The sequence below is a fragment of the Aotus nancymaae genome, unplaced genomic scaffold (genome assembly GCF_030222135.1).
Source record: "Aotus nancymaae isolate 86718 unplaced genomic scaffold, 86718_ANA_hifiasm-v0.15.2.pri h1tg000057l, whole genome shotgun sequence".
NCBI lineage: Eukaryota > Metazoa > Chordata > Mammalia > Primates > Aotidae > Aotus > Aotus nancymaae.
In genome coordinates, this window is record NW_026988471.1 from 5,208,614 (window position 1) to 5,352,792 (window position 144,179).

A 144,179-nucleotide genomic window follows, 5' to 3' on the forward strand; every position below is an offset into this window, starting at 1 on the left:
AAGGGAGGGACCTGATGGGAGGTGATTGGATTATGGGGGTGGTTTCCCCCATGCTGTTTTTGTGATAGGGAGTGAGTCTCATGAGATCTGATCGTTTTAGAAATGGCAGTTATTTCCTGTGCTAACACTTCACTTCTCTCACCTGCTGTAAGACATGCCTGCTTCTCCTTCCACGTGATTACAAGTTCCCTGAGACCTCCCCAGCCATGTGGAACTGTGAGTCAGTTATATCTCTTTTCTTTATAAAGTACCCAGTCTCTAGTAGTATCTTTTTAGCACTGTGAGAATGAACTAATACATTATCCAGCCTCTTTACATTGTGCAGCTTATCTGTACATGCTACACTGGGTTCTTATATCCAACCTAGAATGATTTGGTGTTTGGAATTGCAAAAAACCCTGTTTGGTAGGAGTGTGCAGAGTGTGGGTGCCATCCCTGGATGTTATTGTCCCTTGCCATATGCTGCCATTTACAAAGATGGTTGCCTCCTGCCATCAATAGGGCACACATGCTGACTGCAATTTCCAGAATTTCTTAACACTTATGTGTCATAGTTTCCTTGAGACACACAGCATGAGTTTAAGGCAACTGACTAGAAGCCACCTTAATGGCCTCCTAGTTTAGTGTCATAGATTCTCAAAGGGCAGGGCTGGACAAAAGGAGAGGTGGTCTCACAATAGGTTTCCAGAAGGGAAGCAGGCATCAAGATGGATAATTACCTAGGAGGATGATTGTCTAGGATCCAGGACTGAATTTTGATAATAACACTGAGTTTATATAGTTTTAAATTGTCCTAATCTCACACTCTTTTCAATAGTTCTGAGGTAACCTTGAAAACAAGCAATCTTGAAACCTGAATCATTTCAACATGGTGAGAAAGTGTGGTAGCCATGAAAAACAGCAGCCCGACAACCCCTGAAGATGGGGACAGAAGGAGTCTGAAGCTTCTCAAACCCCAGCTCCAAGGAGCTGTAAATATATGACCTGTTTGGCAGCCACCTAAAGAGCCGCCTTCCCAAGGGTTGTCTGTATTTGTCCTAACTCAGAGCTCCCCTTTTCAAACAGCTTTATCTCCAGGGCATTTGTTGAAAACAATCAGCAGCAATTGTTTGCTGGCTAAGGCAACAGAGTTGAGGCTAACAAGAGAGTGGTCAAAAAATTAAAAAGGAAAAATGAGGAAACCATAGGGCATATGCAAGACATCTCTAGACATCTCTATTCATGGTAATCTTGAAGGCTACCACACTGGCTGGGCTGTGCACATCCCCAGAAAAGATCCAAGAAGACCTGATCTCTTACCTCATTTGACTGTTGGCAGGAAGTGAAGGCTAAGGCAGGGTTTTAAAGCATCTTCTGGGACACTGAAAGTATACCTCAATACACATAGAGCCCTTTCACAAAAGCTAGGAGATGTACTGCTTCGAAGCCTTTAAAGAAATCTCTGTCAATTGAGAATGAACAGAATTAGTTTAAAACATCTACTAATGAAATAGCCACTATATCAACAAAAGGTAACAATAACAAACCATGTAAGAGTGTATTTATAGTTTTCAACAAAAATTGTGAAAGATCCCAAAACACACACACACACACAATGGTACATAAATAGAGAAAAAACAGTTAATGAAAACTGTCCTTGAGGAAATCTAGATGTTGGAATTAACAGACAAAACCTTTAAATTATCTGTCATAAAAAATGCTCCAGAAATTAAAGAAAACTGTATCTAAAGAATTAAAAGAAAGTAAGAAAAAAAGTCTCCTCAAATTAAGAATATTCAATAAAGAGATAGAAATGATAAGAAAGAACCAAATAGAAAATATGGAGGGGAAATGAAATACCTAAAAAGAAAATTACTAGAGGGGCTGAATGGCACTTTGAAATTGGTAGAAAATATTCATCAAAATCATCAAAGACGTATGAGTTGAGATTTTGCAATATGAGACCCAGAAAGAGAAAAGAAAAACAATAATAAAATAACTGATGTTCAGAGCTGTGAGATGCATGAATCACATCAACACATATATGATCAAAGTACCAGAAAAAAAGAAGTTCAGAAATAATATTCAAAGATGTAACGGCTGAAGTTTTTCTCCCAAATTTCATGACAAACAATAATCTGTACAGCCAAGAGGCACTACAAACTCCAGTTTGTTAGAGTAAGGTTGAAGAAGTTGACTGTTAGATACATCATATCAAACTACCAAACCAAAGACAAAGAGACGATCTTATAAGCATCAAGAGAGACATGACTCATCGTGTACAAGAGATCCTCAGTAAGACTAACAGATGACTTCTCATCAGAAACCAAGGAGCCCAGCAGGCAGTGAGGTGGAATTTCTAGGACAATAATAACGCAAAGAAGGGGGAAGAAATGGAACTATATTGCTCACAAACACTGAATTATTTGTGTTAATATGAACTAGATTGTTTTGACTTTAAATGTTAATTATAACCTCCAGAACAATTACTGGGAACACACATACAGATGCACACACACACACACACACACATACAGACACACACACACACACATATAGTAAATACAATAACAAGGAAATTAAATGGTACACCAGAAAATATCTTGTAAACCAAAAAGAAGTCAGTAATGAAGGAATGCAGAAGCAAATAACAAAGGGGCAGCTATAAATCTTACCTTATCAGTAATTACATTAAACGTAAAATCAGTCAACATGCCAATCAAAAGGCAGCAATTGATAGAATGGGTAAAAAAAATGACCTGCTTTTAGTGTATCTACAAAAGATGCATTTACACTCAAAGATACAAAGAGTATCTTTGAATAGTTAGAAAGTAAATGGATAGAAAAATTTATCTCATTCAAATAATAACTAAAGAAAATCTAGAGAGTGTACATTAATATTAGACAATATTACTCTAAGCAAAACTTTTTGGTGGAGACTAAGAACATTTTATAATGATAAGAGGTTCAATTCATCACTACATTACGATTGGAAACATATGCATCTGACGTGTGAACCTCAAAATGCATGAAGCAAAGCTGACCAAACAGAAGAAAGAAGTAGAAACATCAACAATCACAGGTAGAAACTTCAATACCCCATTTTCAATAATAAATAAAACTAAGCAGGAGATCAATAAGGAAGTAGAAGACTCGAACAATACCATCCACACTAGACCTGACAGACATCTAACAAGCATTCCACAAAACACAACAGAATATAATCTTCTCAAATGCACATGGAGCATTTTTCAGAACAGATCTCAGGTAGGCCTGAAAACAAGGCTCTAGACATTTAAGATCACTGAAATTGTGCAAAGTATATTTCCCGACCACAGTAGAATGAAAGTAAAAGACAAACAAAGAAACAAAAAATGGAATAATTCTATTAATATGAAATGTCCAGGATAGGCACATCTATAGAGACAGAAAGAATTTTAATGGTTGCAGTGATTTGTAGGGAGAGATATTGACATTATTCTGGAATTAGTGTCACTCAATTTTGTGAATATACTAAAAACTATTAAATTGTACAGTTTCAAGGGCAATAATTTTTTATGATCTATGTATTATATTCTCTATAAATATTATGAAAAATAAAAAAGTTTAGAGAAACCATAAATATACCTTGAGCTAAACCTGAAGGTCAAAAGTAGATGACTGTTGCAAGGACGAGGTGTTACATCTGACTGTGAAATTCCTTCCTAAACCGATCAGCCAGCAAGCATTGATATTATCCCCAAGCTTCCAACCACAAAATCATGTCAGTGAAATTTCACATTGGGTATTTATTCTTCAAAAGTAATTCTGTAACCTACTTTGCATGCTGGTCACGGCCCTCATGGATGCACTGGCTAATTTTCTCTCACCCGAGTAGCACCCACCATGTTCCAAATATTGGGGGGTGGGGGGCTCCTAGGAAGCATTTGACAGACTGAAAATGAGTTCTGTTTATATTCTAATATTTTTTCCTTCTTTGTCTTCTTTTTCACTTAGCTCACTAAATGGCTCAATCCAGGGCAGTTCTAGGTTCCATTATCTTACCATTTCTGAATGTTGATGTATTATCTCAATCTTGGCCACAGAGGCTAAAAATGAACTGTCCTTTCCAAAGCAGAGCTTCCATAGTCTACGTAAGGGGAGTAGATAGTAACAAGTCCGTTCGACACTCAGAGTTCTCTGGCACAGAATCAGGATGTTTTCTGCACTCATTCTCCTGAGCCCTGAGGCCCGGGTGAGACATCCCATCCTGGTTAACTTTAGAGGAGAAGCCATTATTGAGTGGTTGTCAGTCATTTTAGTGTTCATGATAAAACTTTTAATTCTTATGTCATTTGTTAAATAAGTGGGCTTAACTGTGTGCCATTGGCATACTGTATTAATAAATGGCACATATAGCTTTAATTTCTATTTTTAGGTTTCAGTTATTCTTTTTGTAACTCTTCTAGAGAAACACACGTCTTTGTATGTTTTCAGTCCTGTTTAGTTGTGAAAAGTTTCCTCTTGGCTGCTTGTTACTAACACGTAATTACCTTTATAGTCCTGCCTTTTTTTTCTACGTATGAAAGTGGAGAAAGTTTGTGGAATGCTGTATATCAGCCCTGGATTTAGGGTAGGTACTGCACAGACCTGCGTTGCAACCCAGATTCTGTCAGGTTCTGTGTACTTTGAGAAAATTACTAAAAATCTAAGCATCAATTTGTTGTTATTGTTGTTTGTAAAACGAGGGTAAGAATATTTGCCCCACAGGACTATTGAGAATGATATTTGCTTTTCTTCCTCTTCATTGTACAATATCCAGGATATTTCTTCCCCACAAAATAAAAGATAAGAAGTCTGTATTCGAGTCTAATAAATAACTGCTAGAGGTGACATTCCTTTTCCTGGCTACACGCCTAGTCTTGAAATGGAACCATATCTCCCTACCGTAACCATAGCTCCACTCAGACCCCTGCCAGAAATCTGACTGAGACTTCCTTGCTGGCACATTATTTCATGCAATAAGCATTGATTGAGCACTTACTGTATACTAGTTACTCTACTTGTTAGGCAAAGGCAGATAACACAGGATGTCTGCGGCAGGGAAGTCATCAAACAAAAGCATTTTAGAGGGAAAAAGGTATAATTACCGCACAACATTTAAGCCTGTGATGTTTTTGCTCTTGAATCTCATTCCGTTTAGCTCTATTATCTATTTTAAATCAGAATGAGAGACATAAAACCTGGAGTGAGCGATGGACACTATTGAGTTTGCTCCCCTCCCGGGGTTGCTTCATAATTAATGCTTCTGGGAGGACCTTTCTTTGCCATTGGCCACCATCTTTTTCTTTAACATCAGCATCTTCAATCCTGCCATGATATTTAAATAAAAAGTGTATTTTTAATATCATTCTCCTTGAAAGACATTTTTTTTTTCTGTGACTCCATGTATCTGTCAACCAAGAAAAGGCAAAAGATTTGATGGCCAAGCAGTAAGACAGGGCATGTATTGGGAACTTAGGAACTGCCATCTGGGAGACACAGATTTGACTATTAATAGAAGCCAAATTATGTTCCTAAGAGAAGGAATGAGTGGGGATTTTTAAAATGATGCCGAGGGTAATTACACAAGTTGTACTGAAATACAGTAATCACCCTGGTGGAGGTGACTGGTTTCGCGCAGGAGTCCGTAGATCACTGGTTGCTGCTGTTCAGGAGTTGCAGCTCTGGTGAAATTCAGATGCTTTCCAGGATGTTGTGGTCCTGACACGTCAGTCCAGCTCAAAGTTTCAAGGCAAATTTCCGTTTTTGTTATTTTTGTTGTTTTTGCAAGGTTGCAGGGTGTGCAGGTAGCCCTTCTTAACACGGCTTCCCAACACCATCGCATGCCACGCCTCACATAGCCACCGTCTTTTCTTCGGTAACTTTCTTTGGGTTATGTCACTGGGTGTCCCCTCCCCAGCCTTCCCATCTATGCATTTTAATTCCTACCTATTAAATAAGAATGACCTCTTCAGTCTTTTTCCTCAGTTTTCTTTCTTTTTATCATTCTACTGGTGACTGGATAAACATTTTCAACTCCTGAAACTAAACATGATTTTGCTGCTTTGTTTTTTGAGCTTTTGTGATAAGAGTTAGAAAAATGGAGAGAGGGAGACTACAGAAGAACAACCTTGGGTTACAGCCAAAGAAGGTCCAGGGAACGGGTGCTGAGGAGGTTTTTTTGGCATTAAAAGCAATGGCAAAAAAATACAATTACTTTTGCACTAACCTAATCATGGCATGGGTTGTTCAACCATTGTTCAGGAATACGACACAGCCCTGAGAGTGAACTCCATGGGTCCACAAAGGGCAGCAAACATTGTGATCTCCTGCACTCAGTTGCTACGATAACCTCCACATGTTAGTAAACGCTGGCTCAAAAACAAATACAAAAATGGGAAAAAATTCTATTGTCAATCAGCGTGTGTTTCAGCAAAAATTCAATGAGAGAGTTTCAGTTTTTCACAGGACTCATATGTAGTAAAACATACACCAGCAGCTGAATGTCTTTATTTTCCACCAGTGAGTTTGTTATCTGTGTAGAATATGAAAGGTTTCTCTAGAAAGAAGCTGCCCTAGTATCACGGCATTGGCAGTGACCACAAACCGCCTTATTTTAAAAGTGAAACATACACCTCATAGCTCATGTCCACAAAAGCTCCGGCCATGTGCTGTGTTAAGAAAATCACTCAGAGATCTTTCATTTGTACTTTTGCAAGGGCTATAGGGTTGTAGACAAAAGGTTATTTTCATGTCTGTCTTCATCATTATTATTATAAGAAATTAATATCATCCACCTTATCTAGGAATGCTTCAAAGGTCTTGACCTGACCCAAACCGTGAACCCAAAACTGAACTGAACCACATTAATTTTCAAAACCATCAGCTGAAACTGAAACCACATAGTAATTATAGCTGAAATGCATACTGAAACAATGTCTTCTGAAAACCTGACTTGGCCTGATATATTTCGAAAGGTAATTAAGGTATGTAAAAATGTCTCTGACCAACTGGTCATCGGAGCTTTATTTGTAATACGAGTCAAAGTACATGCAGTGTGACCAAAATAATTAAAGAAGAGAAAAACCACCCTAGACCTTGAAATGATAGAGCGATCAATTTTCAGACTGTGTTGCTGGCAGGGACAGGGGAGGGAAGAATGTCTCAGGCCTAGGCGATCTGCATTTGATCTTCAGGGCGGGTAAGGGGTGCATTCAAGAGCCGGGCCTTTGAGGGGTCAGCCTGAGGGACAGGGAGAGCTGAGGGGAGCAAAACCGAGCAGGGACCTGGGCTGGGGAAGGAGAAAACTATGACTATAGTGAGGAAGGTCTCCTGGGGAGCTCAGCAAACAGATTTAAACATTTTCTAAAACGGATGAAAATAGCTATGCCAGAATGCCAGGTCCTAAGCGATCCCTTGTGCTGACTTCAAATAATTCAAAATGGAACTAGAAACTTTGTTTGAATCACTCCCCTTGGGAACATTGCTTTTAGTTTAGAGTTTGAAGAGGTCCATTGTTCAGGTTAGCGGTCTGGGAAAGAAAAAAGGTTGCCTCCTGTTTCCTGTACCAGTATCCAGGGGCTCTTCACACTCCATGTTCAGTATCTGTGCATCCGTCTGTCCCGCTCAGTAGACTGGGGGCTTTAGAGCACTGTGGCCAGGCAATTTAAGCCTCTCAAGGTCCAACACAGAATAAACACATGCAGGTGACCATTCCCAATCTGGATACTCAGAATCAGAAGTGTTCCAACATCAAAAACTTCTTGACCACTAATGTGACACTGCAAATGGACAATTCCACACATCAGGGCTTAATGCTAACTTTGCTTCATGCACGAAATTACTTGAAATCTTTTATAAAATTACCTTCAAGCTGAGTATATAGGGTGCATAAGAAACATAAATAAATTTTATGTGAACTTGGGTCCGATCCTCAAGATATTTGATTATGTATATGCAAATATTCAAAAATCAAAACAGCGCAAAAACCCTTCTCTGGTTCCAAGCATTTTGGATAAAGGATACTTAACTTGTAATAGTTATTAAATGATGAAATGAATGCATAAATGAACAAAATCTTGTGAATTTTCAGAAAGGGAGAGTTAGGCGGGGGTTGGCAGGAGTCTTTTTATCCCATCGTGAGATCTGGGCCCAGAGAGACCCTCATCTCACCCTGCTTTAGTGATGATGGCTGTGGTGGGGAAGGACCCATGGCTGTGGGCCCGTGTTGGCCGCTGTCTCGCTCAGGAGATAAATGATGGATGCTACCAGGGAGGCTGAGACCGGATGTTAACACACACATGGCCACTGCTCCACAGAGTCTCCACCCAATTGTGACAGGGATAGGATGAGAGCCAGTACCATGCTTTCCTTTATGTTTTTAGTACAGATTTTTAAATCCTCGAATAAAAGGCCAGAAATAAAAAACAGAAAGAAATCAGAATACAAAGCAAAATAATCAACCAACCAAAGATTTTAAATCTGAGCTGGAACAAGGGTGGGTTGCAGCCAGTCAGTCTGGAGGTGTGTTCCCAGTGTCCATCGTGCCTCGCCCAGCCAAAGAGCTTGACACACGCAGCAGCTAGAGATGGGCATATGCTCTGCTATTCTGCAGAGGAGCAGCCGAGCCTTCCACGGAGGTGGAATTCACAGTCTTCACTTCACATAGAGAAACTCTGAGCCTAGAAAAGATTTGAAATCACCTCTTCAAAGTTATAAGGAAACAATATAATTTCAACATATGTTGTCTAAAACTGCAAAAGATGGTAATAATTTTACAACACATGATATTGTGCATACAGACCCATAACCCACCCAGGTTATTTTGATATTAGTTTGTGCAGTTAAAAAAGAATGAAACGATTTGGATAATTGAAATTTGCAAGGACCGTGGTAGATTAGTAAAAATGAATAACAATAGATTGCTTCAATTTCTTTTCATTTCTAATTCATAGCAGGAAATGAGAGAGCACATTAGGTCAATGGTTATGAACTAATTAAGAGGCAAACTAAAAGCAATTCCATTTTGAAATAGGTTGTGCAAAGAATATGGAATACCCAAGGTATCTGCAAATTTGCAGGCTTACAGCACTGGGTCTAAGATAACCCGGGCTTCTATCTCAGTTCTTGCGCTTATTAGCTGTGTGACATTGAGCAATTTGCTTAAACTCCTTGAGTCTTGGTTTGCTCATCTATGGCGTGTATATAGCAATAAATACCTCAGAGGTTCTTGTTAAAACGTTACTGAGTAGCCTGTCAGAATATCTTGTGCAGTGCTGATCAGATGGTCTGTATTTAGCATTTTTTATCTGCATCTGACTTCAGATTAGAGAAGCCAGAAAGAAAAACATCTCACCCGACAAAGAAAATTAAAATCAGCTGGTTGGGACCTTACCCCCACATGCTAGGAATTTCTTGCTTTGCCACATTAATTTCTTCATTAAATATTCATGGGCATTGTTTATCCTTCTGCATCTGCCCTGGAGCCCTTGAGGAAAAGTGTGTCCTGTGTCCCTTGGAAGGCTACCCTGAGCCTGGATGCCAGTGGTAGCAATGGCCACACGGGCGAAGACTGGAAAGATGAGGGTGGCTGCATGTGAGCAGGTCACTTCCAGGGCAGCACTCAGCGTTCCGAGCCAAGAAGCCGATGCCAAGAGGGCTGCTGTCCACTGCCCAGCACCCAAAACTGCATTTTCCTCCCTACTTTTTCCCAAAGGGAACACTGCAGCTTGTTCTATTTTAGTAAAGGGTGCATTTTGCCCTGTGGAGCCCCCACCTCTGAGAGCACAGGAAGTGGGATACTGGGGACTTTTCCTGAAGTCCACTCTTGGATGGGTCATTAGCAGTGATGAGAGCCCCATCTAGCACTAAGAATAGCAACTGCTTACAAAATACCGCATGGGCTTACCATGTCTTCACAAGCACAACTTTATTGATGCATAAACCATTTGTATCTGCAAAAGGTAAAGTCAGCAGGCTGAAATTTTCCTTATGCTTAGTGTAGTGGATTTGCCTAAGAGCTGATGTGGGAGAAGGGAACCTTGTGGAGAGCTCCTGAGTGGTGACTCTGCAACATGCTTTTGTGTTTCCATTGCCTAACTAAATACCTGTGCTAATTCGTATTGTATAATCTTTTACATATCAATAAACCATAATTATTTTCTTACCGCAACAACCCTTCGAGGTTATTGCGTGGTTCTTGGTGCCTGTTTTACAGATGGGAAAACTGATGCTGAACTCAAGTAAGTGACCCTTAGGGTCACATAGCTAGCAGATAAAGCAGTTTGGAGTAGTGAGCTTAACTCCAGGGACTAGTCACTGCACTTCCTCTCAAAGAGGCAGAACAACAGTTTCATTGGAAGTGTTAATCACTGATTACTTATGATTAAGAGGGCTGTTTCGTTTAAGTTAGAATATTATTTTTCCTTCTTGAAAGGATTGTGAGTGAACTGAAACAACATTCGCAACAAAGAAGGACAGTTATTTTCCAGTTTTCAAGGATGAGACAAATTCAGCTTAGGAAAAGAAGTATGGGGCAGAGAACTTCCTGTGTGTCCAAAGCAACTGCTTTGCACAAGATTTCTTATTTAATAGTATACTTTTAACAGCCTTGTGTGGTAGGTCTTAGTCGGTTTGGACTGCTATAACAAAAACCCCACTGACTAGGTAGCTTAGAAACATCAAAAATTTACTTCTCACAGTTCTGGGGGCTGGGAAGTCCCCTCACACGGGGAAAGGGGCAAACAAGCTCTCTTGGGCCTCTTTTATAAGGGAAGCTTATAAAATTGAGGTTTACCTTCCTCTGATTATCCAGGGATTCTCTACAAGTAGGAACCTAGAAGGTAGAACTTTCCTTCTCATTCAGCCTTCTGGAATTTCTCCTGTCAACCTTTCAAAAAACTACCACATAAAATCAATCACCAGCATAGTTGCAGAAATATTTGAATGACGAAGAAACCAGAGATACGATAAAGCTGTAAACAGCTGCACTACTTGGTCCCACAGTCTCTGCTGGTGAGAATGTGATGTGGCACAGCCACCATGGAAGGGTCTGGTATCCCCTCAAGAAGGTAAACATTGAACAGGGCCCAGCAATTCTGCCTCTAGTTGTGTAGAAAAAAGAATTGAAAACAGGTATTCCAACAAAAATGTGTACGAGAATGATTGTGACAGCTCCATTCGTAATAGTCAGAAGGTGGAAACGCCCTAAATGTCCATCCATGTATGTATGGGTAAACAAAATGTAGTATGTCCGTAAAATGAAATGTTATTTGGCCATAAAAACAAATGAGGTACTGACACATGCTACGGTGTGGATGAACCTGGAAAGCATTATGCCAAGGAAAAGAAGCAGACACAGAGGCCACGTATCATCTGATTTCATTTACAGTTGACCCTTGCACAATACAGGTTTGAACTGTGCTGCTCCACTTATGCGTGTGTTTTCTTGTCTCTGCTGCACCTGAGACAGGAAGTGTCACAGCTCCTCCTCCTCCTCCTCCTGTTCCTCCTCCTCCTCCTCTTCCTCCTCCTCCTCCTGTTCCTCCTCCTCCTCCTCTTCCTCCTCCTCCTCCTGTTCCTCCTCCTCCTCAGCCTACTCAATGTGAAGACACTGAGGTTGAAGCACTTTGTGATGATCCAGTTTTACTTAATGAAGAGTAAATATGTTTTCTCTTCTTTGTGATTTTCCTAGTCACATTGTTCTTTTCTCTAGTTTATTTTATTGTAAGAATACCGTATGTAATACATACAATATGGAGACTATGTGCTAATTGACTTTGTGATCGGTAAGGCTTCTGGTCAAAATTGGTTACTAGGAATTAAGTTTTTGGGGGAGTCAAAAGTTATATGCAGATTTCTAATTGTAAAAAGTTTCAGGGAGTTGGCACCCCAACCCCTACATTATTAGAGGGTGAATTATAAATGAAATATCCGGGCAAATTCATAGAGAAAGAAAAAAGATTATTGGTTACCAGGGACAATTGGAGAGGGTGACTGCTTTGTGGGTCTGAGGATTTTTTTTTTTTTTTTTTTTTTTTGGAAGAGAGATTTATTCAAGAGAGAGGACAGTTTCCTCGCTGTTGTGGGAGGAGAACCCAGAGCGGGAAATCCCACAGGGATTGTTTTGAAGGTGATGGAAATGTGCTGGAGTTCAATAGTGCCGATGGCCGCACATTATTCTGAATTTATTGAATGCCACTGAATTGCACCCTGCTGAAATGGTACATTTTATACTTTGTGTATTTTGTCATAATAGTAAAACTAGTTTTAAGGGCTTTCTCTGTTTGAATCTAGCTTTGTTAGTCAACAAACTAACCATATTGATGTTAAATAAAGGTAACTACTTAACTTTCTTTATTTTGATTATTCTGTTCCAGTGCCATCCTCCGTGATCTGGTGAAACTGAAATGAGCACACTTCAAAGAATAGGCGTGCTACTTCTGATCTTCATGTGTGCCCTCCTCTGCCGGGATAATACTGATCCACACATTCAGGTTTCAAGATACAACTCATATCACCAACTCACGAAATCTTTTTTTAGCTACTCAGTGTAGACCTTTGTGCACCCCCTATGGCTGGACAACTTTTAATCCAATCCATGGTATTGTTAGGGTACCATGGTGGCGTAACAAACCACCCCATAACTTAGTGGCTTAAACCAATGATAATATTTCTTTTATTCACAAATCTGCAGTTGGGGCAGGGTTTGGTGAGGAGAGCTCCTTTCTGCTCCACTTAGCCTCAGACAGGGCAACTTGAAGGCTGGAGTCATGAAAAAGGTCATCCACTCACATGTCTACTGGCTCATGGGGCCATTGACTATGGCCTCAGCCTGGGCTGTCAGCCGGGAAGCCTACACACGGCCTCGCCACATGGCCTAACTTTCGTACAGTTTCCTGGCTGAGTTCCATTGTAGGTCCCAAAATAGAGAAAGCCAAGCAGAGCTATGCTAACTTTTACGTCTAACCTCAGGAGTCACACGGCTCCACTTCTGCCACATCCCGTTAGAAGCGAGTCATTCAAGTCAATTCAAGATGAGTTACTTTTCGTGGGGGGAGTGTCACAGAACTGATGGGCACATGTTAAAATCATCACAAATTCTCCCTGATCTCAGACAGGCGGCCCCACGCTGGACTTCCACAGTCCTTCTCGCTTCTACAGTGATATTCTTCCTTATCTCTCAGCAAATGTCTGTCTTTGTTCCTAGACTGTTAGCTGCATGAGACTGTATCAACTTTGCTCAGTAACAAATCAGTAGGTAGCACTGTGTCTAAATGTTTATTGCATGAATAAATATTTATTGCACACAGTTGTTTCCTAGATGTTCTCCGCCTATGGTTGCCTGAAGACAGGAACTGTGTCTTATACAGCCTCGTCTCCCCAGCATAGGCATGGTGGTATCCAGTGCAAAGAAGGAGCAACATTTCCTTGTGAAATAAATTAATAAATGCACAGATGGATAAATGGATTTGTTAGCTGAGAATATATGTATATTTGTGTGTGTAGGTGGAAGGCTGTTTGTCAGATAACCCCAATAAGGACAGAAATTTAATTTTCTTACATCTCTATATTCAGGACTAGGAAAGCACTTAAAATGGAAAAAGTAGTCAGTATATTCATTCAATTTACTAATTAAATGAATAAATAGATGAATCTGTAGTTTGCTCTTTCCTACAGAATAAATTGGGACATGTAAGTTGTCAAATGACCGCAGCTTATGTGACGTTTAATGACTTCTATTGTAATTTCGTATTTTTTCAATGACCACTTTGTTTACTATGAATTCTGACCTAGTAATCGTACTAACATAGTGACTCTCGAGTGGGATTGATTTTGCCACCCGAGAGATGCTGAGCAATGGCTGGGGAGGTTTCTGGTTGGCTCAACTAGGAGGATGTTACTGGCATCTAGTGGGTAGAAGCCAGGGATGCTGCTAAAAATCTTACAAGCACAGGTCAGTCCCCCTACAAAGAAGAATGACCTACTCACAAATTTCAGTTTGTACAAAGGTTAGGAATTGGATTAAAATTCAAGGAAACAAAGATGACTCACTAAGAGACAAGAGAAGTAGATAGGTAAATAGTTATAACAGGGTGACTTAAATGTAATAATTGAAATTTGTAGAACAAACAGGGATGGAATAGGGTAGGAGTCATGAACTGACCCGGACTTAACAAAAGAAGTTCTGTAGAAAGGGGAACAGCCTGTGCAAGATCATATAAAAAATATAGACTGAAATATATACATCTAACAATGCCGAGAACTAGTCGGAACTCATTAGAAGGAAATGGAGATCCCCTTTACCAGGAAATAAACACCTAAGATGCACACTAAGGCCTCCTTTGATATCTATAAAGGATGTTCAGCACTGCAGCCATCTTATTAAACATTCCAATGTACATTTTTGATTTAATGAATGACAGATAAATTCATGGAGAAAAGGAGGCTTAAATTCTTTTTAATATTAAAATAGAAAACCTCTAAGGCTGGCTGTGAATCCTGACTTTTCTTGGGAGGGGAGGATATTTCTGTCATCTACATAGTCTCTTCCCCTCATCAGTCTATTGTCTCTCAGCTCTAAATCCACCCTTCTCACCCTGCTTTGAAACCTTGGAGCTGGGCCCTGTAAACATTTCCTCTCTGTTAGCTGGTAGAATGTTAGGTTTCCTCAGTAGAGATCAGTGGTGCGATCCTGAAAGGGGCTGATAAAAGAGAGACATTTTCCTTTTAGATTCGCATCCAGAGTTATTGCTGCTACTATTATTACTATTCAGTGTGGGGAATACGTAATGTACATATCAATACATGTTTTGAAGACTCACACTTTAAAACTTTTTATAATGTCCACACACCAATAAAAAGTTGGGGTCAGGCACTGTGGCTCACACCTGTAATCCTAGCATTTTGGGAGGTCGAAGTGGAAGAATCTCTTGAGCCCTGGAGCTTGAGACCAGCCTGGGTGATTAAAGAAGATCTTGTTTCTGAAAAAGAAAGATGTAAAAGTTAGCCAGGTGTAATGGTGTCTGTAATCCCAGCTACTTGGGAGGCTGAGGTGAGAAGATTGTTTAAGCTGGCAAGTTGAGGCTGCAGTGAGCCAGGATTGCAACACTGCACTCCAGCTCTGCTAACAGAGTGAGACCCTTTCAAAAAAAAAAAAAAAAGTTGGAGGTGAGAGATTGAAGATAAAAAGACCAGTCTCTCTTGCCCTCCTGTAAAGTCGTTTACAGTTTGTACTTTCTGTTTGAAGTTCCCTTTTATTTTATTTTATTTTTAGTTCCATAGGTTTTTGGGGAACAGGTGATATTTGGTAACATAAGTAAGTTCTTCAGTGGTGATTTGGGAGATTTTGGTGCGCCCATCACCTGAGCAGAATACACGGGAATCCCCCTTTAGCTTGGGTAATTCATATGATGAATTACTTTGAGTTAGACTTTCTGGTTCCTGGATTTAACAGTAACTGCATCTATAGTTTTGGGCAAAGCATACACATTTTATGAATTGGAATCACCTTGTTTTATAATTGAGAGTATTTAAAATTGTTATTGAAAGGGAGTACACTTTATATAGTGCCCTGAAACATGTAAATAATATAGGAAAAAAAAATGCTCTAAGGAGTACTCTGGCATACAATAAGTGTTCAATAAATGTTTTTTTTTTTCCCCTAAGGCAAGAATCTGTCTTCTATCACAGAGACGTGGCCGTATCTTTGCCAGTATTAGCAGGACCCTATTACATTAAGACAATGACTCCCACACATATACAATAAGAGATTTGCCTATCCAGTCCTGGCGAGCGAGTAAGTTAGTAAGATAGTTGTGGTAGAATTAGGACCATTGAATAGAGTAATAATAACAGTCAACATTTATTGTGCAAACCATGGATGAAGCAATGTTCCAGCTGGATTTGCATATATCAGCTCATTGAATTTTTACAGCAACTGCATTAGCTCATGTAACGGCAAACGTTCTTCCATCTTGTAATCGGGGACACTGAGGCTTCTACTATTTAGACAATTTGTCCACGTCACAGAGCTAGGAAGGGGCAGCGAGGATTAGAAGCTGTGAGTCTTCAGTGATTCTAACGGCTGTGTTCTATTGGCCCTAAGAACCACAGGCATATGTGTTTTGGCTTAAAAAAAATCTGAGAATGGTGATGCTGGGAAGGACTTTGGCAATCAGCCAGCCTAACTGCTCGAAAGCCAGAGGAGACACTGAAGTCCAGGCGCCAAGTCACTTGCACAAAGCTTTCGAGTTAATTTACCGTAATTTCTGGAACTGGAACCTAGATCTCCTTAGTCCAATTCTATGCTCTTATGTGTCTCTTGCATTCTTCCTCAACATAATTAATATTCCAATGTGCATTTTTAATTTCCAACATGGTTACTTGTTTTTTTTTTTTTTTTTTTTTTTTTTTTTTAGTATCCATGTCTCCCCAGTCAACTATATCCTTTCCACATGGAGTCTTAAAGTCATATAAATTAAATGAGAACAACGTGTTATACAGGAATGAGGGAATAGTTGCTGGATTTTTTTTAAATAAAATGACTTAAATCGATAGGTATTTATGGAAAAACACCAGAATCTTTATAAATATCTTCATGCTTAAATATATTTTAATTGGCTGCAATAATAAGAGAAAGACTTAAACAGAAGCCTTGGGATTAATAATTACTTTGCTAAAAACGATGAGTTCTTGGCTGGCATGTTTGCAGGGGGAGGGCTGTGAGCCCCTGAATGGCTGGAACCCTGGCAGAGAAGAGCCCAGGGTGGCGGAAGAGGGACATCACAGACAGATGCATCCTAGAGAGACTGGAGGACTCCGAGCTTGGGGAAGAGATAGTTAAAGCTTCCCCGTGAGAGCGAGTTATATCACGCAGCGCCAGTGCCAGGTCAGCAGTCTGGCTGGAGCTGGACCGGCTGGTGGCGCCAAGCAGTGCCAGGAACCCCTGGCAGCCCTGCAGAGGGTTCTCAAATCCAGATTTCACTGCAGCCCCGGCAGTGCTCTGACGACTGCCTCACTCAAGGAAGCTAAAAGCTGTGCTGATGTCTCCCAGACGAGCCTCATTGGAAGCACAGAACCTCACGGCTCGGAGCCGCTGACACCGTGACAAAGGGAGCCCTGCTCAGGTGAGACAAGGCTCGGGGGTTCGGCGGCTGGTTGTCTGGTGCAGGTCTCTGCCGTGTGCATGAGAAAAAGTCTGTCTGCAAGGCTGGACGCTGCTATCACACAGACTGATTTGCTGAGTCTTTCAGCATTTCCCTAATTCCTTTTTGAAAAGCAAGAGCTAGACTGATCATGCACCCGGGTCATAAAGCCCCCTCTAAAATCAGGGAGATGGCTTTAGAGAGGCTCCAGCCAAGGAGAAATCTAGCTCCGACTCTCAGATGTGTCAGCCTCTGCCCCAAATCCATTCAGCAGGTCCCCAGAGGTGATTCCTTTCCGTGTCTGTGAACTCATCATGGAATGCCGGCAATGGAATATTCCAGGGCATGTGGAGTGCTGGGTTCTAGTTCAGAATCTGTTCTAGCGGAACTAGGAAGCCCTGTGGTGTCGGGCAAATCACATAACCTCTTGGTGTTTCTATTCTCCATTGAAAATGTTGGTTAGGTGTTTGCCATGACAGGTTTGAGCTCCTTAGGGGTAGAACTGTGCCCTATTTACCTTTGTTTGCTGAGTTCATGGCACAAGGCCGGGGTGTTTGACACACCTAAAAATTATCCCAGGGCTTGGTGCTTTGGGGCAGAAAGGTGATGACAAGACGCAGGTGTAAACTTGGAAAAGCCATGAGATGTAGGTTAGAGTCTCGGTGACGTCAGCCAGCCATTCAGAGCCCCGTCAAATGACTACAGCCATGTTTTGTGTTGTGTGATGACATCAGTGCAGATGTGAGCCACTCTTAGGCTCACGGTGGGCACTGCAGCAGGTGCCAGCCCTGGTGGCCTCAGTTTTGTGTATGTCAGACCCCAGTGACAGGTCTGAGGGTTGGAGAGGAGACGGGGAGTGATCTCAGGCTCTGGGATGAGGGCATATTTGGAACAGTATGGCCAAAGCCCTGTCATGATGACCAAATGGCTTTGATGACTCTGAGCCATGCCCCAGTCGGAGTCCACCTCCAGGATGACTGATCCACTGGACAGGGGCTGGGGTTAGGGGGCAACACAGCTCTCTCAGTCAGGGGGATGTTCTTGTTTCAGTACCAAACAGATACATCCAGAAGGCAAATAGGACGTGTTGGCTTCCTGATTAAATCTCCCTTGCCTCCCTCACTGCCTTGGGGGTCCTGTTTGAGCTTCCTCCTTTGCCTGACTGCGTTGATATTGGAGAGCGTGATCTCCATTCTCTTGCTGGTATATTCCCTTCTGGCCTGACTGCGTTGATATTGGAGAGCGTGATCTCCATTCTCTTGCTGGTACATTCCCTTCTGGCTGTATTTCGGGAGATGCCCTGCTTCATTGCTTCCATGACAACTATTGCTTGTATTCTCCTGCTTGCTTCCCTATATTTCTCATCTGCGTGTCTCTGCTTAAGCTGGGCACTCCCTCCAGTGACCTGAATGACTTGTATTTATTGTTTAAGACTAAGCTCAGCTGCAGCTTCCTCCAAAATGCCTCCTTCTGCTCTTTCAGGTGTTTCTCTCCTTGCCCTGAAAAACACTCAGCATTGTATCTGTTACGTACGATTGTATTGCCATTATCTACACCTGCCACACCCCCTGTGCTCTTTGAGGGCAGGGACTGTGGTTTCACACCCTGATAGATTCAGAGTCCAGTGCAATGCCGAGCCCACAGAAGGGAGAACCTTGCCCACCTGTGGGGAAGAAGAAAGAACTTCTTCTTCCACTTCCTGGGAAGATAACAGGAGGCTTCCAAGCGTTTCATGGTCCTCAAGAAGACTGTGGCTCTGGTTGACAACAACCAGGAGAAAGCAGAAGCCCAGAGCCCAGACACCAGCACTGGGGGTGTCAGGGAGGCTGCAGCTCCAGGGCTGGGGGACACGGGTGCTCTGGGCTCACTGCAGGGAGAGAGACTCTTAGAGGTGAAGGCACCCGGCTCCTCCAGGGCTCGTAGCACCAGCCTTGCTTTGTGCTATGCTGGATGGGGTGGAGGCTGAACCCTGGACTCACAATGGAAGTAAGATTGAATGGTGGGGTAGACAGTGACGTCAAGCAATTAATGAGGATCAGATGCATTGTCAAATTATTTATTCCAGCATTGATTTGCTCCCAGGTGACAGTATGTGGTCTTAGGATTTGGGTAATTTGCACATTTTTTTAAGGCCCTGACTTTATCCGGAATGGAAGTCTGAGGCCCTCTGGTGTAGACAGTGAGGAGACCATCCTGGTGGAGCCTGGGTGCATGCACGCAGTATTTCTAATTAGCCATTCGGCAGGGCAAAGAGGACCATAGCCTCCATGGCTCTTCCTGTTGGACGTGACCATTCTTTGAGCAGAGATTGCTACAAAGGCAAAGCAGGAACAGCACGGACACCTAACCGAGCCCATGAAGCAGCCTTTGGGTGATGACCAACATCCCACACTGGTTTAGGCAAGAGAGGAAATGTATTGAGTCAGGTGACCAGGAAGATCAAACTCACATTTGACCCAGCTGGACCCATGGGCTGAATAAAGTCAACAAAAGTAAGTTTTTTGTTCATTTTTTCTCTACTTCTCAAGTTTGCTTTCTTTTCTGAATTTACTTCCTTACAAGCAAAGACTCCCCATGGATTGTCGAAGAGAACTCTGCCAGTTCTCATTAGTGACTCCAGCGATAAAAAGGATCCTTTCCCTGGAGTTCACGCACAATTCCTGGGTCCTTCGTTTGGCCCTGTTCGGCTCCAAACACATCCCAAGTACAGCCCTGGGGTCGGGGATGCAGTGTTCTGAGGGGCCCAGCCTCGGTCAGTCCCTTCCCTGGCCCTGCCCCACCCCCATATGAGAAGTGCGTGCAATAAAGCTGCAACCCAAACTGGCAGAGCAAGAGGAAAACTTAGAAATGATCTGGTTGATGTACTTCATTTTAGGTTTATTAATGCGGGGAAGGAGCAGTGCTGTGAACATGTTATATACCTACTGGTTACAATTCAGGGAATCCAAAGAAGGGAAAGATGAAAAGAAAAACCCCACATAATCCCCTAAAATGTACATGTACTTCTAATTATTTGATATTTTCCCCAAATACTTTTAAAGTTATCTACATCATTTGAAATATATCCATATTTTGGAGCCTTGAATTTACCCTAACCATTTTTCCTTGTCATTTATTTTTTAAAAAATTATTTAATGACCTTCCTTAACAAAAAAATTATCCATTTTATCAAAACTCATTCAGCCACTCCCCTAGTATCAATACTTTCTTTTTAGGGGTGAAGAAATTGAGGTCTAGAGAAGGCGATATTCCAAGATTAGCAGCAGAGCTAAGACAATCTTGTCTATATCTTATTTACCAAAGTTAACTTACTTATCTAAGGTCTTTATCTATATCTGTGTCTATATCTATATAGATACCTGCAAGACATGAAAAAGGGATACCATTTTTTTTCTTTTTGGTGGCTTTAAGAATTGGCAGATCGGCCAGGTGTGGTGACTCATGCTTGTAATCGCAGCATTTTGGGTGGCCGAGGCAGGTGGATCACCTATGTTCAGGAGTCAAGACCAGCCTGGTCAACATGATAAAACCTTGTCTCTACTGAAAATACAAAAATTAGCCAGACATGGTGGTGGGCACCGGTAACCCCAGCTACTTGGAAGGCTGAGGCAGGAGAATGGCTTGAACCTGGGAGGTGGAGGTTGCAGTGAGCTGAGACTGCGCCATTGCACTGCAGCCTGGGCAACAAGAGGGAGACTCTGTCTCACAAAAAAAAAGTGTTATCATATAAAAAAGAGAGACATATTTGAGCTGAGTTAAATGCTCCTCCCAAAATGAGGCCGCCTGAAGCTCTGATGAGAAGGTATCCTCAAGGGAAGGGCCGGTGTAGCAGGTGGAAGTTGGGTTAGTTACTGTGGAGCGCGGGAGGGCATCAGCAATGAGCTTTTCTACATTTTGCACAGATAGAGAATATACGAACAATGGACAGTGTTCATGAAGGGCACATGTAGGTGTGGCCTCTGCCTGCACATTTTCGTTCATTCGGTAGAAATTGACTGCTTCCCTACTCTGCCAGGCACCGTTCTAGGTACTGAGGAGAAGCAAAGAAAAAGTAGGTGCTGTGCTCTCAGTGCACTCATATACTAGGCATGGAAGGGGGCATAGAAAATTAGACAAAGAATGGAAATGAAGACGACCAGATGCAGATGGATGTGAATTCAAATGGCAAACAATGACAAGGACTGGAGAGCACTGGACTGGGACTAAGGTGTCGAAGTGGCTACTTAGGAGGTGAGGGCTCGGATGGATTGTGATGGAGAAGATGGGTGGGGTGACAGAGCACCTCAAGCCAAGGCAAGCTGGTGCAAAGGTCCTGGGGTAGGTGGTGCAGGGCTTGTTTGAGGAACAGAAGGAAGGGCGGTCTGTGTGGCTCATGGCTGAGGCTCAAAGGAAGGTGTGGAGCAAGTCTAGACTGAGGTCAGCGAGAGGCAGGGCCGGGTGACGTGTCTGTATTTCCGTCCAAGTGTGCTGGGAAGCTCTCGGGAGGTTTGCAGCTGACTAGTGCCACGCTCTAATTCCATTTGGGAAGATGACATTGGCTTCTCTGAAAGCGCAGATTTTATGGAACCAGGAATGGCAGCAGGGAGACTGGTGAGGAGGTGACTGTGAAGGTCCAGGCAGAACACTCTGCTGCCTTGTACTGGCTTGGAAAAATCAGCCGGGAGGGGCTGCGTGGAGATCGGTCCACAGGCCACAGCAGAACTGAATGGCACTGGTGAGGGGTAGTGAGGGGTGGCTGCTTAGCGAAACGTGAGAATTAAAGGGAAGCCTTAACATCTTAAAAACATACGAAAATACAACACCCAGTCTGTTTTTCCTTCTTCCACTTCATTCAGGAGAAAAGTAGACAAGTGGGAGATACTGAGTTTCAAATAATCCAACACTCAGGCAGATTGCCTGTAGCACGCTTACCTGTCACCAGCGCAGTGAGGGAGGGGCCTGCGCCACCTCACAGATGAGCCACAGGGTCCTGCAGCTCCTTAGGAGGGCAGCCAGGTTTGGAAACCACTCCTCCTGGCTCATCTTTCCTGCCCAAAGCCCCACACCAGCTCTGGAGAAAGCCTCAGGAGAGGCTACACAGGTCTCAGTTGCCTGTGGCATTTGAGTGGCCATGAAGGATGGAGTTTATGCTCCTGGAATAATTAGAGCCGCTGCCCCTCATCTGCAGAGAAGACACGGTCACTTGTAACTGCAGAACTCCTGGGCCTCGGTTTCATATTGGCTTTAAGCTGGAGGCTGCTGTTACCTCCCCTCACGTTTCAGACCCAGGTTCCCCTGACTCCTCTCACCCCCTCAACCACCCCGTTAGTGACCTCTAAATGAGCAGCTAAATGCACCCTGCACTGAGGGCTTCCAGTGTCCTGAGCCAGCGAAAAGGAACCTTTAGCCAGGCCTAGAGCAAAACAGAATCAGCCTTCGCAGAAGTGGTTTCCCAGCCATGAGCCTGGGGGGGGCATGGATGGCTGCGGGGGGTGCTGCCAAGGGCCCAGGTTCTGTGCTGGAAACAGGAGCACCCCAGTGGACTCGGAAATACAGCGCGGACGTGGGTGGCCTCAGTCGGAGCCGCCTCCCCCATATTCCTGCCCCAGCCTCTCTCCGGGCTTTCCTTCCAGGCCCTGCAGTTCTGCATTCCTTAGGAAGCCTCTTCTTCCCCTGAACTTAACAGCGCTCATTATTTACCTTCCATTTTGCACGATTCTGTCACTGGAGTCTGAGAACTCTTTCCATGTGCAGAACAAACATTTGCACATACCACAGCACGCAGCCAGCTGTCGTGTGCCATGTGCTGTGCTCCTGTATGCACATCCAACATGAAGTGAACCTTCTCTGTTGCTGGCTTTTTCCAGGGTGTGGGTATCTATCACAGATTTCAATTCTTTGTAAATATTTCAAAGGAAGAAATTGAAAGCGATGATGTAACCGTTGTGAAATTCCCCATCAGAAAATCAGAAACTGATTAAAACTGGAATATGCAAAGCCAATATCGATTTCAACAGCAAAACCAAAATCAGGACAAGCGACACAATATTTTCAAAATTAAAAAGAAAATGAGCTCATGTGAAGAGATGTTATCATCCTGCCTCACCTGAATATGCTTTTGGATCCACAGCAATCATTCAGCTAACGTTAACATAAAAAAGAAAGAAATTTTTCCACGTCTGTATTATTAGCAAATGAATTGGACAATTAATATTTTGTCTGCTTTAAAAGGTTGTTTTAATAATCACAATTTTAAGCGTTGTATATTTATGACAATATCTTTCATTTTGAAGTTATTTTTACTTAGTGTTTATTTTATGTTAATGTGCTCTCTTTCTGTTCCTTAATTATTGTCAAAAGTCCATATTAAGTAGAGATAATTTTTGCGGGCTATCAAAATATATAATCTTGTTAAAATGTATTGGCTCATAATAACAAATTGTGTGTTTATTATAGCATGTGTTTTACAAAAAACAATCTTCTTTAATGTAACCCTATTACAGAAAAAAAATCAGTGTTTATTATTTTGGTCCATTTTTATTTTTATTTTTTAAAATGTGCTTTCATGGCTGGGCATGGTGGCTCATGCCTGTAATCCCAGCACTTTGGGAGGCCGAGGCAGGCAGATCACGAGGTTAAGAGATCGAGACCATCCTGGCCAACGTGGTGAAACCCCATCTCTACTAAAAATACAAAAATTATCAGGGCGTAGTGGCTTGCGCTTGTATTCCCAGCTACTCCGGAGGCTCAGGCAGGAGAATAGTTTGAACCCAGGAGGCGGAGGTCGCAGTGAGCTGAGATTGCACCACTTGCACTCCAGCCTGGCAACAGAGCCAGACTTCATCTCAAAAAAAAAAAAAAGTGTTTTACAAATACAGAATAACTTATCTACTCATGCTCTAAGATAAGGACTCCAGTGCAGATAGCTGCAGAAGCACAGACTGAAAATCACTAATGTTGCCTGAGGGAGGTGGTTAGGAAGCAGTACTGAGATAAGATGATTTAAAATGGGTTTTGAGGAATGCATAGGAGTTTGTCAGGCTGTTAAGAAAGAGAAGGACATCTCATAGTGTACAGCCTATATAAGCACAAAATACGATGGCAGAACAGTAGACGCTAGAAATAAAAAATACAAAGTCGTTGCAGTGCAACAAAAGCTATAACCCCAGAAGGAAGGCTGCATGTTAATAAATACAAAAGGAGGCTGAGCGGGGTGGCTGGCTTATGCTTGCAATCCCAGCACTTTGGGAGGCTGAGGTGGGAGGATCATTTGAGGTCAGGTGTTCAAGACCAGCCTGAACAACATGGTGAAACCCTGTCTGTACTAAAAATACAAAAATTAGCCGGAGGTGGTGGCGGCACACACCTGTAGTCTCAGCTACTTGGGAGGGTGAGGCAGGAGAATCACTTCAACCCATGAGGCAGAGGTTTCAGTGACCCAAGATCATGCCATTGTACTCCAGCCTGGGTGACAGAGTGAGATGGTGTCTCAAAAAATATATATAATAAAAATAAATAAATAAATAAATAAATAAATAAATAAATACAAAAGGAGACAGTGAAGTTGGGCTAGCCCGTGAGAACAGGATTTGAGCTCCTAGCCTTCTCACCTCCATTCTCACCTCTGTCTTCTCCAAAGCAGCCCAGTTTTGGAGCTCCAGTTTGTGACTGTGGGAGGCTTCATATCTGATTTAATTGGTCTTTTCAGGGCCACCTACCAGCTTGCACCTCCTCCGGGAAGACTTCCTGGCTCTCCAGTTCCCATAAGCATGTTCTTCTCTAACATCTTCTCGTGACTATTTAGAATCAGTGGTTCCTGTCCTCCTTCTTCCCATTTTCCACTTCTCAGGTCTCTACTTGGCCTGAAGCACCTTCCAGATCCCAAGAACTTCCCACTTACTCCACATGCTGACTCACAAATTAAGCAGATTCCTGTGGGACACACGCAGCCGACTGCTAACTGGCAGGGGTGAGCCCCAGGACTGAGCAGACCCAATCTCAGTACGCTGGGAACCAGGGACTCCTGCTGAGAAGCTTGTGCTGCCCATCGTCCTGCTCCTGAGGGGTCTGGTCCATGAACTAGCAGCATCAGCATCCCCTGCAGCCTTGTTGGAAATGCGGATCATCAGGCACCACCTCCAGACCCATGTGACTTGTATGCACCATGAAGTCAGAGAAGTTCTGGTCTTGTCCCACCACGCAGCGCTCCTGGGTCAAGCAGAGCCAGGTATTGGCAAGGCGAGGAACTTCCAGCAGGGCCTGGGGCCTGGCTACTTTCCTGGAAGGAAACCTGTCATGTTGATGGCAGTGACACTTACTCCTGCCTGCACACAGGCATCGTCCAGTGTGAACCAATGTCAGGCCCTTTTCTCAAAGATCTGTTGAAATTGGTCTGGGATGTTCCCAGGAATGGGTCCTGTTTTGTTCTCAGATTATTCTAATCTGTGCCTAGGGTGGACCCAGTGGCCATCAAAGGACAGAACATTCTTCTCCCCAAGATGACAAGGGATGAGGAACCCAAGCTGTCCCATTGGCATGGTCCTCGGCTGCCTGGGCCAGATTTCTTTAATCAGCCTGGCACAGGGTAGCTGGGCACTGAACACTCAGACCTGGCATGAACCCAGGCCAGAGAATAGCTTCCAGGGAGAGCCAATATTATAACTATATCAGTGGAGAGGATCTGTCCAAGAAGAGCCCTCCGGGAGGGTAGAAATGATTCCTTCATTCACTTGTAGAGAAGCTGGGCTCCGGCCCTGGCCCTGGTGGGAAGTCACTCCACAGGGGCCCTCCAGCAGCCCGGCTGTGAAGCTCCAGGTTGGTGGCCGCAGAAGGCTTCAGGGTGCAGCCCTGCAGTGGCATTAGGAAGGGCTGGGATGACTCTATTCTGAGATAGAGTAAGAATTCTCTACATGGCATGTGAAGCACCATGGCCTGACCCTCACTTGCCTTTCAAGCCTCCTTTTTGGCATTTCCTGACCCCAAATTCACATTGCAATAAGGAGCGGCACACGCACGGCAGTTCCCTCCTCTGGCTGTTTTTGGACGCCTACCCACTTCCTCAGGGGCTCGCCCATGTCCATACTCCTCACATCTGAAGCGTCATCACTTTCCCCGGAATGACTTCTTGGTCCTGCCCAGTCTGGGCTCCGCATTCTTCTCTGTGATTGGTGGTTCCCACCCCACTACAGGCAAGGATGTTCAAAGGCCCCCTGAGTCATCTGGCGCCACCTCCGTCCTCCACAGAGCCTATGTCCCACGTCCTTCTTTAGAATCACAGTAAACCAAGCAGTGTGTAAAATCTGACATTGCACAGTCAAGGTGTCTAACATTTGGGAAAGAAAATGTGTGCTTCCCTGGGAAACCCACACAGGACTTTTCCTGACATTCAGCTGGACCTCCCCCACTGAAGCCTTTCTCTGAGTTCCTGCCCCAACACGAAAGCTCCATGGCCTGGGAAAGCAAACCCTAGAGCCAGGGCTGGCCAGTTGCTGCCCACAGCAGAGGTCCAGCACTGCCTATGTTATAGCTAAAACTAAAGCTTTGTGGGCGCACACCCACACCCACTTGTCTAGATGTCGACGGTGGCAGCTTTTAGGCCACAGCCGAAGGCAGAGCTGATTATTTGCAACAGGAACCGCGTGGCCTGCAAATTTGAAACTCTCTAGCCCTTGTTAGGAGAAGTTTGCCAACCCTGGCTCCAGAGAACCCTGAAACCAACCCTTGGCACTTGGGGTACTGCTCCTTGTCTGAAGCATAGTCTTATTTTCTTATTGCACTTGAACATAGATAGCAAGCTATGTCTAATATGATTGAGTTTTAGGGTCCCTGAAGAGGTGTAAGACTTGGGGTCAGATGACCTGGTTTTAACTTCCAGTTCTGCAATCCACAAGGTCTAGGGACTTGAAAAAGTAAGAAAGTGCCTCCAGTTCTTAGTCTCCCTGTCTGTCCAGAGATGGAGCTCCAGCCTCCAAATGGACGTAAAGACTTGGTGAGTAAGGGAAAGGCTTGAAAACGCTGCCCAAGCGGCCCTCCAGAGGAGATGACGTCATGCAAATTCATCTCGTTGGGAGGGGTCTGTTTGTGAGTGACGTTAGATCTCTGTCCAAATCTGCCCTAGAGTGCAATTACTTCTACTGCCAAATTCTACCCTGTCCCCTTCTTACTTTCCTGCTTTCGCCTCTACTGTCTTCCCAACCTACCGTCTCGAAGATGCTGCACAGGAGCACTTATCTAGGGCACCTTTTATCTCAGTCCAGCCTCATCCCAGCCTTTCCTAAGCATCCCACGCCAGGGGCACACACGCCCACCTCTCCATCCTGGGTAGTGGCCAAGCTGAGCCTTGCCTGGTGATACTTCATACTCCCCAGCAGTGAGCACAGAGGCTCAGCACATAGTTGCTGGATGGACTTCACCCATTCCCTATTCCCTTTCTCTCTCTCCTTCTCCAGTTCCCACCTGTTACCGGTAGCTGACAGTTACTCCACAGCAGAAAAAGATGAAGCAGGCAGCATGGGACCAGAGAATAGATAAGAAGAAATGAACTAGCCCAGTGTTGCACCCACAAGCTCAGATTTTGAATAAAACTTTCTCTATCTAATAGGACTTAACATCTATACAACTACCTGGAAGGTGGTAGAAAGAGAGGAGTTTGTCGTCTGTTGCTTGTGGATTGTATACACAGAAGTGTGTGTGTGGGCTTCCCTATTATTTGTAAAGAGATAGCCACTATCTTCCTATTCGTTTTGTACTCACATTTTGCCCCTGGATGGCAGGGTAGAACTGATTAGAAATAAGGCTGGGAGCAAGCGGGGAAGAGACGGCTAACACAGACTCAGCTCGCAAACCTAAGTCCATGCTCACTGTTGAGATGATGCGGCGTGCAGGCAGAGTGGCCACAGAGCCTGTATCTCTACATCCTGGTCCAGCCCTGCGAGGAGCTGAATCTTGGCTTCCATGCCATGCCAGGTCTCACAGTTTTCATGGTTTTATTGGCAAAAGTGATTTAATGACTAAAATTAAACAGAGTCAGTCATTTGAGACCATCGGGAAACAATAAATCAATGTGAGAATGTGAGTTTCCCAGAAGGCTGAGCATTCATCTTTTAAGCTTAACTTTTTCATACTTTGGTCATTTTGTATATAAATCCTTTAAATTTATTATACAATTTCCTTTCTCCTTAAGAAGAGCAAACAACATATATTGTGATGTACTACAGTGATATTTTCGGAATTCCTCAGTAAAGTTTTCTGCTCTTTTAAATAGCCTCAGGTTACTGTATCTTTAGAGTTTCTATGTTAGTTTTGGTGGTTTTCAAAGCTTTATTTATTTATTTATTTTTCTGTCAGTTGTCAGCTCTTATTTCTTCTGCTATTGATGCATTTTCCTATAATAGCAATGTTTCTCTGGAAATTTTTTTTCTAATTTAAGAGAGAACTAGAAATATGAATGAGGAAGCTAGTTAAATATACATATATAAATTAAGAGCAACCTGAATTTGAGTGAAGATTTAGAGAGTTCTAAAGAAAGCCAAGGACATGGCATTTATAACAAGGATTTTGTAGATTTCACTTCAACTGATACACAGATATTTTATTTGTATATTTTCTTATTTTGTATCTTCTTGCTATTTAGTTTCTTATTTTGTAGGTTTTGGCCATTTTACTAATTAGTGAGGTTGCTAAAAGGCTAGGTTAGAACTATTTGAAGTATATTGACTGCAACATGAATATTTCACTTTATATGATGATATCAAATGTTCAGATTCAATTAAGTTGTTTAAATACCTGATGAAGTGGCTAACATATACGAAACCCCTCCAAGTCTAAGACATGATTCTGTTCTCTGAAGGTGACTCAGGAAGGGTAAGGGAGTTCATATCCCACATCCTAGACAAGAGCTTGAGTGCCATGACATGTGGACTCTCTAAGCTTTCTTGAAGAAATTTTCTGGATAGCTGAACAAGCTCTCTAAGAAAAGACAATTTTCTATTTTTTTCTTTTTCATTTCATTAAAAAGATGACTGCAGGCATTCACCATCTCAATTTTGGTTACTCACATATTCATATTATGTTTTGAATACAAAATCTGCATGTTCTTGGCCATGAGTGCAAACAGGATGTCATAAGCAACATCTTCTTCTGCTCCCTACAGCTGGTGCCTCTGCGTGTGTGTGTGTGTGTGTGTGTGTGTGTGTGTGTAGCTGATGCCTGTGTGTGTGTGTGTGTGTGCACGCGCGCATGCGCATGCACACGCACACATAACATTTGTCAAATGGATGCTTTGATGGCCTTGGGTCTCAGGTCCATTTTTGCCCGATGAATGGCTGTGTGACACCCTCAGTTTGTGAATTCCATGCCTGTATATATTTGTGTAATGGACTAAGTGAGGGCTCCTGTCACCCAAGATCTGAGCAAAGAAAAGTGGTCCTTGGAAACTCAGTCCCGTTGACACAGACATGGCAAAGCCAAGGAGCCACGCAGGCAGCTGACACAAGAAGCCGAGCCTCAGGCTCAGTGCAGCAGGGAGATGCGCCCCAACTGACTTGGACAGTGGGTCATTACCAGGAGACACACACGGGCCTGGGGAGAAAGCCAGAGATCTCAGACAAGGACGTCTAAAACCCTGTGCAGAGCAAAGAACTATGTTGTGGAAGGAGTGTGGCTTAAAGGCTAAAAGTTTGTGACTTCTGCCTGGTATCACTGACAGAGGACATATGTCCTCCATTGGGAGACCAGTCACCAATCCAGACACAGAACTGTTTTCTGAGGTTGGCTTAGTGATGAAACAAACAAAAAAAACCATACATATATATACACAAATATAATGAATTTGAATGTCCGTCTCTTTGGAAGGCGTGCCTCCCCGTCTTCCTCAGGCCTCGCTACTCTCTGTTGTCTGACACTAGGCCTACTTCACACATTTATATTATCTACCTGTTCCCTCTAAGCATTTGCATTGTTAACTGTATATACAAAATGTGTTTACCTCTTTTTTCTGTTCGCAGTTGTGGTTTCCAATCTGATCAGGGAGCTAAAACAGCGGAACTGATGGCTAGGCAGAGCCCAGAGTGTGTGAATGACGTCCCGGCCTGGCCGTGACGGGGGTCCAGCATTTGCCTTCGGCCTCGACTGGGGTGTATGTAGTGTGGCTTCTTTCTTCTTGAACTGTAGAGTCCTGGTCTGTAACATGCAGAGTTAATTGTGACATTAGAAACCAAACACACAAAGCACAGATTACAGTGCCCGACACCTCACGGGAACTCAATACGTGGAAAGTCATTATCACCGTGGTGGTGATTTTATGATGATTATTTTTATCAGTGTAACTTATGTCAATGGACAGGAGTGATAGCTGAACAGCGTTGGAATCACCCAATGCAGAAATGCTTATATTCATAAACTTCCACGGCTCCTAAGCAGGGTGTTTCTTATATCCAAATACAATAGACGTGGAATTCTAAAGCCCCAATTAAGTGGAAAAGGTCGCTTGAGAGGTAACAATAGGCCAGAGCCAAGCAACACCAGAAAAGCTACTTAGTTTGGCAACCTTTGTTAAGAAGAATCCTTCAGAAAAGGCCCCCTCAGAATCCTCTGAAAGGGGCCTGAACCAGCGTCCGTCCTCGGCCTGTCACACACAGGGTTAATTGAACACTTGGGCTGGGGGTGGGTCCCCCTTTTGTAGCAGTCACCGGTCACAAAACAAAAACCAATTGCTGGGTTCAGAAAGGGCTTTCCAGCTTACGCTCTGTGCTGAAATAAGCCCTCCAATTCTTCCTCCTGTTTGGCCAGGAGGAGGTGAGGACAAAATTAAATCTTTCAAATACACAGAGTTTGCTGAAAAAGGTGAAAGTTCCATCGCAAATTCCTGATGGAATGCGGGCTCTCTGTGGAAGCTTTGCTCCCTTTGTCTTCCGTGCTGTGGGTGCATCGCTGGCTCCTGCAGCCGCGATGGTGGGGGATGGGACTCTGTCCAACCGAAACCCCAGCCCCCCACCTCCCTGCCCCTCAGTGCCCCAGTCTCCCTGCCCACCCCCATCCTCACCTCGAAATATTAGTCTGCACTCTGTAATTAAACCTGGGGGACCTGGAGATTTTGGATTCCAGTGGAGGAAGGCGACACTCAACACTCGCCCCGGACCCTGCACCCTTGCAGCCGGAGATTTCTTTAGTCACACATGGCTTCCCAGGTAAACATGCTTGGAAAAGGTTCCAGGCGGAAACTGAATGAACACCTTACACTCGCTTGTCAGGAACCAGTTTGTTTAATTAGACAAGCACAAAATTATAACATTGAAAAATATAAAATTGTAGCTAAAAATGGAGAGTTCACCTAGCTTTCGCAAGTCCTTCACAGAATATCTTTCTTAAATAAAATATTTTCTTGGCCACTAAAGGTGTTTATTTTCTATAATAGACAAACTGGCATAGTGAAAGATAAGGGCTCTTGTTACCTAACGGCTGTGCTGTAAGGATATTACGTGTTCTTAGCCAAAGTGTTTAATTTCTTTGGGCCTCAGCTTCCTTCCTGTAAAATGTGTATGATTTTGCCTATCTGAGAATATAATCTGGGGATTAAATCTGAATTTTTTCTGATTTAATTTTTCTAAATACTCAGTCCAAAATTCAGATTAAATTCAATTGCTCTAATTCATAGATTTGATTCTTTAATTGGTGAAATAATAGTAATAGGCACGTTTCAAACATGTAGATGTGCAAAGCACTGCCCTAATTCACCTGCACGTGCCATCCTTTTAATTCTCGGAGTGGTTTTGCACTTGGACACTTTTATTATTCTCAACAGACAGACAGTGACACTCTGGGTAAGTGAGGCTAAGCAGCAGGCCGCAGGCCTTAGAGTTAGTAAGAGACGGAGCCCAGATTCAAAGTGAGGTCTGCTGACTCCCACGCGTGTGCACTGAGCAGGACCCCATCCATCCTCAGTCGGTGCACGATATTTCACGCAGAGGAAATTCACATGGTCGCTCCATTTGAGTGTCCTTTTCTCATTTCTTCTGGTTCAGCGTTTAGTTGGAGGTCTACCTGGGAATGTTATAACCTCACGGAGGTTCTGGACGGACAGTCAGTTAACACACAGGTTCTTTATTTCTGAAGTAATCCTGCCCAGTTGCTGTCCACCTGGGAAAGATGGGAAGGCCAAGCATGTCGCAAAAATGTCTCAGACACGCACCCAGGATGGCCCCACAGGCTGGTCTTGGGAGAGGTCCCTTGTGTCGAGGGACTCTCTCTGGGTCTTTAAAGTAGTAGAATGGCTTAGTCTGGTATTTTCTGTAGGTGGATGTGTGGACCCCAGACCTGAAATCTCCGTGCCATGGAGTTCCAGTCACCAAGGCACATTAAGCTTAGTCACCAAGGTCACAGAGGAGTGAGAATCACAGGCAGCCTTTTCTAACCACTATTGAGACACCTGGGTCTCCATCTGTCTTCCTAACACGGTGAGCATCACCTTCAGGTGTGGACTATCAAAAGGCAGGAGACCTGGGTTCCCATCCTGGCCTCACCATTTCCCAGTGACTTGACCACTGTACCCGCCCTCCTCCTATGCTCATCTCTCTGACTGTGAGGTGGGAAGACAGAAAGGCAGGTAAACAGTCAGGGAAAATTCCTGGTATGACACAGGACATTGGTGATTTGGATGTGGAGAGACTTGATTTTTCTTTTTCTTCCTGCTCAAGGCACATTCTGAAGATGCTTTCATAGCAGGCATGAAGGGAGCCATTTAGAAAGAGAGATGCTTTACTGGGGTCGAGGGGAGGTTCGGATCCCAGGTTCTTGGTAGGGTTCTAGGCTGAGATGGCCAGTAGTGTTAGTAATGGTGGCGGTGGTTATAGTGATGATAGCAGTAATACTTATAATTCCCAGATATCCGTTGCTTGATGAGGATTTTCTAATTCTCACAAATCTTTTAAGGTAGGTAATTTATTTTTTCTATTAACAGATGAGGCACCTGGCACCTGAGGAAGTAACTTATGCAAGATTCAGGGCCACAAAGGGGAGCTGTTTGTTTTAGCCTAGACTGATGTGAGCCCAGTTCTGCCCGTAGTGGGTGGAGAGCTCTTTCCCAGCAAAGCCCAAGCCTCCTTTGCTTCTGGGACCCAGTGCCTGGCCCCAGCCAGTAGACAGAGCTGCTCTGGTAAATCTCCCCATTTCTTCCATCTCCCACGACCGTGGACTCACTGCAGACAGGGGCAAATGCCTCTGTCCTGCTTGTCTCCCTATTTCTGTCTTAATTCTCTCCACTCTTCTCCCCTCATACACAGCAGTAGAGAAAGTAGCAGAAAAATACTGGATGCTACTTGATGTTAACTGAAAGGTTTTCTACAGTCCTGCTGTAAGGTTTGTGTGTGGAGGGAGAGGGAGGGATGAACGTGCATTCCGAATTGCATCCCCTGCAGTCTGTTCCTGTTTGCTCCGGGTCCACCGGTTGGAGCCAATCCTATGGTAAGAACAACTCAGATTCTCTCTCACTCTTCTTCATTCTGCACGGCCACCGGAGAGAGTTTTTCTAAGGTCAGTATTAGCTGCCCATGACCTACCCGTAGGGCAACATCAAAGTTGCTTAGGATGTCATGAGCAGCCCTCCACATTTGCTCCTCGCCTGCCTGTCCAACCCTTGTTCTCCACCTCCCTGCTGTCCCCACACCACCCCACGTGTCAATGTGACCCCACCTCCTCTCTAGTGTCAACCTCACAGATACTGTTCGCATATCTGTAGTGGACACTTAAGGTGACTCAAGGTATATCTGCTGAATCGATGCATAAAGTAACAGTAGCCAAACTGCGCAACCCGCAGCCTCCCAGCGGCCCCACCTGCAGTGCTTTCTTTAATCATCTCTCACATACTCTTCAGCTCAGAGGATTCCCAGTGGCCTGTCAAGGCTCAACTCCAAGTTTTCTCTTCTTCTCTGGAGCTTTTTCTGTCTTATCTTTCCCCAAGTAGGGTTAGCAGAGTGTTTACTCTCCTTGGGGCTCATTTTCTCAGAAGCAGTAGTAACGGGAAGGAAGCCACGCGGGTGCTTTCGTGGGGAGTCCTGGGGTTCTAGTGAGTCCCTTGTGTTGTTCTTCAGGATCTTCTAGAAGAAACACTTTCATTCCTCATTTTGTGTACACGTCCTCTGTCCTTATTACCTCTCAACTCAAATGCCATTCCCCCGAGAGCGTCCCAGTTCTATTTAAAATGAGCCCTGACTGCGTTCCCTCCGGTGGCAGGCCCGAACCCACCCCAACACCCTTTCTCAATTGCACACATCTTCACTTGGCTTTGCAACAGATGAGCAGCTTCTTGAAGGCGAGACCTCTCCATCAATTTTACTTTGCAGAGGCTTCTGCTAGAGGTTGTAGGATTATGGCATTGACCAAGGCACGGACCCTCCCCTCAAGTGTTTATCATCAAGGGGGTATCATAGACATGCACCATCGGCTAAAACACAGTCATCTGAAAACTATCAGGGCCACTCAGAGAAAAGTACACTTTCTTCTGCGGGAAAATCAGGGAAGACGCTAAGAAGGAACAGGATTTAGTCTTGACCTAAGGAATGAATGTGTTTTAATAGGCAGGTTTTGGGGTAAGGTGGGGTGATGCGGAAGTCATCTGGAGCTAGAGAAGCCAGGTAAGAGGGATGGAGTTTGATCATGGGTAACAGTTGAGCAGGGAGTAGGAAGAGGGAAATTTTATGTCAGCTCATTACTCTGGAATCCATGTTTTTCAAATAGCCTAAGATCCTAAGCAATGACTGAGTATTGAACAGACCTCAAGGATTTTAAAATGTCACACACACATACACACACACACACACACACGTTAAACAGGAGTAAGATCCACCTAAGATGCACATGAACATTTATCATTCCAAATATTTAAACTTGGCATTATGCTGATAATCCCTAATTAAGACAGTGCCCGATGGTTAAATACATGAGATATAAGATAAGAAATTAAAGGCCAGGACAGACATAGGGCACTGACTGAGTTGATCAGGTAAGTTCCATGTGGACATTAGTATCCATTCGGTATGCTTTCATTATTCAAATTATTGTACGTAGACTCGAATACAGATTGGTATACTGGATCACCACAATCTGTGACAGGCACTGAGTATATGGCGCAGAACAAAAGAGCTGTGGACGCTGCTCAGGAAATCTGGAAACTCGTTATGCATTTGCTGTGCCTGTGTACCCCTGTTTGGGTGTGGCCTGGCTTCCGGAAGAACTGTCCACAGCCCCCTGCATAGAACTGCAGGGTGGGCACTGGGGGTCATCACAGAGTCTCACTTGTGTCCTGGGAGCTACCATCAAACAGGGGGCAGAGGCTCGGGTGGATCGGAGCCTTGGAAAGGTCCTGATCATCCCCAGATTCAGGTTTTCCTTTCAAGAAAACTTAGCTCAGAAGGTCGTGGTGAAGCTTCATGAGACAGTGCCTGTAATGCCTGAACCACGTGGGGTGGTATCCAGCAGGTTCTCCCTCAGTATCCAGTCTCCTTCCTCCTCTCTCCCCAGCTGATGGAGTAGAGATTTAGTAACAGCGTTTTCATAACAACGAAGTCCAGTAACAATTCCAGATCCAATTTTTCTACTGGTTTGGGAACTTGGCTATCTTGGAGTATTGGGTGCTGATGACTTGACCCTTGAATGGGTCCAGTTCTTCTTAAGAGCCCTCCATTGCTAAGCCACACTTACAATCCCAGGATGCAAACATATCCCCATTCCATGGACAAGCATTGTCTTATTCTGTCCACCAGGGCCAGGATTGCCAAGAGATTTCCCTGGTGCAGCTTCCAAGAGCCCAGACCACTCTGATGATCATGGTATTGTTCCTTTAGTCTACAAGAAAATCCCGCTTTCCAGGGATGGAGCCGAGAAGGAATGAGCAGTGAGAGGCGGGTTAGATAGTCCTAGCTGAAGAGCTGTACCTGGCTCAGGCTAGCAGGTGTATGTCATTGTCAGACACACAGGGAGAGGAGGAATGTAATCTGAGGGAGTCCTTTTGGGGAGCTGCACACGCAGGAGGCCCTGGGCTCCAGTTTAATGGGCAGTTTGCCCAGCCAGCAATTTTCCAGCCTGAGCCAGTAGAACCACTACAAGCCTTTAGAAAACAGAGAAGAAGGCAAAACTACCTTTCTCCAGTTAGGTCTGTAGGAGACTCTACTCACGCCTCAGGCATGAACTCCAGAGAGCAGCGCAAGCCCAGGCTGACCACATCCTCCACAGGCTCCTCCACTACCTGCTTCCAGGCTGATGTTCTAGTACTGGTCATTTCAGGCTATGACGATGATCTCACTGGACCCCTTCTCCATTAAGCAATGAGATTTTTCGGGGAGGGACTGTGCCTTATTCATCTGTGTGCTCCACCTATGACCACAGAAATCAGAAATACTTCCCTATAAAGAAGCATACCCGTGTAGCAATTCCCCTCATTTACTCTTTACCACATCTAGCACAAGGGAACCTCTTCTCACCAGACCTCTGTGATGAAAAACACCACCAAAAGCCCTCTGATACTGAACACTTATTTTTTAGTTGAAGTTCATTTGAGACCCATGCCTTTGCTCTGCCAGAACTTGCGGTTTCTTGCTAACGTCTCGTTTTCCCTGCACACCCAGCACTCCCCTGCCACAGGACCTTTACACTTGCTATTTCTTCCACAGGAAATGCTGTTCCCATAGATACCTGCACTGTCCCTCTCGCAGGTCCTCTAGGACTCTGTTCAATGTCACCGTATCCATAAGTCCTCTGACTACCTTGTTGAAAACTGTAACTCCTGTGTTCCTCCATGCATCCTCCGTCCCATCTTCCTTTTAATTTGTATCCATAGCCCTCATTATTACCTAACTTGCCGTATGCTTTGCTCTTTATTTGTTTATAGTCTGTTGCCCTGTTTTAGATTATAAGCTGCCTGAGCACAGGCATGCGTGTCTGTTTCGTGCACTGCGAAATCTCCTGTGTCTAGAACAATATGTGACACACCATAAGCAGAAAGTAGATACCTGTTGAATGAGTAAGTGAGTAAACCATGGATTGAAAGCTCAGGTAGGGAGTTTATCATCTGTTGGCCATTGCCAACAGATGATGTGTCTGGGTCATAGGTCTCTTAGCAGGTGGGGCAGCTACTACGTCTCACCTGGATGCAGCCCCAGTGACTGAGATAGACTGGCTTCCTGGAGACTGACTGTCTTCCTCTAGGGCTGGGTTGGGAATTGCGAGGCAACCTCACACAGAAACAAAGAGTGGTGCTTTGGGCCCTGTTGGGGAGCGTGTGATACCAGGAGGAGGGTGTGTGTTTTAAGGTCTGACGGCTATGGCCTCTGTTCCCTTCTTTTACATCTGGATATGTTTCATCTGGCCAGTCTTTTGAATTTTTGAAGTTTTGATTTTTCCATCTAAATAACTAAAATATAGACACCAATTCCTAGTTTGATGGGTTTCTGTAGATAGATGCTCAATAAATGGTTGTGGAATGGCTTGTAAGAAATCAGAAATATTTGTACACCTCCTGGCATATAGGAGTCGCATAGAAATGGCAGGTGCTATGATGTAAATGGGGGCAATGTTCTCACCTCACATAGTTACAATCTCAAGAAGTGCCCCGGGGTGACCACCAAAGGGAGAAGGAAGGCAGTGTTCCATGTTCACTGGAAGGAAGGCAGCGTTCCGTGTTCACTGGCAGGAAGGCAGCGTTCCGTGTTCACTGGAAGGAAGGCAGCGTTCCGTGTTCACTGGAAGGAAGGCAGCGTTCCGTGTTCACTGGAAGGAAGGCAGCGTTCCGTGTTCACTGGAAGGAACGCAGTGTTCAGTGGACAACCCAGTTCCACCATGTACAAGCCATGTGCTACCCTCCTCATGATCTGAACTCTGAACCTCATTAGGAAGCAGGAGACAATGACCATCGCCTTGGTCAATAGGTGTTTTGATGATCAGTTGGAAACCCAGGCACAGCATGTCTGCATTCTGGGGGTCTACAGTAAACATTAAATCTTCCTTTCTTATCTTCCCCCTCATCTCAGTGCCTCCAAAGTTTCTACCCATGCTTTCTTATTACTTAGATTTTCAAAAATTTTTTTTTGTGTGTCTGTGAATCACTTACTATTGCAGGGTACTAGGCTTTATGAAGAAGACAGTGAGCATGAGTATTTAAATATTTAGAAGGGCAAAGTAAGACATTTATGCAAATAGTTACCAGATCAGACTCCTCTCCTCAGTACTAGACGGCTATGATAAATACCATGCGGGCTAGGGAGAGGAGAGCCCGTTCTTCCTATGTAGAAAAAGGGAAGCTTAAAAGGAAATGAGCTCACGAGGCACAAAAATACATGGAGAAATTCTAAATGCAAATTAGTAAGTGAAAGAAGCCAACCTAAAAGACTACAGTATGGTTCCAACTATGTGACATTCTGGAAAAGACAAAACTATGGAGACAGTAAAAGATGAGTGGTTGCCAGGCACTGGGGGAGGGAAGAATGAGTAGGTGGAACACAGAGGGTTTTTAGGGCGGTGAACCTACTCTGTACGACACTATAATGGTGGATAAATGTCATCATACATTTGTTCAAACCCATAATACTGTAAAACACAAGCAGTGAACCCTCATACAAACTGTGGACTTTAATTCATGATAACATGTCAGCATTGGTCTATTAAGTGTAACAAATAAAACAAGCTGAAGTAGCATGTGAATAGGGGAAACACTGCTGAGGGGAGAAGGAGAGCAACACTGAATTCTGTACTGTCTAATCTATTATTTTATTCACATAGACTCATTACACATATTTCTGAAGCACATGTGACATTTTGTTACATGCACGCCACAGTGATGATCAAATTGCCACGTTTAGACTACTTATCACCTCTAATACTTATTTGTGTGGGAAACATTTAAATCTAATCTTCCAGCTATTTTAAGATATACAGTAAATTATTGTTAACTGTAGTCACTCTCTGTGCTGTAGAACTTATTCCTTCTATGTAACTGTATGTTTGTATTCGTTGAGCTACCTCTCTTCATCCCCTCTCTATGATAAGAATCATTCTGCCCTCTATCTCTATGAGATCCACTTTTTTGGTTTCTACATACAAATAATGGCACGTGATATTCATCTTTCTATGCCTGGCTTATTCCACTTAAAATAATGACCTCTATTTCATCCATGTTGTTGCGAATGACAGGACTTCATTATTCTGTATGGCTGAATAGAATTCCATTGTGTATGTATACACCACATTTTCTTTATCCATTCATCCATTGATGGACACTTAGAATGATTCCATATCTTGACTATTGTGAATAGTGCTGAAATAAACATGGGGTGCAGTATTCCTTGATACTTATTTTCTTGCCTTTGGATAACTACTCAGTAGTGGGATTGCTGAATTGTATGACGTCTCAGTTTTGTTTTCTTTTTTAGAATCTCCAGTACTACTTTTTTAATGGCTGTACTAATTTACATTCACATCACTCATTTATAAGAGTTTCCTTTTCTCCACACCTTTGCCAGCATTTGTTATTTTTGTTTTTTTAATAACAACCATGCTCTATGGATTGAGATTATATTTGCTTGTGGTTTTAATTTGCATTTCCCTGATAATTAGTGATGTTGAACATTTAAAAATTATGTCTATTGGCCATTTGTCTGTTTTCTTTTGAGGAATGTCTGTACAGATCCTTTGCCCATTTTTGAATGGGATTACTTGTTTTTTGATGTGGGTTGTTTGAGTTCCTTGTACATTTTGGATATTGGTGCCTTGCCAGGTGAATAGTCTGTGAATATTTCCTTCCCTTCTGCAGGTAGTCTCTACGCTCTGTTGATTGTTTCCTTTGGTGTGCAAAAGCTTTTTACTTTAGTATATTCACATTTGTCTGTTTGGTTTGTTTGTTTGTTTGTGTTTTTGAAGTCACAGGCATGAAATATTTGCTCTATACCCATGTACCAAAACATTTTTATTATCTTTTTTCTAGTAGCTTTATAGTTTCAGGTCTTAAGCTTAAGTTTTTTATTCATTTCAAATTTATTTTCATATATAGTAAAATACAAGGATTTAACTTGCTAATTCTGCATATGTATATTCAGTTTTCCCAGAATCATTTATTGAAGAGAGTGTCCTTTCTCTAAAGTATGCTCTTGGTGCCTTCGTCAAAAATCAATTGTCTGTAAATACGTGGATTTATTTCTGTGTACTCTATTCTTTTCCATTGGTCTATGTGTCTTTTTTTATACCAACACCATGCTGTTTTTCTTGATATAGTTTTGTAGTATATTTTAAAGTCTGATAGTGTGATGCCTCCAGCTTTGTCATTTTTGCTCCGAATTGTTTTGGCTACTTGGGGTCTTTCCATATATATTTTAGGATTGTTCCATATTTTTCTATTGTGTGATGTGTGTCTTTGGTACTTTGATAGGGATTGCAATTAAATCTTTAGATTGCTTTGAGTGATATGATCATTTCAAAAGCGAAAATTCTTCTGATCCATGAGCATGTGATGGCTTGCTGTTTGTTTGCATCTTCATTTTTTTCATCACTTTTTTGTGGTGTTTGTTGTAGAGATATTTTACATTTTTAATTAAATTTATTCCTATGTATTTTATTAATTAATTTTTTTGTAGCTGTTGTAAATAGTATTGCTTTTTAGCTAGTTCATTATGCGTATGTAGAAATATTACTACTGGGTTTTTTATGTTGATTTTGTAGTAACTTTACTGAATTTGGGGTTTAGTAGTTCTAAGAGTTTTTGATAAAGTCTTTCATATTTTCTTTTTAAAATGTGCATACACACACACATTTCAATAGTTTTGGGGGTACAAGTGGTTTTTGGCTTCATGGATGAATTATATAGTGGTGAAGTCTGAAATTTTCGTGTACCCATCACCCAAGTAGTGTACGCTGTACTCAATATGTAGCATTTTTATTACTCACACCCTCCCTTCTGAGTCTCCTCTCAAGATGGATCAAAGACTTAAATCTAAGACCTGAAACCATAGAAATTATAGAAGAAATCTAGAAAAAACTCTTTTGGACATTGCCCTAAATAAAGAATTTGTGATTAAGACCCTGAAAGCCAGGTAGAGTGAGGGAAAGGAGCCAGTTTCATTTTCTACATGTGATTCGTTTTCTCAGCATCATTTGTTGAATAGGGTGTTCTTTCTCCAATTTATGTTTTTGTATGTTTTGTTGAATATAAGTTGTTTGTATGTATTTCGCTTTATTTTTGGGTTCTCTAATCTGTTCCAGTAGCCTATATATCTACTTTTATACCAGTACCATGCTACTTTCATTACTATAGCCTTGTAGTATAATTTGAAGTCAGGTAATGTGAAGTCTCTGGATTTTTTCTTTTTGCTTAGGGTTGCTTTGTCTATTCAGGCTCTTTGTTTTGTTCCATATGAATTTCGTTTTTTTTTTTCTAATTCTGTTAAAAATGGTGTTGGCATGTTGATAGAAATTGCATTCTCAATCAAAAGTTTGACTTTGTCTTGTGAATCCCAGGCAGAGGCCAACTCTTATGGGCAAATTCCAGGTGAGATCAACCTGGCTTTTTATCCCTGATCTGAATCTGTATATTGCTTTAGACAGTATGTGTATTAGTTCATTCTCATACTGCTATAAACAAATACCTCAGACTGGGAAATTTATAAAGAAAAGAGGTTTCATTGACTCACAGTTACACATGACTGGAGGGTCCTCAGGAAACTTGGAATTAGGTCCTCACATTTCAAAAATCAATCATGCCTTTCCAACAGTCCCCCTAAGTCTTAGCTCATTCCAGCAGTAACCCAAAAGTCCAAGTGCAAAGTCTCATCTGAGGCAAAGCAAGTCCCTTTTGTCTATGAGCCTGTAAAATTGAAAGCAAGTTAGTTACTTCCTATATACAATGGGGGTACAGGCATTGGGTAAATACAATTGTTCCAAATGGAAAAAAAATGGCCAAAGCAAAGGAGTTACTGGCCCCATGCAAGTCCAAAATCCAGTAGGGGAGTCATTAAACCTTTAAGCTCCAAAATGATCTCCTTTGACTCTATGTGTCACATCCAGGTCACGCTGCTGCAAGAGGTGGGCTCCCACAGCCTTGAGCAGCTATACCCCTATGGCTTTTCACGGTACAGCACCACGCCCGGCTGCTTTCACAGGCTGACAGTGAGTGTCTATGGCTTTTCTAGGTGCATGATGCAAGCTGTTGGTGGTTATACCATTGTGGGGTCTGGCGAATGGTGGCCCTCTTCTCACAGCTCCACTAGGCAATGCCCCAGTGGGGACTCAGTATGGGGGCTCTGACCCCACATTTCCCTTCTGCATTACCCAAGCAGAGGTCCTCCATGAGGGCTCCATCCCCTGCAGCAAACTTCTTCATGGACATCCAGGCATTTCCACACATCCTTTGAAATCTAAGCAGAGGTTCCAAACCTCAATTCTTGACTTCTGTGCCCTGGTGGGCTCAACACCACATGTAAGCTGCTGAAGCTTGGAGCTTGCACCCTCTGAAGCAACAGCCTGATTTGTACATTAGCCTCTTTTAGCCATGGCTAGGATGCAGGGCACCATGTCCTGAGGATGCACTGAGCAGGGGGACCCTGGACCCAGCCCATGAAATTATGTTTTCCTCCTAGGCCTCTGGGCCTATAATGAGAGGGGCTACCATGAAGGTCTCTGTCATGCCCTGGAGATATTTACCCCATTGTCTTGGCATTACTTATGAAAATTTCTGTAGCCAGCATGAATTTCTCCACAGAAAATAGAATTTTCTCTTCTATTGCATTGTCAAGCTGAAAATTTTCCAAACTTTTATCCTCTGCTTCCTTTTGGGTGCCTTGCCACTGAGAAAATTCTTCAGCCAGATACTTTAAATTATCTCTCTCAAGTTCAAAGTTTCACAGATCTCTAGGATAGGGCAAATGCCTCCAGTCTCTTTGCTAAAGCATAGCAAATTTGACTTTTACTTCAGTTTCCAACAAGTTCCTCATCTCCACCTGAGACTACCTCAGCTGGGACTTCATTGTCCATATCACTATCAAGATTTCGGTCAAAGCCATTCAACAAGTCTCTAGAAAGTTCCAAATTTTCCCACGTTTTTCTTTTTCTTTTTTTTTTGAGACGGAGTTTCGCTCTTGTTACCCAGGCTGGGGTGCGATGGTGCGATCTCGGCTTACCGCAACCTCCGTATCCTGGGTTCAGGCAATTCTCCTGCCTCAGCCTCCTGAGTAGCTGGGACTACAGGCATGTGCCACTATGCCCAGCTAATTTTTGTATTTTTAGTGGACACTGGGTTTCACCATGTTGACCAGGATGGTCTCGATCTCTTGACCTTGTGATCCACCTGCCTCGGCCTCCCAAAGTGCTGGGATTATAGGCGTGAGCCACCGCGACTGGCCCTTTCCCACGTTTTTCTATCTTCTTCTAAGTCCTCTGAATTGTTCCAACCTTTGACCCATTATCCAGTTGCAAAGTCACTTCCACATCCTCAGGTATCTTATAGCAATGCCTCACTCGGTACCAATTTACTGTATTAGTCTGTTCTCACATTGATATGAAGAAATGTCTGAGACTGGGTAATTTAAAAAGGAAAAATGTATAATTGACTCACAGTTCCTCTTGGCTGGAGAGGCCTCAGGAAACTTACAATCATGGCACAAGCCAAAGAAGAAGCAGGCACCTTATTCACAAAGTGGGAGGAAAGACAGTGAATACAAGCAGGGGAAATGCCAGACACTTATAAAACCATTAGATCTCATGAGACTCACTCCCTCTCACCAGAATAGCATGGGGGAAACCACTCCCATGGCCTAGCACTCGACACATGGGGATTATGAGGATGACAATTAAAAATGAGATTTTGGGTAGATACATAGCCAAACCACATCAGAATAGCCATTTCCATGACACTGATTATTTTAATCCATGAGCATTTCCATTTGTTTGTGCCAATTATTACTTCTTTTAGTAGTGTTTGTAGTTCTTCTTGTAGAGACTTTTCACCTCCTTGGTTAAGTATATTTCTAGGTATTTTATTTTATTACAGCTATTATAAAAATAATTGAGTTCTTTATTTGATTCTCTGCTTGTTCATTGTTGATTTATAGCTGTGTTATTGATACTGTAACCTGTGAATTTATTGAATTTATTTATCAAATCTAGGAGTCTTTTTGGAGAGTCTTTATTGTTTTCTAGATATATAATCATATAATTGGCAAACATTGATTGTTTAATTTTCTCTTTTCTAATTTGGATTCCTTTATTTCTTTCTCTTGCTTGATTGCTCTAAGACTTCCAGTACTATGTTAAATAGAAGAGGTGAAAGTGGGCATTCTTGTTTTGTTCTAGTTCTTAGGGGGAATGCTTTCATCTTTTTTCTGTTCAGCATGACATTGGTTGTGGGTTTGTCATATACAGCTTTTATTGTTTTGACATATGTTTGTTCTAGGACTGCCTAGTTTATTAAGCATTTTTATCACAATGATACAATGGATTTTAGTGAATGCTTTTTCTGTGTCGATTGAGATGGTCATTTTTTTTGTTTTTAATTCTGTTTTTGTGGTGAATTACATTTACTGATTTGCATATGGTAAACCATCCTTGCATCCCTGGGATTAAACTCACTTGATAAGAGTGTAATATATTTTCGGTTTGTTGAAGATTTTTGCATCTATGTTCATCACGGATATTGGCCTGTAGTTTTCTTTTTTGTTATGCGCTTTCCTGGTTTTGGTATTAGGGTGATACTGGCTTCACAGAATGAGTTAGAATGGGTTCCCTCTTTGTCAGTCTTTTGGAATAGTTGCATTAGGATTGGTACCAATTCTTATTTGAATGCCTGGTAGAATTTGGCTGGAATTCATCTGGCCCTGGTCTTTATTGTTGGCATTTTTTATTACTGATTTAACCTTACTGCTTGTTACTCGTTGTTCAGGATTTTTGCATCTTCCTGATTGAAGCTAAGAGGGTTGTGTCTTTCCAAGAATTTATCTATTTTCTTTAGATTGTCTAGTTTATTTGCATAGAGGTCTTCATAGTAGTCTTGAATGATCTTTTGTATTTCTCTGGTATCAGTTGTAATGTCTTCATTTTCATTTCTAATTGAGCTTATTTGAATCTTCCCTCTTCTTTTCATGGTTAATCTAGCCAGTGGTGCATTGATTGGTTTATCATTTCAAAAAACCAACTTTTTGTTTCATTTATGCTTTATATATATATATTTTTGTTTCAACTTTATTTAGTTGTTCTCTGCCTTTGTTAGGTATTTTCTTCTGCTAGCTTTGGGTTTTGTTTGTTCATGTTTCTCTAGTTCCTTGAGGTTTGACATTAGGTTGCCAACTTTTGATTTTTCAGACTTCTGATGTAGGTATTCAGCATTAAAACTTTCCTTTTAGCCCTGGTTTTGCTGTATACCAAAGAGATTGATAATTTATGACACTTGTCATTCGTTTTGAAGAAGTTTTAAATTTTCATCTTGATTTCACTGTTAGCCCAAAAATCATTCAGGAGCAGATTGTTTGTTTTCCATGTATTTGTATACTTTTAGGAGTTACTTTATTCCACTGTGTGCTAAGAAGATACCTAACATAATTTTGATATTTAAAAATTTATGAATAATTCCGTGGCCTATTATATGATCTGTCTTGGAGAATGTTCCATGGGAACCCTGTCTCACAGGATTCTCCCTTGTTCTGGTGCACTCCCTTTTCAAATAATTTTGATATTTAAAAATTTATGAATACTTCTGTGGCCTATCATATAGTCTTGGAGAATGTTCCATGTGCTGATGGGAAGAATATATATTCTGCAGTTCTAGAGTAGAATGGTCTGTAAATGTCTATTAGGTCATTTTGGTCTGGATTGAGGTTTAAGTCCCACATTTCTTTTTTTGACTTTCTGTCTTGATGATCTGCCTAGTGCTATTAGTGAAGTGCCGAAGTTCCCCACTGTTACTGTGTTGCTGTTTTTCTCTTTTCTTGGGTCTAATAGAAATTATTATATAGACCTGGAAACATCAGAGTTAGGTGCATATATATTTAGGATTATAATATTTCCTTGTTCTATTAAGCCTTTATTATTACAAAGGCTTTGTCTTTTGTATTAGTTCTTCTCACATTGCTATAAAGAATTACCTGAAACTGAGTAATTTATGAAAAAAAGATGTTTAATTAACTCACACTTCCACAGACTGTACAGAAAGCATGGCTGGGAATCATTGTGGAAGGCAGAGGGGAAGCAGGCACATCTTCACATAGTGGAGCAGGAGAGAGAGGGAGAAGGGGGTAGTGCTACGCTTTTAAACAACCAGATGTCGTGAGAATTCACTCACTATCATGAGAACAGCAAGGAAGAACTTCACCCACGTGATTCAATCACCTCCAGCCGGGTCCCTCCTCCAACACTGAGGATTACATTTAGAGATGAGATTTGTGTGGGGACACAGAGCCAAACATATCATGTTTTCTTTTTACTTTTGTTGCTTTAAAGGCTGTTTTATGAAAATAGCTACTCCTACAAGTTTTTCCAAACTTTTGCTTTGTGTTCTCACTCAGGAGCACTAACGATTCCTAGATTTGGCTGTTTTACATAAATCTCTGTTTCTTAGAGCCATTGTTCAATTCTTTTAATTGTTGTTTGTTTATTTTTATTTGATTAGGCTAATTTGAAAGCCTTGACTTTGAGCTCTGAAATTCCCTCTTCTACTTGGTCTAGATTATTGTTTAAACTTTCTATTGCATTTTGTAATTCCATAAATGTGTCTCTCATTTCCTGAAGATCTGATTGGTTTTTCTTTAAAATATCTATCTCTTTAGAAAATATTTCATTCCTGTCCTGAATTGGTTTTTTATTTTTCTGTGTGTTGCTTTTCATCTTTCTCTTGTATCTCCTTTAGTAGCTTAATAATCAATCTTTTGAATTCTTTATCTGGTATTTCATCTTGGTTTGGATCAATTGCTGGAGAGCTGGTGTGATCTTTTGGAGGTATTATAGTAACTTGTTTTGTCATATTGACAAAATTATTTTCTGATTCCTTCTGATTTGGGTAAACTTTTTTCTAATTATTTTAAAATTTATTTTTTATTCAACAGTATATTTTTTAAATTTCCTTGTTTCCCTTGAGAGTGTGACTTTAGTGTTTTTAGTTTACCGTAGCCTAACTTGGCTCTTGGTGCTTCCAGTGGTAAAGTTTCTGTATGAGTTTCTTGGTTGTAAAGGGTCTTTGGATGATGGCTTTCTCAGATGCTGGTTATGGTAGCAATGTGCTCAGTGTGTGAACAGGTTCACTGTCTCCTGTGGGCTTTGAATGACAGAGGTCTCTTGAAGATTATCTTGTTCCCCAATGGTGTACACTTTTTATTTATTTATTTTTTCTCTAGTAGTTTATTTATCAGTTTGAACAGTTTAGGCTTCAGACCAGTAGGAGAGCTGTCCACGAGTAAACACCAGCTGTGGCTAAAACAGGTGGGTAAATGAAATACCCAGTGATAAGCAGAGGTCCCAATCCTGACAGAAGCAGCTGAGGGAGCTCTCAATGAAATGCGCTGACGACTTTTCAGGGGGGTTGGAGGGAGCCACCTCAGCTCCTCTGCCAGGCCAGCAGGAAAGCAATCCACCTCCCAGTCACACTCCTAACCCAGTGTTCCAGCAGTTCAGATCAGACATTCATCTCCTTTCATCTACAGGAATGTTGATTTTTCATGTAGAAAAGGATTGTGACTCTAACCGTTGTGCAAGTCTGAACCTGGAGAGCACTTTTCTTGTGGAGAAGCAGTCACCCTGAAGTGTTCCAGAAAGGCCGATTATAGGTACACCCACACTGAGCTCTCATGGGAGAAGCCCCAGCAATGATTGAAGTGATACATGAGGGGGAAAGAAGTCCCCTTCTCCAATATCCTTCATGAGCACCGGTGCTACCTGACTGGTGGGATAGTGCTTCAGACTTTCCTCTCTGAGTCCAGCACCACCCCTTAGATTTTGCTGAAAGAAACTTCCACAAATGGAAAGTTCTAGGACTCAAGCCCTGCCCTCTGATCTTTTTGTCCCACAGGGTTCTCCCTTGATGTGGTGCACTCCCCTTTCCCATAGGAGGAGGCGTCCCTGAGGGCCAGGCTACTGTGAACCCTGCTGCTTCTCTGGGTCTATCCCCACAGTGGGTTTGCTGCACTCCAGGCTGGTGCTGGGGTATGTCAGCAAGGGATCCAGTGATGTGACCTGTCCTCAAGTCTCCTGGCAGCAGGTGCAAGCCCCAGCTCTGGGAGGGGTGGCAGGGGAGTGACATAAACTCCGTGAGATTCCTTGGTTATAAATAGTCTTAGTGTGTTGGCTCTCCCAAATGCCGGTTGTAGGAGTAAGGAACTGGGTACATGGGCAGACTCAAGATCTCCTTATTAGCCAGAGTGGTTCAGGCAATGGTGATAGCTGAGGATACACACAAGACTTTTTCTTCCTGGATGCTGCGTCATTTTGCCTGCAGATGCTATAATGGACTGTGTCAGTTGGCCTCCAGCCAGGAGGTGGGACTTACAAATGGGCACCAGCTGCAGTGATAGTGGTGGGATTTGTGCTTGCCTTATTATGTTACCCAGGGGAGGTACTCTGATGTTTCAGGAAATGAGTGGGGCCATAGAGCTCCCCAAAGTTTCTGTGCTTTGTGTTACACTACCAGTGTGGATGGAAAAGTAAAACCAGGTGGAGGGGTGTGTCAGGCATGTCTGCATTCTGGCTCTCTACATGAAGGTACAAGCAGCAGCCCCAGTGGGAATCAGACGGCAATATTTTGGCCACTGGGGTAACGCTCCAGGTGGGAGAGCAGTTGTCTTTGCTGTACAGAAGAGTCCACACAGGAAATGGGGAGAAGTAGGTGGCAGTAAGCCCTACCTAGCTCTCACGCACCTAGCAAAGCAGGTCTTACGTTCATGGTGTTCCAACAGCAGCAGCTAGCTAGACTCCAGGCAGTCTATGCTCAGAACTCAAAACTGCCCCAGGCCATAAGGCTTCTCTGCCAAGACAGAAACTATGACTTTCAGACCATCCCTCTTCTTGTCTGCTTGCAAAGTAGGGGTGCCCAGCTTATGTATTTGTGGCTGCAGCACACTTCCCATTTATCCCTTGGTTCTGGCAAAGGGGGTTCTTCCCACTTGATACCATTTAACAGATCTCAGTTGGGAGTTTCTCTCATCCTCAAAGAAGGACAATTTGACTTCCTCTTTTCAAATTTAGATGCCTTCTACTTCTTTCTCTTGCCTGATTTCTTTGCTTAGGACTTTGATTACTGCATTGAATAGGAGTGGCGAGAGTGGGCATCATTGTCTTGCCCCAGTTCTTAGTGGAAAGACTCAACTTTTCTTTATTCAGTATAATGTCAGCTGTGGGTTTGTCATATATGACCTTTATTATGTTATGTTCCTTTTATGACCAATTTGTTGAGAGATTTTATCATGGGAGATGTTAAATTTTATCAAAGGCTTTTGCTGCATCTATTAAGATAATCATTTTTTTGGTCCTTTATTCTGTTGATGTGATGTATCACATTTATCGATTTGTGCGCGTTGACTACTTTTGTATTCCCGGCATAAACCCTAATTCATCGTGGTGCATTTTCTTTTTGACATGTTGTTGGATTTAGTTTGCTAGTATTTTGTTGTATCTGTGTTGAAGGATATTGGCTTATAACTTTCTTTTTTGGTTATGCCTCTGTCTGGTTTTGGTATCACAGTAATACTGGCCTCATAGAATGAGTTATAAAGAATTCCCTTATTCTTAATTTTTGGAAATAGTCTGAGAAGAACTGGTTTTAGTTTTTCTTTATATGTTTTGTAGAATTCAGCAGAAAATCCATGTGGTCCTCTACCTCTCTGTGTTGGGGGACTTTTCATTACCATTGTTATGCTTTGACCCTGTGTCCTCATCCAAATCTCATCTGTAGTTCCCCTAATTCCCACATGTTGTGATAATTGAATCATGGAGGCAGGTCCTTCCCATGCTGTTCTTGTGATAGTGAATAAGTCTCATGAGATCTGATCAGTTTTTGGGTGGAGTTTCCCTGCGCAAACTCTCTCTTTGCCTACTGCCATCCACGTAAGATGTGACTTGCTCCTCCTTGTCTTCCACCGTGATTGTGAGGCTTCCCAAGCCATGTGGATCTGTGAGTTTTCCATTAAACCTCTTTCCTTTGTAAATTTGCCCAGTCTTGGGAATGTCTTTATCAACAGTATGAAAAGAAACTAATACACTGATTCAATCTCATGACTCAGTATTACACTGTTCAAGCTTTCTATTTCTTTTTGGTTCAATTTTGGCAGGTTATATGTATGCATTTATCCATTTCCCCTGAGTTTTCCAAATTTTTAGCATATACTTGTTCATAATAGTTTCTAATGGTTCTTTGTATTTCTGTGGAATCAGTGTAAATGTGTCTTTTTTGTTTCCTATTTTATTTATTTGACTTTCTCTCTTTATTCCTTGGTTCAATTAGCTTGCAGTTTCTGGTTTTACTTATCTTTCAAGAAACCAACTTTTTATTTTACTGATGATTTTCTTTTGTTTTCTTTTTAAGTCTCTATTCGTTTCATTATTCTCTGATTTTTATCATTTCTTTTCTTCTACTAATTTTGGGTTTGATTTGTTCATGCTTTTTTAGTTCCTTGAGGTGCATGGTTAGGTTATGATATAATGAAATCTTTCCACCTTTTTGATGTAGGCATTTATTGCTATAAACTTGCCTTTTAGCATTACTATTTTTTATATCCCATGGATTTTGGTAAATCATGTTTCAATTTTTATTTGTTTGTATAATATTTTTACTGTTTTGTTAATTTTTCTGAGTCAGTGGTCACTCAAGAGAATCTTGTTTAATTTCTACATGTTTGTTCAGTTTCCCAAGATCCCTTTGTTATTGATTTCTAGTTTTATTCCATTGTAGTCTGAGAATATACTTTTTTGAAACAGGGTCTCATTCTGTCACCCAGGCTAAAGTGCAGTGGTGCAATCTCAGCTCACTGCAACCTCTGCCTTCCCAGGTTCAAGTGATTCTCCTGCCTCAGCCCTCCCCACCGACACCCCGTGGGTATCTGGGATTGCAGGCATGTGCCACCATGTCCAGCTAATTTTTGTATTTCCATAGAGATGAAATTTTACTATGTTGCCCAGGTTGGTCTCAAACCCCTGAACTCAAAGCCATCTGCCTCCCTAGGCCTTCTAAAATGCTGGGATTGCAGTCAGGAGCCACTGTGCAAAGCCCTGAGAAGATACTTGATATGACTTTGATCTCTAAAAATCTGTTGAGATTTGTTGTTTTACCTATTATGTGATATATCCTGTAGAATTTTCCATGTGCTAATGAGAATAATAAATATTCTACAATTGTTGGATAAAGTGTTCTATAAATGGCTGTTATGTTCATTTTGTCTATAGTGCAAATTAAGTCTGATATTTCTTTGCTGATTTTCTGTCTAAATGATCTGTCCAATGCTGAAAGTGGGTATGAAAATCGCTATTTATTATTGTTTTCAGGTCTCTCTCTCCCTTTTTAGCTCTATCATAATAACATGTGCTTTATATGTCTGGGTACTCCAGTGTTGGGCATACACTGTAAATGTTTCAGTATACATTTGTAGTTGCTATATGCTCTTGCCAAATTGATCCATTTATCATTACATCGTGACCTACTTTGTCTCTTTTTATGCTTTTTGACTTAAAGACTGTTTTGTCTGAAATAAGTATTGCTTCTTCTGTACACTTCTGGTTTGTGTTTGGTTAGAACATTTTTTTCCATCCCCTCACCTTTAGTCTATGTGCCTCTCTACAGATGAAGTTGGGTTTATTGTAGGCAGTATACAGCGTGGTCTTTTCTTATCAGGCTATTCAGCCACTCTTTCAACTTTAGAGTTTAAACTGTTACATTCAATATTGTTAATTAGTTGGTGAGGTCTTGCTTCTGTTATTTTGTTAATATTTTCCCATCGTTTTGCATTCTCTTTCTTCTTTCTTCCATTTTTATTGTTTACTTTTATAATTTAGTATTCTTTTGTAGTGATAATGTTTGACTTTCTTATTTCTTATTTGTGCATCTACTCTACCAGTGAATTTATATTTTTGTATGTTTTCATGATGGCAGATGTATTAGTTTTTTCTGACTCTGATAATAAAGAAATATCTGAAACTGGATAAATTATAAAGAGAATAAAGAAAAAGAGGTTTAATGGACTCACAGTTCCACATGGCTGAGGTGGCCTAACAATCATTGTGGAAGGTGAAAGGCACATCTTACATGGTGGCGGGGAAGAAAGAATGAGAGGCAAGTAAAAGCAGAAACACCTTATAAAATTATCGGATCTTGTGAGATTTATTCGCTACCATGAGAACAGTAGTGGGGAATCTACCCTTATGATTCAATTATCTCCCCCCAGGTCCCTCCCACAACATGTGGGGACTAGGGGAGCTGCAATTCAATATGAGATATGGATGTGGACACAGCCAAGCCACCATATCATTCTGCTCCTTGCCCCTCTCAAATTTCATGTCCTCACATTTCAAAACCAATCGTACTTTCCCAACTGTCGTCCAGAATCTGAACTCATTTCAGCATTAACACAAAAGGCTATAGTCCAAAGTCTCATCTGAGACAAAGCAAGTCCCTTCTGCTTATGAGCCTGTAAAATCAAAAGTAAGTTAGTTACTTCCTAGATACAATGGAATGACATTCATTGAATAATTACTCCCATTCTAATTGGGAGAAATTGGCCAAACGAAGGAGGCAAAGGCCCCATACAAGTCCAAAACCCAGCAAAGCTGTCAAATCTTTAAAGGTCCAAAATGATCTCCTTTGACTCCATATCTCATATCCAGGTCATTCTGATGCATAAGGTGGATTTCCATGGTCTTGGGCAGCTCTGCCTCTGTGGCTTTGCAGGGTACAGTCTCCCTCCTGGCTACTTTCACAGCCTGATATTGAGTGTCTGTGACTTTTCCAGGTGCATGGTGCAAGCTGTCAGTGGATCTACCATTCTGGGGTCTGGGAGATGGCGGCCCTCTTCTCTCAGCTCCACTAGGCAGAGTTCCAGTTGGGACTCTGTAGGGGCTCCAACCCCACATTTCCCTTCCACATTGCCCTAGCAGAGGTTCTCCAAGAGGGCCCCACCCCTGCAGCAAACTTCTTCCTGGGCATCTAGGCGTTTCTATACATCCTCTGAAATCTTAGCGGAGGTTTCCAAACCTCAGCTCTTGACTTCTGTGCACTCACAGGCTCAACACTGTGTGGAAGCTGCCAAGGCTTGGGGCTTGTACCCTCTGGAGCCACAGCCCAAGCTGTACCTTGGCACCTTTTAGCCATGGCTGGAGCAGCTGGGATGCAGGGCATCAAGCCCCTAGACTGCACGGAGCATGGGACCCTTGGCCTGGATGGGAGGGGCTGCCACAAATGTCTCTGACATGCCTTGGAGGCATTTTCCCCATTGTATTGGTGATTAACTTTTGGCTCCTTGTTATTTGTACAAATTTCTGTACCAGGCTTGAACTTCTCTCCAGATAATTGGTTTTTCTTTTCCATTGCATCATCAAGCTGCAAATTTTCCAAACTTCTATGCTTTGCTTTCTTTCTAAAACTGAATCCTTTTAACAACATCCAAGTCACCTCTTGAATACTTTGCTACTTAGAAATTTCTTCTGTCAGGTACCCTAAATCATCTCCCTCAAATTCAAAGTTTCACAAATCTTAGGGCAGAGGCAAAATGCAACCAGTCTCTTTGCTAAAACATAAGAAGAGTCACCTTTACATCAGTTCCCAAGATCCTCATCTCCATGTGAGTCCACCTCTGCCTGGATTTCATTGTCCATATCACTATCAGCATTTTAGTTAAAGCCATTCAATAAGTCTCTAGGAAGTTCCAAACTTTCTCACATCTCCCTGTCTTATTCTGAGTCCTCCAAACTGTACTAACCTCAGTTAGTACACAGTTCCAAAGTCTCTTCCACATTTTTGGGTATTGTTACAGCAACACCCCACTCCCAGTATCAAATTATTGTGTTAGTCTGTTCTCACACTGCTGATAAAGACATACCCAAGACTGGGCAATTAATAAAGAAAAATAAGTTTAATAGACTCACAGTTCCACATAGTTGTGGAGGCCTCACAATCCTGGCAGAAGGCAAGAGGTATGTATTACATGGCAGCAGGCAAGAGAGAATGAGAGCCCAGTGAAAGGGGAAACCCCTTATAAAATCATCATATCTGGTGAGACTTACTCACTGCACAAGAACAGTATGGGAGAAACTGCCCCCATGATTTAATTATCTCCCATTGAGTCCTTCCCACAACACATGGGAATTATGGGAGCCACAATACAAGATGAGATGGATTATTGAGGAGGACACAGCCAAACCATATCAGCAGATATTGAGTTTTTGCTTCCAGATGTAGGACTCCCCTAAGCATTGCTTGCAGGGTTGGTCTAGTGGGGATAAATTATCTCTTTTTGCTTGTTTAGAAATAACTTTATTTCCCTTTCACTTTTTTTTTTTTTTGAGTTAGAGTCTCACTCTGTCACTCAGACTGGAGTACATTGGCATCGTGTCAGCTCACTGCAGTCTCCATCTCCTGGGTTCAAGCAATTCTCCTGCCTGAGCCTCCTGAGTAGCTGAGATTACAGGTGTCCACCATCATGCCTGGCTAATTTTTGTATTTTTTAGTAGAGACGGGGTTTCACCATTTTGGCCAGGCTGGTCTTGAACTCCTGACCTTGTGATCCATTCACCTCGGCTTCCCAGAGTGCTGAAATTATAGGCGTGAGCCATCACCCCTGGCCCCCTTTCACTTTCAAAATATAGCTTCGCCTTTTTTTTCTTTTTGCATAAGTGCTCTATGCCTTTACCCATTTCTTATCATTCTGGAACACCCAAAATTAAAATATTTGACCACTTTGTTGTGCCTCATATGTCTTGTATGCTCTTTTCATTCTTTATTATTTTTTATTTTTACTTCTTGTCTGATGGAATTATTTCAAGAGGCCTGCCTTCAAGTTCAGAAATTTTTTCTGCTTGATGCAGTATATTGTGCTTAATGCTCTTGATTGTATTTTAAAATTTTTCATTTATTAAATTCTTCAGTTCCAGGATTTATTTGTGCATGTGTTTTTTAAATGATTTCTATCTCTGCTGAACTTTTCATTCAAGTTATAATTTTCTTTCCCAATTTATTTTTCTGAAATGGGGTTGACCAGATTGAAGTGCAGTGGTGTGATCTCGGTTCACTGTAACCTCTGCCTCCCAGGTTCAAATGATTCTCCTGCCTCAGCCTCCCAAGTAACTGGGATTACAGGCTTGTGCCACTGCACCCAGCCTGCTTTTCATTTTTTGTGTCTTTATGTTGGTAGCTGCACATCTGATATACCAGCCATTTTGTCCAGTGTTACAGATTGGATGAGAATCTTTCAAAAGAAAATATTTTTTATAAAGATGTATCTACAGTGTGCATTGGGCAGGGTGCTTTCACTTTTACTCTGGGTGGGTGCAGAAGTGTGGTCTCTGCATGATTTCTTTAACTGTAATCAACATCAGTGGTGTCTGTGAATTCCTCAGTGGCTTAGGTGGCAGTTGTTATTGGAGGCTGTGCCAAGACTTTCCTGGGGACAGGGACTCCAGGAAGGCTGGTCCTTGGGCACCAGTGGTACCACTGGTGGGCTGCGGGTGCTAGTCCTTGGGCCCCTGGTTGGTGTGCATGGCATTGGTAGTGGCAGTGGTGGTGGTGGGCCAACTCATAGCCCCCATGTGGTTTGCACAGATGCCTGTGGTGGATGGCTGGTGGCTGGGCTGGTATCCAAGTCCCCTAAAGGCACATTCAGGTACATGACCACCCTGCCACTAGAGGATATTAGGCTGCTGTCAGTGGCAGTGGTCCACGGCAGGCAGCTCTCAAACTCTGGGGATTACACACTTCCTTTGTTCCCAAGGCAGCCGCCTGCTGTGCTGCACCGCCCATTTTCCAGAGTGTAGGGCGCTGTGTGGGTTAGAGTGCTGTTGGCCCAGCCGCGCCACTGTGTCCAGCCAGCATTGCAATGCTGCAGCCCTGTGGGTGGATGAGGGGAATGTCAGTGGGGCTCCAGGTATGTGAAAGATCAGGGGCTGTTGGTCCTCAGGGCGGGATGTAGTCTTGTATGGACTGAGCTTCTCAGAATGGCATCATGTTGCAGTTACTTGGACGTTGGGGGTGTTTGGCACCCAGTGCAAACTCTCTCCCTGAGACAATGCCATCACATAGACGGCAGGCAGCTCTCTATACCAGTCTAAGGGTCCAGAAGGGCCAAGGAGCTCATCCATGGCTAGGATTGCAAGAGTCCTTGGTGGGAATGTGAACCACTAGGGATCTCTTGCTTACCAGTTTCCCATAATAGGGAGCTCCTTCTCTATATTTTTAAAATATAAAACTGTTCTTAAAAAAATAAAATCAATTTTTAAAAGGAAAGTTTATAGAGATGAGTTTATCAGAGTAAGACTTTTAAATCTGGTAAGATTCAAATGGGTGGCGCTCAGAGACAGAACTCCCATCCCACAATCTCTGGGATCTGGCAGCAATGGAGCTAGGACTACACAGAGCTTTGACTTACCTTCTGGAAGATCCCAGGGGATCTTGGTCTCATGACTGTTTATTTTCCTCTTGGATAGGAAAGAAACCATGGACTTAGACCATTCTTTCATGAAACAAGATAAATGGGAGACTCAAACATTGATTGAGTGTACCTTAGGGAAGAGAGAAAAGGGTTTCAGATAGAACTTGCTTAAAGCTTGGGTTTGCTGTCTATTAGCTGTTTTGTCTTTGAGCAAGCCACATAATATCTCTGGAGATATTTCATAATTTACATTTTACTAGAGTTGGTAAAATGCAAATAATTATATTAATATCTACTCATCCGAGAGAGTTGTGAATATTCAATTATATAATTTAGGGAAATGTCCAAAATAGTGTTGACACATAGTCAACGACTAACATTTTGTTTTTCTTCTTTTCTTCCCTTTCAATAAACAGGAGAAAGAGTAACTGGGAGAAAGTAACACGTTTTCAGGTGTCAGGCTGGAGGAAGCCACTTGCAGACGAGGCTACCTCTGCCTTAGGATTACCTGGCGGCCTGCGCTCTTCCAAGTTATGTCCACTGATTTGCTCTCTGTATTCAACAATTGTTCTTTTTCCGTATTTCTCGCTTACTGGCCCTGAGAGTGACCATATTTTTAACCAGTTTTGTCCTCAGCCTCAAAACTTAGCTTTTTCCTTTTGTGGTTGCCGAATCCTATCACTTGTCGTAGTGACTGCTCCATTTTGAGGCTGTGAAGGTGTCTGCCAAGCCTGCCGAGAAGGCTCATCTGTGGCATCCGAGAGTAGAGATTTCAACTCTGGACCCCTGTGAATTGTCTTGGGAATTACAGATACCCAGCACTATTTTGAAATACCAGCGGACATCCAATTCTTAAAAGCCCTCAGAGCTTTGGGGGAGACCCCTTCACCTCTTTGGCACGTCAGAGAGCCGATTCAACACTTCTCATCCCCTCCTGCTTCCCTCTTGGGCGATCAGGATGCAGCAGCAACTCAGCATGCCTGTTTTTACAGCTCTTCTCTGGTAATGCTGCCATTTCAACTGCAGACCACAGGATAAAAGGACCACTTCACAGTGGCTCAGGATACTCTTTTAAGTAGGAGGTAACTATTCAGTTTCTTTGTGACCCATACATAAACTTGATTATGTTCTTCATTGCTCCAAGATACTATCTGTTTGTTTTTTCTCAGAGGGAGAAGAAAGTACTACTTCGATATAAAATTAAGCAAACGTTCTTCAAATAACCACCGTGGGACTTGACCACTAATGGTGACCAGCAGTGGCTTTGTCATGGCCTTGCCCACTGGGGACAGGCACGTGCCAGGGCCAAGGTTGCTGCCGGCTGGTAAGCAAGAATAGGTGGCTGGTGGAGCGCACACAGTGGGAAGGGCAGATGGCTCCATTCTGATGTGTTAGCAAGCCGCTTCCCTGGGAGAGGCTTTCCCCTTCGGTGGAGTCTGCGCCCCCCCGTCTCAGCTGTCCGGGAGCAGATGTGTATAGTTAGAGATGCAGACCTTCTCACTGTAAATACAGCTCACATGTTCCTAGGCTGACTTTACTATGTGCAGAGCCTCTTCTCAAATACCCAAATCCCCAATGTTGGGTATACAGAACAGATGTTACCCTGCCTCCTATTACATTAATTTACGAACTTTACATATGCTGAGTTACGGACCTTGAGCTGTTGCATGTGCTCGGCTGTTATGTTCCAAAAAGTACGTTTTTATGGCTTTGTGGAAACTGTGCTGTTCTGCTTTTGCAGTCGTGAGATTCTGTTTTTTTTTTTTTTTTTTTTTTTTCTCTAATCGGCAATTATCCTTGTCCTGGAACATCAGAGCTTGAAGAAGCGATTTTAGCAGCCCACATATCTCCTTCCTAATCCAGGTGATTAGAGGTTTAGAGAGAGGTGGGAGTTTCTCTGAGTTTATCATATTCAGTGACAAACTCAAAGCCCAAACCCCTTCTCCTAATTTCTTTTTTTTTTTTTTTTTTTTTTTTTTTTTGAGACGGAGTTTCGCTCTTGTTACCCAGGCTGGAGCGCAATGGCGCGATCTCGGCTCACCGCAATCTCCGCCTCCTGGGTTCAGGCAATTCTCCTGCCTCAGCCTCCTGAGTAGCTGGGATTACAGGCACGCGCCACCATGCCCAGCTCATTTTTTGTATTAGTAGAGACGGGGTTTCACCATGTTGACCAGGATGGTCTCGATCTCTTGACCTCGTGATCCACCCGCCTCGGCCTCCCAAAGTGCTGGGATTACAGGCTTGAGCCACCGCGCCCGGCCCCCTTCTCCTAATTTCTAATCAATCTGGCAGCCTTCGTTTATCAAAAGGTGACTTTTGATAATATAACTTTTATACACTGTGAGACAACATATTTTAAAAAACAGTTCAGAAATCTTTATTTTTTGAAAGACTTTTTAAGGTCAGGCACCATGGGTCATGCCTATAAACTCAACACTTGGGGGCCTAAGTGGGAGGATCATTTGAGACCAAGATTTCAAGACCAGCTTAGAGACAACTCTGTCTTTAAAAAATTTTAAAAAAATAGCCAGGTGTGATGGTGCATGCCTATAGTCCCAGCTACCTGGAAGGCTGAAGTAGAAGAATCCATTGAACCTAGGAGGCTGTGATTGAATAAGCTGTGATTGCACCACTGCACTCCAGCCTGGGTGACAGAGCAGTCAGGGAAAAAAAAAAAAAAAAAAAGAGAAAAGAAGCTTTTATTGCAGTTTTAGGTTCAGAGCAAAATTGAGTAGAAGGTACAGAGATTTTCCATATTCTTCCTGCCCCTCCAACAAACACGCCCTGCCTCCTTCATTATCAGCATTCCTTCCCAGAGTGGTACACTTTTTCTAAGTGATGATCCTACACTGACAGGTCACCAACACAACGAGTTCCTTGTTGACACCAGGGTGCACTCTTGGTGTTGAACATTCCAGGCGTTTGGACAGATGTCTAATGACATGGCTCCACCACCGCAGTATCACACAGACGAGTTCCACTACCCTAAAGTCCTCCGCGCTCCACTGATATTTATTCCCTCATCCCCCTGCCCCCTCAACCCCTGACAACCCCTGATCTTTTTATTGTCTCCATAGTTTGGTCTTATTTAATGTCTTTTGAGGTTGCACTGCTGTCCTAAGACACCATACGAGTAGAGGGTTGGCCACCTCAGCCAAGAGTCATTTGGTCTGGTCAGGTCTCCGCCTTCAGGACAAAAACATTTCAGAACCATCCTAACAATAGTGCTCCTGTAAGTAACCAGACACTATTTGTATCCATGGCAACGTGGCTCCATGAGCACTACTTCCGAGGAGCAGCTGCCCTTCCTGGGCACCATCAAGAGTTGTTCTTCTCTGACATCCATTCCGTTCTTGCCCTGGCACACACCCCAGCCCGGGTACCAGGCAGCCAGGGCCTTCCATGGCTGTCAGGATGCATTTCTTCATAGCTGGAATGTGGCTGACTTGTGGACTTCTGTTCCCAGCATAGTGGACGGTGGGCACTATAAACCAGTAGGTGCTCAGTTGATGATTCTTCAACGAAATAACCGATGCCACATTTAGGTCAGTCCTTCTTGTATATCTTCTGTTCTTCAATGGAGTCCCACAATATCCCAGAACTTTATCTTGGGGTTTCTCAGACATTGGAGTACCCAGCTATCACTTGCTGCAGAGTTTCTGAGTCAGTACCTCTGGGGCAGACCCAGTACTCTGCATGTGAGCACAGACCCAGGTGGTTCTGACACTGGTGGTCCAGGGACCACTGCAGGAAGGAGACAATAGGACTGCACGCTTTAGAGGCAGCGGGCATCATCCATCCCTATCTATGGCAGTGACTACAGGGCATGCCCTGGCCACATGAGCACATGCTATTATAATTTTGTGGAATGGATGAGCTACAGAACTGGAGTCCTAATACTTGAGTTCTGGTTTCGACTCTGCCAGCCACTGGCTGATTGAAACTGAACAAGCCACCTGCCTTCCCTGACATTGTCTCTTCTCCTATGAAATTGGGGCATTAGAATACACGAAGACCCTTTTATGTCCTTAATAAACTGTGAGTTTAAGAATCCAGGGAATCTCCATGCTGGTGGCTGCAGTTACATCCCTTTATCCTCAATCCATCAAGAAAGAGTCAAAAAGGTGGCAGAGTTATGTCAGCTGCTCTCCTTAGCGGGTCTCGTAAGGGAATTGCCTTCATCTCCCCAGCCACCACCACGCTCCCACGCGGCCACCATCACCTGAATCATCTGGCAGTGGGGTCCCCCTCCTAAAACTGAGACACAGAGGCCACCACAGGTGTTTCTTCCTGGTTGTCCTGTGCTCCCTCCCAAAGGCTTGGTCTTGCTGGGCTGCACACCTCCAAGGACCCACTTCCTGTGTTTCATGCTGTTTCATATCCACTGGTGTTACAGAAACTGCTGCAGACTAGAGGCCAAAAGCCCATAGGTTCCACTTCTTGCTGTGACACTAATGAGATGGGTGACTGCTGGCAAGCTACTTTATCTCTCTGACCCTAACTCCCATGTACAAAATTGGGTCCTGGAGTCCAAATATGAATTCTTTGTGCAAAATACACATGGCCAGGTCCTATCCTCAGAGATCCTGACTCGGTCCAGGGAAAGGTTTAGATTTTGGGGAGAAAACAACTCTATAGAGGAAGGAGTCTAGCCTGCACCGAGTGCCAAGATCTCCGCTGTTTCTCGGTTAACAGTTACCCTAACTAATCCACAGTCTGATGTCACCTGCTAACAACTTCCCCTGTGGCATCAAACCAGTAGCCCATTTGCAGCTAGCACAAACACTCCTTTACATTTATGTTTTGTTTACGAGATTTCGCCTATAATAATAGATCCTGCCAGTCAGCCTGCAAATGCATATGTTCCATTGCTAATAGGAAAAACTGCATCTATTATAAACATTCTCTCTGGGAGCTTAGCACAGAGGCAGGCCTTGTATTGCAAACATTTGAAAAACCATAACCAGGTATTCTGGACTGTGTTTTAAAACACCTGAGAACATTTCTTGAACACTAGCGTTTGCTTAGAGTGACAAACCTATTCAGTGGTTCTTCAGTTAAGTTTGCATCTAAGCAATGTTGTCTGAATAGCAGGAGGAGGCCAGGAGTTGTGTCTGGCTTTCTGGCCACACAAATGGCATATGGGAAAGTCATTGTATATTATTAGTATCTTTTGATGTATACTATTATGACTTTCTCACAATATTAATGTTGTTGGTTTTTATTAATGTTATTTTTATAGCAATGCTAATATTATGAGCTAAAAGTTCTGAGCATCTGCTGGGTGCCAAAAATTCTTATAAATGCTTGACATTCATTAGCTTCTAACAACACTTTGAAGAAATTCTTATTGTCCTCACTCGACATATACAAGAAATAAAAACCTGAGCATTAGGCTGGACGCGGTGGCTCACGCCTGTAATCCCAGCACTGTGGGAGGCCAAGGTGGGCAGATCACCTGAGGTCAGATGTTCAAGACCAGCCTGGCCACCATGGCGAAATCCTGTCTTTACAAAAAATACAAAAAAAATAGCCAGGTGTGGCGGTGGATGCCTGTAATTCCAGCTACTAGGGAGGCTGATGCAAGAGAATTGCCTGAACTCGGGAGGCAGAGGTTGCAGTGAGCTGAGATTGTGCCACTGCATGCCAGCCTGGTCAATAAGAGCAAAACTCTGTCTTAAAAAAAATGAGCATTTGAAGAATTTTGTCTCGGTGGTGGAGCTTGTGAGCTGTGAGCTGGAATCTGAGTCAAGGCTGAGCTGGTGGAAGGAGTTAACTAGAGCTCCCAAGCTATTCTGTCTTCCAGGACTCTGACTCACCTTCGAGGAGAAGGAATTGAGGCGGGCCTAACACCTTTTCTTTTGCAAACACCAAGAGCAGGTTCTGCAGATTACAAGCACTGAGGTCACATTCCTGAAGTGCATTTTGGGGAAGGCATTATTTTGGCTACTGCAGGGGCTGATATATCAGTTTATTAGAATTCAGAAAAAAGTAAGCAAACAAAAAAGGTGTTGGAAGTATTCTCTTGTAGCAATTTTGAAATGACAACTGGTTCACGTTAACTATAACCACCATGATGTACTGAAGACCAGGTCTTCTTATTTTTCTCGAACTGGACATTTGTATCCATTAACCTAATGCTCCTAGCATCAAGAAAAGATCAATATTTAAGGTGACAGCTATCCCAATTGCCCTGATCTGAGTATGTGAATGTGCTGAATTATCATATACACGCCCAAAATTTGCACATCTAATATGTATCAATAAAAAACAAAGACAAGCCAGGCGTGGTGGCTCATGCTTGTAATCCCAGCATTTTGGGAGGCTGAGGCGGGTGAATCACAGGTCAGGAGTTCAAGAGCAGCCTGACCAATATGGTGAAACCTTGTCTCTACTAAAAATACAAAAATTAGCCGGGTATGGTGGCGTGCACCTGTAGTCCCAGCTACTTGGGAAGCTGAGGCAGGAGAATCACTTGAACTTGGGAGGCAGAGGTTGCAGTAAGCCAAGATAGCACCACTGCACTCTAGCCTGAGTGACAGAGTGAAGCTCTGTCTCAAAATAAAATAAAATAAAATAGACAAAAATTAAAGCTTTCACAGTAGAAAAAAAAGTTCTAGAGAAATTATGATTACTTGATTCACCTAAACTGAGAGCCTTTCTTGGAATGAATTACTGCTTTTTGAAACATAGTTTAGAAGAGTGATTCGCATTTAATGGTACTTTGTGCTAAGCACTGTATCCATGCCTGGGTGCTCACAGCGCTCCTCTGGGACCAGGCATCGCCATCCCCTCTGTAAAAGGAAGGTCAGTCTGTTGCCAAGGCCACAGGATAAACAGCTTGCCTGATTAGGAAACCCAATTGGTCTAATTACAGAACACGTGCATTTGCCCCTTTACCGGGTGATTTTTCTGTAAGGTTGTCTTCAAAAGTCCAACAAAGTTCTGTTCCACCATCTTAGGTAGGCTGTGACCATGATCACCAGCCATGTGGCATCAGGAGGAAGGGGCTGTGTGGCCAAGCTCCTTCTCTGGTCCTGCAGCTTTCTGCCTTTGGCTTTCTGAAGTGAGCCGAACTAGAGATTGGGCCCAGCTCAGCAGCGCAGTTTCAGGACAGCCAGGATACAAACCATTCTAGTCTTTGTTCCCATGAAGGAGAAGCTAAACTACTTTTATTTGCCCATTCTAAGTGCCAGATATAGTGCAACTGCTTCATATAAACCTTCCAGCCTTTGGCTCTGCTCTCTGGAGATATCCTACGTCCCTTTCTCACGGCTTAGGAGACTGAAGCTCATGAGAACTGAAAGAGGGGTCAAGGGTCACACAACACGTGGGCATGAAACTAGGACTCTCCTGGGGTATCAGAGCCCAAAGCCAGTGGTCTTCACTTGATCTTAGCCAACGTCCGAGAAGCCGTAAGGCCAGTGCTCCTGACACACTGTTGTGCCTTTTCCTTTGGGAGTGACTGTGGGCCCACTCTGCTTATAACAGTAGGAAGTTAAATATTTACATTTGATTTGAGTTTGGCCCCGTGATTGTCCGGCTTGTTTCCTGTCGAAGGTCCAGGTTCTCTGTTTTGAGGTAGAGGGTGAATCTGTGTGATGAGGATGGGGGTGAGGGGCAAGTGCGGAACACACCTTTTCACCTGCAGCTCCACACTCCAAATGCAGAGAAATACTGGATCATGTACGGCACATTTTAAAAGACGCATTACATTTGAACCCATTAACCTAATGCTCATAGCATCAAGAAAAGATCATTTAAAAGATCACATAGGCATACTTAAAAAGCACAAAAAATTATATTTTCTCATGCCAGAGGACAGAATCCTATGAGCTGTTGCAATGAAAGCTACATCTCAGGGGCTGAGAACCCAACATCTGCCTGGGGGTGTCTGGGGCCTGCAGATGTTTGTAGAATGAACGTTAGAATGAGCAGCTTTCTAAAGCCAGGAACCAGGGTAGAGTCCCTGTGTCTCTGAATAGAAACTAGCAGTGCTTAGCCTTCTGTAGCAAGGAATGCATCTCAAAAGCTCATGCTGGGCCTGGACCTGGGGTGAAATAGGAGTCACACAGTAGATTCAGGACCCCAAATGTGGCTGGTGTGAGGGGCCTCAATTCACACTGTCCATGCTGTTCGGAAAATCTGAGCAGGAATTTAAGGTAAAAGCCAATCTGGAACAGATTGCAGCCCAAAGGCCTCGAGCCCAGCACAAAAATCATTGCCCCACTGAAGACACCTGCAGAACTCAAGGCATTTCTGAGACTCCATGGGAGAATGACTCCTAAGGAAGGTGAGCCCACAGCACCTGCGGAGACTCATCATGGTGAGGGGAGCAGATTCCATAAAAGGAGAATTCACCTCTAAGGAGCTGAAGGTAACGGAGGGATTAAAATGGGCCTTTGATCATCCAAAAAGCATCTTAAAGGAAAAAATAAAGTAACATAATCCAAATTCCAACGCGAGACTTGAAGAAAAGTAACAACAAAATGGAAAATAAAGTCACTGAAAGAAAGCAAGTGGGTTGGACCGGACTGTCTCCTGTTAGCTCTGTCCCTAGCTACAAGGTCCATGGGGACCCTGCCTCCCTTGACCTTGAATCTCAGTGTCCTAGCACAGTGTCTGGTTCTGGGTGGGCTCACAGTACACATGTACCTGCCAAATGAATGGATTACCAGCCCAAGTGTTCGTAGGAAGGTGCTATTTTCAGGCACTTCACGTGTGGACTTCGGTGTCTTCAGATCTTTTCTGCTCTAGTCAGGCACCATGGACATCACCTCAGTGTGTGAGGGAACCAGGTGCGCTGGTGGAGAGGAAACCAGCAGGGCACATTAGTCACCCATTGCTCTTGGCTTATGAACTGCAGTGGAAACAGCCCAGCGTGCACGGTGAATTTCTATTACGGTGCCAGGAGAAATAGAGGGGGTTTCCTCTGCGAGCTGGCTGGCTTGCGTGAGCTCCCTCTCCACAGCATTTCTCTAGCCATGTCCTGTCACGTCTTTTATTGTGTTCGCTAGTCCTGTGCTAACGAGGATCTTTGAAAAATGACTGGTGTGGTAATGATCTATGGAACTTACTGTAGATAGCAATTAAATATGGTTAACGGCGGGTTACGCTGACACATTAAAAGGCCCACAGGCTGCAATTTATGGAGATAGCACTGCCGCCTCCTTTGTATGTGATGCATTTCTCCGGTTTCTCCTTAGGCTGCCTGGTCTCAGAAGGGAATCATTTCTAGGCCTTCCCGCCATCACTCCAGTTGCTGGTGCACCCAAAATCCCATCAGCAGGCTTTACAGTCCCTCCTGCACCTTCTAAGGCCCTCAGAGTGCTTGAGGTAGCTTTTGTCAAGGTAAGACCTAGGTCAACATTTTATTGTACAGAAAAGGCATGTGCTATCAGAGGAGAAAATGCAGGTATAATATTGGGATGATTCTTATAAGTGACGCAAGATAATTTGATGACAAGAATTGAGATTATATGCTGAGATCTGACTGTCTTAAACTTTGTTAGTTTCTGAAAAGAATAGAAATGCAATCCTAGCTAAAGGAAGGGAAGTAGCCTAGCTTACCAGTGGCCAGCAAGCTCTGTAAATGCAGCAATCTCACCTAATATGAGACTCCAGGTAGAAGAGAGCTCCCAAGAAGTCAAAACACAAACCAAGATCGTGTAAATTACTCCAAGTGAACAACTAGGCAAGGGATAACCAACCCTGTCCCAGCTGTCTCACACCCCCACCGGCCCCCTGCTCTCATGGATGCCACGTTCTTCAACGTCTGCACTTCTGTTAACAGAGTTGAAGGAAAGCAAAGATAGGCTCCTTTACCAAGAGCCTATTGACTAAATACAGACACAATGCTAATACCAACATGTGTACAACAAGATCCTGAGATACTGTGATGTTTTTCTCCCTCTGTTGTGGCCAAGTGTGTGTGTGCTCTCTTGCCTTTGGGTTGCTCACGTTTTTGGGTCACAGGATCAAAAGCAGAAGTGTCCAGGCCACTAGGAGACAAGACAAACCATTATCTGTGAAAGACTGGGTTTTCTGAAAGGAAGCAGGCTGGACGCTGCCAGTGGAGGGAAGAGTCACGGTGTGAAGTTTTCCAAGATGAGAGAGAAGAGCAGCCAGGCGGTGGGCATGCAGGGGTGTGTTGTTGTTGATGGTGTTGCGGTTGTTGTACCCCAAGGCCTGGGGACAAGATGGCCCCATGTACATAGAGGTCATGAAAAATGTGATAACCCTGGACATTGAGTGTCACATCCTTGGGGACAGTGATAACATGTCCCTGTGTCCAAACAGCTCAGTCAGCTTATCTAAAATGGACAGGGAGTACCTCAATGGGAACAGTTGGAGCCGAAGAACAGAGAACTTTCCCTTTGATGTTTGGACTCTACAGAACCACTGGGAATTGTGTTCAAGTCCAGGAGGAATGGCTGAATACCTGATTAAGATAAATTTGCAGCCAGGAGGTTGGAGAGAAATTAGGATCCGATTTTACTCAGTTGGGAGGAATCATGACCCAGCATAGATCTTCTGGTGGACTCTGAAGTTATTTGGAATTTGCCCATAAAATGAATTTTCCTAAAGAAGAAAGAATGTGGAAGCTGATGCTAAGGCCCCATTTCCAAGTGTGAATTTCTAAGAAACTACAGCTTTCATCTGGAGTGGAGATGAATGGCACCGGGGTCCATGTTGCTAGAATGCCTGGGGACAAGGAATGAGGACTTGTCACCTGAAGCATAGGATTCATAGTAGGCACGGGATGAAGCTTCTGCCTTTGTGGAAATGACTACTTCGCCCAAATCCAAGGCGTTTTCCACAACTGAGAGGCCTGGGCTGAGGATAGAGACACCCTACTGGGAAGTTGCATCAATGGTCAGTGTCTGAGGCCATGGAAAGTGTCACATGATGGTGTGTCACAGGGTCCCACATTTAGGACATTTGTGAACTCAAAAAGAATCTTTGATGACCATGACTCAGAGAAACTTTTAATAATTACAACAGGTTTGGGATCAGTTGATGATCACAGATGGGGCAAGCCACCTACCTAAATCCCTCTGGGGAGGGGTGGAGGCTCTGGACAGGGAGATGTGAAGCTGGAGGCATGGCTTGGTCTCCCTAGGCTGGGCGTGGCCAGGCAAAGCTGGGACATCCTCAGCCCAAAGTTTTGCACAACTGGATTTAAGCTCCTTGTAGATATTCCTAACCAGTGGTGATACGGAAGAGAGAGGAGGAGAAAAGGATGGCTCTTCATCAAGAGCAAAAGCAAGAGATTCAGATAGGAGATTTCACTTGGCTTTTCTAGTCTTGGCCGGTGGGGACCCATTATGGTATGAAGAGCTCTGGAATCTTCTAGAGAAACAAGCATGGGTGTTCTTTAACAGGTCCCTGAGAGCCAGTTACCACGGAACAATGGCTGTTACCAGAAGCTTATTGCAGACCTTGTAACCCGAATCATGTGTTGGCCCAGGACAGACCCAGGAAGGCGACTTGGGAAGGAAATGCCAGGCTGAGGTAAATACCGCCATTGAGTAGGGAAGCATTTCAGAGACAGGCTCCAAGAGCTTTGGAAAGTGGAACATTCAACTCGCTTCCCACAGTTTATAAGGGGCTGGCAGTGGTTGTTTTGGGGAGGATAAAAATGGAGAAAGAGAATTGGGTATGTTATGGTACACAGTGAAGATTCCTTTGGAGTAATCTAATAGCTAGGGAATTCTTGGGCAATTTCAATCAAAAAGTGTTACAGAGAGGAGCCCTGTAGAGTTCGTAGGAGACTCGGTTTGTCTATATGACCCCAAGGCTCAAGAAGTAGTTGACACAGAGACCTAGGTGGTCCCCTGGATGCCAAACCTGGGGAGAGAATGGTCCTGAATGGCAGCCCCTCGCCACCCAGCTTCAGGCAGAACTCTCCACCAAGTCTGCCTGCCGGGACCCACGGAGTTGCAGTGGTCGGATGTCATTAACGGCTTTCTGCCTTGGTTGGATTTCAGACATAAAGAAGAGAAGAGGGAAAGGTCTGGGTCACCTGCCTCTTCTGATAACACATATAGTAAAGTTGCACACACCACCTCTGCTCATATTTGATGGGCTGGGACTTAGTCACTAAGCCACACCCAGCTGCAAAGGTGCTGGGAAGAGTTGCATTCTCTGATGGCCACATGTCCAGCTAAATATTGGGGTCATATATTCCCATATAGTAAGACATAAGCAAAGTGCAGACACTGAGAATCACTAGCCATTTATATCACAGGTATCTTCACAACCCAGAAGAGAGACTGGGTTGAGTTAAAATAAACACTGGAATAAATACAATGAGAAGATAGAAAGCCTGCTGAGAAAACCAAGGTACTTGAGTAGAACTTTAAACAGCGTCTTTGCTAATTTTTATGGTAACTGTTCAGATAGTCTGTTTCTTTAAGTTAATTGTTTTCTGATTGTAGAAGCAATAACAACTCATTGTATCTTGCTTGGGAAAAAACTAAAAAGTATAAAAAATCAAATATAATCAATTAATTTTCGTACTACCAAGAGACATTGCTGCTCCCATGTTGATATGTATTCAGCTTGTACTTCCTACAGATGCACACCCATTCAGACAGGTTTATGTTCATAACAGGATTTGAATGCATATGTTTGTATCTTATAACCGGATTTCTTTCACTGAAATAATTTGATCACTGTCTTTTCTCTTGGTTGAATCCTAAGAGTTCTTTTTTTCTCTGATAGAGCCAGATCAAGGACGGAGACAGGAAAGCAGATTATTGCACCTGCCTTCCCTAAGTGCATTTGGGAAAAGAAGGATCATTTCAAAAAGCGTTAAGGAGCGGAAGCATGGAAATCACTTACACAGGCGATCACACTTGGATTTTGCTAGTGAGCCCTGCCTGCCTGCTCTGCTTCCATTTGCTCAGGCCCAGTTTAGGCTTTTCCTCCAAGTGTTGATAGCAGTCATTTATGAGGGAGGAAAGGAGCAGAATAAACACACTTCTCAGCTCCCAGGCGCTGTGTGTGTAGACAGAGGCGCGGGTTGATGGGAAACCTCAACACGCCCATGATCTTCGTCAAGGCTGGATACCTGCAGTGACACTCCAGGCGGGTGGACGTGGTTCCACCTGGCCGCCTCAGTTGCACCTCAGCTGTCACATTAGGGCCCCTCACCCAAGTCCGCGTGTGGGATGTTTCCGCCTGTGGCCCACTTAAGGTGTGCAGGCCGCCTGGAGCCCGGGGCACAGCCTCCTCGTGCATGCAGCTGGAACTGGAAATTGCATTTCTCAAGGTCAGCTTTTCCTTGCGCCATAGGCTAGCTTTAGTAACTAGCAGTGTGTGTGCACGTGTGTGGTGTGTGTGTGTGCGTGTGTTAGTGAGTGGGAGAGAGGAAGAGCTATTTATTCTCAAGTCTGTCCTAGTTAGGAAGATATTCCCTAGGATCTCAGTATGAATTAACATTCTTTAAACACACACACGCACACACACACACACACGCGCGCGCAGACATGCACCTCGCGCCCTCCTCCTCCTCCTGCCATGACGGACAGCAGGCACAGCCCAGGCCCCGTAGGTTACGCTGCGTCCAGGATTCCCTCTGGGGCTCTTCTTTCCCGGGATCCCCCAGGGAGGTCTGAAATAGCCCGAACCCTGCTCCTCATTCCTTCCCAGCTCAGCCTCCACCTCCCCCAACTTTAGGCGCTGAGGGAGGCAGGTTTCTTCTTTGTTAAGGACCCAGAGGGCAGGCTCCGAGGGTGCTTCTCCGAGGAAGAAGCCACCTGCCACACAGGCTCCCTCAGCCCCTGCAGGAACCACCCCCACCCCAGCTGCCGGCAGCATCCTGCGCTCCCCGGACAGATTCTTCACAGGGGTCATGTATCTGGAGAGAGAGAGAGGAAAGGCAACGAGCTCAGGAATGAATCAACAGCGCACGGAGAGTGGCTCCATCGCAAAGATATCTAGATAGCAAATAGCCCATTGAAACCCCATACTGTCATGCCTTGGCGGGGGCCGCCTTTGCCTGCAGGGTCCCGGGACGGTCGCTGGGTAAAGCAGGCTTTGCAGGCTTTGTCAGCGTCTGCGCTCTCGCCGCCGCGAGGTCCCGTCTGGCTCCTCCTGACTCAGCCGAAGGGGGATGGTGAATAATGCATCACCCGGGAGAGGCGCGGGGCTGCGGAGCTCGGCTGAGCGCGCAGGGGGAGCCCCTCGGGCTCTCCGTCTGCCTCCATCTTACCGTATCCAGAGACCACACTAAAATGGTGGCCGACGTGGAGACAGGGACGCGCCTTTCTAGTTATGGCCACAGGCAGGATGCTGAGCGCTGTCTAGGTAAGACGCAGAGCTTACCCTTGGAGCGTCCTTTCTGCGCACGTAGCCCTGTGTGCTGACGTCTCTGACGTTCAGGGAGCTAGGTCACAATGCTTTCATTTTTTAAATTTATTTTCTCTATGTATTTTGTTATTTTATTTTACCTGCACAGCTTCACCCCTGTCTTAGGAAATAACCCTTTCTGTCTGCTTTTCTTTCTTTCAGTAAAAGAATCACACCGCCTTTACCTGGTGGGCTCGGCTGCATCTCCCAGTGGCGGTCCTGTTCTCCCCACCTCAAAAATACACAGAAACATGTGGAAATGTTCTGTCATCCAGATTGAAAAGCATATGCACCAAATTTTCACAGACCTGATACTAATGTAGATAAAAGTGCAAAATCCGGAGGGCGAAACCCGCTGTAGAAATCCTGCCTCGTAGACTATAATTTAATCATCGTGTGCCACAGAATGTCTTTGCATAAATTACAACCACAATGATAGCATCACTTTCACAAAAGGTGGCCTCTAATCGATTCGGCTCTCCAAGAGATGGCTGGGTTTTTCAAAGCAGAGAAATGACATCCAACCGTCTTAAAGAGCTGTGGATTGCACTTGGGGCTCCCCAGGCAGGCGCCCATCTTGCAGCCCATCCTGGCTGTTCCCTTGTTCAGCTGGTTTTCTTTTTTAATCTTGACATTTGCTAACCGCTTGGTTTTTATTTTCCGGGAACAGAAGATTATTGGCAACTGGCACCACCCCCAGCCTGGAGGAGGGACGTTTCTAGGATGACCCCCAGAGTGGAGAAATCGCCAAGGTAACCTTTCTGCTATAAATTTCTTCCCCTGCCTCCTTCTTCTGTTCCCTTCCTTTCCCCCATCCCTTGAACAAACATGATTTTTAAATTCTCCTCATTTTCTGTGCTTTGGAGTCTTCTCAGATCTGCACGAGGACAGTTCCTGAGCTGCACCGAGCAGTTCCGGAGCCCCGGCTCCCTCTCCCCGGGCCTAAGCCCCCAAGAAGAGAGCCTTTTTCAGGACCATGGGAGCATGTTTTAAAAGGCTTTCTATTGAAGCGAGGCCGTCAGCCAGCCGTGCGTGTCTGCATTGTGGTGGTCCCAGAGACTTCTGGACAATCCCTTTGAAAGAATAGGGTTGGGAAGATTCTCAGGACAGAAGCGGCTAATTTCCATCCTTAGAGCTTTATCTCACAAAGGATACTTGATAGAAAGAAAAAAATGGGGTCTGTGGAAGCTTTGCTGCTATTTCCAAATGGGTTGACTCTGGATGGAGAGGAATATTTTCACATTTTTCCCAATAGAGGAAAGCTTTTAGTGACAAAAATCCTCAAAGGAGAATGAACATTACACATCACACGTGTATGTGTAAGGGTAGAACTAAATGGTAAAAAACCTAGTGAGTACAAGCACACAATGGGCATTCGGTACAGGTTAAATCAATAAGCAAGAAAAGCTCAAAGTTGTTACTGCTGTTTAAGAGTGGTGATTATTAACAGATGCAAATGTACACTCCCTTTGTCATCACAACAACGTGAAAGTCTTATCTCTGATCATTACCATAGGGACACTTAAATACTTAGTCCTGGGGACAGCATGGTTTGTAGTCATATGTGTTTATGTGCACATGTAAAATGCACCCTGGGCCCCAGGATTGCAAAGCCTCTGACTGTGTCATTTACATTCAGGAGTGGCCCTGATCAACATGGCGCCATAGAATAGTAGAGGGTATTTCAGATAGTACAGTTTTAGAATATAAACGCTTTCCACTGACTCTGTGTATATGTGGAAATTGGAAGTGCTGAGTGAAAAAGAATAATGAAAATAAAGACAGGAAGTATATATACAGCAAACACTTTTTCCTCTCTGCAAATCAGATTATTCCCTTGCACACCCTGCAACCCCCATCTATGATGTCAAATTCAATGGACGGTTGAACGAACAGCCTGAGAATCACCAGCGTGAGAGTGTGCGTGTACATGCTGTGTAACTCAAATTGGGCTGGCCACCACGGCTGTGTATAACCACCCCGGGAAGAGCCCCTCCTGCCTCAGCATTTCTGTGGAAAACGTGCTGAGTGGGACCCAACTTCAGAAATCACATTTGGACTGAGAGAATGGTTTAACCCTTGTCATGAGGGGTCTTCACTCCAGAACACTTGCCAGCTCTGCTTGTCCATTTCCCATTCTTTACAGTTTTTCCTATCACTCCTTGGACTAAAAAAGAAAAATCTATAGGAATGATTCGGTGGGGTTTCTCTTTTGTTCATAAATAAACCTCATCCCTGGATGAGCTCTTTCACACCAGGGAAGTTGCTACCACCTGCTTTGAAGCCAGGCAGATCTGGGCATTCCTTCTCATTTCCGTATTTGCTTTGTGCATGATCTTTTCCCAGCTTCTCTGCTATTTTACCCTTCTTAGTGAGAGCTTCTTTAGCTGCAGAACAGGGGCAATAATGCCTGCCTTGCTGGGTTATAATAGAGAATGCTGTTTATGCAGAAAAATAATACATAGCACTCAATAGGAGCTTAATACGTAGGAGCTATAAACAGACTTTTGTGTGTATATCAATGTATTTCATGCCCATAGTATTTCTTTAAAGCAAGTGCACTCTCTTGAACTAAGCATAAAAAGGTCATTAAATGCCAAAGATGTGCTTATCTGAAAGGTTTGCAAAGCTTTGCAATTGATTTAAAATAAGGAGATGAATTAGCAGGGTCTTAGACCTGCCACTGATTAGACGCAACCTTAGACAGACGATGTCACTTCCCTGGGTCTCAGTAGTAAACAGTTGCTTAACAAATATATATATATATATATTTTTTTTTTGCTGTCATAAAGAATCCAAAATTAGGCAGTGAAATATAGAAGCTACATCGGTAGGGCCTTCTGTGACGCTCAGGTCCTGGAGGGAAGTGTGAGTTGGCACCTTCACCTCCCTCCCCACCAGCGCCTCCAGAAACACTGCTCACGGGAGGCAGGGGCGCTTTTCCTATTTCTACTTCACTCGGTCTAGAGGCCAACCCGGCAGAGTCGTCCTGTTCTTGGATGCAACGTGGCCCTGACCCAGGCTCTAGTGCCGGGTCCGACTGTAGCCTTTCTCCCTCGGGGTGGCTCCCGGTTCCTTGGATTCCCAGTCGGAGCTGAGGAGGGCCCACTCTTCCTCACCACCAGGCCTAGTAGCTGGTGAGAACATCCCCCCATTTCAGGCACTGGGAATCAGCATTCTTTGGCATATGCCTGGATTTGCCGCAAATTCATCCTGCAAAGTCTCTCCTCTTCTGACCCCAAGGGTCCTTGTCCTGACACCCAGAGGGCAGGTCCAGGGCCTCCGGGGGTCCTTCCAGTGCTCCCCTGTCATCTTTTGAATCAGAGCTCATGAGGCCACCCACATAGGCGGGCTGGAGAGGAGTGACAAGAAGCTCCCTGTCGGACAGAAGTGAGCAAAGGCACAGAGGCCCACAGAGACTCCGCACAACCAAAAAGACCAACTTCCGCATTTGCAGGGGACGTGAAGATGCAATACCCTGAGGAACAAAAGGAAGCCTCATCTCTGGAAGCTGGGAGGAAAAACAGGCAGTCTAGACAGCAGAGGCAGGACCGGAGCTGACCAGAAGGCTGGGTCCCAGCAACAATTAGAGACAGGCAGCAGCTGAGGCCCCTTCCCCGAGTGTCAGTTCAATTGCAGTGGCCGCAGAAGGCTCCATTGGCCCGGCAGCCAGCTCCGCAGAGCCATTTGTCCACGAGGAAAATAACAGCCCCAGCCTCATTGCTTTGGGCTGCAGGGAGGACAATGACCCACCATGAAAAGAGTTAAAAAGATTCTGGGGAAGGGGAAAGGCAGGCCCACACGGTGGCAATTCAAGATCTTTTGGATGCCGTGAGCGTGTTCTTTAATTAAGCCCCTCTTCTTCAGCTCATCCTGCAGAAACGCACCTGCTTCCCATCTGCCACCCCAAACGGCGAGCACCAGAATGACTTCACACTGTTACTTTCAGAGTTCCGCTGTGGCCCACAGTGATTTTTCAAGAAAGGCAGCCACAGACTCGCTCACTCTTTCTCTTTCTCCCTTGCTCTGAAAGATTCTATAAAAACCACATTAAAAAGTGTGTGAGCCAAGAAATTTCATTTATCAAAGGGAGAAGGTCATACATAGCATTCATTCTAAGAACATCAGGCATATGGCCAGCCCTGGACACAAGGCATGAAGACCAGAGGCCCCTTTAGTGACCTCGACGCTATTTTATCGCCCAAAATGCATCTGTGCCTGAGAGCTGGGACACACCGTATTTCCCTCTAACAAAATAATTGTATTTTCTGCAGGAGCATGTAACAAACAGTGAAGGGTGGTGACGTGGGCTTATGTTATTTGCCGAACAACCCAGTTCTGTTTGGTGTGACTGCGGTGGTTGTTATTTTAGGGGGTTCAGCGCTTATTCCATTCTGCCAGCTGGTCTCGTTCACATGGGCCTGCCGCAGGCACGAGCCCGTGCCCTGTCATCTGCCACCTTGGAAATCATGTTATTGCCAGAACTGTGTTGGGGCCTTGCTTGAGGGCCTGTCCCCTACCCTCTTCACAGATGTTCCTGCGCCTTCCAGGAGCGGACTGAACGTGTGCTGTTTCCCTTTCCTTCCTGGGCCTGGTGTCTCCAAAACTCAAGGAGGCTGCAGTGAAACCAGCCTGTCCCAGGTTCCTCTGGCGCCCGAAGGGGCTCAAACTATCCAGACGACAGTGGCTGATTCCCAGCCACCCATCCCTTTGTACTATTGTGCCCTGTTGAAGAAGTGGCCCATATTATGAACAGGAGAGCTAAGGTCATGAACAATTTGTGCAGGAGTACAAAGAAAGTGCAAGTCAGGGCCTGGTGCGGTGGCTCACACCTGTAATCCCAGCACTTTGGGAGGCTGAGGCGTGGATCACGAGGTCAAGAGTTTGAGACTTGCCTGACCATCATGGTGAAACCCCACGTCTACTAAAAATACAAAAATTAGCAAGGGGTGGTGACAGGTGCCTGTAATCCCAGCTACTCAGGAGGCTGAGGCAGGAGAATTGCTTGAACCTGGGAGGCGGAGGTTGCGGTGAGTCGAGATCACACCATTGCACTCCAGCCTGGACAACAGAGCAGGACTCCGTCTCAACAACAACAAAAAAAAAAAAAAGAAAGAAAAGAAAAAAGAAAGTGCAAGTCAGAGATCCTTGTCTCAGCTCCTTGTCTTGAAAAATGACTCCATGCCCTGAGATGCTATAAATGGAACAGTGTGAAGTGGTTTCTCCCCAAGAAACTGCCCCCTGATGGGTTCTCCCATTAGACACCTGCTCCTCCAAGCCTGGTCTTCTCTCTGCATCCACTTCCCCTCTGCCTCCCCCGCCCACCATGCAAGCGTCTCCTTGTCACACACGTGATCTCTGGTCCCACCTTGCACTTGGTGCTGGAGGCTCTGGTCCCCTCTGCCTCTGTCTCCCGTTGTCTCTGACGTCAGCTTTCACACTCCCGGGTCTTGCTTGCTCAGGAACTCTATGTATGCGCTTGTTCTCTGATTATTTGATTATTCCATTATCAGCCCAAAGCTCACTGGGTCTATAGGGCTGAGAGGTCATTTTTATTATATTATTTTAATTATTCAGATAAAAGACTCCCAGGCACAGATTTATCACTACTGCCTAAAGAAAAACAGAGACACACGTAATTCCACTTTGAAAATCCACACTTAAAAGCAAAAATATGATTCAGTTGAAGGTATTCAGAAAAAAAAATTGCACATTGAAAAAGCCTGATGGTTTTTAGCATTCCAAATAAATTGTGTACAGTTATGGTCATTTTTTGACTGTTTTCAGGACTGCGAGCTGACCATTATCTCTCTTTTTCAGATAACAAAATGTGTCTATCATCTCCCAGAGTGTGAACTAATCTGGTGACTGGAAACAAACAACCCAACAAAGAAACAAAAGAAGATCTGTCAAGAAAGAGCTGACTTTTCAAGTGGTGCGTAACGTTCCTTAAAACAGAGGTGATGGGTAGGTAGAGACAAAATCATCAAACATCCAGGCTGGACTTGTTTAGCTCTGGGCAGCAATCTGTTTGATTTCATGATAAAACGAGCCTTGAAATCAGGGGTTCAATTTCACAAACTAAACAGACCTGTGTGCACACACACGTGCACACCATGTGTGTCCCAATGCACACATGCACAACCCATTTCGTAGGGTTCTAACAGAATTCTCTCTGCAGGAAAAGCGCTCAGTCTTGCTGATTTGTGGCTTTCTCTGGTTTGCCTCCGGTTGGGCCTCATGATGCAGGACTGGCCAAGGCGTTAGGTCAGAGCTGGAATATGCCAAGCTCTTCCCCAACCCTTCTCCATGCCCAGGGCCGGGTAGTGGTTAGAAGGGTAAGCATGACACACCCAGAGACTCATCCCCTCTACGGCGTCTTCTGTCTTGCCTCTTTCCACTATGGGCCTTTCTTCTTAGAGTAACTTTTGATCTCGCTCACGGGTTGTCCACTTCTTAGGACTGGCCATGTTTCACAATTCCTCCAATTGCCTTTCTTCCCCTAAGGCTCTCCCTTTTCCTGGATGTTCTCATTGACACCTGTATAAGAGTTTTCCAGAGAAACAGGATCAACAGCATATATAGGGTTATACAGAAAGGTATTTATGATGAGGGATTGGCTCAAATAATGGTGGGGCCAGAGAAGCCCCACAATCTGCCACCTGAGAGCTAGAGGCCCAGCAAAGCTGTCATGTGGTTCCAGTCCAAGCCCAAAGGCCTAAGAACCAGGACCACTGACATGCAAGGACGGGGAAGATGGATGTCTCAGGTCGAGCAGAGAGGAAATTCACCCTTCCTCTGCCTTTTTGTTCTATTCAAGCCCTTAGCAGATTGCATGGTGCCCATCCACATTGGTGAGGGTGATCTTTGCTCAGCTTACTGAATCAAATGCCAATCCCGTCCAGAAGCGCCTTCACAGATATGCTCAGTAGGAAAGTTTTACCAGGTATCTGGGCATCCCTAAGCCCAGACACATCATCAACTGAACCATCATAACACCTAAGACTTTAACTTCCAATTGTATGCTGGTGTTTATGAAAGGTTGACAGGCAGCTCCTCCCTCTGTGTTGAATCCCGGATGGTTTCAAAGCCTGCTGGTCAGCTCTGTTCCATTCTGCAGACACCACAACCTCCAACCATCCAAATAAAGTAAGTGTCCGTGCTTGCTCTGCTTCTGACCTGTCCTTCACAACCTGCTCCTTCTCCAAATTACCTATGTGTAATTTATGACATTCTCATTATGAGCCCAAAGTAGAAATCCAATACAAACACACACACACACACTTTCTCTCTCTCTCTCTCTCTCCCTATGTCCCCTTAATTTGTTTTCTGGATCCTGCTTCTTCTGCTGCTGAAACATTTCTGGAACCTCCCTTTCCTCTCATGCCCACTACCATTGCCAAAGTTTAGGTACTCATCAATTCTTGCCAATGTGATTTCTAAAGCACCTCATGGGTGTCTTATATCGAGGTCCCTCCTTATTCTCCCCTCTATCTTCCACTCTGACCCTAGACTGGTTTTTCACATATAAAGCTCTTGTTTTTCAGCACTTATAGAAAAGGCTTCTCAGCATGGCACTCGAGACTTTGCAAATGTGCTTTCAACCACTCCATGCACCTGTGCAGACTCCTAGCCACCACGCCCCTCTCTTCAACACCTGTGGCCCATCACCAAGAGGCTGCCCTCAGTCCTTTTCAACTCTGCGTGTGTCCCTCCACTAGGAATGCCTTTCCTCTCCCAGCCTTGGCAAAGTACACCTTCTCTTGTAATGCTGTTTGCTGTATACAGTAGTTTACATGCCCCAGGCTCAGGAAGTTAGGTCTTGTGAATACAAGTAAGGCGCTTGTCATGAGCTTCTCACCTGTCTCTAACTCGGGATGTCTGACCCTTTCTCATGTGTAGCTTGGTGCAGGCTCAGGATAAAATGAGGCGGGTGGGCAGTGCTGAACGTGGAGATGGTTCTGGGAAGCCTCTGTGTGATTAATATCACAAGGCCTCGGGTAAAGACCCCGGCAGCCTCTCCTTCCCCTGCCTGGTCTCTGCCAGGGGAAATGGCGTCCTTGCCATCCTCACTGCCACACCGTGTTCCTGTTTGCTACAAGGACACAATCAGCATCATTACCCCATTCTCCTCAAAGCACTTTCCATCGGTTTTCTTATTCAAGGCAATGGTTTTTAATCCCATTACGCAAATGAGGAGATGAAGATTCAGACAGAGCAGGCAGTTTTTCAAGGCGGCGGTTCACCCTCTGATTCTCTGGACTAGAGTCACCTTGTAAAAGCTCTGCCTCCCTCCTCTGATCTCTCTCCTTTCCCCCATCCTCTTTTCTCAAACATGTGTCACCTCTGTCTTATTCTCCGGCCACTCACCCCACCATCCTTTCTTGGCTCACATCTGAAGTATTCCAGGCTATCAGATTAGGTAAAAATTCAAAGACGAGAAAATGGCAAGCACGGAAACAAAATTTTGGCCGAGATGAGTGGCAGCATCAGAAGGAATCCTCCCCCCACGAATCCCTCCGCCCCCATCAAGCTGCACCCGCTCATAAACGACCAGCCTCACTCTGACCTCCTGTGTCTTCCACATGCTATTGATCTTATATTTGTTCTCTGCATCTTGAACAAAATAATGGGGTTGATGTTCTCCAGAGGATTTGACTACACTCATATAAAGTCTCTAATTAAAGAGAGCATGCAACGTTTATCAAACTTCAGTGGAAAAGGATTTCCCGGAAGACCTTTGGAAAGGTGTATCCATTCTCATCTCTAGTCATGGTGCCTGGGTAGGTCTGCGCAGGAGCCTGGACTGTCAGGGGGTTCCTGATGCAGGTCAACAGGAGTCTCACTTTGAAAGTCACTGGCGAAAGAAGAATTGACTTTGGCTTTAGACAACCTTGGTTCAGACCTTACCTTTGCCTTTGCAAATACTAGAATTTTGAACGAATTGCTCATTTTTATTCAACTTTTCATTTTATTTTGAAAATAAAAGCTTCTCTTTTCATTTTATTTTGACTTTCAGTTTTTTTCTCTTAGAAAACAACACAAAATGAAACCTACCTCAAGGCATTATTGCCAGAATAAAATAAAATCAATTTGATTAATCCATTAAATTATGAAATAAAAGTAGCCATCCTATGTGGCTTTTCATATAAATAGAATAAATGCTTTTTTTTTTTACATCAGAATAAATATTTTATAAAGGTCTAATTATTCATAAAGGAAAATATAATCCATTAAGAAAGTGGTTGTTTTATTTAGTTTGAGAATTACATGCTATTAATGTGTTTGTATCATTAGAAATTCTGCAGAGATCCCTACAGAAAATAATTATAACCATTTCCTTTTATATCAACTTTGGCGGTGTGGTAGCAAGTCTCCTGAAGGTACTGCTTCTGACACCTCTTGGAAATCCTGTGTGCATGACTACAAGCATTATTTGAATGCTTGGCTGAGTTCAGGAGAGTGAAGAACTGAGTGTTGGGAGATACTGGGAAGACACAGAAATGCTTTTCCAATTTGTGCACCGAGGGATTGGGAGCAATCACCACAGGAGACAGAAGTTGAGTCCTTGAATCCTTGGGTCAGAAATCAAAACTTATACCCATCTTCTTCTCTACCTATCCAACTAAGCCTGGCTTTGGCTGGGCTAAACCCTCACTGAAAAGTATGCAAAAAAACCTGCCTACTACCTCAGGGGGCTGGAGCGAATCCCAGGTTGTGTCTACATGGGTGAGTGCGGATTACGTAAAACACAGGTGGTGGGAACTTCCTTGAACGTTTGTAACCACGGACCTAACTCCTAAACGGTGAGGGCTGTGATGGAGATGATCAAGCCTGGGAAGCCTGGCACCCCCGGTGGGAACACATGCACACCACTCTGGGAAAACAAGCTCCCCTGCATCCGCAGTCCCCAAACTCATGTGGAAAAGACATTTAAAAACGGAAATATTGTTATTAGAAAAGATAAAGGATGCTTCAAAAATACAAGATGGATTCTGGAAAAAAATAAATGGAACCCGTTAAAAAGGTATCATTGAAATTAGGATAATTCAAATGAGAGGAACAGCATATATGATACTCATGAAAAAAGAAATAATGTGTGGTAGAAGAGATTTGAATAATTTATCCCATATCGAGCAAAAAGAGATGAAGGTATTTCTAACAGGTAAACCTCATATTACCTGTTAGAAGTAACCTATCGCTAATTAGAGAGCCAAATAAAGAAAACGGAAAAAAAAAGTTGAAGAGGGGCAATAGTCACAGAAATAATAAATATTTTTCCCACTACTTATGAAAGAATGGAGTCTGGAGAATCAGGAATCTCAGTAAGTCCTAAGAAAAATAAATGAGTACATACCTAAACTCACTACAGTGAAATTGCACGCTACCCAATACAAGACATGATTAAAACACACACACACACACACACACACACACACACACACACACACACACACTGAGAAAAAGCAGGCCCCCAATAAAGAAAAAACAATTAGTCTGATAGTAGACGTCTCAACAGTCATCAGGGAGGCTGGGGTTTACTGTGACTGCCTAAATTAAAGTCCATTCCCAGGGACATCCCAAATGGCCAAATAACCATCCCTGCTTGTTTACAGAGCGCAAACGTTGAATTTGCAGTGGACCGCCCCTCTACCTCCACCTCACTGAGCTCTGAGGCAAATGGATTCCCCTATCATAAAGTAGGAATGAGTATCTGAAAGAAGCCTTTCCTGATTCCCTGTAAAAGTTCATTCAACAGGAGGAAGGGGAGTCTTCCCAGCCTTCACCACCTGTGGAAGGCAATGGCCTTGCTGTGGAAGACACCGATAAGTAAGAAGCTGCTCATGGAGCCCATAAGATTAAAGACAATATTGAAGCTGACTCCTTGGCTGCCTGCCTGTCTCCTCTTTCTACAGGAGAAGTAAAGGCGTCTTTTAAGGACAAAGATGACAGTCTTTGGGCCTGGCAGTGTCCTTGTCTAGAGACATACAGAATAATAGAAGATACTTAGAAGGATAGTGAATTGATATGTCTTTATTTACCCTCAAAATTCTGTTCCTTTCTACCCTGTTGCTCCCAAGAACGAGCCAGGAAGGGTGTCGCCCACAGCAACAGAGAGTAGATTGTCATCTGAGAACAGTGTCTTGATGAAGACTTTAAAACAAAGACGGATTTTCTTGATCTCCTTAGTCAGACTTAGTTTTGAAAGTCAGACTTTGAAGAGAGAGAAGAGATTTAAAATTTTTAAATCATCCCTTCTGAATGATAAGGCTTTAAGCCCTATCGATTTATTTTTATTTTTTATTTTTATTATTTTTTGAGATGGAGTTTCACTCTTGTTGCCCAGGCTGGAATGCAATGATGTGATCTTGGCTCACAGCAACCTCTGCCTTCCGGGTTCAAGCGATTCTCCTGCCCCAACCTCCTGAGTAGCTGGGATTACAGGCATGTGCCACCATGCCTGGCTACTTTTGTATTTTTAGTAGAGATGGTGTTTCTCCATGTTGGTCAGGCTGCTCTTGAATTCCCAACCTCAGGTGATCTGCCTGCCTCAGCTTCTCAAAGTGCTGGGACTACAGGTGTGAGCCACGGCACCCGGCTGGGCCATATCAATTTAATCATGATCACAGTGTTAGTGCTTTCCACAGAGAGTCTCCTGTGAGTAGAGAGAGGGAGAGAGTGAGAGAGAGGTTGAGGCTGAGGTCTGTTAGGGCCTTGGACTTGTCCTGGCAAAGTGGAGACTGCAGGAGAGAAGGAGAGGAGGCGTAAGGTGCTGGGTGTGGATGGTGGAGAAATGCCAGGTGGGCTGGTATCGCGTAGCTCTTTTCATAGCTACTTGATTGTATCATTACTTTTACATCACTTTCTCACCGGGCATGGTGGCGTGTGCCTGTAGTCCCAGCTACGCAGGAAGCTGAGGCTGGAGGATCTCTTGAGCCCAGGAGTTCTGGGCTGTAGTGTGCTATGCTGAACAGGTGTCCACACTAAGTTTGGCATCAGTATGGTGACCTCCCGGGAGTGGGGGACCACCAGGTTGCCTAAGGAGGGGTGAACCGGCCCAGGTAGGAAACGAAGCAGGTCAAAACTCCCGTGCTGATCAGTAGTGGGATTGCGCCTGTGAATAGCCACTGCATTCCAGCCTGGGCAACATGGCAAGACCTCATCTCTTAAAAAAAAAAAAGAAAAACCATCGCTTTCTCAGAGAGAACTACTGTGATCATCCAACACTACATAGTACCCTTCTTCCCCCTCTATAGCCCTATTTTATTAGGCTTTCTTTGCCTTGATGCTTATGTCATATGCCTGTATGCTGACAGGGTTAATGTCAGCTCTCTCCCTGGAGCACCTTCTCTGTTCTCTCTGGACGCAGCTGACCATAACGTTTATTCAATCTGTGACTGGGAAGGAAGCTAAGATTCAAAGGTGCTCTTCTCTGCTTGCCTCCGGGACTAGGGCAGGAGAATGCTTTGTAGAGTGTCTTTTACGCCATTATGGTCAAACTGGCACAATCAGACAAAGGAGAGGCTCCCACATTGATCTCCCTGAAGAAGTCAATGATGTGAAGGTGATAAAGTATAAGAAAGACAACAAATCTGGTCAACTGAGTTGGACAGAGATCAGCTCTGCACTCCCAAGGCCGTGGGAACCTGGCCTGAATCTGTGGAGTGTCGATTTTCTGTTATACTCTGAGCCCCACCATAGTTAGAAACATCATTATGTGGAAAGAAATTCCCAATGGTTCCTAAACATCCTTCTCCTCCTTTAACAAATAAAGACATATGCATTTTGCATTAATACTGTGGAATAAATAATGAATTATAAATGGAATAGAAGTTATAATATAGTGATGTGATGTCTGCATAGATTTTTATGGTCCCTGGAGTAAATCCCTTTAGAAACACACATTATTTTCTCTGTTTAAAGATATTCACAACTCTTTGTTAATCCAGCTCGCCATACTCATCGAGGGACACAGGGAGGGAAAATGTATTTGGAATTCTATGGGCTCCATTCTTCCATTGCTTTTCAATTAGAGACACCATTCGTCTTGTGTGCTTTATCTCTTGCAACATTCTCCCATGTGCTGCTGGAAGATAACACTCCTTTCAGGTCTCCGAAGTTGCTGGGTTTTACTGCGTGTGTCCTAACACCCACAGGTGTATGTAATCTCACTGTAACAGAATGTTGTCATGTCTTGTTGACTAATTAAGCACCCTCGCTCCAAATCTCAGTAGCTGAAAGTTCAAGTGTTAAATGGTGGGATACTGAATCCAGGAGGCAGTGAATGAGGAGGCGACTCGGGCCCTGGCTGGGTTTTTACTTCTTGTTCTTCTGTTGTATTATTTTGTCTCTGTCTTGCCAGGTGCTGCCTGGTTGAAGATGCCAGTAGGCTCGACACAGAGCCAAATATATTGTCCAAATGCGAGATCAGAAACTAGATCATATGTGATAAAAGACAGCTATTTATTTTATCTTGGTGTTACATCAGGAAAGTATGAAATGATATAATCCATTTATTTGGTTACTCACATAACCAATACTGAGTGTCTGCTGTGTGCCAGACACAGAGAAAATACCAGGGCTAAATTGATCCATGAACACACAATCCAGTTGGGGAGAAAGACAAGTAGCAGATGATTGTTGGACAGCATAGTGAGAATTGGAAGAGACTTGTTTATGAGTCTTGGAAGTAGGAGTTGAATTCAGAGAAGGTGACATTTGAGCAGTGTAAGGACCAGTTGGATGAATAGTGAAAACGGAAGCAGGAGAAAAGCAGAATTTAGAAGATCATAAAGGACTTCCCGTTCTACAGCAAAACCTTGGGCTTCTACTCAAGGACTTGAGGAGTTATTGAAGATTTCAACTGAGAAGCTTCGAGAGGAATCTTGAGACCAAGCTAGTGCCCCTCGATTGCTGTGTGAAAGGATGGACTCAATGGGAGGAAAGAATCAGACCAGTTGAGAGGACGCTAAAGAAAAAGAAAAGAGGTGATGAAAGACTGGGCTATAACAGCGATGACAGATTCTCAAGTTATGGAAGAAGCACAGGTATGGGGCTGAGCAGGTCACTGGAGTAAGGAGAGTTGGAGTCTGCTTTGGCTACCTTGCATGGAAATGATGATGGTTGTTGAATCAAGGAATGCAGAAAAAAAGACACTGTTTAGAGATGACATCATGATTTCAGTATGAATCAATTTTCGTTTGAGGCATCAATGAGACACTCAGGAGGAGTGGGCTAGTTAACCACCCACCAGTGCCCGGAGCTCAAGAGGAAGGTCAGGACTGGGATAAAGGTAAGTCGGAAACATTCCAGGACAGTTAAAAACCCGGTACATATGCAGTGAGAATAACAGCAGCAAGATATAACTGTACAATACTGGTCAATAATAAAATTTAAAGAAAACCAGGAAGGTAGACTTGGAGCAAGCATGCAGAGAGGTATGAAGGATCCAGAAACAAGTAATGTCCCAAAAGTTAACATGGCAGGGAACGGATATATGATTTCCAGACACCATAGAATGTGTCTGTCCTACTAGCATACAGCCCTATTCCCTGGTCACTATGTGAGGCAGTAGATGTGGTAATTAGCTGGGGTGTGAGGATATTTCAAAATGTATACATATACCAAAACAACACATTGTGCACTTTAAATAAATAAAATTTCAATTTGTCAGTGATACACCGATGAAGCCAAAAAAAAATGGCAGCCAGGTACAGTGGCTCAGGCCTGTAATGCCAGCTCTTCTGGAGGCTGAGGGGAGTGAATCTCTTGAGTCCAGGAGTTTGAGACTAGTCTGGGCATCATGGTAAACCCCATTTTTACAAAAAATGCAGAAACATTAAGCATGGTGGCACATGCCTGTGGTCCCGGCTATACTGGAAGCTAAAGTGGAAGGATTACTTGAGCCCAGGAAGTCAAGGCTGCAGTGAGCCGTGATTACACCACTGCACTTAGCCTGGGTGACAGAGTGAGACCCTGTCTTAAAAAAAATAATAAATAAAGAAGAAGAAGAAGAGTGGTGAGGAATTGTCAGTGAATGTATGGGGAGAAAATGAAACAGAGAAGACAATTTCTAAGTTTTTCAGCCTTCTTGTCTTGAAAGAAGAGAGATTCTTTGATAGAAATAGGACTCTTGAAGAAGCAATGCTTCTCAGCATATAAAAATGCCTTTTAAAAAAGTAGTGATTTTGATTTCCCAAAGAAGAAATAGTTTTAGAGTGTACCAGAAGACTACTATAAACTTTTTACCTAAAATGTCTCTTTAAATTTTGTGTATTCACTTAGCAATGAACTTTGCACAGCCTTGATGTTAGTTCCTCAGTGAATTCTCATTCACTTTCACACCGCTGTGCCACCAATGCAATTGCCATTTCAATGCAAACCCAACTGTGGTGGTCCTACCTCACCTGTCAGGAGCAATTTCGTAACAGAGAGCAGCAGTGAGGTCTCATATAACTAATATTTCATCACTTTTACAGAAGAGACAAGAGTGCATTCATTAGTATACTATGAAATATTACTGTAAATAAGTAAAATTAAGTTATACTTGTCAAAATAAATGAACACTGCACATACCATGATTCAGTGTCCCTAGTTCTTTTAATTACCTTTTCTTCTTACTTGCTAATTTGTGAAATTTGCTAACTCACAATGGGCTCCCTTGTCATTAGTGAGAATGAGCCTGGTTTTGCTGGAATACAAAGGGCTTTGCACACCCTGCATAGCATGGCTCCTGCCATTCTGTACCTGGAGCACCATGTTGACTAATTGATAGATGCTTTTTCTCTCATCAAGTTTGTTGCAAGCTACATGTTAATTATCACCTTTTGAAATCGGTGATTAGGAGATGCATGTTATCCAGTCAAATGGAAATACACCATTTTGCTCTAAAATAGGAAATTCCAGTGCAGAGTTATAATGGCTAAAATGGTTGCCTTATTTTTAGTGTTATGCCTTAATGTTTAATGCTGTGTGTTTTCTATGAATGCAAAGAACAGACAATTGTGCTAGTTTCAAATTTGTTGCTCTGCTGAGCCCACATTAATGATCCATCACCTGGAAAAATATAGAAGTCCTTTTGGCCTATGTGAAGCATGGTAAAGCTTTAAATCCAGGCAATATTTATTGAGTACCTACTTTTGGTATGTATGCACTCCCTTGCAATTGTATATAAACTGTCTGATTAATCCTCACAGTACTTAGTGAGTTAGGCAGTTTGAGTTTCCTTTTATGAGTAAGGAGTCTCAAAGGAGTTAAATAGACTTACCAAGTTCATGCACTTGGTGAATTACAGATGGGAACACACATCTTTCCATTATGTGTTTTACCTTCTTATGGTTTGATATCAGCTTATGTCAAACTGCCCGTAGATTGCATATTATTGTTAAGAAATACATGGATTTGGATGATAAATAAATAGGATACATGAAGAGAAAGACTGGGGAGGGGGTGTAGGAGAATCGTTAGCAGCAAGCATTGAGGAAAGGCTTACACAGTTGTCTCATTTCTAATTTTTATTCTTTTTTGTTAGAAAAAGAAAGATGTTTAAGAAAATCGAGAAAAGTAAAATGACAAAAGAAATACCTGTCAGTGTTGCATTTGGGTATTTTACCTTTGAATTTTTTTCTCCAAGTACCAAAGATATTAAAACTCTTGTAAGGCCTTTGACAGGGCTCTGATCAGATAGAACTTTATACTTTTCCCAGAACGTTTGCTGACACTCTGGAGCCTTCTGTGAAAGAGAGTGGAAAGGAGTCTGCCTGACTCTCCAAGAGTAGGTCATACAGTTTTCTTCCTGCTTTTTCTCTGACATCTTGGTCCACTGGGGTTGCTATAACAAAGTACTATAACTGGGTGGCTTAGGAATGGCCAGCATTTATTCTTACAGTCTGGAAGCTGGAAGTCTGAGACCAGGATCCAGCATGGTAAGGTTCTGGTGAGGGCTCTCTTCCTGACTTGCAGATGGCCGCCTTCTGGCTGTGTTCTCACATGGTAAGGAGAGAGCAAAACAGGTAACAAGCTCTGTTTTGACTCTTCTAAGGCCACTTACTCTACTCATGAGGGTTCTATCCTCATAACCTCATCTAATCCTAATTAGCTGTCAATGGCCCTCCCTCCTAATACCATCATATTGGTGGGGTAGGGTTTCAACATATGAATTTGGGAGGATACCAACATTCAAACTATAACACCTCCGTTGGGCTATGCACATAGGAAGCCCAGAACTCTCACATAATGAGATAATGAGTGTTCTCCCTGATGCTATCAGGCTGGAGACACCACATGGAGGTGGAGAAACTGAGGAGCCCGAGGTATTCCCAGTATTAACACTAGCTCTGTGAGTCTGCAAACCTAAAAACACTGCAGTGCCCAGCCTTGAGCCAGCTCAGCTTCCTCCAGCAGAAGCAGAAAGATGCTGTCATCATGTAGACTCTCCCCAGTTGCAGATTTTTGAGAAAAATTAATAAATGTTGACCTTGCTTTAAGCCACTACATTTTAAGTGGTTTGTCACATAGTCATAGTAACTAGAACACACTCATGATATTTTTGTATCAGGCATCATAATTTAATGTATATATTATCTAAAAGACTGTTCCTGATAAATTTCTGTGGTGTTATTATAATGTTCATATAACAAGAAAAAAAATTATGTTAAAACTGCTTACTTTTAAACTTCTAATACAATCATAAACAAAATTTGTTTGACAGAGATTTTACTGTGGCCAGTTCAATGGGATATGTTTTGCTGAGACGATCTTTAATTCACCCAAGGAAAAATTCTAGGAGTTAAGCCTGTTGATAACCTTCTGTTTAACCAATTACATATATTTTTATATAATACCTAATATTTCCCAGTACTCAGAAATTGAATTTATTTGTTTGCCAATTAGTGATCATCATATCAGGTAACACTTTTATCTTCCGAAAAGTACTGGACTGTTGTTTTTTCAAAGCATTTATGTATCTGATGATATTGTAAAACAATTTGACTAACTACGATTCTTAGCCCACAAATTTCCTACATCAAAATTCTAGAGCTGTGCTGCATAAACTTTTTACCACTTAGTGTTGAGGTGAAGTATAAGTCTAGTCTTGTCTGCCTTTGCAGGTGAGGCACAGACACACACTGAATAAATGCATGTAAGATTTTCTTTTATTAAAACACCAACAGAATCAGTTTGGGTATGGATCTGGTAAGCATTCTGGAGTCTCATCTTTACATATGCAGGTCTTTGTAAACCCAAGGATCTCCCAAACGATGCTCAGTGTCACTAATTGCCCAGTGCGGTCCCCACCCAGCAGCTCTGTGCCTGTTTTTCTGTACCTAGGAACATCTCCCTTTTCATTTATCTTTCTGTGGCTCATTTTCCTTTTCAGCAGTCAGGCCTCTACTGTCCCACACAGGATGATCCTGACCATGTGATCTAAAGGGAGTTTCCAGAGTCTCCCTTAATGCGTTACCTTGTTTTCTTTACTTTAAAGCATTTGTCACTCTGACAATATTCTATTTCCTCACTTGTTTGCTTATGTATGATGCTTCTTCTCCTACTAGAACTTAAACCCCATGACAGCAGGATACTTTTGTGTTGCTCGTTAAGTTCTTCCCTACAGCCCAGCAGCATGCCTGGAAGAGAGCAGTTGCCTCATGTATATTTGTCAAATCGATGGATGAATGAAGAAATAAACGGATGGATAGTTGATAACCTGCACAGAAATGCCAAACATTTTTTGATTGGGATTTTGGATGCCTGCCAGCCGTCATCAATCCCTACTCTCTCATCTTGATTAGTTCTTGGTGCTTTTCTTCCTATAATCCAGATCACATGAGCTTGATCCACTACGACTCAGTTTTCAGCCATAGCAAACGTGCTATGCTCAGTCTTCAAGTGTGTTTTTAATCTCCTACTACGTTTTAAAAGTTTTTCTGCCATCCTTCTTACCCCTGTTTAAAAATTTATCCAGGCTGTAGTATGAAATCTCCAGTACCTCTCGGCACGCACAGATGCTTCCTTTTCTGTTTATTGTTTTCCCTCTGCAAGTTGTAGTATTCAGTTGGCTACATCAAGAGAAGTATTTGGTTGGGACCATTACAAAAGCAGTGTCTCAAAGCAGCACCAAAAAGAAAATGACACTGTTTCCTGAATGTTCATGCTCGGAATTTCTCTACTACAGGGAAAATGAGGCGGGGGAGGGGCTTTCTTATCTATTTTCAGACAGACATCACACAAATGCATGCAAAATGTAATCCTTTTAGTTCCACTGGCCTGGTAGTTGTTGTAAATGCCTCTTAAATTCCTAAATGATTTTTAAATTACATTACGTCTTTCAGTGGTGTAGGCTTTGATTTCTGAGGCTGTTAGCCAGATACCGGCTTTGACAAAAACTCATGTTCTTTTGTCTCTATGTCTTTATTTATATATATATCGGATAAGTGTAAGATAAGTGTCAAAGAGAAGAATTTTTCTCATTCTGTCTTCAAATAGCTAATATTTCACAAATTGAAGTACGCTCACAGAGAGTAACAGGTAATGCTTTTAAAACTGAAATATTTGCCTATGATCCCAGCTATTCAGGGAGGCTGAGACAGAAGAATCGCTTGAACCTGGGAGGCGGAGGTTGTGGTGAGCCAAGTTTGCGCCATTGCACTCCAGCCTAGGCGACAGAGAGAGACTGTGTTTTTTAAAACAAACAAACAAAACAAAAACAAAAACAAACCAAAAAAAAAAAAAACTGAAACATTTGACTCGGAGTTCCAACAATTGTCTTAGCAGATGGAGTTTCAAGGTCATCAAATCTGTATTCATTGGTGGATAGAAGATGTCAATTACATTGCATTTGAATCAGAGCCTATCATTTTCAGTACAGATAAACTGCAGGCTACTCTCTCTCGCTCTGTCTGGCTTTTAAATGTATACCTGGAAACTAGGCTTAATGTTTGGCCAAAAAGTGGGTATTTGCTCTTGATCTTAGAGTGAAGGCTCTCACTTCAACAAGACTTTTAGCTACTCTCCAGAAAAGCCAAAGCTTATACTGATGCGAAGAAGAGAAGGAAGAGAAATGGAAAGGGATAATTAAAATAGTTTCCTGCAAAGGGAAAAACAGCACTTCTTAACTGCCAGTACATGTAAGGGCTATCCTGAGCGCTTGGGATGTCGTGTCTCTTTAAATGTATTTGAATAATAATCAGCATATAGAAGTTCAACATAGATTCTGCACCATTTCCTTCAGTCCTTTAGCATGGTATTTCATTTGTATTTGTAATACCTTGAAAATTACTTAATCTGTCATTAAGTTGCTGAGGTATGGCTTTTAAAGTAATACTTACATAGGCCATGAACCAGAATGAATAAAAGGAAAATCCCAACATCTAGAACATTGCTTTAGAATTGACACCTACCCAACACTTTGTCCTGAGTTTACTTAGCATACAGAAAGGAGTTACATACACAATGAACATTTGAGGATTGAATTTTAGTTTACGTAACTGTAATGAGTAAACACAAAATGCCAGAAGCTCACTGCCTCCTCCACCCCACCGCACCTGATAGAGTCCAGAGGCAAATTTCTATGTTAATCCACTTATTTATATATTTTTTATATTTATACATATAGTACATAGCATATCTAAGCTCATGTCTGTCTTAGGATTTGTAATTTTAGCAGAGATATTATCACCCTAAATCTGTCGGGGGTCAATCTTTTGGCTTTCCTGGGCCACATTAGAAGAAGAAAAATTGTCTTGGGCCAGACATAAAATACACTACCTCTAATGATAGCAGATGAGTTTTAAAAAAATACTGCATAATGTTTTAAGAATGTTTACAAATTTGTGTTGGGCTGCATTCAAGGCCATCCTGGGTTGCATGTGGCCTGCGGGTCACAGGTTGGACAAGCTTGCCTCAAGTAAAGTTTACAAATATTTACAATTATGTTTAGTGCTACGGATTAGAAGTATATGCTAACATGTAATTGATATGGTTTGGCTCTGCATCCCTACAAAAATCTCACCTTGAATTTTAATAATCCTCACATGTCAAGGGCGGGGCGAGGTAGAGATAATTGAATCATGGGGTCAGTTTCCTCCATACTGTTCTCATGGTGGTGAACAAGTCTCACGAGATCTGACACCTTTATAAATGGGAATTCCCCTGCACAAATTCTCTTGCCTGCCACCATGGAAGACATAACTTTGCTCCTCATTCATCTTCAGCCATGATTATGAGGGTTCCCCAGCCATGTGAAACTGTGAGTCAATTAAATATCTTTCCTGTATAAATTACCCAGTCTTGGATATGTTTTTATTAGCAGCATGAGAATGGTCTATCGTAATGTTACAGGAAGATATAATAGAGTCTGAATGATACAAATTTCTGTGTCTAATACCTGAATACCTGAACTGTGCTTGGTCACTAAGTTGCCATCTGCCTCTTAGGCACTCCAGGAGTGGGCAAGGATACCTGCACACTAGCATTGGCCGATGACGGCTTTCTTCTCTCTTGAAATAAATGCCCATTCTGATACGATGGCTTTTTCAACTAGCCAAAAATCCCTGAAGTCTAGTTTCTTTCTATGACCTTTTAGAAAAAGATACATGAGACTCTTGGAATATAAGCAAAAAACTTATAAAATCCAATGTTGACTCAACTGGTGTATTTTTCTCACACTCTAAAGATTAATGAGGATGATCAGATGATGAATTCTGTGTACCGAGGAGAACATAGGTGCAAAAGCGAGATACTCGTAAGTGACTCAATTTTATGTTTCTCTATATCCAATGTGTTCCTGTTTGTTTCTTCATGGCCTTCGTGTGATTTGGGGCCAGAGGCATTGGCCTGACTGTTGGAAGGCTTGAGCTGCTTACCCTGGTTCTGTTACTTTATGTGTGAACACAGCAAAGTTTATAAGAATAGTTTCCCAGATCCATTTTTCATTCATTTATCCACTCAGCAAGCTGTTCAGAGCTAATTGTTGTGGAGGACAAGACATAGTGATTTTATCTTTAATGGTCATAAAATATAGATGTAAAATTGTATTGATTAAAAATAAGTATGTAATGAGAACCTTCTAAAGCTGGTCAAACTCAAAGACTTGGTCCCTAAAAGAGATTAACATAAGCCAACCCCTCTGGCGGTCAATTCTCAGTGCCAAGAAAGAAGTCTGTAGTAACAAACATACTGGGCCACAGCTAGGGCGTGGTCAAGTCCACCTGTAGGGCTCAGGAAAACATTCATTACAAAGATGTAATCGAGACAATTTCTAAAGAGAAGTCAATGTTTTCAAGGCAAATAAGGGCCAGGGAAGCACACACTGTAAGTCTGAGAAACCATACAGCTTGGCTCATTCTGGGAATATAAGCATTTTGGAGTGGCTGGAAGAGAGGGAGTGAAAAGACTTTAAACATGAGATGATTATAAGCTACATTCAGCAGTTGTATGTTAAGTTACGCTCTTTAATAGTGAAATTGTAAACTCACTCACTTTGCCCGTCAAACCTAGAAAAAGACACTGTCACTATTTGATATTTTAATGGTGGAACCAGTGCTTGTGGTTACATAAAGAGCTCAAGATTACAGGGCTAGAAAGTGTAGAAATGGAAGTTCATCTCTGACAGCTTGTGTTCTCAACCATTATATATTCCAGAGGGCAAAGAGATCCCAGCAGTCTCGTATCCGTGCTAAAGATTTGGGACTTTTCTGTATTGTTTAGCAAGCTGGATCAACCAACATCTATTTTAGCAATTGCATTTAGAAGGGCAAATGAGAGAAGGTGGAAGGTTGAATTCAGAGAGAACAAGAGATAATTTCACTGGTCAAGACAAGAAGGAGTAACATTCTCCAAAAGGTGGGAGCAGGCAGACTGGAGAAGGGTCAGATAAGAAGGCTGTTAGCATGACAGATTTCATGAGCTTCGGAAACTGATTAAATGCGGCAGGGGAGTGAGAGGTGGGGGAGAAATCTAGGGTGATTACAGAGCATATGAACATAAATGTCTTCAAGTCAATATTATATAAACCAGTTCATAAAACTAGGATTCAAAATTACCATTAATATACTTCTTGCTGGCTCTGTCTACATTCATGCTGTAAAATCCACAGTCTCTCCCATCCCATCGGAAGCCCTATGGCACATTGGAAGCAATCCCCTTGGTTTGAATGGAGCATCTGCCATTCCCCTCTGGTTCTAGTTGGTTGATGATAGAAATGCCTCCCTTGCCATCTATGTTAGTTTGCTTGAGATGCTGTAACAAAGAACCACAAACTGGGGGCTTCAGCAACAGAAACTTATTTTCTCAGAAGTGTGGAGGCTAGAACTTTGAGATCAAAGTGTTGGCAGGTGTGGTTCCTGCTGGGGGATCTGAGGAAGAATCTGTTCCAGGATTCTCTCAGCGTCTGTTGTTTTGCTGGCCATCTTCATGGTTCTTGGCTTCTAGATCTATGCCTATCTGTCTGTCTCCACATGTTCCATGTTTGTAAGGATTAGACCAGGGACCCAGCCTACCCAAGCATGACCTCATCTTATCTGACTACCTCGGCAATAACCCTCTTTTCAAATGATGTCACAAATAAGGTGTGGGGTTTAGGACCTCAACATATGAATTTTTAGGGGACACAGTTGAGTGCATAACACCATTCAATGCCAAAAGTAGCCTGTACGCTCACAATAAAGGAGAAGACACTCCTATCAACAGCCCGTGGTTGAGTGATCACCACTGCTGACGTCCACCTCGCTCATGCCAAAACTGCCATACCCGGTGTTTTCTGCAGGAGACCATTTCCTGTATACCAAAGCACAGGCACAATGTCATTCAGATCTCAAGGATTCAACCTCTCCAGGAGATCAAGCATTACCCATGGGGTCTGGGCTGTAGAGCAAATGAGAAGAAGACCCTCGCTTGCTTCGATGGTTCTTGCCCTTGCTTCACATGGAGAGAGTAGGCAGGGGAGAAAAAGGCATGTATAGCGTTGGGGCCATCAGGGTGCCTTGGAGAATATGGCTCAATTCCCTCTTTTTCTCTTCCAGTAGTCTAATACATCCTGTAGCGATACCACAGAGAGGTGCAAAAGGAGGCGGCCAAGTATAAGTGTGTGTATTTGGAAGGAATCCTTGGAGATTCTGAAATAACTTCCGTTGAGGGCCACTCTTCTTCACAATCGTTCCTGTGATCCATCCCGTTCAGTTGTGTTCCATAGCCTTGGCTCATTGTCCCTGCTGTGGTCCCAGGATTTGTGTCCCTCCATGACTCATGTTGGAACTGAATACCCAATGTGGTGCTATTGGGAGGTGGGGCTTTTAGAAGGTGATTAGGTCATTAGGGCTCCACCATCATAAATGACAGTAGTGCCCTTATGGTCGAGCCCTGAAAACGCCCTTTTGCTTTTTCTGTATGTGAGGATACACAGAAGGCACCATCTATGAGGAACAGGTCCTCACCAGACACTGGACCTGCCAGCACCTTAATCTTGGACTTTCTGGCCTCCAGAACTTTAAGCAATAAACTTCAGTTTTTTATAAATTGCCCAGAGTTTTTCCCCCCAAACTTTTATTTTAAGTTCAAGAGTACATGTGCAGAAAGCACAGGTGTGTTACATAGGTAAAAGTGTCCCATGGTGGTTTGCGGCACGATCAGATCATCCCATAACCACAGTATTAAGCCCAGCATCCCTTAACTATTCTTCCTGATGCTCTCCCTCCTCCCACCCCACACCCTCTGGCAGGGCCCAGTATGAGTTGTTTCCCCCAAGGTGTCCACGTGTTCTCATCATTCAGCTCCCACTTATGACTGAAAACACGTGGTATTGTTATTTTGTTATAGCAGCCCAAATGGCTTAAGACATACTACAGGTTTAGGTTCAACCTTTTTTTTTTTTTTTTTAGAGAGTTTTCTTTCAGGGACTTTTCTACACAGACACGCACCATTTTTCAGACATAGACAGACATACCTACATTTAATCATAAAGTTTCTTCCATCTTTAGTGTTTTAAGTTTCTCCTTTATTCCTTAAGTATTTTCTGAGCAAGTTGCTTCACCAGGGTGAATCAAGTTGCTAGAAAATTGTCCAGTAGCAGTATGGACGATTTCCCTATTAGAATATGAACTCTCCACATTTCATAGTTAATTATGGCCTGTGGTGGTTGGTTTGTTCACAACGCTTATGAAATATGTTTGCCACAGAAAGGAATAGATGTGAATTATACATCTCCATGTCTCCGCTTTGCCCTATCCACATACTCATATCTTCACTACCGTCAATTCTCCACTTTGCAGCATATGGAGCCCAAGAAAAACTAAATAGCTCCGCTCAGCTAGAACATTTATGTTCTTTTACCTAAACCACATCTGATGCAGAAACTGCTGCTTCTTATGTCATGTCACCATACAAGGTCACAGTGAGGACATTTTCAAAACTATAGGCTTTTTGTTGTCTCTCTGAGAATTGCAAAGCCTGTTGAGTTTCATAAACGTTAATTTGAGTTAGAAGATAATAACATCAAATAATGAGTCACATTCATATTTCAAGCAAAAGCATCAAAGAATTTTGTAACTCCATGTAAAGCATTGATTGTCTGATATCTTAGAACCAATTACAAGGGGAGCCATAGATTTGGGTCTGGATGCTGTAGGGTGTGGTCAGTGTTTCAATTATTCTGTGGAGGATAATTCAGATATTGGGTGTAACAGTAGTGAGCTTTCTGATGGCGGATTTAGTCAAGGCTAGGCTAGGTGATGTTATGGCCCAGTGGTCGGGCAGTTAGACAGTACCTAACTCATTACAGATATTTAATATTTGTTGAATAAATAAATGAATGGATGAAGCGTCATGTGCGGATTAAAATTCATTGGCTTTAAACTGCCTTTTAACCCTGAGAGACTGAGTCTATGATTCTCTGGTTCTATATCTAGCCCTATATAAAAGCAGTATTATTCTGTCTAAAATGTGTGTTTTATGTGAAATGCTGCATTACTGCCATAGGCCCACATTCTGACATTCTGAAAGAGGAAATTCTCTCTGAATGTTCAATGCTGATACGTATTGGCTGGCTGGCATCATTCACGCCATCTGTTAGAGTGGCATTATGCCTAATTGCAAGGTGGCCTGACAGTTTTAAGGGACTCTGCATGCCAATCACATTTGAGTTTAGCTAGCTAACCTGCAGAACCCAGAGAATAACAATCTGAAAAAAGTTTCCCTGCTGGTAAAATGCAACTTCAAGTGAAAAGATCATGCCTCATTAAAAATAGCCATATTTCTTGACAGTGGTAGGCATCCTTCATATAGCCTCTATTGAGTTTACCTTTCTCTAAATGACCATTGCTATGGTGATCTCATGCCAAAGAGAAAAATAGAATGGACAAAGGCTGTATCTTGTCCAGCCAGAACCACTGACGCTTTACAAATATTCAAAATGTCTTAAATTCTCCTGCTTGGAAACAAATGTACCAAGCTGCCTGAATTTCACAGCATTGTCTTCCTATAATAAGCAAACATCTGTTACCCTAAAATTCAGTTTATCTTTTGGAAATGATGAAGTAGGAGACTTGATATGAGTGAATTTGCTTACCTCCTGGAATTGTCATGGAAAAGACCCAACATAAGCATTCAAATATGTAGATTGTAAAACAGGAAATTAAACTGCTTTCCTAACTCTGAAAATCTGAGAGAATACATTTAGATTTAGAGCTGCTGGTCACAGATGAGAAAGTAGGCTCAAAGATGTTAAAAAATTATCCAAGATCAAGTAGACAGCTAAAGCAGAGCTAAGATTAAAACCTACGGCTCTTAACTCCTAGAACATACTTCTCCTAATACACAGTTGTAATGATGTTAATTTTTTTTTAGTAAAAAAGATAATCACTGCCTTTAAAGAAGCGTAGATTCACCAGAGCATTTTTTTCCTTTTATTTATCTGTTGCTTTAATGACCGCTTTTTATGCATAATAAGCCCAATTAGCCACGCACTCAAATGTATTTCATCAGTAAAATGACTTTAAAAAGTATTTTGAAGATTTGGTGTTCTTTTATAACCAAAGCCTTTGGAAAAAATAATAAGATTACTGCATCTCTTATTTTTATTAAGTAATCGTTATTTTGAGCCAAACTCTCATCATATTTCCTGTGGACAGATGCTTTTGTGTTCCTGTATATTCCATAATATAGTGCTGAATACATAGCAGGAACTCAATATTCTGGACTGAATATAGATCAGGGAAATAGGAAAGAGTAGAGAGGATAGAAACGGAAGGCGAAGAGAAGGAACACTGTCAATAGACATAGATAAGAACGATGTCTGTTTTTTAAATAAAGCCCAATTCTAGAGGGCAACATTCCTCACACACTATTTATATTACAGCATTCTCTACTTAAATATACCTGTGCGCCTTCGGGGCTATCTGTAACTGACACATTGCATGAACTGAACTCGACAGGCAAGTTAAGAAAGTTTATTTTTCTCTCATTGCCATTTTCAAACATAATTCATTGTTTTTTATTTGTTTCTGATATCCCTGAATGGGTAGTTTTAGAAGCTTTTTGATCAAGTTCAGGCATTAAAATAAACCCATTTTTAGTTATTAAAAATTCCAGGCTAGTATAAATCAATACTTTCATCTCACATATTTGTTTAAAATGATCACAATCGCACGGTCTGTGTCTGTTTCAGGCTCTGCAGCCTTCAGAGGAAAGCAGGGTATAATATGCTCTTAGGTTTCATCTTACATTACATTTTCTGGGTATTATCTATAATACCTCTAAAGGAGTGGCTGCAAGGGCAATGTCCTATGCGATTAGTGACTTCTGTGTGCAGGTTCCAAAATGCTGGCTGGTTCACCCTAAGAGCTCTTGTGCGGGTTTAAGGCATAACTGACCCTCTGTCTTCTTCCTGCTCTCCTGTTATTGAATAGTGCATTTGTTCCTGCTACGGGTGATCCACCATCTTTGGTTCAGCTGGTTTCCTGGGAGTCTCCCCTTGCCAGTAAGAACTACCCGGCATTCTTGCTGTTCTAAAATCTGGCAATGTAGGCGTCTCCTAATGGAAATGCAGACATCTTTGAAGGGAAACGCATACCTCCCAATGAAATGCAGCCACTCAAGAACAATGCAAAAATATCTCTATGACAATGCAGGCACCCTCGCCCCTACCCCAAGTGAAATCCAGGAACTTCTTGAGGGCTCTTCATGCTCCACCTCGGAAGAAAGCAGGTGTCTGCATGAGTTAGCTCCCGAATGTGCTGGCAGCTTATTTCCATGCTGGAGTGAAGGAATGAATTAGCTTGCAGTTTCTTTTCTCCATAGACACCCGCCCTTTCCTTGTGGCACCAAGACCATCTCCATCACTTGTGCTAATGTAGTGTTCATTCCTAGGCACGGCACACCCTGCCTTCCCTTATTTCTAGCTTCGATCAATTGCTAGTCTCCTCAGTTTTAAAGTTCAAAGACGGGTGATATATCAAAGATCTTAGAACAAGCTTTGATGGCTTCTTAGCAATTGCTACAGAGGATGAGTCTAGCTACCCTTTCAAAAAACTGAGATAATTGTCACCTGGGTATTTGGTTTAATGACCATAGTTAAAGCTCTAAAGATTGGCACAATTATTGGATAATCAGTTACACTTATTTTTGTCAAAACCTGTTCTGAAAATATTCTGAACTGGTTCCTTAGAAAGAAAATGTACAACTACTAGTCAGTATACGCAGCTGGATGGTTTTGTTAGGAATGCACTCACTTCGCATGCTTAGTATTCTGTATTACAAAAGGATTCAAGGTACCTTTAGTTAGAGATGTCTTTTCCACTAGACAAAGAATGTGCGATAATGAATCTGTAAAACGTTTCTTTGATAAAATGCAACATTGTCTTATTAAAGTTCATGGGAAAGCAATGCGTCAGTGTCTCAATGAATAACAGAGTCCTGTGGTGCTGCAGAAAGTGGAAAGCCGTCAATGCAAATTGAAGCCTTGCAGCTCACGTAACTTTTAGCATGCGTAAGTAGCAATGCCATCTAGAGAGCTGCACTTTTCTGATCCATAAAAGAATGAAGATTAAATCATCTCAAAGAGCTGTTTTAGGGTTTTTACAATGTATCCCAAACGAAATCTTCTGACTGGCACCTGGCAAAATAAAAAAAAAAATTAATCTATAAAAGTATCGCATGTTATTTATTAAAATTGGATTCTTATGCAAGCAAACACACATTTCAAAAAATGCATATCTCTTATATTTACCTTTCAAAACAAGGGTGAATTTCATCTCCTTATATTATGTAGGTGAGAAAAGTTAACCCAACTATGTTTTTGCCAAATAAGTAAGAACATTTCTTTGAAGACAAGTCATAAGCCCAGTTTTTATCTTATATCGTGACTGGTGAATAAAACTACTTTGCAAAGCCAAAATGTTCTGTGATTGCTGTCTGGGTCAATTATAATCATTTGGCCGGTGCCTCTGCTTCTTGTAGGGAGGCCGTGTCAATAAGCCAAGCCCTCCAAGGCTTCATGTGGCTGCAATTAAGGCTCACCCCGCCCCTTGGGTTTTCAGAAGCTAGGCATATTGTGGAGAGCAGAGAGAGAAAACAGGGGAAGAAATTACCAGCATTCCAGGAAATACGCCTGCTGTGCTGCAGCCTTCTTCACTTCGGTGATGACTTTTATTATGTTCTATTGATTTTCATGTTATTTCCCATTTTTGAGCAGAATCGCTTGAAGCGATAGCAGCAATAAAGCAATGTTTCTGCCAGTCATCTTCATCTTTCTCACCCACACACATGTTGTCTCTATCACATACACATAAACACACGTAATTCTTCTAAGGGTTGCATTTCCAAATATAGAAAATAAGACTAAGAGTTCTAGAACAATCATAGGGAGCATGCCTAGAAGCCTTTGACATTTAGCAGGATGCCTAGAGCACATGTGAAAAGGAAGGTTGAGCGCATTGAGAGTGAGGGTGAGTGGCGTGGTTCCGACGCCTTTGGTTTTTAGTCTAAAGACACCATTGGCGTCTTACCAAAGTTGCTGCTTCTTGCGACTGTGTGACTGTGCTAAAGAGTGCATGCAGAGAAATGCTGACGAGAAAAACAGGGTGGGACAAGCGTAAAACGAGGAGGGATTTAAGTAAGCAGCTAGTGATTGGCAGAAGGATAAGATGCCCACTCAGGCAATCATCCCCATGTGTAGGCACCAGGTACAGTCTCTGGGACTGCGAATGGGATGGAATATCATTCCCACAAAGAGGGCAGGTTATGAGCACAGTCAGCTTTGAAAAAGGGAGGTTGTCCTGCACAGCACTTACCTAATCAGTTTCATCCTGGATAAAGAGGTTTGAAGCGTGCAAGAGCTTTTCACAAGGAAGATTTTACCCACTTCTGGTTTTGAAATGAAGAGAACCAAGTGGCAGGGAATGTGGGTGGCCCTTGGGAACTGAGAGTGGCCTCTGGTTGACAGCAGGAAAAGACACAGTGACCACAGTGCTATTCCTTTCTGAGCAACTGAATTCTGCCAACTACGAAAACTAGTACAGAATAGGTTGGAGAGAACAGAGCACAGCCTGACGCCACCTTGAATTTGGCCTTATGAGACCCCAAGCAGAGAACTCAGCCATATCATGGCTATACTTACAGAATCGTGAGCTAATAAAAGGCTGTGTTCTTGTAGTGCCAAAATTTTTCATTAACTTATTAGTTATACACTCTATAATTTGTTATTTTTGATGTTAAAAATTCAATGTTTTTATTATAGTATTTGCAAGGTTGTCCATTGTTTAATTTCAAAACATTTTCATCACCCCCAGAGAAACCTCACACTCATGAGCAATTGTTCTCCATTCTCCCGCCGCCACACCCCAGGCAACCTCTAACATACTTGTTGTTTTGATTTCATTTATATTGTATATATAAATACAAGAAGATTTTATATTATATATATAAAATATACATGGAATCATATGATATGTGACCATTTTGTGATTCTTTCACTTGGCATAATGTTTCAAGGCTCATCCATACTGAAGCATGTATCATTACTCCATTCCTTCCCAGGGCTAATAAAGAGTTTTCATTTTATGAATATACAGCATTTTATTTACCTGTTCATCAGTTGATTGACATTTGGGTTGCTTCTCCTTTGGGACTATCAGGAATAATGATGCTGTGACCGTCTTCGTGTAAGTGTTTGTATGAACATATGTTTTCAATTATCTTGGGTATATCACTAGGCGTGGAACACTGAGTAGTATGGTAACTCTGTTTAATATTTTGAGGAACTGATTATGTATTTTCCCAAATAACTACCATTCTGCTCTCATATTAGCAATATTTGAGGGTTTCAACATCTTCACCTTTGTGCCATAGCTATTATCTGTTTTTCTGTGAAAACATGTATACTCAGATCCTTTTTTCATTAAAAAATAGATTCTCATTTTATTGTTCAGTTGTAAGAATGTACGTGTGTGTGTGTGCGTGTGTGTGTATGTTCTGGATACAATCTATATTCTGGATGGAATCTACGTTCTGGATACTATACACACACACACACACACACACACACACATGTTCTGAATACAATGCTATATCATATGCATGGTTTACAAATATTTTCTTCACATTCTGTGAATTGTCCTTTCACTTTTTGAAGGTGTATTTTGAAGCACAAATGTTTCTCATTTTGATAAAGATAAACGTATCTATGTTTTGTTTAATCACTTGATCTTTTGCTATTATATTTAGGTGACTATCACCTAAATCAAGATCACCAAGTTTTACTCTTATGTTTCCTGCTGTGAGTTTTACAGCTTTAGTTCTATAGTTAAGTCTATGATCAGCTTGGAGTTTTTTTATGTGGTGTGAAATAGACATCCGACTTAATCTACCTGCATGTGGGCATTCAGTTTTCTAGCATTATTCCTTAACAGGACTCTTTTTTCCCATTGAGTTTTGCTGATGCCTTGTTAAAAATGAATTAATCGTAAATAGAAAGATTTCCTTCTGGATTCTCGGTTTCATTCTACTGATCTGTATGTTTATCCTCATGTCAGGATTACATTGTTTAAGCTGTGGAAATGTGAGTTCTTCCACTTTATTCTCTTACAGACTCTTTGGCTATACTGGGTCTCTTGCATATTCATACGAATCCTAGGATTTGTTTGTGAATTTATACAAAAAGTCAGCTATAATTTATATAGGGGTTTCATTAAATCTGTAGTCAAGGCCAGGCACAGTGGCTCATGCCTGTAATCACAGCATTTGCGGGGCCGAGGTGGGCAGATCACCTGAGATCAGGAGTTTGAGACCAACCTGGCCAACATGATGAAACCCTGTATCTACCAAAAATACAAAAATTAGTTGGATGTGGTGGCGGGTGCCTATAGTCCTAGCTACTCAGGAGGCTGAAGCAGGACAATCGCTTGAACCTGGGAGACAGAGGTTGCAGTGAGCTAAGATCCTGCCACTGCTCTCCAACCTGTGTACAGAGCGAGACTCCATCTCAGAAAAAAAATACTCTGTAGACAGTGTGGAATTTTAGCAATGTTGTGTTCTCCAATCCATGAATAGGGGATACTTTTCTATTTGTTTAAGTATTCTTTAATTCAGGCATTTATTTTGGTAGTCTTCAATGCGTAAAACTTGTACTTTACTCAGTAATTTTTATGTTAATGATTTTTATGCTATTATAAACAAAATATTTTTCTTAGCTTCATGTTTCAACTCTTCCTTGTTAATGTATAGAACTATAATTTATATTTATCATATATTTGGCATCCTTGAATTCATTTATTAGTTATAATATTTTTGTGGATTCTTTAGGAAGTTTTATATTAAAGATTACAGCATCTGCAAAAAAGATTTTTATTCTTTTTCAGTATGTATGACTTTTATTTCCTCTTGTTGCTAATTGCTCAGGCTGGAACCTCCAGTACAATGTTTAATATAAGTGGTGAGAGTGGAAACCTCATCTTGTTTTTTAATTTAGGAGAAAATCAGTATTTTGCCATAAAGTATGATGTTAACTGTGAGGTTTTTTAAAAGATATTCTTTATCAAGTTGAGAAAGTTTTCTTCAACTCCTTGTGAAAGTTTTTCTGGTGAAACAAGGTAATGTTGTCACTCTTTTCTACATCAGTTGATATTATCGTGTGATATTTTTCTTTTATTCTATTATATAGTACATTACATTGTTTAACTTTGATATTGTTGAGCCAATCTTGTATTCCTGTGTTAAATACCAGTTAGTCATAATATTTAATCCTTTACGTATTGTGCTAGATTTGGTTTGATGATATTTTGTTGAAGATTATTGTAATTCATCTATACTTTCAAGGAATATTGATCTGTAGTTTTCTTTTATTGTGATGCCTTTATCTAATCTTGGGATCAGGGTAATACTTGCCTCAGAATATGGGAAGATTTTCCTCCTTTTCTATTTTTTGAAATAGTTTGTGAAGGGTTGGTGTTAATTCTTATTTAAATATTTGCTGGAAAGATAAAAAACTTATCTGGGCATGGTGGTGGGCACCTGTAATCCTGGTTACTCGGGAGGCTGAGGCAGGAGAATTGCTGGAACCCAGGAGGCAGAGGTTGAGGTAAGCCGAGATCCTGCCACTGCAGCCTGGGCAACAGAGCAAGACTCTGTTGCAATAATTCATTAATTAATCAATATTCTTTCCCACTCTGAGTGACACACTCACTGTGGATCCTTGGACACCTTAAGACGCTTTGCTCCAGCTGTTTCCACATCTCCTCCCACTTAGTTTAGGTTTAATTTCAGATATCATCTCCATGACCATCCTTTCTAACATGGCTTTCCTTTTCACTCCATGGATTCTAATGCTAATTTCATTTTTCTTTTGACACTTATTACTACCAGTCATTGAGCAAAGAAATCTATTTTGTGTCATGCACTGTAAATCAGAAAATGACCAAAGCAAGTCACACTCATTTTAAAAGGTTTTCTTTCCAAAGTTAAAGATACATCCTGGAAGAGAAGTGTATGCTTTTCTCCAAAGATGATTTTGAGGGCTTCGATATTTAAAGAGGAAAAGGTGGGTATTTGGGAAATACACAATTTTCATGTGAGGATTGATGGGGAAAATGGTCATTCATGCCTTTGTCTGGCTCAGGGAATCTGCATTTTTATATAAGATAAGGTAGATGTGTTGAACAATGAGAACACATGGACACAGGGAGGGGAGCATCACACACCGGTCTGTTGTGGGGGTCTAGGGGAGGGACAGCAGGTGGGTAGGGACTTGGGGAGGGATGACATGGGGAGAAATGCCAGATATAGGTGATGGGGATGGAGGCAGCAAACCACATTGCCATGTATGTACCTATGCAACAATCCTGCATGTTCTTCACATGTACCCCAGAACCTAAAGTGCAATAAAATACATAGAAAAGTAAATAAATGATTTTTTTAAAAAAGGTAAGGTAGACAATAGAGCAGAGAAAGCAATCAGATATGCATTTGTCTCCGGTTAGCAGAGGGATGACTGAGCTCCGTCCTATGTCCCTGCACCTGTGAAGATAAGCTATCAGTTTACATTGCCATGGTGAACATGGTGAACTTTAGTAGAAATGCTTTACGGAAAAGATCTTGGGGACCACGGGGAATTTCCTTCTGGGCAAAATGAGGGGGAGGTATGTAGCTTTTTATCTTTGTAACCGTGTTATTTAGGAACCGAATCGGAGGCAAGTTTGCCTGACCCAGTTTACAGCTTGACTTCTCCCTTCGGCCTAGTGAGTTTGGGGTCCTGAGATTTACTTTCTTTCACAGCTCCAACATGAAAAACAAAATGTCTTTCAAGCCAGAAAGAAGAATAATAACACTTCTCTTTGGACCAATCATGGATATTAACTAATTAGCGTTTGTCAAGTACGGGACATGAAATCAGCATAGAAATGTAGAATCAGAGACTGGCAAAGGGGAGCAGCCAGCAGTGTGGATCTACCACTGACAACGGAAGGGACTTTCCGCAGACAAAGTAACAGGCTGATTATGAGTTTGGCTTCTGGGGCCGGGCGAGGTTGCTCATGCCTGTAATCCCAGCACTTTTGAAGGCCCAGGTGGGTGGATCTTTTGAGGTCAAGAGTTTGAAACTAGACTGGCCAACATGGTGAAACCCCATTTCTACTAAAAATACAAAAATTAGCCGAATGTGGTGGTGGGTGCCTGTAATCCCAGCTACTCGGTAGGCTGAGGCAGAAGAATTGCTCGAGCCAGGAGGCAGAGGTTGCAGCGAGCAGAGACTGCAGTGAGAGGGGTTGCAGTGAGCAGCCTGAGCGACAGTGAGACTCTGTCTCAAAAAGAAAAAAAAAATAGTTTTGCTTTTAGAAACTGGCTGATGAGACTTTTCATTGTGGGGTTGCCTCTTATGAACTGTGAATATTGAGCAAGCTACTTCACCTGTCTGTGTCCTCATCTGTAAAACAAGAACAATAATATCTACTTCATACCATTGTTGAGAAGACTAAAAAATGTCAATGTCCGAAAAACACTTAGTATAATGCTTAACACACAGTAACTTTGTAATAAATGTCCATTGTACTTGTCATTTTATTATCCATTTTTGTATGAAACAAATCTAAGAAGGTGGCTGTTCCAGACTTTCATAACATAAGAACTGAATTGCCAGCTGTCTTCCCTCCGTTAGTTTCCAGTCTCACTAAGACAATTTTTGACTTTGCTTCCTGTGTAGCTCAACCTATATAAAATAAATTTACATTCACACTGAAATGGACATTCCAGCCCCTGTGACACAGATTGTCTGTGAAAATGAACATACTGAGATGATGGTTTGGGCGTGAAGAACGGAGTCAGCATCAATTCATCTTGTGAGATAAATCAATTCTGGGTGCAAAGACAAGACTGGATCAAAATGTCCTGAGAATGATGATTCATTAAGGTAACAACAATAGGTGGGTTTCTTCTGGTTAGTCAGTGGTACCCCTTCCTGTATCCACCTGGAACCCATTGATGATTCCCTGGGAGAGTCCCAGGGTAAATGGGAAGGTGTGACATTGTACTTGGTTGCTTGGGATCTGGTAAGCACATGCAATTCCAAATCAAGAAACAGAAGAATATGCTGAGGACACATCATTTTATAATGCTTGAAAGCAGATTTATAGAGATTCCTTCAGACTTTGAATGCCAGCTCAATTTTAAAAGTACTAGTCTTCTTCCAAGTTTAAAAAAAATTAGGGAGAACTCAGTTCATACAACAATGAGAAATTTATTATGTATGTAAGTTATCCTAGTGTTAGTAAAATGAGATATGTTGATTATAGCCTGGCCTATAATTACTGCCAATAGGATGAGATACAGACATATTTGCTTGCCATTTTTTCTGACAACCCACTGACAAAGGTATTTATCTGACTGGGATACGCCATATCTGTGAATGATCCTAGTTGTCAAATGGGAAGCAGAACCAACTGGGGCATAGGTAGCCTTCTATGGATTGAATGGTTTCCCTTATAAAGATACGTGGATGTCCTAACCACCCGTGCCTCAGAATGTGATCGTATTTGAAAATAGAGTTACTGTAGTTATAATTAGTTAAGAGAAGGTCATAATAGAGTAGGATTGGCCCTTAATCCAATATAACTGGTGTCCTTTTAAGAAGAGGAAACGCATAGAGGAACACGGCATGTATAAACTCGGATGTACAGAGGGAAGAAGGCAGAGACTGGAGTGATACAGCAGTCAACCAACAACAGCAAGTATTGCCACCTGACACTGGAGGGAGAGGATAGAAGGAAGGGTTCTCATCTTTAGGTTTCAGAGGAATCATAGCCCTGCTGACACTTTGATATCTGACCTCCAGAACTATGAGGCAATAAATTTCTGCTGTTTTAATTCACCTGGTTTGTAGTATTTTGTTATGACAGTCCCAGGGAACCAACACACAGCTGTGCCACCCAACAGCAGCCATTAGCACCCTTCGGTCCACAATGACCCTACAGTTTCTTAAGGGGCTATTCTACATTAAACACGTGTTTGACATGAGGCCGGAAAACGGCAATGCTCACCTTAGGCATTACATACAAACAAGTAAGAATATTTTGTGAGACTCCAGATAAATGTGTTCTATGTGAAGATGTCTATTTCTATTATTAGTATATGAGCTCAGATTAGCTAACTGCATTTTCCTGCTGAAAGGAAGACCCAAGCCATGATTAAATTAGTCAATCTCTTGAAAATTGATGGTTTAGGAGAGAATGGCTATAGCAAGATATCCTTGTAGCATTTTTATCCCTCATTGATTCTGCTCTGGTAAGCACATGCAATTCCACATCAAGGAACAGAAGAATATGCTGAGGACGCATGATTTTATAATGCTGGAAAGCAGATTTATAGAGATTCCTGTGGACTTTGAATGCGAGCCCAAATTTTAAAAGTGCTAGTCTTCTTCCAAGTTGTTCTTTTTTTTAAATTTTTTTTTTAGGGAGAATTCAATCCATACAACAATGATAAATTCATTGTGTCAGTTATCCTAGTGTTAGTAAAATGAGAAATGTTGATTATAGTCTGATCAAATACTACATCTGGTAGTAGCAGAACGCTTTATTCAGACATTTCTACTTGAATGGGTCGGTTATTAGCCAAGAAATAAACTGGCTGATCCCATGAAAGTATTTATAGTGAGGGTGGTGCAGTCGTAAAATCAAGGGTGCCATAAATTTTGTGCCCGGTAGCTCTTCAAACAGGCATGCATGCTCTATATGGATGGCCGTGCATTTCAATTGCATAAGCAGCCCGCTATCACCATCTCTCTTTGTGTATGTTACTGTGGCAGCACGCAAAGCCCAAGGCTATTGGCAGAGCTGATTATTTTTTTTCTTAACGTGATTACCACTGCTTTTGGATTAGGTAAACTGTGAGGAACCAGAAGCCGGGCTTTTCAGCTAGAAAGCTGGTGTATTTGCCAAATGAGTGATTTTGAAAATTGGCCTCCCTGTGCTGAAACATGTTTTTTTGTTTGTTTGTTTTGTTTTGTTTTTTACATTCTAAGAAACCTCCAGCATTAAAGACAAGTGTGTTCAGGACACAGGAGTCAAATTGAACACTATGCATCCTATTTTTTAAAAAAATGTCCTTTGTGGAATGAAGACTAGTCAGATATGGACTTCATTTATACTCCATCACGCTTTTCAGTGGCTTCATAGTGAGGGTCCTGGGGACCACATAAGCTGGCTATGGCCAGGATAATAGAACAGAACTCTGTGAACCCTATTTACAGTAGCACCGCTTAGTCTAAGATAACATGGGGAGCAACAAGTTGACAGGAAAGCTGGGAAGCGGGGAAGTCTCCTGAAGGTATGAAAGAGAGAAGTGCCAACTCTCCTTTCTAAGGCACACGATGGATTCAAGGGAAAGTCACATTTGACTAAAGCCCAAGGGAGTGTTGCTTCTAATCTTCTGTTTCTTGGCAGAAGATATGGCAAACTAAGAGTCAGATTAATATGTGGGTGCCAAAATAAATAAACAAATAATTGAATAATCCCTGGAGGTTTCAGTGGGGAGAAACTCCTCCGCAGCTTAGTACAGAGACAGGACCGGCTGAAACTGAAATACATCAGCTGCCAGAAGGTCTGTAAATGAGAAGTTGCTAATGAATGGCAACTGGCAATCAAAGTCCACCAATGGACAACCAAAAAACAGCACACATCTCATGCTCCGAGGATCAGCCTTCCCAGAGTTTTCACTTAAGTGGCCACCAAGCCAGTTGTTAATCCACAGCTTTGGACTAAAGTCTAGGGCTTCATCCACTACCTTACAGTGTCTTCTATTTTTCCAGTCACTGACAAATAGAACAAACATCTGAGATGTTTTAGCTATAAATGCTTTACAACTGCTATTTGTGTATTAACTTTTGTTACACCCGGAAGAGAACGGGAAACAGAAAGAACATGGCGTCTTGGCCAAGCATCCAAGTCAAAGAAGGTTGAATGAGTTAAGGGAATTCATCTGGGAGCCACGACATTGCACCTGGTTGTTTATTAGTCATCCACTCATGTATTTTGCGCATCCATCAGTTGTTCTTGGCCCAAAGAGCAGAATCAATAGGCCGCTGCAGTTGCAGACATGGCAGCCCCATGCAGGCGCAAGTTGGAGGATGAGCACTGAAGGGGATGCACAAGCCCTGTAGCCCGGGAAATGGCAGGCATTTACAGGAGCCCACACTGTTGCTGTGTTTGTTTTGCACATTGTTTATTTAAAGAGATTTGAGAAAGAAATACCTAAGCCATTTTCTTATTGCATAACAATGGAGTATGGTTCTGTAACAATTTGGAGGAGGAATAATTTGTTTTAAAGTGGGTCAGCTGAAACATCACCTGATTGTATTGGCAGGTGAGGCACTTGGTTATTGGTGCACATACCTGACAAACACATGTTGGCATTGAACTCTCCACTTCTTTCTTGAAGTAATAAGGTGTTAAGCTCAATTCAGCAGCAGAGCTATGTATAGAGAGCCCTGTATACCCCTCCTCTGTGTTTTCCGGCGGATCTATTAACCCTAATTTTCCCTTTCCAGATTTTTCTCCATCTTCCTGACACTTTTTCATCTGCAGCCCAGCTCACCCATTATGGTGGTTTAAAAAATATATTTACACATTTTGAGATTCTCTTGTTTCAAGAGGTAGAGTTTAATTTCCCTCTCCTTGAGTGTGGGATGGACTTGTTTCTAGCAAATAAGGAGGAATGATTGTGTCTGATTTGGAGATAAGTCATAAAAGCTTCAACAGCTTCCGGCTTGATCTTTTTCTGGTATGTGCTTGTCTCTGCATCTCTTCCATCTTTGTCTGTCTCTCTCTCTTTCTTTTCTCTCTCTGTCTCTTCTGTCTTTCTCTCTCCTTCTGCCTTTTTCTTTCTGCCTGTTTCACTTACTCTTTCTCAGTTTCTGTCTCTCTCTTTCCCTCTTTTTCATCATTTGATTCATTGATGCCAGTTGCCCTGTGGAAAGACTCACATGCCAACCAACTGAGGCCTCCTGCCTCCAGCCATATGAATCAGCTCCTTGGAAGCACAGGTAAAGCCTTCATGGGACTGCAGCCCTTGCTGGCTGCTTAACTCAGCCTTGTGAAAGACTCTGAGCCACAGCACCTGCTAAGTCATTCCCTGACTCTTGGCCCTCAAGCACTGGGTGTTGTTTTAAGCTGCTAAGATTTGGGGTAATTGGATATGCGGCTGTAGATAACCACTATGCCCTGCACTTGTCTTTTCACATAATTTTACCACCCCTCTGACAGGACAGCTCTTGTCTAGATCATTAATAGATCTAACCTGGCCCCTGAATCTATAAATGAAGCCCCAGTGATAAGGCTCCTGAAACAAGAATTCAGTGTTCCTATCAATACCGAAAAGATTGGCTCAAAAGCCTTAGCTTGTCCTTCTTGCACTTGCTGTACTTCCTGGGAACAACTCATCACTACCTTATCGCAAGCAAACGTTCTTTAGAGGAAGTACAGGAATCTGGAAGGGGTTTTGTGAGAATGGGCCTTGCTTGCTGAGAGCTGAGATGCTATTTCATTTCATGGCTGTAACACCTGCCATTCATTTTAACTTCCCTTCTTTCTTCCTGGCTACTGCCAAGCCTCTAGTCAACCCACTAACAACTCTGATCCATTCTGCCTCCATGTTAGCTCCCACACTGGTCCTCTCCTCTCCATTGCTGTGTCTTTAGTTTATACCTTCATTCCTTCATTCCTCTTACCAATAATTTTCTTTTTGAGATGGAGTCTCACTCTGTGGCCCAGGCTGGAGTGCAGTGGAGTGATCTCAGTGCACTGCAACCTCCACCTTCCGGGCTCAAGCAATTCTCCTGCCTCAGTCTCCCAAGTAGCTGGGACCACAGGCATGTGCCATGACGCCTGGTTAAATTTTTTTTTTTGTTGTTGTATTTTTAGTAGAGATGGTGTTTCACCATGTTATCCAGGATGGTCTCAATCTCCCGATCGGCCTCCAAAGTGCTGGGATTACAAGGGCTTGAGCCACCGCACCCGGCCCTTGTCAGTAATTTTTTCAGGGTATCTTTAATCACAGCATTTCCGTTGTTTCTTCAATTCCTCATGCACAGAGCTGATATTTACCTCCTGAAAGTAATCCATGGACTACGTGACTTTCATAGGCATGCACTTTATTCCAAGTTGCCCACAGTTAAGGTCTAGTTCTTTACTGAAGCAGGGGATTTGCTCTCCACATGAACTCTGAGTTTCTTTAGCTATACAGCTCACCCATTCCACATACAATTTCTCTTTACTCCCATCCCAACTTGTCCAAATTCTCTCTTCAGACCAAATGTGTATTGTTTTCAGCAGCTAAATTTTGTGGTAATTCACTACTGTATGGCTATAAACAGTACACATGCAGACTTGTCTTTTAACAAAGCTCCACTGTCCCTTTGGTAATTTTTAAGTTTGTATTAATATGATTCCCATAAACAATTATAATTTATACCCTATGGCTTTTAAGAAACAATGAGCAACATAATTGCATGTTACTGTATCTCAGATATATGACCATAGGAAAATCATTAAAATATATTGATCTCAAATCTGCTAAATTGGGTTTTTGGATTATGATTACTGAGGTCCTCGATCCTGTCTAACTTTCATCTGTTTCAATCCTATGTGCTTCTAATAGTGCCAAGTGCAAAGGAATCCACTTAAAAATGTCAAATATTTGAAATCTTAGCATTTATTGAGTGACTACTGTGTCCAGAATTTTGCCACAATGAATCTCAAAACCCCTCATGTGTCAGATCATTTTGCTGAAGCTATTGATATTTTTAAATTTCCTCACATGTCTTCCATTTTTACAGCAATTTTTATACTGATAATACTTGAAATAAATGCTGTTTAGAGAGAGGAAAAGGCATCCACACAAAGGCTGTGCATCTGTGTTATTGGTTGTTAGTGGTTGTGGAAGAGTAGTGGATATGGGGGATTGACGAAGCCTGTTAGGTGGGGCAGGCGTCCTGGGCAGGCAAGCTGGGCAGTCACAAGTAACCAGGCCCAGAAGGAAACCACGCTTAGATCAATGCTCTGCTGTTGCTGATCTTGAAATTCACAATAAGAACAAGACACCCACATTTTCAGGCACACTCAGCCCCTGCTATGGTCTGAATGTTTGTGTCCCCCAAAATGCATATGTTGAAATTCTAACCCCCAAAATGATGGTATTAAGAGGTAAGGCCTTTGGGAGGTGGTTGGGTCATGAGGGCAGCTTCCTCATGGATGGGATTAGAGCCCTTAGCAAAGAGGCTCCAGAGAGGTTCCTTGCCCTTTCACCACAGGAGGACGCAGCAAGAAGGCGCCTCCTCGGACATTGGATTGGCTGGCACCTTGATCTTTGACTTCCCTGAGTCCAGAACTATGAGAAGTAAATTTCTGCTGTTTATATATAATCCACCCAGTTCATGGGATTTTGCTATAGCAGCTTAAACGGACTAAGACAGCCTCACAAATTTTGTAGCCAGTCATGTCCTCCAGTGATTCAGATAAGTTCTTCACTCTCTACCCTGCTGGTTAGCAATTAGTAGAGAGGAAGATGTTGTCCTGGGATTGCTCTCAGAGGCAGATCCTGAGATAAGAGTTTGTGTGTCAATGATTTATAAAGAAATTGCTTCCAAGGGAAATAAAAATGAGGAATTGAGGGGGAAAAGACAGGAAAGGGAAAGAAACAAGGCCAGTGTGTAATTTTAGGGAAAGTCCCCAGAGGGTTGCTTCAGCCAAGCCCAGAAGGGATTGTGGGTGTACAATACGCTCCCGGTGTTTGAACCTGAGGTGAGGCAGCTGAGGTTCTGTGCCCCCTTATGCTTGGGGACAGGCATTGGGTATGGGTGTGGGGTCCTCCAAGAACATCCCATTCCCTGCACCTGTAGTTAATGAGACTCCATGATATCGTTTAAATGTTTGACCCTTCCAAATCTCATGTTGGAATTTATTCCCTGATGTTAGAGGTGAGACCTAATAGAAGGTGTTTGGTCATGGGATGGATGCCTCATGAATCGATTAATATCCTCTGGGAATACTGAGTGAGTTCTTGCTTTATGAGTTCCCGTCCTTATCAGTTACCACAGCAGCTGGTTGTTAGAAGAGCCTGTGCCGCCCCCTTCTCTGTTTTCTTCGTCTCTCACCATGTGGTCTCTGCACATGAAGGCCCCCCTTCCTCTTCCACCACGACTGGAAACTCACTGAGGACCTCACCAGAAGCAGATGGTGACCCTGTGCTTTTTGGATAACCTGCAGAATTATAAGCCAGATAAATCTCTTTTATTCGTGAATTACCCATCCTCAGATATTCCTTTATAGCAATGCAAATGTGCTAAGGTCCTCTGGTAGCTAAGGGCAGTCCTCAACAAAGAGTCACAGGTACAGACCTTGCATTCAGAAGTACTCTGAGGCTGGGAAAGGCAAATAATAGCACAGTGAGAGAAACTTAAGAGAATCTGTGCAGAGCACTGGCAGTGTTTGTCATGGCGGCCAAGCATCCTGAAACTAACAAACAATGTATGCTATTCCCGAGAATGCTTAGCCGAAACTTCAGGCCTCACACTCCCCCAAAACCTTTAAGTAATGACAAAGGAGAAACAGATGTGATGTGTTAACTAATTGCATACTCTTTGCCAGGTATTATGCTATGCACTATGAAATATATGCAGAAGGATGAGACATGACTTTCGTTGTACTCAAAAAAGAAAAGGAAAAAGTAAGGAATACAGATATCCACTTTTAATGAAACATTTAGTACGAGCCAAGCACTGGCACTCAACGCTACGGTTACAAGTGTGGTGCTGTTTGGTCATTGCTCTTAGAAATCAACGGTGTGGATCATGAGCATCTGGCTGATTGACAGATGAACGACCCAGCCTTTAAGGTCTTCAGGAGAAACTCACAGGGTTCATTCTGATAAAAGAAGAGAATGTTTGTGTCTCTGTGTGCTCTCTGATGAGGTTAGACTGAGTTTCTAAGAGTGAATAAAATGCAGGGGAGAGGGACATTCCAGGTAGACAAATATTAGCAAAATATAAAGGCTTCCAGTCATTGATCTACCAACTTTATGGAGTAAAGTGCTGGTAAGGAAGTGAGAAGTAAGGGGGACAGACATTTGCCCTTGTGGATCTTACATTCTTATAGCGAGAAGCCGATAAATATGCAGAGAAATGTCCAAATACGACCTTTAGGGACAGAGATGTTTGCTAGGGACAGAGATGTTTGCTAGGAACATCTCACGGAATGAGTGAGAGAGCACACTACATTCAACTGTCTGCAAGTGGCTCGAGGAAGCTGTGAAGCTGTGGACAGATAGAACCACAAGAGAAGATGCTGTGAGTCAAGGCAACGGACTTCATGATGTTCTCTTGTGAGTTATGAAGAGCAGCTGGAGAAATTTAAATACTGGATGGGCATGGTCACACTTATATTTTAGATACATTAGTCTTGCGCTGTTAGTCTATGTGGGGAACACACTTAGCTGCTATGGGCTTATCTGTAGTACGTGGTTTCACCAGTGAATCTCCGTGGCTTCTTTCACCTCTCCTATTTTAAGAGTCTCAGTTACGTAAGTCTAGGAGGCTTAGCCAGAAGAGTCTCTATAGACTAGTCATCTGAATCTGGGGTGATCTCTTCTCTCCCATGGAGATCAGGCAATGTATGGAGATACTTTTGATTGTCACGAGATTTTTACTGGTATCTAGTGGGTAGAAATCAAAGATGCTGCTAAATATTTTACAACGCACATGCAGCCCACAAAACCAAGAAGTATCTGATTCATGATGTCAGCGGTGCAATGCTGAGAAATGCCACCATAGACTGATGAAATAGAAAGTAATTTTCTGAAGAAGAGAGGGTGTTTTGTGACTAGGAGAGAGTGGGGGAAGTTTGAACCAATATCTGTGGGAAATTCTTTGAGCATGGGCTGATGGCAACAGCTCTCAACCACAGCATTGCCAAACCTAACATGAAGAAAATTGAGGCATCCTTTAAGTGCATTGTAATTAAGAACAAAGCGTGAGGTCTGCAGATGTAACAGTCTCTCTTTTATAATACCATTCTCACTTATTTGGATTCTGCTGGTTTTTTTCTTTAACAGGAATAGAGGTGTGGAGTTAGTTGTGGCAGGGAGGGAGCTGGGCAGGCGAAGGGAGCAACCACGTGAGCATCACCTATTCCGTGATAAGCATCGCTTTATGGCGGTCATTAACAGTGTCTTTCCTCATCCCAATTGCAAAAGAGAATCAAAATTAGCCGACAAATATCGAATAAGTCTGTATATAAGCTCTGGGATTATAACCATAAATAAAACAGAGAAATTTACATCTATAAGGGAAACGTATCTCTAAATCCCTGAGCAACTAGAGTAAGAGCTATTATGGATGTATCAAGGACATGTTCAGTGGAATGCTTTATGGATAGAGATTGCCTGGAGATAGGAAGGTTTTATGGAAGAAAGAAAAATGAGTTTGAAATTTAAAGCATATTTAGGAACTTAACATGAGAGCACTGAGGAAGAAGATTTTCTTGATAAAGAAAACACCCTAATTAAAGGCTTGAGGATGAGGAGATGTCATGTTAATGTGCTTTGAATTATCTCAGTTATTTAGGAAGACAAACCTGGAAGAATCCAGGAACACATGGTTGAATGTGCACAGCACCTGGCTGTCTCCTAAGTTTTAATAATTATCCCCGTCAAATATCACAATGACTTTGTTAATTGCCTTTACTGCGGCATTCTGCAGTGTTGTGTGTCTTTTGTAAATCGTAAACCATTTGCATTTCATTTGTTCATTGAACCCCCAGTAAAGAATCAAATTTACCAAACGGTGACCATCTCTTCCAGAGGCAGCAGAAATGGAGTTACAAAATCAGAAACAAGAGGGACTCACAAAGCTGATTCATGCTATTTCTTGGCATCCCTGCTTGTCACATTGGGGAATATTGGCAAAACCCCACAAGACAATGAATATGCAACATTCAGCTATTTAACTCATATGGCACGCAATTATTTAGGGATGTCACCTGACACACAGAGAATCAGGAAGCCCAGAAAGTGCTTCTATCTTCAGTCCAAAAATTTGATATCAAATGGATCTGTTGCCGTTTCTGTAAAAATGTTCATATCTAATATCCTACACTTACTTAGAAAAATAATTCAAGAATAGTTAGTTATGGAAATCACCCAGTTCTTTCCCTGATCTGGGTAATTTTTATTTTTTTCATGGGTTTTTGCTTTCTAATTTGTTTTATTTGGATTTGTTTAAAAATCTAAGGTCAATTTTTCTAAATGAGTAACCTATAGAGGATATAAAGTTTTCCTGAATAATCATTAAACAATTACTTTTGTGTTTGAATAATTATTAGAAACTAGGTTAAGAAAAAATAAAATATTTAAGATGTCCACCCCTAAAGCGAAGTAACACAAATTCAGGTGATCTATCATGATTGTATGTTGTCATTTTACGGTGAAATAGAATCTCCAAACTGTATTTCTCATCAAGTGAGACTGTGATCTATAAACAATATTTTCAGTGCTTTAGAATTTGAAGTGAACAGTCATACCTTTTCTTCATGTGATCCTTTCAAGGTCCTCTTAGTTATTCTTGTTAGACTTATTTTTCTGATGAAGAAAATCGGGATCAAAGAAGTTAAATAACATTTCATTGGGTCACATTTTCTTTCATTTTAACCTCTCTAAAGTAAGCAGTCATTGTGCAACCAATGCATTTGCGATCATGCCTTAGTGTTTTGGCAGTGCTATCTCTTAACAACCGTATGTGTGCATCTTATAATTAATGGTATCTTTGAGCCAGTGAAATATGCTATATTTAAATTCAAATTTCGCTCCAAATTGTTTATTCTTTCCTTGACACTCCGTGGCCTCGAGTGAGATTGGCTGAAAAAAAATAATTAAACCAACCGACAACAACAACAAAAAGTTTAAGCACTGTAGATCCTCAGTTACAATTACAGCACATAGAATTCAAAATACGTGAAATTAATTCTAGGCCCTGAACTTGTGTCTTTCATAATGTAAAATAATGATATATTAAAAATGTTTGTATTATCTATATATTTTTTAAATTTAGTTTAACTTCATAAACATTTTTCAAGATCATATTTTGTGCAAGGCATACTGCCAGTCATTATGGGACCTATATGGCTATGTAAAATTTAAATTACGGTCTTATGGGGGAAGAGGATAGAAAATGTATATTTATAAACTTCCTACTATGTAGGAGTTATTATATTATAATTTTTTACATATTTTTACCCATTTAATCCCCATTTTGTAGACGAGTAGACAGAGGCTCACGAAATTTGAAGGATTTTTCCATGTTGTCAGAAATAAAAATTGTCAAACTAAAATTAAAACTAGGACTCCGGCTCACCAAAGCTATCCTAATTATATGATTTCATGCATAAAGTTAGTTTTTATACAAGGTATAAAAGAGATACACATGTACACTGATGGTTCATATGAAGAGGAGGTAAGTTGGTTTCCCTCAGGAGCTAGGAAATGGACTCTCTCCTGCCATCAAATAGACATTGTCTTTATTTTGTGAGAATGCAGCATTGTGTTGGGGCCGTTTCTCATGGGGCATTCTCATCTCACAAATGGAGTCTGAAATCAATAAAATGATTAGAGTGTTGGCAAAGGAGGGGAGAGAGAGGTCAGGAATGTTATTTGTTAATAATAACACTCTATTCAACTTGGAATTTTAAAATTTGCTTGAGTTCTCTTCACTTCATGAAAACAGTTCTATGCAAAGTGAGGAAGAAGATATGTATTTATTAAATCCTAACCTGAGCCAAACACTGTATTTTGTGCATCACATTCTATTACCGTGACAATCTTGAAAGTTATTTAACCCCTTAGTGTAAACACCCATGGATATTTTGAAATGCAAAACATCTTGCCCAAGGTCACATCACAGTATTTCATTCCAGAGCATGGGATTTTTCTCCTATGTCATGTTAATGCCGTGTCTGCCCATTGACCAGTAAAAGAACAATCTGAGGATGAAGACTTCCATCCATTACTTAGGTTACTTACTCAGTTAAACCTTTGGAGTTTTGTCTGTGTTCTGACAGGGTTGAACTAACTGAATCTGTATGAATAGTAATCATGTCAGCACTTAATTGGTTATTATTAATTTTAAAAGCTGTGTATCGTGTGCTCATTTTTTAAATAATTCATTGATAATTATTACTGTTGTCACTATTATTATTTTGCAGATGATGAATATCAAATGCATAAAACTGACATGAAGTACCCAAGGTCACACAGCTATCAGGCAGTAAAATAAAGACAATTTTATACCCTCAGTTTTTTCCCCAGTATTACTCTTAGTCTCAAACACTAAAAAACTATTTTTTCTGGAGCCCAGGGCTGGACAAATCATGCTTAGTTGCTTAGTATATCAAAAAATGTAGAGGATAAAATACTTCCATTGAGATTCTGACATTTTGAAAGCCAAAGAGTGGCTTATACATCTATGTTTTTTTATGTAGGATTGGAGGCAGTCTAGGAGAAAGTCAGACCTGTATTAGGGAAGTGGATGTTGGTATAATATCTCAGAGATAAGGAAACCAGACTCTGAAAGGTGGAGACATTCTCAGAATCACAAGCCCAATCATTAACAAAAGGAAAATCTCATCATCCCTGGCTATCCCTGAGTCTTTGGTGTGGCATTAAAGACAGTACAATGTAGTCATTAAGGATTTGAGTCTTAAAGTCAAACTAACTTCCTCATATCCTGGCTTCTCATTAAAGGCTTTATGATCTTGGACAATTTACTAAACATCTCTGTGCTTCAGTTTCATCATATGAAATAATGAAGACCATAATTTTGCCTTCTCACAGGGTTATCACGAGGACTAAATGAAGCATTACAGGGAGAGTGCTCCAGATGGTTGGTGCCTGACAGTGTCAGGTCAAGAAGCATTAGCTGTTGTTGTTCAACCCTCCATAGCCTCTATTTCCTTGTCTGTAAAATGGGAATTGATCTAATATTCTCACAAGATCTTAGTAGAAATTGTCTGAGAATGGGGCATCCAATAATAGCATTTAACAGTTTTTGCTGTGGGTCCAGTCACTAAAGATTTGTGAGTATTATTTTAAAAAAGGAAAGAATGGTCAGGGCACAGTGGATCACGCCTGTAATCCCAGCACTTTGGGAGGCCGAGGCAGGCGGATCGCCAGGTCAAGAGATTGAATCATCCTGGCCAGCATGGTGAAACCCCATCTCTACTAAGAATATAAAAAAATTAGCTAGACGTGGTGGCGCGCGCCTGTAGTCCCAGCTACTCGGGAGGCTGAGGCAGGACATTGCTTGAACCCGGGAGGCGGAGGTTGCTGTGAGCTGAGGTCGTGCTACTGCACTCCAGCCTGGCGCCTGGTGACGGAGTGAGACTCTGTCTCAAAAAAAAAAAAAAAAAAAAAAAAGGAAAGAACCTTTTTTTAAAAGAGGAAAGTGCAAGCATTCTCTCAATGAGCATTTAATAGATTCCTTGACATATCAGGCAAAGTTTTCCACTAAAGATACAAGCATAAATAACACAGATTCTTATTTATACATTTATAATTCTTTTGTAGAATTGGGGGCAGTCTAGGAGAAAGTCAGACCTGTATTAGGGAAGTGGATGTTGGCATATAATCTCAGAACTAAAGAAACCAAACTCTGAAAGATGGAGGCATTCTCAGCATGATAAGCCCAGTCATTAACAAAAAGGCTCACAAGAGAATAAGAAAAACAGATATGCAGACACACATTTCTCAAATGCAGTGAGCATTTTCCTGGAGGTTTTAAGAGAGGAAGAGAAGGGACAGAGCCTGGAAACCATCAGGCATCAATTTTCATTATGAGCTTGTCTTAATCAGAGGGAAGATTAGCTTTCCTGTATCCAGCTTCATCTTATCTAGTTTTGCGCCGGAGTGGGATGATGGAGTGTGCACTGCGGCCTGTGGCCTTGTCTTAGCCTGGGCTTACTGTGGGGCATGGGGATATCACTTAAGTTGCTGAAGTCTCCAACTCCTCATCAGCAGCTGACACCATCTCTGGTCCACCATTGACCGACTGAAACCCATCCAGTCCCTGTAAGAATACAGGAGCCAGAAGGAAGCCTCAGACTGAAATATCATTGAGTATTTCATTGCTGAAAGCAGATCTAAACACAAGAACCAGCTCATGAATGGAATAAGTCACTATATCATCTGATATCAGACTCTGTGTCCCTCAGACCGTCACTGTCTAGAGGAGTTCAGAGTCAACAGCAAAGTCTAGGGCAGAATTACCCCAGGTTTCTAGGAAGATGGTGCTAGACAATTCTCCACAAGAGAAGAACTTGAACCTTGAACTTCTGAAGTGAGGATAAAAAATAACCTCCTTGTATTTTCAGCAGTTAATACATTTTATCTATCCCATTTACATGGGTTTTCCCACTTTTAAAAATAAATTACAATGATTTGTGAGGATCATTAAAATTATCTTTGTAGCCTGCAAATGCTTTAAAGACATATCATATTTCAATGATCTTTGTGCAAATACTAAGTTGATACATGCTCATAACATGTAGTGACTGAATGGATAAATGAATAAAATAATGACTACGTGGAGGAGAAAATGAGTGTGGGACAGCCTCCTGAATGTCCACCAAAAATGTTCTATTTATTGGGAAATGGTAGTAATATCTGATGGCGAAAAGCAAGAACCAGTGGCCCAGGATTTTATTCAAGTGTCGAATATCCAAACAAGGTGGACCGTGATAGTCTCCAGGGCCTGCCCCCTCTCAGCCCACTGTGCCTCAGTCTCCCCACGTTGCCCCTCCTTTTCATCCAGATTTAGCTCCACTGAACGTGCCCTGGAAACAGGCCCCTTTTGCTGTCATCATTCCAGGTTAGCTGTGTTCCTCTAAATAAGACCAAGAGAGACAAGGAGCCCCATGTGAAAGGAACAGGAGCTACAAGGCAGAAGGCAGGGAGCACAGTACGGCTTAAACTCAGGGAAGGAGTGAAGCTCTGGGTGAAAAGGGACGTAGACCTTGGGCTCCTGTACCCACCACGCGCTGCCCGAGAGGCTGACTCAGGGTGGTGTGAGCGGGACTTCCAGGTCCTGTGGACTGCAGGAAGGTTCTGCTGATGAGCTAGTCAGGGAGGGGGAGGTGTTGGCTCTATACCAGCAAAGTGGCCTCAGAGTGGCCGCTTGCTCAGACTGAAGGTCATTCATCTTTTCAAAGCATGTTCTCCATCACTCTGTGACCCTGCAGGCCTCTCTCCCCTCATCCTCCTCCCTCAGGTTTAGGAAGGGTGAAAGCTCAGCTGCACGTAGCCCCATGCCTCTGTAACCACCCAAACATTGGTAGTTACTCCCTTAGTAAATACATTTTACTGAATTCTCCTATTGGGGGTATGTTTCCCGTGAGAGCCCTAACTGATATAAATATACAGAACTTCACACAGAGCTGCTGTATTTCTCCTTCCTCCTTTCCCTCTTCCCCTCTTATGCTCAGAGGCATCTTTGCTGTGTTACCTTGAACGAGTCTGCCCAGCCCTCAACCTCCTCACCTCCAAAGTGGAATTAATATCTTGCATTATCATAGGCATCAAATGAGGTCATTCATGTAGGATATTTGGGATGGTCCCCTGCAAATAACAGACATCAAATAAATTTCAGATTTTAAAAAATGAGATTTTGAAGTGCTTCCTTTTTTTCACCCTAGTAATAAGTGAAAATAGATTCCACTTTGTACCCTGAGTGGGATTTTACAGCAAAACAGTAAAAGAAGAGAAGTATATTTTTTCCCTAAAACAAACCATTTAAGCATCACTCCACATGAGTAACAGAAGCCTTTCAAGCAATCCCCCCAACCTCCGCTACCCTTCTTGATTCTAGAAATCAGATCAATGCTGTTCAAAGATTTCTCTGAACTATACCATTGAAGCAGGTTTTATGAGAGATTATGTAGCTCTGTAAAGAACTTGATCAAACATGACAGCAGGCCCACAGATAACATCTCTATCAGTTTACTCAATAGAATAGCCTAAAAAATATGGGATTTAATTAGAAGCCATTCTGTTTTTTATAAATGAGACAGAGAGAGATGCCTGATAGTGGCCCAGAAAAAAAAGAGACTGTGCTGTGAACAGCACCTTCTCTCATTCTTCAAAGGCAAAGTAATTACAAGTTGTTAGGACAGGGGTATCAGAGACCAAAGAAGAAATGCAGAAACTTCTTACAAATGTGAATTATCTTTTTGACTAAAAGGAGTACAGAGGAATTCCTTAGGTGCCTCCGTGAAAGGCAAGAATGTGATACGAGATTACTCCAAAATTATTCCGAATGAAAGTGAAGACAATTATGGCTTTGTAAACACAGGGTCTAGTAGGTGTTCCTGTGAGCAATGAAGTAAAGAGAAAGTTTATTTGGAAATAAAACTATTTATGGAAGAGAGAATTTTGATTTTCCTGTTTTGCTTTTTTTTCCCCCTGCATTTGAGTGAAGGAAAGGGAGAGGCTGTCATTGGGGAATCCAAGTGTCCAGTACTTGGCAGGTAGCAAATAATGTGAGGGGCCCAAAGGATTTGGATGAAAAATGAATGAAAATTCATCTTCATTTTTTTCTTTGAATTAGAGTCAGAACGTATTTTTTTGTGACCTAAATTTATTTCTTAGAATGATTGCTGCTATGACTGGCTCAGAGGGTCTAACATCATACTGAAATGTAACTTTCTTATGAAACGTGTTCTTAGAGCCTTTAATCAATCATTATTCCTTTTTCTCTCTGCCCGATTTAAAATATTTGCTTTTGTTAAGAAAATAAAACAACTTAACTTGTGGCAGGTTGGGGGAAAGGTTGAAAAACGCTTTTTCTAAGTCACTTTCTTTGCTACTCAAAGAAGCCACTTCCACCTTGTTAATTCTTTGCTCCCTTTTCTGGTCTTATTCTTCATCCAAAAGCCTCAGGTCTTGGTTCTCATCCTTCTCTGTATATGGTGGTGATTCACATGAGCTTTGGGTTTTCCTATTCAAGCACCTGATTCACCATCTGGTAGCATAAACTAGTGCCGACTAGAGAAAGCATATTCTGTTAATTAGGAGCACGATGATATTAATAATTTGAATATAAATCTGAATTTCTCTATGTTCCATATTACTTCTTAGGTTCTTGGCTTTTCTCTCTTTGTGAAGGCTCACAGTGCCTCTCATCTCAACTCAAATGATTACCCGATGCTTCTCAACAACACACAAAAAGTCATTCTTCCTGAGAACGACAGACTTCCCAAGCCATGCACTGGCTCTCTGTGGCTGGTTTTTGGCTTCTACTTAGCAGGTCCTTTCCCAGACATGGCAGGAAAATGCCCTTCTAAGAGGACTACGAAGGGCAAGCTGCCTGGCAGGTGAGTAGCTAGAGCACGGGGTAATGGCAGTGGCCTTGCTAGAGAATAGGACTATACAGAGTAGTAAAAAGACGTGTTCTTGATGACGATTAATGCTCAGAAAAGTAAAGCTCATCATATGCCACCCCCAACACAAAGCCTTGATCACAGGATAAATTCTGGGTTATGGTAACAATGATCAGTTACGAGATCCAGGTGTCCATGTACAGAATCTCACACAATCTTCACGACAACAACATGAGGGAGGAGTTGTGATCAACCCAACCGTACACATACGAAGATGGAAACCTTGCGGGAGGTGACTTTCTCCAGGTCTTAGAGTTGGTGAATGATGAAGCCAGAAATACACAGTTTTTATGTATTTAGAATGTTATCTATATGGAAATAGTGTACAGAATATATACTCTTTCTGGTATAAAAAGATGTTCCAAGCTTATATTGTACCTCATCTTCCTCACCCTGAAATCAGCCATGAAATGAGTTTTTGAAAATGTAGTCTCTACAGCTTTTCCTGTAACTCTATTACTACGATGGCCTTTGTTCAGAACCATGTTTGTGAGGTTTGGTTCACTTGCAGTTTCAGAAAAATTTAGTTTTCTAATCTCTCTGACTATAGCCTATATGCTGAAATGTACACATGTTACTCTATATAAGGAATATGATAAACTATTTTAAGTTTCCAAAGGTTCTGCCCAAGGAATGGAATAGAATTTAAAGCAAGAACAACAGAAAAGACATGGTCCCCAAGTTTTGAAGGACAGAATACTTATAGAACTAATTGAAGTTTAATTTAAATAAATAATACGTATTTTTTCTTACATAAATTATTCCTCATTAGGAAGGCTGGACATGTGCAGGTGTAAAAATGGACCTAATGGACCTTACCTGCCAAACAAAGTACTGAACACTGAACACTTGCTATCTTGATTTTTGTTCACAAAATTCCCATTTTACAGTGAAAAACAAATGAGGTTTCAAAGACTCTTACGAGGTGACCCAGTAAGCATTTGGTAAAGTTTGAATTTTAATCCAGGTCTAATGACCACAAAACTTCGCTTAAAAAGCAATGTTTTTAAAAAACTGTTTTCTCATTCTCAAACTTATTTACTGCATTGACAGAGAACACTTAAATCTTTTATTTCTAGCATTGTCCATCTTCATTTATGGTGATAGCTGCTTTCACAGCTCATTTATTCAGCTCTCGTTGTGGATCAGTTAGATGAGTTCAAGAGGCTCTCTACCCATGGATTAGACACTGTGCTGAATAGACTGGCATGAAACAAGAGATCAAAAGTAAAGAAAGTTTCCATAGTGACACAATCCAGTCTAATTCCATAAAACTAAGCAAAAAGTAAGGCACAAACTTCACCTTACACATTGATATGGTTTAGCTGTGTCCCCACCCAAATCTCCTCTTGAATTGTAGCTCTCATAATTCCCATGAGTCCTGGGAGGGACCTAGTGGGAAGTAATTGAATCACGGGAGCAGGTCTTTCCCAGGCTGTTCTCCTGATAGTGAGTTTGTCTCAGAAGATCTGATGGTTTTATAAAGGAGAATTCCCCTACGCATACTTTCTTGCCTACCACCATGTAAGACATGCCTTTACTCCTCCGTCACCTCCCGCCATGATTGTGAAGCCTCCCTAGCCATGTAAAACTGTGAGCTCATTAAACCTCTTTTTCTTTATAGATTGCCCAGTCTCACGTATGTCTTTTTATTAGCAACGTGAGAACAGAATAATACACACATGGTGGATTTATCTGTACTTCTCTGGTGATACTGTGCTACAATGACAGCAAGGTCAACTTTTGTATCATTGTATACAAATGCAAAGAGAACAGAATAATAAAGGAAATACGAGATTACTATATAATTCTGGAAGTTGAAAAGTGAAGAAAGAAGTCACAACTGGCTTAGCAAAGTAGAAAAGGGGAGTAGAGACAGTCACCACTTAGAAGCAATTTTATTCCCATGATTGAAACTTGAAAAGGCTGAAAAACTAGAGACACAGGATTTCTATGAACACCTGCTTGTGGTACTGAGCTGAGACAGGAATATTGCTCAGAAGTCTACAAAAGGGGGAAATCACTTTCTTCAGGACACATGGTAACTGGTTTCCATCTCCCCCAACTAAAAGGTTGACTCTCTGGTGGGGTAGCTTCAGAGAGGTAGTCTGCTGGGATATCACAGGCAAGGTTAGGATGGGAGTGAGGCAGCATTCTGAAAGCAAAGACTTGGTGCACTTGGGTGACACATTTCTCAACCAGAGCCTCAGTCTCCTTCCTGCATGCCTTTATAATTTCCTCTGACAGTAATAGAAGTTCCTAATGTCACAGAAAGAAAAGAGATTTCTCCAAATCCAGTGGCAAATCAGTCCCTTTGGTTTTTGCTAGTAATTCACAGGAGTACACCATCTAATTTAAACATGTTGCATTTTTTAATTAAGAAATTCTTTGTATAAAGCCTGGTTTTGTACTTCTTAATGGATGAGCAAACTTTATAAGTAGTCAAGCCCGGTTTTCTGTATAACCTCGTCAGTATTACTTGGGTAGTGAATGAATATCCCTAGGTCTGTGAAGACTAATAGTATTCCTACTACCAAGATCCAGAAACTCTCTCTTGCTCACTTTTCTGGGTAAAGATATAGAAAGTTCCTTTGTAAACAGTACAAAATCCTGGCAATTTGGAGAATAATGTGGGAGCCGCTGCTTGGCACTTCTCAAGATGGCTGACTAAAGGCAGCTAGTGTGTGCTGCTCTCGCTGAGAGAAACAGAAAGGGCAGTATTAGTAAATACTGAAACTTCAACTGAAGCATCCAGGTACATGCATTGGAATTCATCAAGAAAATGACCCACAGAGAACAAAGAAAAGCAAGGCAGGGCAACAGCTCACCTGGGAGTGACATGGAGCCAGGGACGCTTCCTCTTCTCAGGAAAGCGTGAGTGAGTGAGTGACCCTGAGAACCCATGCTTCTCCCACAGATCTCTGAAAACCTCACATCAGGAGATCCCCTCATGAACCCACTCCACCGGGAGCCCCAGGAGCTTAAGACGTCCAGGCTTCCTCTGCAAACCCAGCAGCAACTCTGGCAAAGCAGGAGTTTAGACTCCCATCTGTACCCCAGGAAATCCAGGGGGTGGAGCAGCCATGGTCTCCAGGCCCCACTTCCCAGGCACCTCCCAGGATAAGACTCACCCACGTGGAACTTCAGCCAGGCACAGGTAGCAGCGTTCCACCTGGCTGAGAGGGAGCTCCCAGAAGGAGGCGCAGGCCGCCACCTTTGCTGTTTCACAGCTTTGGAGGTTGTTGCCTTCAGGCTCTGGGGACTCTAAGGTGAGCAGCAACTGGAGCAGTCCCTTGCACAGCACAGCAGCTCTACAGAGGTGGCCAGACTGCTTTCCATGTGGGTACCAGATCCCATTTCTCTTCACTGGGCCAAATTTCCCAGCTGAGGTACACAACCATTCCGACTGGTGTTTTCCAGCAGGTAGCAGTCCCAAACCTCCCTGGGATGGAGCTCCCAGAAGGACGGGTGGGCTACCATCTTTGCTGTTTCACAGCCTCAGCCATTGCTGCCTTCAAGCTTTGGAGAGTTTGAGGCTACTGGGGGCTGGAGCAGGCCCCTAACATACCCACAGTTGCTCTGCAAAACATCCAGACTGCTTTTGTATGTGGGTCCCCAATCCCATTGCTCCTCACTTGGTGGGACCTCCCCACTGGGGTCCCTTGCCACCCTCACCAGTGTGTTCAGGCCCTCAAGAGATCCACACCCCCCTGGGACAGAGCTCTCAGAGGGTGGAGCAGGCTGCCATCTTTGCTGATTCACAGCCTTCGCTGTTGACATCTTTGGGTGCTGGAAAATCCAAGGTAACTAGAAATTGGAACAGATCCACAGAACACTGCAGCAGTCCTAAGAAAAGTGGTCAGACCGTTTATTATGTGGATTCCCGATCCTATATTTTCTCACTGGGCGGGTCCTCCCTCCCTGGGTCTCCAACCACCCCATTCCTGGGGCTATGGAACCAGTAGCAGCTCTACACCTCCCAGGGACAGAGACCGCAGTGGGAGGGATGGGTTGCCATCTGGGCTGTCTCACCTCCCTCACCCTCGCTGTTTCCAGGTTCTGGAGTCTGAGAGGACCAGGAGCTCCTCCCAACACAAAGCACAGAGCACCCACCTCATGGAAAAGTGGCCAGATTATTCTCCATGCAGGTCTAGTCCTCACTTCTTCCCAATGGACAGGTCCACCCTACCTGGGACTCCAGCACAACCACCCTGCCCTCACCTGGCCACTTCAGTCAGAAGCAGCACAGCGTTTCTTTGAGGAGGAAATACCAGAATCAACCCCCCGCCCCTCCACCACTGCAGCTGCACTCAGTCCGCAACTGTCACTTTAAAAGCCCTGGGACAGGGAAAAGAACAAAGAACCTGGTCACTACACTGGTACCTTCCGCACAGGGCAGCCACCACACAGAGACGAGTCCAGCCCCTCTTCCCTGGCAATCCCCACACCCCCTACTCTTCACCAGGTAGGGTCCCAGACTCATGACTGCAAAACAGCTACTCCACTCATGGCTGAACATACCCGCTGTTAGTAGCCTAGAGTTTCCTGGGGAGAGGCCCCCGGAGACATCCGGCAGCCTCTCCCACAGCAGTGGTTTTGTTCCTGCCACCCCCAGCCTGGAGAAGAAACAAAGAGACTGAGGACTACACCCGAGCCTGTAGCAGAGCACCACCCCTATGCAGAGAGAAGACCAGCTACCGCCCGTGAGCCCTTAACATCCTGCTGCTCAACCGGTGAAGCCCCAAGCTCACGCCAGCACTGCGGCTGCCTTCCTCACTGGCTGCACACTTCCAGTAAAGGTGGCTCCACATTCCTCAGAGGTGGAGCCCCCAGGGCAACCAAAAGTCCCTCTGCCCCTGCCTCTGCAGTGTTACTGCCTCTGCTACCCTTGGAATAATGCAGGAGCAAAGACACCAAGTATTTTACCCACACCTCCAGTAAGCAGAAGTTAAGCCAAGGAAAGGAGGTTTATCTACCACAGGTCCCAGCCACCCACCCCCACTGCTTGTCACCAATAAGGGAACCCCTGGCTCGGGTCCCCTGCACAGAACCACCCCCCATCCCAGGCTGATTGCACAGAGCAATTGCTAACCTGCATTTCTCTGGGATGGGGCACCCAGTAACTACGTGAAAGATCCTCAGCCACAACCATGTAAGGTCCCTTCCACTGCTGCCTCAAAGATAGGGGGGAAACGTAAACCCTGAGATTACCCCAGATCTATGTTGGGCAGCCCAAGGGTGCTAAGTTGCAATCAACAGCCAGCACTCAAGTGGGAGAGCAGTCCACACTTTCAGAGCGTTGAGAGGGGGCATGGATACACACGTGAGGAAAAATAGGGGAGCCACACAGCTGAGCAAGAGCACACCTACTGACCAGTATGCCTAAGAACCGCCTACCTACTGGATCACACCTTAAAGCTTCAACACCAAAAATACCTCACAAGCATACTCCCCTGTGAAAACAAACACACGAAGTCAGCTACAAATAAACACCCTCCTTAAGGCCTGGGCCCTGTGGAAACATTAAGACAAGAAGCCTACTGACTGTCCTCAATCTACAATACAGTTAAAGCAATACTCACATGCAGAGATGAGAAAAAACCAACATGAGAACTCCTGTAACTCAAATGGCTGGAGTGTTGTATGTCCTCTAAACAACCACACTAGTTCTCCAACAATGGTTGTTAACCAGGCTGAGTTGCCATCCTGGCAAAGATTTCATGATGAAGACACCAAAAGCAATCACAACAAAAGGAATAATTGACAAATGAGATCTAATTAAACTTAAGGGCTTCTGCAAAGGAAAAGAAACTATCAAAAGAGTAAACAGACAACCTTACAGAGACATTCTTACTGAAACTATTCCAAAAAATTGAGGGGCAGGGACTCTTCCTGAACTCATTTTGTGAAGCCAGCATCATCCTGGCTCTAAAAGCTAGCAGAGACAAAACAAAGAAAGAAAACTCTAGACTAATATCCTTGATGAACATTGATACAAAGATACTCAGTGAAATGCAGGCAAACAGAATCAGCAGCACATCTAAAAGCTTACCCACTATGATCAAGCAGGCTTTATCCCTGCAAAGCTAAGTTGGTTCAATATATACAAATTGATAAATGTGATTCATCACACGAACAGAACTAAAGACAGAAACTATGATAGTTTTAACAGATCCAGAAAATGTTTTTGACAAAATTCAACTTTTTTCATGTTAAAAACGCTCAATAAACTAGGTATTGAAGGAACATGCCTGACAGTAATAAGAGTCAACTATAACAAACCAAAAATCATACTGAATGAACAAAAGCTGGAAGTAGTTCCCTTGAAAACCAGCACGAGGATGCGCTCTCTCAGCACTCCTATTCAACATAGTACTGGAAATCTTTTTCAGAGCAATCAAGCAAGAGAAAGAAATATAGGGCATCCAAATAGGAAGAGAGAAGTCAAACTATCCCTGTTTGCAGATGACATGATTCTACATCTAGAGAACCCCAGAGTCTCAATCCAAAAGCTCCTTCAGCTGATAAACAAGTTCAGCAAAGTTTCACAATACAAAATCAACATAGAAAAATGACACCAAAACAGTCAAGCTGAGAACCAAATCAGGAATGCAACCCAATCACAACTGCCACGAAAAGAACAAAGTACTTAGAAATACAGCTAACCAGGCAGGTGAAAGAGCTCCACAATGAGAATTACAAAACATTGCTCAACAAAATCAGAGATGACACAAACAAATGGAAAAACATCCCATGCTTATGGATAGAAAGAATAAATATCATTAAAATGGCCCTACTGCCCAAAGCAATTTACAGATTCAGTGGTATTTCTATCAAGCTACCAATGGCATTCTTCACAGAATTAGTAAAAACTACTCTAAAATTCCTATGGAACCAAAAAAAAAAAAAAAAAAAAAAAAAATAGGACAATTAGCCAAGGCAGTTCTAAGCAAAAAGAACAAAGCTAGAGGCACACATCATGCTACTTGGCTTCAAACTATAGTACAGGGCTACAGTAACCAAAACAGCATGGTACTGGTACAAAAACAGATACATTGATGGATAGAGAAAGAGAGGGACCAGATAGAATAGAGAGACTGGAGATAAGGCTACAAACCTACAACCATCTGGTCTTCCACAAAGTTGACCAAAACGAGCAATAGGAAAAGGATTCCCTATTTAATCAATGGTGCTGGAGTAACTGGCTAGCCATATGCAGAAAATTGAAACTGGACTCCTTCCTTACATAATATACAAAAATCTACGCAAGATGTATGAAGCATTTAAATGTAAAACCCATAACTTTAAAAACCCTGGAAGACAACCTAGACAATACCATTCTGGACATAGGAACTGGGAAAGATTTTATGATAAAGAGACCAAAAGCAATCACGACAAAATCAAGAATTGGCCAATGAGATCTAATGAAATTTAAGAGCTTCTGCACAGAAAGAAAAACTATCAGAAGGGTATTACAGAGCACCCAGTGACTGCCCAGCATGGGATTTAACACAGGTTTGTGGTTAAGCGCCTTTATAAAGAAGTTAAGAGATCCCAGATTTACTGAGTCAGAAAATTTTTGAATGATCTTGACATTTTACTCCTTGATTTCTCTCTTCTTTCATTAACTGTCATATCCTTATAGAAAATTATAACAGCTGTCCATTGCCTGTTAGCAGAGGTTGGCAAACTCTTTCTATAAGGATCCAGAGAGTAAATTCATTTGTTTTTGCAGGACACAGGTCTTTGTTGAAACTTCTCAACGCCAGTGCTGTAAATTGAAGTCAGCTGTAGGAGACGTGTCTCTCCATGGGTATGGCTGCTGTCCTGTAGAACTCCACTTACAAAGGTGGGTGATGTGCTGGCTTTGGCCTCCAGTGTGCCGTTTGCTAAGAGTGACCTAGAAGAAAAAGCCCCAACTTTTCCTTTCAGCCATTTCTTCCCAGTATGCTTGATCTGTACACAACCACTTTGGTTCCAAGCATACAGGGACTTTCAGGATTCATTCCTTTGTCCACTTGATTCCACTCACGTGCCACGTGAGTAGCAACAGTCATCAGAAATGGCGTTGCTTTCAGGTCAAGCCTCTGTCAATGTGACATAAGCAGTCCTCAAAGTGAAAATCTGGGGGAACTGTTTTGCACAGCTAGGTTCTGGCCTTGCTTCCACAGGCTTCAGTGAATATCTTTCTCCATAGCATCCATCTACTAGTTCCCTTTTGAATGTCTTGCTATTTGCCTCTTAAATGTAAAACAGTTTCCCCAGTGCAGTGGAAGGTGCTGCACGGCAGAAGCTAGTCCGCTGCGCTGTGTGCTGAGAAGCAGCCTTTGGTAGGGGAAAATCCAGCACATTTCTTCACTTTATCATGAATTGAGCTTCTCCTTGAAGTTAATTTGAATTAATGTAACCGGCTTCTTTACTGAAAGCCAAACTGGAGCTGTGCGGCAGATCCACGCTCTGAAACCAAAAAATGCCGAAGAGCAATGATTTCTTTCTGGTCACTGATGGAACCTTCCAGCCATTGTCAGAAAGCTTCCAACACTTTATCTCTGCCAGTCACGATGAGGTGTGAGGAGGAGGCAGAGGCTGGCTGGAGAAGAGGACCCTGACCACTGTGATCCTGCTTCAGTACCACGGAGCATAGCCTCACGTGGGAGTGACATTAGCTCTTGCATTTACCTTTCTGTATAACTTGAAGGTGTCTGAAAAACCACAAGAACTTAGGCACCTTGTTTCATGAGTTGCAAAGCCTGCCCTGCATCCTCTGAGGCTTGTCTCTTGGTAAAACCAACAGATGTTTCTCATAGATGGCACGGTAAAGGGAAACAGTGCTGTGTGAAATAGGCTTGCAGCTCTGTTCTTCCCTTCCAGCTTCACACGGGGACTAAGTGATGGTCCGTGAAGGGCAAGGGACCGTAAATTCAGCACTGAATTTATAATTCCTTAAACGTGCCCAGAGTGGGATTCTATAATGGCTCACTCCAATCACAGAATTAAACTTTCTCAGCACAAAGTATTGCACTTGCGTGCAATTACTGTAACCCACACTTTAGACATTTTGTGGGTGTGTTATTGCCACAATACATGTGAGCCTAAAACATAGATTATTTTGTTTTTTCCAAATCCTATATAGAAAAAGCCACCATAAATCAATTTTATTAGAAAATATATGTCTGTTATGGCCCTAATGTTGTTTTTGAATTTGACATATGTGCTTTCTTCCTTTGATAAATGTTCATGCATTCAACTATGCCCAGACTGTGTAATTATTCAAGTCACTGGATTCTCTAATATTTATTAGTAAAAATCTAAGGTATGTCTTCACATCCCTGCTACAGCCACAAAACAAGATTCTAAATGTCAAGTTTTATGGACAGAATTTTGCTTTATGCTATATAAAGTGAGTTTTCTCATAATAAAGTGTTATCTTAATTTATTTGTCTTTCTTTTCCCCATGGCCTTTCTCCATGCCCGTTTTGTTTGTCCTGGGAATTTTTAATATAACAGTGCACTACTTCTAATTTCTCTTAGCCTAGGTTTGAAAATGCTCTTACTTGTGGTTTAAAATCCTGTCCTTGTCTTAGGCAAAAGTTGGTTTCCTTTTCTTACTTTACAATTTAAATAGATTCCACAAGCTCACTTACATCTGTTTTGTCTTTCGTTCCTCACAGGGATCATCTCAGAACAAAATATTAAACCCACTCCGTAGGTTTTTTCTTTGTCTCTTCCCTTATTCATTAATATTTCATCTCCAAGGCTTGACCGCCAGGAACCTTGGTCAAAGAGCAGTGTAATTTTGATTAAATATGTCTTCAGTGTTTGACTCACTGCAAAGCCCAGCCTCCCTATCGAGAAGCAGTTGAGGTGTTGCGATGTAGCTCCCGTGTTGAAAAACGATCTCCGACCAACTCTGAGACAAGGAACGCCTCTGGGTATGAGAGTCATTTGTCGTTGACTAATGGATTTGTGAGGTTTTGTTCCCTTCCGTTTTTTAAAAATAACTGTTTTTAGAACTGTGTGTATGGTGGGGTGGGTACGGCTGCTCAGTCAATGAGAAGTGAGTCCTTAATTCCCACCCTGACCTCCTCCCCACCCCCTTATTTCCATCTGCTCTTTTCAATCTGGCTGTTTGGATATGAGGTATTCTAAGATCACACCGTCTTCCTACATAATAAGACAGCATTTCACACCAAGCTGCTGCCTGGCAGGTGGCAATGAGGTCATGTTTGAAGAGTGGGCAAGGTGAGCCACTTGCAAATAACCTGAGGAAGGGCTCAGTGTGACTCGTGCTGTAAAGAGATGCAGGGCCTTGAGACACGTGTCTTTGAAGCAAACCCCATGGAGGCTGCAGAGAGATTTTAACGTTATTAAGGCACAAGTCACAGGATACCACTGGGGCCACTGCCAACTGATTTGTGTCTCATATTCGGGAAGCGGTTCTTCCTTTTGCTTTTGTAGGACTGAAAAAAGTGGCAACAGTCAGCGAATGCATGTTTGTGTAAATTATGCATCTGTGAGTTCATGCTCACATGGTATTCAGGAAGCTCCATGGTGGATGGCGGAGGCTTTTGTCGGGGAGGGGAAGATGGAGGGAGGGGCAGGGAGGGAGAGGGGCTGCCGGGAGGTTGGGAATCCGGAGGTTTCTGTGAATAGTGACACCTGAAACGGTAAGTAGAAGGTCTCTGGGGAAAATGAGAAGCCTGCCCTAAGTGCAGTCATTTTCTCTCTCTGCTTCCATTCCTCCTTGCCTCTTCTCCTTTGCCTGCCCCCTGCCGCTGTTCCTGGTAACCTTTCCCTGTGGCTCCTTAAGGAGACAGGATCAAGCATTATTTGTCAGCGTGCTTGCCAGTTTTACAAAGCGAGCTTTCAATTCACGTTTGGGGCAGGTGGTATTGAAAGGTGCCAGACAGTAAAACAGATGCTCTGGTGGACAGTCCTTCATTCCCCAATTCTCATTCATTTCATGTTAAGATTCTAGGGAGACAGAGTGGGGGCTTAAAATCTAGTGGAGGAGAGAGACATGAGCAAATGTATATAAAAATAGGCATCTAAAAAATTGACGTTGGGGAGAAAACTGGCCAAAAAGCAGTTGACCACAACTCTGTCACCCCAGGTATCTATCACCAGCTCCAAAATGTGTGTAGTCAGCAAATGCTGTGAAGCTCATTCACAATTTGTATGGATGAGCTGCCTGATTGGAAAAAGACAAGATGTGGAAGGTACAAGTTCTTCAAGATGAGTGGTCCTTCTAGTAGGTGAGGGTCTGCACTCTGTGCCCGTTAAAAGATAGCTCCACAGGTAAATCAGTGTGTTCTGACCCAAAGGAAGGGCAAAGAAGAAGAGCGGCTGCCCACTGTAGATTTTTGAACATCCCATCTCTAAAGGACTTGCATCTAGTTTTGTTAATCCAGAGCAATCCTGGTAAATATCAGGTACTACAATACTAGCTTTGCTCATATGTCACAAAGGAAGAAAAGGAAAAATCAAGACTCAAGCATTTAACAATCATCTCTGGGGGGGGAAAAACAGTCTGGTTAATGAAGTAGATGACCTAAAAAGGAGAAAAGAAAGAAAAGATTACTGTACTAGGCAAAACAGCTTTAATAAGAATGCAAGCTAAGCTAATATTGATCAGGAGCTATACTAGTAAATGGAAGAACTGTGAGTGTGGGGTCCACCTGCGTAGAGGAAGGTGCGCGCACATACCGGAGCCCCTGATTCTGCAAGACAGTCACGCTCAGCTAAGGTGGGGAAATAACAGGTAAAGAAAGATTTGTGTCTGACTACAAGACCATCTCTGAGTATTTTGATCACTGAATTTCTGTCCGCCCGACGACAGACCTGTCTGGTCGGGTGGGCTACCATTTGTTTTGCCCTGTTCAAAGTTTTTATCAGTGACTTGGTTGACAATGCTATGTTTTAAGTTTATTTCTAGAGAAAAAAACACATGCATGTCCTGGATTCTTTGACTTCTCATTGTCACACAGTGAAATTCACATGCTCTTGTTCCACTTAAAGTTTTGATTTTGTTTTCCCTGACTGCTGGGAGTTTGGTGTCAGTTCTGTTCCTTCATGGTGGTGATCTGCTGAACTGGGCACTGGAAGCCCCAACTCCTCTTGTGAATAAACTCTGTTCAACTCCTTGTGAATAAGGTACAAGCCCCAACTCCTTGTGAATAAACTCTGTTCAGTTATCTTCAAAGCCGTATTTAACTGGCATCCCTAAATCCTCTCTACATTGGTAGAAAGTCAACCCTTAGTATTTTTCAGCTTGTAATATAGTGTAGTTTCATCCCAACAAAACAAAGCGCTTTTGTGGGAAGCCCGTTCAGCTTCCATAAAAACCCACAGGTCCTGGTGAGAAGGACAGGACTGGCACAGAATTGAACCGGCTCCAAACAGAGCTGCCTCTGGGCTCACAGACCCTGTAGTCTTCCTGCCCTGCATGGTAAACTCGTCTTGACATTCATTTCCTCCTTCTTGATCCCCTCTCCTGTGGAATGTGATCACCTGTCTGAACGCCTTCTCTTTGGTCACCATATGGCTTGGCCTTCCCTGCCCTGATACTTAGCTGTATCTCCTCACTTCATTTTTCAGCAACTTTTCTTGGTGGTTCTACAAACAGCTTTCTGACCATCATTGAGAGCACCTCCTCCCAGAACTAACCTTTACCAGTGGGCTCTAGCTTCTGCGGAGGCCAAAAAGAAAGAGTCTTTCTCCCTCTCCTCGTTCCAATCGACTGCCAGTGGTTCTGCTACCATTTTAGAAACAAGCGTTTAGCACATGCCAGTGTTTAATCGACTGACTAATTTGTAACACACTGCTTCATCACATCCATGTCCACACACACGCACACACATGAAAATAGGCACAAATGTGCCTATTTTTACAAATTTAACTGTCCAGATCATAAAAGGAAACATAGTGTATTAAGTACACACTTTTAAAAAAGTTAGTATTTGTTTTTCAACTTTATTTTTCTTTCACTTTATTGAAGAATAATTGACAAATAAAAATTGTATATTTTTAAGGTATATAAAGTGATGTTTTCATATATGTATACACCAGGGAATGATTTCTATAATAAAGTTTGTTAACATATCCATATACTTACAATCTACTTTCTTAGTAAATTTCAGATATGCAATACATTATTAATAACTGTGGTCCTCATGCTGTACATTAGCTGTTCAGAACTTACTCATCTTATAACTGGAAGGTTGTACCTTTGACCAACACCTGCCCATTCCCTCCATTCTGGAACCCTGACAACCACCTTTTTACTCCTTGCTTCTATGAGTTTGACGTTTTAAGTTCCACATATAATTGAGATCATACAGTATTTGTCTTTCTGTGCCTGGCTTATTTCACTTAGTATAATGTCCTCCAGGTTCATCTATGTTGCTGCATATGACAATTTTCTTCTTTTCTTAAGTCTAAAGATGGTTCCAGGAACCATTTTTAGCCTTTATATATATATATATATATATATATATATATATATATATATATCACAATTTCTTTACCCATTCATCTGTCTATGGACATGTCTTACATTGTTTCAAATCTTGGCTATTGTGAATAATGCTGCAGTAAACATGGGAATGCAGGTATATCTTCAAGATAGTAATTTTATTTCCTTTAAACTTGTACCCAGAAGTGGCATTACTAGTAATACGGTAGTTCTATTTCCGCAGTTCCGTCTGTGCGGATTATAAGCGGAAGCACAGCGTATTAGTTAAGTACACGCTTTTCACAACCAGCATATTAGTATTTGTTTTTTTTTTCCAATTTTTATTTTTTTATTTTTTGTTTTATTGAAGAATCATTGGTGATTCTATTTTTAGTTTTGGGGGGAAGCTCCATGCTGTTTTTCCTCATGACTGTGCCAATTCAGACTGTACCAGTCTCACCAACAGCGCACAATGTTTTCCTCTTCTCTACACGCTTGCCAACATTTGTTTTCTTTTGACTTTTTTGATAATAGTTGTCCTGAAAATGTGAGGTGACATCTAATGGTTGCTTTGGTTTGCATTTCCCTGATGATGAGTGATATTGAACACCTCTTCATCTACCCATTGGCCATTTGCATGTCTTGGAAAAGTTCTATTCTGATTATTTACTTATTTATTTATATTTTGAAAATAACCCTATTTTTCAGTTGGGTTATTTTATTTATTTTTTTTGCTATTGAATTCCATCAGTTCCTTATAAGTTTTGGATATGAACTTCTATTAGGAGAAATGGTTTATGAATATCTAATCCCGTTCTGTGAGCTTCCTTTTCATTTTGTTGATTGCATACTTTTCTGTATAGAAGTTTTTTAGTTTGATGTCATCTCAATCGTTTGTTTCCTTGGCTATGCTTTTGGTGTCATGTCTACAAAAATTCATCACTAAAACCAATGTGACAGAGTTTTTCTCGTTTTTTTTCTAGAAATGTTATAGTTTCATGTCATAGGTTTAGACTTTTAATCCATTTTAAATTGATTTTTGTATATAGTTTCAGAAAAGAATTCAATTTCATTTTTTTGCATGTGGATATTCATTTTTCTTGACACCATCTGTTAAAGAGACAATCCTTCCCCATTGTGTAATCTAGGCACTTTAGTCAAGGATTAATTGATCATGTATGTCTGAATTTATGTCTGGGCTTTCTGTAATGTCAGTGTTTAAATTATCCATCTTGATCTCTTGCTAGTTATATATCTTTGAGCACATTATTTAACATTTCTCTGCCTTAGTTTTATCATCTTCAAAATGGACATAATAATAGAATCTGTCAAATGCCCTTGTTACGGAGTTTAAATTGGTCGATGCTTTGTCAAGCACTTAGACTAGTAACTAGCACATAATAAGCACTTAGTACATATTCTTAGTTCTACTGTTTTATCCCCAACATGGCAGTTAAAGAGAATAAACAGAAATTAATAGGATTGTAAATATTTTGGCTAATCTAAATTGAGCAACTACTACGTCTCAGGCACTGTGTTTAGTACTTTACATGAATAAAGTTATCTAAGTTTACGTTATAGCTCTATGATTTGTTACTTGTGTTTCATTAAGAAAATTATGTAGCTTCACTGAGCAATTTTTTAGTTTACAAAATGGGCATAAAATATCTTTGAATAGTTGTGACAATTTAAGTGAGTTTAGTTATGCTAATTATGTGAAGGCAAAGTATTTACTATTTGGTGATTGACGTTATTGTCACGATTGTCATTAATATTGCCATGATTGTTATTATTATTAAATTTATTTTTTAAGAGTGAAAAGAGGTTTTGCTAGTTCACAACCAGACAGCAGATGACATAATGATACATATGTGGTCATTGTCCTAATGCTATACAGGCTGGAAAGGGCATCTGTTTCTGTTTGTTTTGTCTCATCGTTGTTGTCATTTTGTGACTAGTACGTTTAGTTAGCCTATGGCTGAAATGTAGCAAAAATAAGAGAATCTTTCTTTTGAAACACACCATTATTTTAATATGTGAGATGGCTTTAATATTTCCAAACCTTGGATGACTTAAATTTTAAAATTAGGTAGATGAAAAAATTAAGTTTAAGTACCAGTTGTTCACATTAGTGACAGGAAGGAGGCAGAGGTAAAATAGGCAAAACCTAATGTCTTGTACACCTCGCTCATCCCAGATTATTCAAAGTTGCGTTTCCAATCACAGCTAAATAACAAGTTCATGAGGTAGAGCATATGTTAATTAGCTTGGTTTAGCCGTTCTACAATGTATGCACACATTACAACATCATGTTATATGCCATAAATATATATGATTTTTGTTTATCCGTTAAAAACTGCAGTGAAAAACTTACTTTTCCATTTAAGCAGCTGTAACGCAGTTGAGTGTTTCCTAAGCTTTATCCGCTTACCAGCTCTCCAGAACCTCAAGCTACAAAAGACTACATGTTCAGAGTAGCCCCTGGTTCTTCCGCTGTTGTTATTTATTTATTTATTTATTTATTCCACGAACAATATAAGGGTCTCCAATTAGTTGCAGGTGCAAATATTATGCATGCAATTAATTGTCTTCAAATGGTTGATTATGGGCAGAATTGGCTAATTTGGGGTGCAATTAACTACTTGCCACTTAATCTGAGAATGCCCGTAGACAATTGTGTCTGCAATTAATTTACAAGAGCCATTACAGTGAAAACCTTGTACTATAAATCGAAGAATAGAGTGGGAGAATTTTTTAGAAGCAGGATTTCACTCTGGGTTAATTGCATTGACTCTTCCCTTTGGCTTTTCTATGCAGGTTGCCTGTAAATGGAGTTTCTACAAGTTGCTTCCGTGATTTGTGCAGACGCAATGGATGAGAATGCTGAAGGGAATGGGGCTGTGTACACCCATCAAAGCTGCAGGGCCCTTGCACTGCCCAGCCTAGAAGACCTGGTTCTTGCTTAGTTGTTTTCTCTACTTGTTTATTTTTCTCTGTACATTTTCTGATGCAGTAATGTGAGAGCATTTGCAGAAATGAAAATTCTCAAATCTATCTCAGCAAGTTCAATGTCTTCATTACACAACCCACTTTAAAATATTCTTGTTTATGCATTTATTGGAAATGATCAATAGTTAAACAGATCCTATAAGCAATTATAAGTATAGTTTTTCAATTTGTTAAGTTACTTCTTTAGGGCAACCACAGAGCTAAATACTGTCATTGAATTATCTTGTTTAATCCTTAAAATATTCTTATGTATTATGTACTCTCATCATTCCTATTTTGCTTATGAACTCAAAAACTGTGGTATCTTGCCAGTACATGTTGGAGCTCAGATTAAACCATGTCTGTGCAACTCTAAGCCCTGGATCTCTGCAGCTATGCTATATAGGGAATTTCAGATCTGGAAGGACACTAGATCCCATTCTCTCCAACTTCTTCATTGGACAGATGGAAGAAGGGTGGCACACACAGCTAGTAGAGGACAAGCCAAGCTCAGAAACCAGATTTCTTGCTGCCCAGCCCCATGTTCTGACTACAGTGCACTGCCAAAGGAAAATTCTGTGAAGTTAGTTCTGTCCACGATCTGTCTATTCTTAATAAAGGATGGTTTTCCTGTGGAGTCTGAAATGTTTCAGTGTCTGTGTGTAGGCCATTGATTGAGAATGACATTCCATAGAAAACACCCCTGAGGACCATACATGAATTTCCAGCAGGGAAGGGTTAAAGTTTCTGTGATTTTGCAGGCTGGATCAAATGTTCTTGAGAGGCCATTCTTCACATCTTGTTTCTTTAGCACTAGGATAGGGTGAGTAATCAAAGGTGACAAGCTTTCTTGTCTGGTCCCACTACTGGTACAGGACAGCCCAGGAGCACATTGATCCACAGTGGCAGCTGCTGCTGGCCTCCCAGGAAGGCCCTGAGAGACATGGGGCTTCTTTGTATTATTGGAAGGAAAGAGGGAAGGAATGGTGTGCCCTGTCAGAGAATTAAGACAAGTTTTTAAATTTTCAAACCAGAGATTAAATTACCTGGAGTCTTGTGTATTTCAGATTTAGTTTCAGCTCCTTTAATGACTTTGCACTGGTTCTCTGACATGGGAGAGGCAGAGCAAACTCCTTTACGGTTGCTGGCCTACTCGGACATTTTGGTTTGTTGCTGTCATCTGAGTCTTGAAGAAGACTTGAAGGAGCATGCGATAAATTATGTGTGTGTTATAAAGGTCTCTGGTGAAGGAGGTGGGGAGCATATAAATGGCATATGCCCATCTTTTCTAGTTTCTGTTGAATTCTAAATGACTTTTAGGAATAGAAGTTAGGAAAGAAACAAAGAGAAAGAAATTGATTTATCAAAACTTATGCATCTGCTATGTGCCAGGCCCTTCAAATAGGTTTGCTATTTTTAAATCTTGCATGAGAGATGTTAACCCCCATTTTAAATAAGAGGCAAGTGGATCTAAGGAGCAATTAACCAGGTTCCCCAATTTTATACAACATTACGCAAAAAGAGATGGAAAGGTGCCACAAAGCTGACAAGAATGATGGCCAAGCCATTCGTTATGAGATCTGTCACCTTCCTTGAGAGTTCCTGCAAGAAGACCTTGAGTAAAGCTGTGTTCTCACAATTTTGAGTATGACCTAATCCTTGTTTGTATAAATGTGATTTCATTTTACTGCAAAGTGGGTGTATGATAAGGAAATATCTTACATTTGCATCAGATATTGCTTGATCGCTTAGTGAACATTCAGGGATGATAATCAGGGATCAGTGAGACTTATCAGCAGACACCTACAGCTTTTTGGATTCCCTTTGGAGAGAGCCACTGTGATCTAGAAAAACCAGCAAAGATGGACTTGCTCAAAATCCCAGTACCTGCCTTGCAGCTGATTTCTCATGCACCATTTCAAAATTCGGCTTCTTTATGTCTTAAGACTTGGCCACGCTGTTGAATCTCTGATTCCTGATTCACTCTTCTATTAGCAATTAGGGTATTTGGTGCTGATTTCCACTCTCTCCAGTCTCAATCACAGCAGGTAGCTAACAATAAACTCTTGTTTTGAGCCTAGACCACTCCTCTCAAATTAACTCCTTCTCCACCATGTCTCACCACCCTGTGGTGCAATGGATGCCATGTCTGTCTTGATCAAAGTGTGAACTCCATAGTATGCAGGTACAGTGTAATTAACATTGGTCACTCCTTCTTGTAGAAGTTATAAAAGATCTCAGAAGGCTACAAAATTGGTTTTTAAAAAGAAACAAGAAAAAAACATTGATTCCTGGGGAAAAGATTTGTCAAGGAAATTTCTTGCAAGAGCAAACCCTTCATTAGAAATCTAGTTAGATCAAATTTTGAAGGAGTAGATAGATGTCTCCCAGTATTCCTATTGTCATATCGTATGTGGCACATATAGCTAAGAGTGATTGTTTTCAGTACCTTTAAAATTAAAAGAAAGCTAACCAAATGATTAAAATTAGATGTAATTACTTTTACCTAAATCATGAGTTTTTAGAGCAATTAATAAAACTGAAAGTTGAAAGCTACTTGTTAAGCAAATAAAAAGTCAAAGAAGATATTTCTTTTATTGAATGGTACTCCTATGTAAACAAGCCTATACAAATCATTTTCATGTTTGAAATATGGTAGGTTTGTAATTGGAATATTCAACAACAGCTGTAATTTAGGCAATTCATGAACTGCCTTGATTCCTAACCACAACATAAAATCTCCACTCTAAATTCCATTTCTGGTTCCTAAAGAACCATAAGATGCAGCAGCCAGATACAAAGATGCTGGGATCAGAATAGACCTGAATTTGAGCTTAACCTGACTGTTCACTGGGGCCCTTAGTGTGAACATTCGCTTCACTGCTGTAGCCTCACTTTCTGGTATCAATCTCTACTTCATTGGGTAGGAGGAATCTATAATCTTGTTCACATAGCTTAAACCCAATTAATGCTACTTACTATTTTAATCTTATTTTATTTCTACTGCTATTGTTAAATATAACTTCCAAATTCTTTGTAAGGTTTGTTTTGTATGCTTTGGTATCAGTTATAGTAACATTAGATTTGTAAAAAGTGGTGTGTCCATTCTGTTAAGCCGGGAATGTGTTTGTATCTATGCATGCAGCTCTGTGAAACAGAAAGGCAAGAAGCTTCTCTTATTTGAGGCTTGGTTTTAATCTGTGAAATGGAGAGTCCCCTCCACCTTTCTTAATAAGAA

At 42.3% G+C, this 144,179-nt stretch overlaps 1 long non-coding RNA gene across 5 annotated transcripts; it reads left to right on the top strand.

The window, feature by feature from the left end:
• The first annotated feature begins 16,847 nt into the window (after positions 1-16,847).
• LOC105709832 (uncharacterized) lies at positions 16,848-107,893 on the top strand. Of its 5 annotated transcripts, none has more exons than XR_002477920.2 (7): positions 16,848-17,126; positions 57,115-57,780; positions 57,868-58,008; positions 68,083-69,974; positions 71,216-71,805; positions 76,874-76,988; positions 105,812-107,893. It is a non-coding gene; the product is annotated as an uncharacterized LOC105709832 (long non-coding RNA). The 5 variants fall into 5 exon arrangements; XR_002477919.2 differs by lacking the exon at positions 105,812-107,893 and adding an exon at positions 65,905-66,049 and having other exon boundaries at positions 76,874-80,410; XR_002477921.2 differs by lacking the exon at positions 105,812-107,893 and having other exon boundaries at positions 68,083-69,043; positions 69,425-69,974; positions 76,874-80,410.
• Positions 107,894-144,179: the final 36,286 nt, after the last annotated feature.